Source organism: Periophthalmus magnuspinnatus, chromosome 21, assembly GCF_009829125.3.
Source record: "Periophthalmus magnuspinnatus isolate fPerMag1 chromosome 21, fPerMag1.2.pri, whole genome shotgun sequence".
Classification (NCBI taxonomy): Eukaryota; Metazoa; Chordata; class Actinopteri; order Gobiiformes; family Gobiidae; genus Periophthalmus; species Periophthalmus magnuspinnatus.
This window is the reverse complement of record NC_047146.1, coordinates 8,841,023-8,944,514: the sequence shown is the minus strand read 5'-3', so window position 1 is coordinate 8,944,514 and position 103,492 is coordinate 8,841,023. Positions and strand designations below refer to the sequence as shown.

The window sequence follows — 103,492 nt, the reverse complement described above, 5'->3', positions numbered from 1 at the left end:
TTTGTTTTGCTTCTAAAATACTCACAAATCTCATCATCTCAAAGTTCTTATAATTATAGTTTGACATGCAAAAAGCTATTGACTTCCCAACCAACTGATGATTGCTTTAAAGCCAAGGCAGGTTGAGTATGATTGGAGTAAACCACTTGGACTCAACATAATATAAATGCAAATTATATGTTATGACATGATATGTTTTTATGATCCTATATATAAAAAAGCATCATACAGAGTTCCTCACTTTGATTCCCCTGGACTGGTCTGTTGTTCATTATAATTTCAAAGAGTGTAATTTTTTCATCTCCCGCAATGTGTCTCAATTGTTTGCCGTTTGCATAAGATTGGGCACAAATGATCTTCAAAGAGCATGGTGTTCAAGTTCATCATGATTCAATCTTTAGACCCCAACTCACAGCACACACTCCAAAGCCTGGTCTGATTGCTCTGCTCCTTCAAGTATTAACTCGAGATGGGATTTTCACCGGCAATGATTGAACCTCTTCTAATCAAAATACTCTTCTTTACATCACTTTTAATTTTAGGCTGTGTTATAGATCCACAACTCTATAATGAAACATTGAGAATTCATGATCTCTGCTTTTCTTTCTGTCTGATCTATTTTTTGGGGGTTTGTGGTCTGACATTTAACGTTATCTCAAAGGCTTTCATCCAGTTTTTATGATCTGTTTCTGAACAAATGTAGCTAAAAGCTAATTTCATATGAAAACTTGGTTCAAAGCATCTCGTCTAATCTCCTCTGTGATAACCTTGTGAATTAACACAAAAATGCCACCAATATTTAATTTATTTTGGAGCAGCAAGATACATATGTACAGGCTAATACCAATGTGACATACTTAAAAATGATCCATTTAGTTTCAAAGATTCATTTTGATTGCAGTGACAGAGAAAAACAGAATGAGAGCGAGCCTCTTTGTGGAATCAAAACAACAACAATAAGACAGTAAGTTTTCTGGAACAGCCCTTATCATGAAGGTTGCCTATTTCTGAAATTATCTTTAAAGTAACTGATTTGATCTTTGTAATCTCTGTCACTTATTATATCTGTTTTGATAATGTATTATTATTATTATTATTATTATTATTATTATTATTATTATTATTATCCGCCACCTCGCAGCATCACATCTGTGATCAATTCAGCACCACGGACAGCACCAGGCTGAGCCTGCGCCGTGTGGCTGGAGACAAGTCCTGTACAATAATGAGGTGACCCTTCCCTCGACAATTTAGGGCTACTCAAGATATTTAACTTACAAGAGAGAGTCTGTCTGAATAGCTACAACGCGATGATCAGCCGTGAGAAAGGTCTGAGATATAAACTGCAGCGGCCAAAAACTTGTCCTGGCTATGATTAACACGCATAAAGCTTTTTTTTTTTTTTTTTTTTTTTGCTATTTCACAATTGACAAGGTGTTTAACTTAAATCACACAGTGTGTGTTTTCTGCCGGAGACTGGATGTGTCTACATTAGTGAAGTATTGAACCTGCTCTGAGCCGCACGTCCCAGACTCCAGAGCCACCGCGCGTCTGTCCTGACAGCCAATCAGCTCCACACGCACGTGATTGGACAAGCAATGAGAGCAGCTCGCGTCTCATCCTTGGTTACCTTGAGCTCGTGGTGACGGACGGTGATGGAGAACAACCGCTGCTTCGCCAACCGATTTGCGGATTACAAAGGCGCTCTGCTGCCGGGACAGGGCGCCGAGGTCATCATCCCCGCAGTAATCTCCACAGTGGACAAAATTCTCAAGAAGGTTCCGCTTGATGTCAGCGACTGCGACGGCGGGCTGTACGACGGCCCCGCCGGGGTGGCGTACATGCTCTTCCACGTCAGCGAGTGCCCGCTCTTTTCGGAGCAGCGGGACGTGTACCTGAAGACGGCCAAGCAGATCATTGACATATCTGTGAGATATGTGGACACGGAGCCGGACAAGAACATGCGCGCTGCCTTCCTTCTCGGGGGCGCGGGGATCTATGCCGTTGCGGCGCTGATCTATAAGGCTCTGGGCTTGGCAGACTTCGTCAAACCGTTGACTAAATTTCGCAACCTGTGGGAGGTGTGTGCCCCCATCAATTTCCTGGAGTGCGGCTCTGATGAGCTGTTCGTGGGGCGCGCTGGGTACCTCTGCGCGGCTCTGGTCCTCAAGCAGAAACTGGGCATCGAGGTAACACTCTCACAAAGTTTCAACACTGCTCTTTTTATCATTAGGCTAAAGTTTTCAGAGAAGAAGTGGCCCTCATGTCAAGGTCGTTAATATCATATTTTCTATGAAGCAATAGCGTTTGTGGCATAAGTGCAAGTTGCAATGAGGGAAACATTTTCTCAGCCATTTAAGTTTTCGGGTGGATGCGCCACCTGCCGTTCTCCAGCTTTGCCTGGAATGTTCCAGTCTACAGCATTATCTTGCATTTATTCAGTCAGACATTTTAATTGCTTAGACTTGAAAAACATGCAATCTTACTGTCAACAGGCTTACCTCTCCACAGATCTGACCTGTTTGTCTCTGTTTAATACCATACTGTGGGATATTCGATGCAAAGCAGTTACATCTCCATGGAGACAGACAGGCAGGGGTGAGGTCAGAAAAATGATATAGTTCACCTATATAAAAGTAAGTTGTAAAACTTTTACATTTAAAAAAGCCTATCCAGTATAAGTGTGGTGATATTGCTGCATGGTTCATCTAATCGCTTAACTTGCTTTGTGTTTTGTTAAATGTTATATGTCCTTCAAAGAGATTAACCCTGAAACTAACCAGGAGTATTTGTTGCAGATCCTCAGCAAAGATCAAATTAAATCCATCTGCCAGGCTATCATCGAGTCTGGGAAACAGTACGCACGGAGGAAGAGAAAGCCCTTCCCTCTCATGTACTCGTATTATGGGACTGAGTACCTCGGTAAGATCAAATTTGAGCCGATTTATGTTACGCAAGTTGACTTTATGATTATGAAATATATAGAGATGTTAAGATTAGTTCACCTCTGGCCATAAGAGGATCACTAAGACATCATTTATATAATTAAAAGAGCACCTCTGTATTGCATGTGCCACATTTTGAAGGCACTATTGTCACGATTTTACTTAGGACCCAAAATCAGCACACACCTGGTAAGTACTGCAACAGTTTATTGTCCAGTCTAGTAATCAAGTAAATTTGGTAAGTATCAGCCTGGGGTGGTCCAGAAGTGCAGGTAGGTATCGGGCTGGCTAGCAAGCAGGCGGGCAGGTGAGCAGACAGGTAGAGGACAGGCAGGCAGCTTCCAGAAATAAAACAGAAGCACCTGGACACAGGACAAAGCAATCATAGCACAAAAACTTGGAAAAAGTTAAATGCTTTTATGGCGGGTAATTGGATCCAGATGTGCCAGCTGTCAGATCAGCTAAGCCCATGCCCAGGTGGGAGGAGAGACAGACAACACAGAAGGGAGGGGGAGAAAACAGGGAAAACTGTCCAAGGGAGGATCCTGAGAACTTTTTTTTAAATGGAGACAAACACTCTGGAAGCTGGATTATCTGCATTACTTCAGAAAAAATGTACTGTTTTACCAAGCTTACCTTTGACAATTAAGGGTTCAATTATATTTTTATCTACAATATTAAAGACACATTCTAAAATATGGATATATGTGAGAACTTAATATCAACCATTTTTATGACATGAATAAAATTGAAAGTGTCCAGCTTTGTATGCAGCACAGAACACTTGTATGCCATTACACTTACTTTACACTTACGTTGTGGATGAGAGTCCAGTGACTGCAGCCTCAGAGGTGAATGTAAGTGCAGACACCACAGAGTCAAGAGCATCTGTCATTGGATCAGATTCACAACAGAGCAGACAGTTGTTCCGTCTACACAATGTCATGTACAATGGAAACCACATGGGACCTACAGAAACTATGCCTTTTATGGACGTCACATGCCTTTATAGTAGTTGGGTCTGGGAGCATTTGCATCTGACTAGTGTAAGTGACAGGAAGAGTAGACTTCAAGAGTCTTGCTGCAGGGCTTTTGCTCAGTTCTATCTTGGTTTTGGTGTGTAGACCTGGATGTTAAGGTCAGTCTGTCTCCTCTATCCAGGTGCGGCCCATGGCCTGTCGTCTGTGCTGCAGATGCTGCTGAGTTACCAGGACATGCTGAGCGGGGCAGAGAAGGACCTGGTGTGGCAGAGTGTGGACTTCCTCATGAACCAGGAGCAGAACTGTAACTGGCCTGCCGAGCTGGGGGCCATCATCGAGAGGGAGAATGAGCTGGTGCACTGGTGCCACGGAGCACCTGGTACACTACTTATGTCATTATATTGTTTGTTTACTATCAGAATTGATCATCTTTTTGGGAAAGTGATATCACATAACATGCACTTCTGATTCCAATGTTTCAAGTTATTTGCACAACAATGGTGTGTGTGTCTCTTTGCCACTGTTCACACACCATTCACCCTCTGTTCGCCTAATTATAATTTTATATAATTATATTTCTATTAGTTCATTTGAGACATTTATCCCAGTGCATTTGTGTTGTATAACATGTCAGCAGACAGTGCATATGTGTTGTGTACCAGTCTGCACACAAACATGTCCCTCTAGTGATACTACTTGGATATGTCCTTGTCCTTGAGAGTCACAATGACCACAGAAATGGAAGTTTTCAGTGTTACCACCAGGTGTCCCATTTTAAATATTATCAATGTCATTCTGCAGGTGTCCCCATGGTCATTTCATTCAAAAATGATCTGAAGCTGAAAGTAGGTGTGTGTGTGTCCCTTTCAGGTGTTGCATATCTCTTCGCCAAAGCGTATCTCATCAATAAGAAGCCTCAGTACCTGGACACTTGTATTCGCAGTGGGGAACTGGTGTGGCAGAAGGGCCTGCTTAAGAAGGGCCCAGGGATCTGTCACGGTGTGGCAGGCAGCGCTTATGTTTTCCTCCTACTCTACCGCCTCACAGGAAACTCCAAATACATCTATCGTGCTCAGAGGCAAGACATCTTATTGTTCATTAACTTCATTCTTTAATTAATAAATCTGTATGTGGTAAGCAAAGACTACAAACTGTAGTCAATGCATTGTTTTTATTATATATATTATATATATTTATATTATTTTTGACCAGGGAAATTATGAAAAGGGGCAAACTACTTGGCCAAAGACAGAAGTAAGACAGAGAAAATGTTAAAGATTGAATAGTATTCAAAGTATTGAAAATTGTTGTGTTAGCTGATTATTCAAGTGATTTTTACCACCCATGTCAATGCACTGATTGCTGGCACCATTTGTTCTGTCTCTCTAGGTTTGCAGAGTTCATCTACACTGAAGAATTTAAGACAGGCTCGCGCTCGGTCATCAGCATTTACAGTTTGTTTGAAGGCTTATCTGGGACCGTCTGCTTCTTGGTGGACCTGCTGCAACCGGACCAGTCGGAGTTCCCTCTCTTCAGCGTCTTTGTGTGAACTATATCTGCCTCCAATCTGAAAATACAAAAGTAGGCTTCTCTTCAGTCCTATCTAGTATTTGGATCTCAACTTGGTAACTTGATTTAAATGTTGGTGCTTGATAGCTTTCCTAACTGCAAACTACTGCTTAAACAGCAAAAACACTGCACAGTTTAGAGCTGCTAGCTATTTGATATTGTAAATGTCCGCTATAATAGCTTAAGAATGTCAATATTATATGAATATTATTGGGAAAGCTACTCAAATTACCCAAAATTATACAGTGATAGATGATGTGAAGAGCTGGTTTGTTGATCTATCACTAAAAATGAAAGTAATATTTTAATGATTTTCTGCCAGAACAGGAAAATGTGAAATGGGGGGGATTGTTGAAAATACTCAACCACCACCAGAGGAGTTAATGGGGGGAATGAAGGGGTCTGTTGTCCTCGGCTCCAGGATCTTAGGGGCCCAGATCACAACCTTTGTCTCTTAATTATGAATTTACATTAGAGGGGCGCCCATGTGAGCTTTACCGCCATGGGCCCCCAAATTTCTGTGGACGGGCTTGACCACCCCTATACTTGGCCCTGCAGATCACAATTATAATTAAAGGTCCACACATTCCAGTCTACATGAGATGGTTATGAATGTTCTCACAGTATAAATAGGGACCACGTTGGTTTTAAGGAAAAGAAAATTTCAATGTAACCGTTGAAAGTTGTCTTGTTAAATGTAAGAATAATTTCTGTGACATTACAATGTAGTTATTTGCACTAAATGTATTCAGCTAGGGGTGAAATGTTGTATCTCGGTGAAGCTCTCAGGTCAGAAAACATGCACATAAAATACAAAAGGAAGTCCCCAATCTCAAAACATTTAAACAAGAAAATGCCATATATTGCCTTTAAAGTATTTCTAGCTCTTCACCAGCTCAGCACCACCTACAGCCTATGCCACAATCACATCATTGAATACTTAGGCTAGTTATTGTCCTGATATAGTAATAGTATCATAATTGTCTGGCAGTTACTAGACCAGATCAACACATGTGCACTCCAGACAACAGATATTGTGAAAAACCTGTTGTGTTTGATATTAGCTATAATAGAGAAAAGCCAGCTGTTGTGTTTTGTCTGTTGATGTTTGTATTTGATATGGGGCTTTTCCCCTGTGCTATTTGTAACCTGTGTAAAATGATAAGTGCAATAGGTTTGTGGTGAAACTCAATGCTCAGAGTCACTTTTCTTCCAGCTCACTGTTCAAGATGCTATTGTTGCAAGCCAAATATGTGAAGCACATTTTGCATAGACGGCACAGCTCTTGTGAAAATGAGGCCTTACATTAAAAATCATCCAGTGTTTGGATAGTTCCACTTTACTGATGTAAAAGGGACATGAAACATGTTGGATCCCTGATAAATGAAATATGACAATATTTTGGCATTGTGGTTGGCAGTGGTTTAAAGTCTGTGAATATCAAACCAAAGCAGTTTCCCAGTGCTTTTTTGTGCCTGTTGTGGAGACATTTCTATGCTGTCTGTATGTGCAGAATTGTTATACAACTGTCCACAGCAAATCATGTTAATAAAGTGTCTCAGCACAACCCTGAGTCAGTGGTTTTCATTTACAGAAATAAATCTGCATGCCATGTGATGTAATACTGTAGTAGCCTTTATTGTGACTAGTGTATCAAACTTTTTAGACTTTTCTGAGAAAGTGTTAAAAAGTCGAGGTGAGGTGATGGGCGAATGACACAGGCCTATGACTGAGTTCATGAACTTATTGGCCTTAAACCCTTATCTTCGTCGACCACAACCAGCAGCCATGACAAGTGACAAATGTGCAACCTCAGACAGGACCCTGCGCCTGCGCACTGAAGTGTATTTTCAGTTGCGCCCCCCGTGGTCAGCCACTCACTGAAAACATCCCGCTGACATAAAGGCAGCGCGGATGAACCGTGGTGGCAGGGGACGCGTGTGTCCGACACAGCGCAGTCCCATCCACGGGGGGCTCGGTGGACCCCAAATGGCGGCGTGAGTGAAGGATGCGCCTCCCCATCTCCATCTTTGTGTCGGTGTCCCTGTTCACTGCCGAGACCACAGCCGCGCTGTACCTCAGCTCCACGTACCGCTCCGCAGGGGACAGGATCTGGCAGGGGCTCACGGTCCTCTTCACGCTCGTGCCCTCCGTGCTCGTGCAGCTCACCCTCACGTTCATCCACCGAGACCTGAGCCGGGATAGACCGCTCATCCTCCTGCTGCACATTCTGCAGCTGGGACCCATTGTCAGGTGAGTGTCATTGTCCACAGGTGTCGCGTTCACGCGTGGGCTCTCGTTAAACATGTCCGACCTGATGGCCCTAATCCGCTTACTGCTGTCAAAAATGCTGTGGGTGTTTTCCTTTTGTCTACATCACAATGCATAATGCACATACAGCTGCCTGCTGCAGTGAAACTCCAAATGAGTGAGACCCATCCACACCAGGGACCACACAGCCCACGATCAATGTATGCAGCTGTCAATATGTTTCCAATTTTAACTCGACTCACATTTTCTGATTGGAGTAGGTTATTCCCAGTCCAGGAGGTCACCTGACTTAAGGCATGACCACACAAGGTCTGGAGTGACTTATTAATTTATGACTTCTCTGTCTCAAAGCCCATAAAGTCATAATATGAAGCTGTGGAGAGCTTTGGTGACAGAGCCCTGGAGCTGCTTTAACTGCCTTTTAGCCCTGTCCTGGATGGACCATCTGCCTCAGCCATAGGAGACATGAGTCTAATCCTGTCAACACCACATGAACTAGTAACCTATATTACTGGGGACCAGGGGATAGTGTTGATATTCCTGAAAAATAAAATTATTATCTCAAAGTGGTTTTAGATTAGATTAGATAATACTTTATTGTCAGATCAGAGATCTGAAATTTGTCTTGCACATAAAAACAGTGGCTCCGTTGCTACACATTAACATCACACATGCGACACAGACACGATACAAACATTAATTCAAGTCACTTTCTAGCACTTTGATAGCTATGGATTAAGCTCCTTGTTTATTTTAAGGATTGACTGATGAACAAAAGAATGCTTCAGCCTAACCTTATTAAATCGTGGAACACTGAACCGTCGCCCAGATGGAAGCAATGCATATTCACAGTTCAAAACATGGTTAGAGTCAGAAATGATGTTTCTTGCCAGTCGTATTGTGTTATTATGATAGGCAGCCTCATACTGACCTTCTAATGGCTGACCCACAGTCTTGGAACAGATCTTGATCAGGTGTTTAAGTCCAGACTTTACTGATGTGGACAAGCAGCTGTACCACACAGCATTACAGTACTGCAGCACACTGAGGATAACAGCCGTATAGAACAGTAGGAGGATCTGACGAGTGGCTCCAAAAGATCGTAGGCGACGGAGAAAGTACAGTCTTTGTTTAGTTTTTTTACAGATGTAGTCTATATGATGTTTCCATGATAAGGTGGCATCAATCATAACACCAAGATATTTGAAACACCAAGATATTTGAGTGGCAAAATAAAGCAAAGCAAAGGATCAGTATTGTGTTTCAGAGGTTACGGACTAATGGGCCTACTGTGTTTCATACAAGATGCTTCCTGTTAAAGTAACTAATGGCTTTTAGAGGTGGTGGGAAGTGCATCTTGAGAAATTCTACTATAAACTTCCTCAGTTCTTCCCTAAGCTGTTACAATTCAGTGATATATTTTCAAGCAAGCACAGTCCAAACAATGTGCACTTGATTAATCAACAGTCTATCATTAAATATATTCAGTGGAAATAAGCTTGGCTTCAAAACAGAATTTGCAATATGTTATAGTATAGTGACAACATTGTGTGTTTTCACCCAGAGGAGATGTCTGTCCCAGGAGGTCCACTCCACATTCGGGCTCCTCTTTCAGATTTGACCCAACTTGACCTTGGCCCTGTGTGCACACAAATGAAACCCGGACACACTTTTGACAGTCAAGGGACCATCTAAGAATAGCACATGTCACTGCTGCTTCCTTATCTCACAACACACGTTTCCATTCTCCTCTCTCTTCCTTTGCCAAAACAACACTGACCTACCCACTGGCCTTCGTGCTTTAGATTTACTACTCCCATAAGTACACTGTCCCAGGGATATGCTCTTTTAATGCTGACCAACTACAAACTGTTCCCCACTTGACAAAAGCACTGCTAAATACAGAGCCAATGAAGCTATAAGAGTTTTGTCAGGCCAAAGTAGCAGTTTGTTTTCACTTCTTCAAGCACTTTAATTGTTTTGCTTTCAGTGAGCATCAGATTACACCATGATTTCTTTGCTGTAAACAGACATGTAATTTGTTTTTAGCATAATATTCTCATTCTAATCTCATGCTGGCTCGGCACCTGAGAGTAAAATATGAGTTCTCAGTATTCCAGTAACGTCAATTTTCTTGCCTGTAATTTACTGTCATTGCCCCAAGAGCAGCTCGGCATGGCAGACCTCTCCTCCTCTCTCTCCACTTGAGTAATGTTCTCATGTCAGACAGATGGGAGCGCTTTAACACGTCAACAGTTAGTTATTGTAAGCCCAGTGTGTAAGGGTGGGTGTGATTGGAAATTTATTAGCCTCGACCCTAGTTCATTAAGAAGAACGATTTATTTAGTGTTAATATGAATGATATACTTAGGTTTTTCATGATTATGTAAACAAATGCTGTAGTGAATTTGTGAAATTCCCCATTGGACAAGTGAAAACATTTATTCATTTAGCTGTTTTTCTATTGCATTAAACCAAAATGTCACAGTTCTGAAGATAATATTATGTAGTTCATGTAGTTGTAGTTGAGATATAATACTTGCTCTTATGAACTCTTGTGCTGCCTCTGCGCTGTAGGTGTCTGGAGGCCTTCTGCATCTATGGCAGCGTGGGCCGTGTGGAGGAGCCCTATGTCAGCATCACCAGGAAGAAGCAGATGCCGCGCCGGGGGCAGTCTGAGGAGGTGGAGCGGCAGGTGGGGCAGGCGGAAGGCAAACTGTTCACCCACAGAGCAGCCTTCGCCCGCACCTCTGTCATCCAGGCTTTCCTCGGATCTGCACCCCAACTCACTCTTCAGCTCTACATCTGTGTGTTGCAGCGGGGTGTGTCTATTGGCAGAGGTGAGATGTGTACATTTCATAATGCAATATACTGGGAACAAAACACATCATATTTTTTTTAAAGCAAAACCTGGTGAGGAGTCGACTTGTTTATTTTCAGTTGAGTCAGTCCAGCTAAAGTGAGCGTCTGTCCTCCTCCGGTGCCAGTCCTCAGCTCCTCTATCATGTGGGCTGAAGTGCTCAGTGACATATTGGAAACAAGAGGCAGTGTTGTCATGAGTCAATGTGGTATTATTATGTAACTGAAGAGAGTTGTTGGTGCTGATCTGGGATCAGTCAGTGCAGTGGTCCTTAGAGCTTGTGTGGGAGCATATGTCTCTACACATTTCAGCTGAATTAGGTCAAAGTCAGACACCAGGCCAAAGAACTGGAGCTCAGTCCGAATGCATTAGGATATTTTTCACTCTGACAGTTCTATTTCACACTAGTTGGTTTTGTCTGTTCTCTCTCCAGGAACTTTAATGGTGATCAGCCTACTGTCTATAGTATATGGAGCACTGCGCTGCAATATTCTTGCCATAAAGATCAAATATGACGACTATGAAGTGGACGTGCGGCCCTTGGCGTATATGTGTATCTTTCTATGGAGGAGTTTTGAGATTGCCACTCGGGTGGTGGTGCTGGTGCTGTTCAGCTCTGTACTGCAGCTCTGGGTGCTGCCCGTGGTTTTGCTCAACTTCCTGGTTTTCTTCCTCTACCCTTGGATCCTGTTCTGGTGGAGCCACTCTCCTTTCCCTGAGAATATCGAGAAAACTCTGTCCAGAGTAGGAACCACCATCGTGCTTTGTCTGCTCACCTTCCTCTACGCAGGTATCAACATGTTCTGTTGGTCTGCAGTGCAGGTTAAACTGTGCGACCCAGACCTCATCAACAAATCACAGAACTGGTATCGCATGGCTGTCTACTACATGCTGCGCTTTGTGGAGAATGCTTCATTGCTGCTGCTGTGGTACATCTTCAGAACAGACTTCTACAATGACATCTGCGCTCCACTGCTGGTGCTACAGCTGCTTGTAGCATACGCCATTGGGATCTTCTTCATGCTCGTCTTTTATCAGTTCTGCCACCCGTGCCGAAGACTCTTCTCCTCCAGTATGAGCCAGGGCCTTTGGGACTGCTCCTCTGTGCTCTGTGTCATGTGCGACACGACTCCATCACCCATTAGGACCACAGGTAAAGCTGCCCTCCAGCCCCCCAGCTCTGATTGCAAAGAGCCCCCCAGTGACCGGGCCAGTGACACGTATGAAGATATGCCGAATGATACAACCTATGATATTCTCAACGACACCATCTATGACTGTCCTAGTGACATGGCCGTTATCACAGACACAGGGGTCAATGGCGATGCTGGCTACAATGAGCCCTGCAATGCATGAATACTTTAGTTATTTACCAGCACTAAGCACATTTAAACTACAGAATAAAAGCACCACTTTGAACAATGCAAGAAAAATACAAGAATGGATATATTTCCAAATACAGATCACTGCAGAACGAAATGGCACAGATTAAGATAATAGTTTTTCAAAACTCTGCAATTTACCTTGCATACATTTTGGATTTACTTGCACTGCCCACCACTCATTCAGTTCCTTTATCTGCTTTAACATAAAGCATGGCTGATGTAAAATTAGTAAAACTATTTTTAGGTTGTTTTATAGTGAAAAATTGAACCATGCATCTTAAACTCTTAAGTGCCACGTGGATCACAGAGTCTACTCTTAACATCATCTCCATATTAGAAGCCATATTATACTTTTTCCATCTGATCCTGGAAAGAGAAAGTGTGTCCTTAACTAGTTTGTTTACTAGCTACGGCTGAACAAGTGCAGAGTTAAGGTTAACAGACTTGAATCATTTTGCGAATTAAAAGCTTGGGGTCAGTACACACTGTACTTTTATGCTGCATTATTAAAATCACAGTGAGCCACAAGTTCAAGCTGATCGTATTATCTATTAAGCATGGAGGTGTGCATGTGTGGAACAAAGTGAACTGGAGTGAATAGTATTTAATGCCAGTGGCTGCAAACAATCAGCTTTTGAAGAAAATGTCTAAATAATAGCTTTATCATTACAATGTGCTGCTTCTATGGTGTAATTTTGCTGAATGAGAATTTTAACTTGATGTTCTATGTAATATGCCTGTACAGTCAACACCAAACATTTTTGTGTGAAGCATGTGGACAACTCACCCATTTTTTGCACGTCTAGATGGAAATGTGTACTCATAAATGTAATGTTTTTATGTGTGCCATTGGTCTTAACACAACTGCACATGTCTGATGCCTCAGCTAACCTTTAACTGCAGTGTGTGTGAGAGGCATTCTTTAACAAATGTAAATTCGAAGGTTCTGATGTTTGTTAACAAAGAAAAAAAAAAAGCCACAAGAAAACGTATTGCACACGTATTTCTCATTTATAAAAACATTTAAAATAACGCAAAAATAAATTTATATTTATATCAGCAAAATGTGTCGATCCTTGCTAAAAATCAATGATTCAACATATCCTGTCACCCAAAACGCCAAGTAAAATAACCTTAATATTACTTTTTCTAGGACTATAACTTTTTGTGGTGGTGGGTCTGCCAACTGCTTGTCTCCATGGAGAAGATTGATTCCTTTGTACTGTTTATCATTAATTATCACATCAATTTATCATTTGTTTCAGGCCAGGCGTTTTTATTGCTCAAATACCTGCCTGGGAGAAATATACATTCTACTCTAAAGAGACTTACCTCTCCACAGATCTGACTTGTAACTTAACACAGGTTTTGTTACCTGCTTGTTGCATAATGATGCATAATGTTTGGACCATTTTGTGCAAAGCAATAACCTCTCCATGGAGACAAACTGGAGGAATACCCTTCACCACTACAGTTGAGCAGTTTAAAGGTGCACTGCGTAACTTAATACGACCTAAATGTGATCTGTTTATGCCCTTCATTCAGTTTGGTCAATAAAAAAAAAACTACAGACTGTGTCATTAAGGCTAGTTTCTCCTGTCATCTAGTGGTAAAAAAAAATGTTTCATGCAGTATGGACGAGTGTTGCTTACACTTTTTATTAAGTGCCGTGGTCCCACAATAAATTAACATTTTACAGTTTTGCCAAAACCCTTCAAATATTAACATTTAAATACAGAAAATGGGAATTTGCATCTAAACAATAAACTTTTTCATTCAATTATTTCAGTCAGCCAAACTTAAACTGCTACTACTCAAGTCAAAAAGCCAACCTACCCAATCTTCTTTTCTTGAATGAAACGGCAATGATTTGGTCAGAACTATCACTGACTGATCAGTCCACTCTTGAGCTTACAAAGAAGTTTTTGAATAGTCTCTTTATGTTGTCTTTTGTCTTCTCCACAACAGTTTGTAAAAGGGTGCTTGTTATTTCTGAGCCTTTTTTAAATTCTAGCTTCAGGCAAAATAAAACTTGGGAGGGGGAAAAAAAAACAGGTCTTGTGATGTTACGCCACTGCAACGGCAAAGACACTGACCACACAGTACATGGTGCGGTTTTCCCACCTCACTGTGCAGCTCCCTGAAACACATTTCAACAGGATAGGCCATGAGTTTATTCTACAGAGCTTTACTGACTAGTTGAGTACAGAGCTGACCAAGTTGTTAAAGAAAGCTATCGGGAATATAAATTTCACACATCACTAGCTTTGATTGATTCAGGTACATGCATTTTCTGAAAAAATATTTTGCATAGTTGGTGAATAATTCTCAAAATAACTAGAATCTGTAATTTAAAACTAGCAGACAGGTCTGAAAACGAGCATAATGTTGTACAATCAGTTACATTAGTAGTTCTCAAACATAAATAGTCCTCATAACATGAGTATTCAAACTTTTATAGTGTTTTTCTCCAGTAATTCCTTTGAGAGCTATTTCATTTTATGCTCTTTGGACTGGAGTTACAGGAAAGGTAGTAATTTAGTTAAAAAGATGAGTTAGTTACATGTTAGTTAGTTAGATATTTTGTTTATACCCCAATGATAATAGCTATTTACCGTCTGTGGCAGTGTCCCAGTAGCACGAGTTTGCAGTATGAAGACCGGCACTACTCTTCTGCATTATGGTGCAGTTTACTGGAAAAAAATAAACTACTGTTAATAATAATAACATATCAGTCCGACCAGGAATCAGTCCTTCAGCCTTTAAATTGGGGGATGACTGCTCTTACTATTGAGCCACTGTCCCCATATAATGACTGCATAACATGTTCATAACCAAAATCATAAACGTAAATCAATTTTACCTATATATTTGAAGGCTCTTCCTTGTTTTACAAAGTGGTTCAGACAGCGCTCCACGATGCTGGCAGTCCACTGGTTGATTTTGTTCTGGTTATAGTCTGTTCCACCAATCACTCCCTCAATACACTGAAAAATAGCATCCGTGTCTTTATTTTAAATAACAGGTTTAATCACATGTTTTTACGAGAAAACTTACCTCTTTAATTGGTGCAGTGGCCTCATCACTGTTAAACAGGATCTGCAATAATAAAGATTATGAATGATAACGTCCATCTATATGAATGTTTAAAAAAGTAAATTTTGGTAATATTAGTGGCAACTTCAGTTTCAAATTCTGATGTAGTTTTTAATGGTAAAACCTCAAAAAGCGTCTCCAACCACACCCTCGAAACACACTACACACTAGGAGCATTTAGCTTCTTTGGCTAGCTCCCATGTTTCTCTAACGTTAACCTGCATGGTCAAGATTCAAGACATTATAAGGAAAAACATGTATATGTAATTACCTCCTCCCCGGAGTTATATTCCTCCATGATCAGCTCTTCTTTAAATCCAGTAATGTTTGATTGGGCCGGTGTTTGTTGAGCAGTTTTTGGTTCTGTTAAAGAAAACACAAAACTTCTTCTGCTGTTTTTTTACGCTTAAGTACATCCGTGTAGTCTCATTACTGCCACCGTCTGGTATTATATGATTATGGCTGGTTTTTTGTTTTTGTTTTTTTTCTCACATAGACAGAAGGTTTTCCCAAATCAAAATGTGGGTTATTTCTTTCCACTAGCACATGAACTTCTGCCAATGATTAAGATTTAAATGAATCCGGCCATATCACTTTGTACTGTATGAATCTGATTTGGCACATGTAGAGCCAAAAATTGGTTCATACTGCCCTCGTGTGGACAAAATGAGTACTCCAGCACAGCAGCATGATGAACATAAACTTCCATGGTAAATTAATGTTTGTTTTTCTCTATATTGTTTAGTGAGTGGGCGTGGTGTCATTGCCATCCTAGTATTTATTTTGATTATAGACTCACGTCGTCACAAACAGCAGGATAACCATGTGGCCGCTCAAAACGATTAAAGACTGGCAGAAGTTATAAAGATGAGTGGGTCAAGTTATGTGGATTATAGGATCATAAAACGCTTAAAGAATGGCATGTTAGATTATGTTTGCGTCTGGGGAAGCAGTGACCTTAACTCAATGCTAATCCTATTTTAACCATTACAAAGTAAAACGACAGACATGATTAGAGGTGGAATTCGTATTATTAATTTACTTAAGTGGCTGAGTCTCTGGTGTGGGTCTCTCTCTCTCTCCGTTTCCCTCTCTCATTTTCTCTCTCTCGTTCTCTCTCTCTTTCTTATTTTCTCTCTCTCCGTTTCTCCGTTTCCCTCTCTCTCTACATCTATCCCTCAGTGTTCCTCTCACTCTCCTCATTATCTCTCTCTCTTCGTTTCCATCTCTCCCTCAGTCTCCCTCCTCCCTCTCTCTGTCTCCCCCCTCTCCATTTCCCTCTCCCTCAGTCTCCCTTTCTCCCTCTCTCTCCCTTTCCCCCTCTCTCTCCCTTTCCCCCTCTCTCCCTCCCCTTCAGTCTCCCTCCCTCCCTCTCTGTCTCTCTCTCTTTCTCTCTCCCCCTCTGCGTCCCTTTCTCTCAGCGTCTCCCTCTCTCCCCTCCCTTCTCTCTCGTTCTGTCTCTCTCTGTTTCTCACTCACTTTCTCTCTCCCTTCTTTTCTCTCTCTCTTCGTTTTCCCTCTCTCTCTCAACATCCCCCTCTCTCCCTCTTTTCAGTCTCCCTCTCTCTCTCCGTTTCTCTCTCACTATATCTCTCCATTTTTCTCTCTCTCTCCCTTCCTCTCTCTCCCTTTCTCTCTCTCTTCTTTTCTCTCTCCCTCCATTTCCCTCTCTTTCTCCCTCAGTGTTCCCCTCTCTCTCTTTTGAGTCTCCCTCTCTCTCCGTTTCCCTTTCTCCAACAGTCTCCCTCCCTCCCTCTTTCTCTCTCTCTCCCTCAGTGTCCCTCTCTCCCTCTCTTTCTCTCCCTCTCCCCCTCAGTGTCTCTCTCTCCCTCTCTCTCCCTGTCTCCCTCTCTCCCTCCCTTGCACTCTTTCTCCCTCCCTCAGTCTCCCTCCCTCCCTCCTTCCCTCTCTTTCCCTCAGTGTCCCTCTCTCCCTCAGTCTCCCTCAGTGTCCCTTTCTCAGTCTCTAGCCCTCCCTCTTCCTCTCTCCCTCAGTCTCTCTCTCCCTTAGTGTTCCCCTCTCTCTCACCCCCCCTCTCTTCCTCTCTCTCGCCCTCCCTCTCTTCCTCTCTCTCACCCTCTCTCTCTCCCTCCCTCTCTCTCTCTCCCTCCCTCTCTCTCTCTGTCTCCCTCAGTCTCCCTCAGTGTCCCTCTCTCAGTCTCTCGCCCTCCCTCTCTCCCTCAGTCTCTCTCTCCCTTAGTGTTCCCCTCTCTCTCGCCCCCCCTCTCTTCCTCTCTCTCGCCCTTCCTCTCTCCCTCCCTCTCTCCCTCTTTCCCTCAGTCTCCCTCTCTCCCTTCCTCTCTCTCTCCCTCAGTCTCCCTCAGTCTCTCTCTCTCCTTCCCTCTCCTCTCTCCCTCAGTCTCCCTCTCTCCCTCAGTGTTCCTCTCCCTCTCTCCCTCCCTCTCCCTCAGTCTCTCTCTCCCTCAGTGTTCTCCTCCCTCTCTCTCTCCCTCTCTCTCCCTCAGTCTCTCTCTCCCTCAGTGTTCTCCTCCCTTTCTCTCTCTCCCTCTCTCTCCCTCAGTCTCTCTCTCCCTCAGTCTCTCTCTCCCTCAGTGTTCCCCTCCCTCTCTCCCTCTCTCCCCCTCCCTCAGTGTTCCCCTCTCTCCCTCTCTCCCTCCCTCTCTCCCTCCCTCTCTCCCTCAGTCTCTCTCTCCCTCAGTCTCCCCCTCCCTCAGTGTTCCCCTCCCTCTCTCCCTCCCTCTCTCCCTCAGTCTCTCTCTCCCTCAGTGTTCCCCTCCCTCTCCCTCTCTCCCTCCCTCTCTCTCCCTCAGTCTCTCTCTCCCTCAGTGTTCCCCTCTCTCCCTCCCTCCCTCCCTCTCCCTACTCTTCACAGACACACCACGCCCCCTCGCGTCGGGAACACCCTCCTGCCGCCTGTGGATCTCCGCGTTCAGATGTTGCCGAGGCAGCTCCGCGCGTGCATTGAGCGGTGCGTCCCGTGGACAGGGAGTCGTCGTGGTCCCGGTGCTGCTCCTCACGACTGTCTGTGATCAGAGGTAAGACACCGGACAGTACTACGGCCGCGTACAGCGCGTGTGGCAGAGCCGCCGCCGCTCTGTCGTGTTTGTTTGCTCTTTTTGTGTATATTGAGGGTTGTATGTTCTGCACGACAGCAGGATATACCCTGTGGTCATCATGGGACGTGACTCCCCCGCGCCTTTCAGCCAAAGTTAGAGCGCTTTGAGCAGGTGCAATGCAGCAAAACGTTAATTTCCCTTCCTCCTTCTCGTGCATGCCTTCCCCGACAGACTACAACTTAAGGTGTACCACCACAGAATAAAGACTTGATTAACTTTTTGAAGGGTCAGTGTGTAGTGCGTCCAAAATGGTGACCTTGTGTGAACTTGTATGTTCTGATTATGGAGCTTGTATGGCTTTGTTTAGGTTGTGGTATTCCCCTGCTGTGAGCTGATGGTGCTTCATATCTGCAGGTAGATCTTTCTTTGTACACTCGGTGCTTTCTCTGACTGCATCTTAGCCATAAGGGGAATTTCCTATTTGAGTGACGCTGCTGCTCAGGTCTGACAGGCTCTGAAGAGTAGCATCCATTTGAAGTTTCTGATAAAGAAAGTGAGCCCTTTGAAAGAGGGCTGAGCTGTGAGCTTCAGGCAGGACCTTTAAGCTGCCCCAGGACTTGCATCTATCTAGGAAATGGATCAGAGGCTAAATAAACATGTTTTCACTCATTAATTATAGGGTCTGTCTGTGTTGTGTTTGTATTTTGAGACTTGAGTAAATTGTATTACATGTAAGTACCATCTGTCTCTGTGACAGAAGCACTTTTGTGTTACTCATCATTACACATCGCTGCTTTGTGCCATAGAAGGTTACATGTGTAAATTGGATTTGGCGTGTCGTCGGGTCCCTGGTTGGTGCGTGAGGACCTGTGTTGCAACTGCAATGAGTCATTTATGAAGTTTGCAGGTGCCATTTCCAAACTAACTGTTTACTCACCTCTATTACACAGAGAGATCCACTCATGTCGTGGGAGTGAAGGAGGGCATGTTGCTATGCATGATCATTTCATATAAAACTACATTGAAACCTATGCTTAATACATGTATATATGTGCTGTATTATCATATTATTGAGGAAGGTAGAACCCAGGAATGTATTCTATGAACTAGTGCTCTATAAAATGGCTTATTTAGCATATCATGACAGTAGGTGCTGTATTTGCTGGGGCTGTTTCGTCATGGGCGGGATACTGCCTCCTTAATGATAAGCGCGCTCCTTGTGCAGCATTATAGCCAGGGGCTGGAGACAGAGTAAATGTCTGAATGAATGAACGCGGGCGGAGGGAGCCAGGATTGCAGGGATTCCCTTATGTTGGAGCGTGCGGGCGGACAGACAGCAGCAGCTCAGAGGGGTGCAGTCTCGCAGTATTAAGATCTTATAGGACCCAACCGAGACGAGAGAGCACTAGTATCATGCATCTGTAGAAACCATGAATTCCCATGACAGCTGCTTGACAGAGGTATATCCCATTGGCACCATCCCAAATAAAGCCCTTTGCAGCTTGTTATTTTTGCAGATTAACAGCAGTGTATCTCTATGAGACTCAACAATAGGATTATGAACATGATGACCACTGCATCATTGTATCAGTCAGCGGAGCTTGTGCGGGGTTTCCCTGCCTCCCACCCACTCACTGAGCGCTGTCATTGCACTCTTGTGCACGCTGCATGGACATTTAGTATTCAGCTCTATCGCCCCAAAGGCAGCCCCCATTCGATCACAGACGCAGCCTGATGTGCAGCTCTGCAGAGAAGGGAGGGAAAAGCACAACCTTAAAAACAGAAACGTAATTTAGAGCAGGCGCCAGGAGAATTGACTGAGAGGAGTATGGATCGCTCACTGATCCCCTAACACGATCAGACGCAGGGGTGTAGCAGTGTAGGTCAGGCCGGTGCGCAGTACTGACAGCACCATTTCATTCTTTAACAGTGTGGCTTTCGGCATGAGCTTTGAGGAGTCAGAAAAGTCAGCAGCAAATATCAAACAGTTATAACACAAATATGTATGAGATAAGTTAAAAGTCTTGTTCCTTAAAGTGGGCCTATTATGCAAAGTTGCCTTTTCAGAGCCTCTGACCGTATTACAGCTGTTTCCCCTCATCATTTACTCCCCTAAAATTATATTTGGTGTGACTTGTGCTTGTTTGAGCAACCTTTGATTGCTTATTTTCAAGACGTCATTTTGCCACTCAACTCTTGTTTTCACAGCCACTGCTCTGTACTTACTTTGGTACATTCTCCAATTTTATTTTATTAAACGGTGATACACATTAGATTCGACAACGTATAGCGGTGGTCGACAACTTCTTTGTGATGATGTTTATGGCACGACAGTTTTCTCTCAGCAGGCTTGTTTTCTCATGTTAAGTCGTTTTATTGCGATTTAAAATTGTGTCATAGATTATAATTATATACAGTTATAATCTATCCCAGAATATGTATTTATGATCTATGACACCGTTAGATCATTATGTTAGAAGCACAATACGTCGTCTTTAAGTATGTCGATGTAATTCAGTCATTTTCACTCATCACTCATTTGCCACTTTCTATTTTGAAGAATCAAAGTAAAGCTGTGTCTTAGCTGGCAGTGTGTTTTTCTTCTTGTGGACCGACTCGAGTCAAGTAAAAAATAAAAATAAATAATACATTTTCCATCTGAGAGTGAGAAGTTTTGTCCGATATCAGAGCTTGTTTGTAACGAGAGTAGGAGCTGTCCTATAGACTGCAGGTAAATGTACATCCTGGATAATGGCCACTTACCATTGACATTTACTGATGATCTCTCACGTAGACTAATTAGTGTCTTTAGGAAATAAAAGCTCACCTCTGAAGAAAGAAGAGCTGCTAAAGCCAGTGCCAACAATTGCTATTAGTTTTGTGTATAATAATACTGTATGTACTTGTCCACTAATATACAGCAGCAGACAATGTGACACTAATTGGGATCGTTTTTGTAACAAGAAACGTTAATAATTGTTGAGGTGTGACTTAACTAGGCCTTTTTTCATCATTATCCTACTCATTATATGTAACCCAATATGTGCAAAGGTTATCGTGTTCTTGGCCTTTGAAAGTAGAGACAATGATGTATTTGAAAATGACATATAATTAAAGCTGATTATTGTAGACGGAAGTTTAGAGAGTTCATACTTGTAACAATATACACTCTTCTTAGTTTCTTGTTTCTTGGAGCATTTTGTTGCTCTTTTTAGGCCTGTTACGATAAATACTATATTGAGTTAATGTCCAATACAGATGTAACAATGTTTATCGTGGGACTTTTTCACGTTTTTCTTTGTACTAGTGAGAAATATGTGGTTAATTTTCTGTACCACGATGAGATTTGATGTGTAGAAGGTAAAATTATGACCTTCTATGACTCATTATAGACACAAACTCACTATTTAAGCATTGCATTTTGTTATTTATTTACTTAAAACACTTTTTTGAGGATAATTCTGCTTTATGGTTTGGTTTTAGTATCATCGTTTATCATTTATATTTACTTCAGCAATAGATCGCACTTCAAAATTTGGTCTCTTTTAAATGCGTTTCTGCTCATTTCTGGTTTTCACTGTGCTTTTTTGTTTTCTCTACACTGTCAGATTAGACCGGCAGTCACACCTGTAACCATTATTCTCTCTGCTGTCTCATTGTGAACCTGATTGCGAATGCCTGGCAGAATCATTTTGGTAATTCATTGCATTGATTGTTTGGATGTTTGTACCCACAATTATGAGCTGCTGTTTTCACCGAATGTGTGTGCGGGGTGGAACACAGTCTGTAATTTCACATTGTAAGAAGAAAAGACAAAGAACTGCTTTTGTCCTGCATTTTAGATTCAAACAATAAGACTTCTATGTGGGCCATTTGCTTTATTTTTGACAAACTAAAGCTAATTTACATGGTTTCTTACTTAGTTACTCCTGAAATAAACATCGTAGCTCTCAAATCAGCTGAGTACGTCCTCTACTCCAAAGCATATATCCACATTGTGTCCTGGCCCGTTCTAATCACCCATCGATAGTAATAACATAATCTCCAGTGAAGAGGGACTAAAACTGTCATTACAATCAATTTCACTCATTATTACGTGATTTGGCCAGGGCTCGTGTTCAACAGAGTAACATGTGACATAGAGGGGGTCCATTGGAGCATGTTTAATTGTGGTTCTTACGAGGAGCATAAATTAGACATAAGCTCCTAATAAAGCACTTTTAAATCTGCTAAGGGGCTTACGATGAATCAGTGGCCAATTAAAAAGTCCCAGTTTCAAAGTTTATGGCTGTTATGTCCTGAGTTCAGTGCACTAGACTACGGTTCACATACTGTTCTCCCCAAAGCCATTCACAAGTGGGGGTACAGCAATGGAGGCTTTTTACATGTGTTTTTGTTATTTCAGCGTAGAAAGACGTAGATGGGCATGAAAGAAAAAGTATTAGTAGGCTTTGTCGAAGGAGTTGTCTTTGGCAGAACTCAGAAGACACTGCGATGAAAGGCCTGGCCAGTTAGACGACGTTTAGGAGGTGTCTTCCCCCTGGGTCTGGACTCTGGAGATGGTCGAGGTGAGGCTGAGGTGAGGCACTAGCTGTAGCGGTCGTGCGTTTGTGTCTGAGATGGAGGTTTAAACAGGGCAGACGGGGTGGTGGATGAAGAGGAGGTGTGGGAGGAGTAATAGGAGTGAGGTGATGAAGGCTGAGGAGCAGGTAAACTCTGGAGAGGCAGTGAGTAGATGTGAGCAGAGAGTTAGGTTTTCCAGGTTGAATTTACTCTATTTAAACGACTGTCTGCACTGTACAAATATACTTTGACTGTGAAAGGAAATATTATAGCTCGCTGGCCGCTGTGAATCATCACAAACAGAAAAAAGCAAAACTGGAACTTTGAACGCTGTAACTGGACAAACATGTATTTTCACAAAGCACCACTGATCCTTCTGGTGGTACACAAAGAACTAGTGTTTGTTTATTTTAGAGTAAATTTTATTCACATTCTTGTCCTTTCAGTTTGCGCTTGTTTAGAGGTCCTGTAGTCATAGTTTAGTCCTGCTTTACACCGGGTTTAGCTGTAGTTTTTAGACTTGGAACAGTCCAGTTATAGACCTGGTTTAGTTGGTGATACTTCGTCAAATTGTTTCTTCTTCTTGGTTTGAGACGCACTTTACATTGATATTGCATTTAATACATTTTCAGTGTGGTGTTACGTTGGACACAGTATTTTAAAATAATCCTTCTATAACAGTGCCGGGGGTGGAAAAACATCTAAGTGTGATTTGTCTTAAAAACAAACACATTTTAAACACATCCAGGAACATTCATTTTTGAGATAAGACTGTTATGTGACCTGTTAAACCAATACAAGAACAACAGTACGGTTCTGTTTGTTGAGGTATAAACTACAGAGCAACTTGCAACTTTAGTTTTAATTGAGATGAATTGCACAGCCTTATACGCACTTGACTTAGACTAGCTGCTCTAATAGCTTAACTACAGAGATGGAGGATTCCCTTCTTTGTACCATTAAGACTCAGTAGTAGCAGTACAATGCATTGGAGCTGCGGTTAAACACAAATGTGCAGTATGAAATATTCAGTTGTATCAGGCGGAGAGAGAGGAGGAGAGAGGAGCGTTAACCCCCACATCCCTCAAAGCATAGGCTAGCCCTGAAACTGGGTTAATAAGATCCATGTGATGAAAAAACCCTCCTTCCTATGACTTCTATAGTAAGACTCCTGAGACACAAAGCCAGTCAGATTCCACATGCAGGATAATCAAAGCTTAACTCAACAAAGCTTGTGTTTACTCATTTACTGACGTCATTTTCAAAGTGCATGTGACAGTGATAGCTCCCCTCTCCTCTTATTAGAAGCATTCAGTCCTAATTAATTACATTAGCTGACGCAAGCATAATGAATCACACAACCAGGCTTTGAACACTGGAATGCTGGGTTATTTAAGGAAAATAGTTAATTTGTTGATTGGATGGTCTGTGATTTCCTATGCAAGGTTACAGGCTGCTATTTCAGGACAAAGCTGTTTTTCAGTTGTACTTTTATTCAAAGAGAAAAATAAGATGATTTTATAATATAATTTATTATCTTTTAGTGCCTGGGAACACAGTGTTTCTACGCGACTGTAATGCAACAAATTAATTATGAGTATAAAAATACACATGATTGACATTTTCTTATCATCTCAAGTTTAACAAAATTATAAAATTCTGCTTGTAAATGTACCATAGAACCCTGCGTTGGGTCTTATTGAGAATAGCTTGTTCTTTTCTTTTAATCCTTCAACCAAAGTTTAAAGAGAGTAAAAAGATGACATATTTAAGAATTGGGAATTGGATTTAGGCTGTTCCCGCAAGGCGACCATAATGGAGTATTATTCAGTGAGTCCTCTTGTTTTGTAAAAAAGCAAGTAGGCCTGTCATCAGAACTATATCGACTTATCATTCAGCATATGGGAGTTGGAACAAGATTTTTTTGGTGTCAAAATGTATCATGTGTACATTTTCTTTGCACTACTGGGATTTTATAAATGTTTTATTTTATTTCTTGGCGAGATTGAATTAATGCAAACTAAGTGCTAAAGTTTTTCATTCTGCTATTAATTTATTGCAGCTAAACCAGCGAAGGGGCATTACAGTCTCGCTCTGGATTGGCTGTTTGGTTTCTATGATACTCGCGATTGGAATTCTAAATATGAAACACAGTTTCAGATTTGCCGCTATAACTGCTGCCCTCGATGAGCTTCATTGGACAGGAGCCAAACAGTATGGGTGAGGTCTCACTCTCTTAGTCCACTCCTTTTTCTGTGGGTCTTACACTAGTTCTGATAATGATTAAGATCATTCAGAAACTAGACAGGAAAGATCCTACTTAGTCCTGTTTATTTATTTATACAGTATCAATACATGTTCAAACGAATATCTACTTTCCTTTGTGGTATCGCTTAGTGTCTGGGTATCAGTTCTCTTGTCATTTGCACTACTTTTTCCATCATTCCCAGGTGAATAAGAAACAATCTAGGATTTAATGGACAAACAGCTTTGTAGCCCCAAATGCTGTGAGACCTCTGACGGGGGGGTAGCTGTCAGGCCTGTTCTCTTGTTTTCTGATTTTCTGCTCCATCGAGTGCTGCAGGCGCTCCGAAAGCCCGGGCAGGTCATTACTGCTGATGGCTCCACAGGGACCTGACACATGTGTAGTGACAGGGCTGTGGTTTCAGTGGTAGTCATGGATGAGGAGGAAACGCTTTAAACAATGATGGAAGTCAAATACACCACGCCAAGAAACAACTGTCTCTGTTTGTTCACTCTCAGACAGGCGTTCTGTTTTCATACATAAGTAGAGCTAGATATGCCAGACTAGAAGGATGGCATTGGTCATATAAGTTATCAATTTGACTCCATTTATTTAGGTGATACAGTTTAAACAACAAAATACCTCTTGATTTAAAAAAAAAAAAAAGCTAAAATACAAACATGTTCTAAAATGTATGGGATTTTTTTTTTATTGTTCATTGGAACAGGGACAAATACAACAAACATAGATTAACAATTCAGTAATGTGATGCAGGTATCACAGTGTTAAGGCCAAGGCTAATTTGCAAAACTGTTCAAATTTCACTAAAAAGCAGTGGGATTATTTTGAAGAGAAATAGATACAGCGAATTTGTCAAGTGAATCAAATATCAAATATATCACACACTTTTAAACTCCCCAAACTCTCTTGTATTAATCAGGTCAGATGTTAATGTTTCTGTTGAAAATGTGCTTTGTGAGTCACATAAAGTGTATGCAGTTGATTTGACCAAAATAAACCCTTGTACTTTTTGGAAGCAAAGCATTTGGGCTCAAGTGGAGTAGGAGTGAGATTTTCCCATAGGCATAATAAACAGCAAGTCAAACTGAATTGGAAGAAACACTTGTAGTTTTATGTGATAATTATGCTATAATTATGTGTGTCTGACACAAAGGGAATAATATCAGTTAGTAAAAGTAGCTAAGCAATCTAATAATAATATATAAAGTCTGCAGCCTACTCTGTGAATCTGCATAGGGCTAACAGCAATTCTGTTTGCTAAAAATAGTGCATACTTTACCAGAAAGTTTATGTGCTAACTAAGCAAGATAAGATGCAAAGTTATGTTCCATTTTTTATAAAATTTTCATGGAAGGCCCCTAATGCATTCATGTTTCAAGTGAGACATCAAAAACAAACCACATAATAACGCCAGGTGTTCAGTGTTTGCAGACATATAAGGCAAAATAAAAGTCAAGTTTCAGAAAATGACATCTTTATCAAACTTCAGCATTGTACCGTTGTAATAAAGATTTTTGCCTTCTACTTCTCTCATTTTCTAGAGATGTGCATTCCAAGTATGTGTGACAGTTTTCAATCTTTCTTTGCGTGATTGAAATAAACCCTTGAGATATTCTTGAGAGTGACATGTTCACCTCTCCTCCTCTTCTTCTTCCTCCTTCTCTTCCTCACAACGTCAGGAGGTTGTATTTGTGCGGGAAAGAGGCGGGCTCCTGTTATCAGCCCCCGGACGATGCTTCATTAACTCTGTGGCTGTGGAAGTCATTAAGGTTTCAAATTGGATCGTGATTGACAGACAGCGCTGTGTGAAATCCAACAATATGACGCTGATGTGACGTGGCAGGTACGGGTTTGACTGACAGAGACACGGGCAGTAAGGACAGGGACGTTAGTGTATTGCTCCAGATATGCTCTTTTCCCCAAGGGCTGAATGTTTTTGAGCGTCAGAGAGAAGGAGGAAGACTGGAGGGTCAACAGTTCATTGATATAGGAGAGGAGATATTCCACTTGGACTGGTACGTCATGTTCATCACCTCCTAAGAGAGAATATTAAATTAGCTCAGTTTAAAAATGTTTCAGTTATCCCAGGCGATAATCACATTGTACATAGCAGACCACAAGAAACGTCCTAAAACGAGCCTTAAATGTTCAGCTATTGCACCGAACATGAATGGAGTGTAACAGTCATCACTAAAGTAAAGATACATCCCCTTATACACTTGTTTGAAAGATATATAGCGAGTTTAGTCAACTTTTTTACATAATTTTTTTAATTTGTTTTTACTATAGACTTTTTACTTGATAATTTAGCAATGCTAGCTTCTTTTTTTTATATCTTTGACAAGCAAGTTTTCACATTTTTACTCAATTATTGTTTGGATTTGCGCAGTTTGTTGGTGAGTCTTAATTTGCACAATATTAACAGGCTGAGAAAGAAATTGTTTTTTTAATGAATTTGTAACAAACTTCACCCCAAAGTATTGCATGATGGTGATTGCAAGTGACGACTACTTTAGGCTGTAAAAATATTAACCTATTTAAACTTTAAAACTGTATACCTAAATAGTGAGTGAGCAAACAGTGATGGAAGAAGTACAAAATTGTATTAAGTACAGATACTGGAGCAAAAAAGTAAAAGTGTCACATGAAGAAATCTATTAAATTAAAAGTATTAAAGTACCTGTTCAAAAAAGGAACTTAAAGAGTACAAAGTAAAAGTATTTTCTGCAGATTTTCAGATCTAATAAAGCTTCAAATGTAGTGATTTAGATAAAGATTTGTGCTGAATTTTGTTCCTAGTTGTTTTTATTTGCGTATTTTTGTTTGCTGCGCACATGTTAAGGCCTCAAATTATAATAAAAAATACTTTTACTTTTCAGTCCTGTTCTTGTTTTTACCATAAGGACAATACTTTACTAATTTTACTTGGTTACATTCCACCACTGAAGTAAAATGTGTGCCTTTTAAATCCTGAACTTGTTTTATATCTTGAAAATGAATGTATAAACTTACTATTACTATCTCTATATTCACTAAAGGCTTGATCTATTCCCAGTAAAAGCCACATTGAGGCCTTTCAGTAAACTAGAGCCGTATTCTAATATATAAGATGGTTATTCATTGATTGCTGTGAATCCGTGGCCCGTACAACACTAGTGGATTACATACAAGAAGATTCATGATGCTTTCAAGTCTAAAGCGTATTGTCGCTTTCTGCTGAGATAGGTTAGAAATCTTGAATTGACTTTTTTAACCACACCATTCATCTTTATGGGTCTTTGTCAGTTGCAGCTTTAGCTCACTCTGGTGCTAATAAAACATATGTTGACTCGACATGGCACTTTATATCCACCACATTGGCTTTATACTTTTGAAGGGGCAATATAATTTAATGACTGGTCCATTATCACAGTATCTCTCCGTGTGGCAATTCCTAATGGACTAAATATAGAAGAAATAACTTGGAGTGGCTTTTGTCACATCAAAACAATTGAAACTCATAACATCAGTAAATGCGCTCGTGATTTCAGGTTTTTGCTAAACACTTGTAAGCATTGTATCGTAAGTATCACTTCTCTCAACAAGGTAATGAGGATAAAATAAAACATAATAATGAAACATAATAGTGGTCAGTGAGTATCTGCTATAAATCTATGAAAATATCTCAAAGCGAAAGAGTTGTTGTTGCCTAGGAACCAAGTGATGATTTGTTTCACTTCAAGTCTGTCAACTTTCCATACGTTCAGGTCATTATAAATGTCTTGATGCAACGGTGGCACGTTAAAGGCCCATGTTACACTATTTATAGATAATACATATACTAGTTATAATGTTGTAAACAAACATACCCAGAGTTGTGTTTTGTTTCATTCACACATGTAACACACAAACCCTGCATATTTAGGCTGTGTTCTTCTCTCAAACAGACAGCACTGTTACACCTTGTGATGTCATCATGTGGTAATACAGGAAGAGCTCCACTGTGTTTTTAAACTCCTTTACTACTTTAAAAGAACCTTTTGTATGATTTCAGCCCTGGAATTGCTAATCTCTACTAAACAAAAGGTAAAATGTAGCTGTGAACTTGAAATCTACCACTACATGACGTCACAAGGTGAAACAGAGCATTTTGAGCTTTAGAGAAGTAGACAGACTAATAAATGGTCACTCAAACATGTGTGAATGAAACAAAACACAACTCCGGGTATGTTTTTGATGAGGTAACAACATTCTAACATGGCTTAAAGCTCACAACAGTCAATTTTGCTTAATATAGGACATTTAATGAATTAAACTCAATATGACTTAGCTACTGGTACACATAGAGTCATATATATAGAGAGAGTTTCTACCTCTGCCTCTTCTGTTTTGTATTTACTACTTGTCTATGAATAATGGATGTTTTTCACACTTTCTACATGTGCTATTTTCTGAGCTAATGCAGCTCCAATGAGTATGACCTGATACTTAGTGGTCAGCGGAGACCCCCTTCACCATCCATCATCAGCACACTCTGCCCCCTTGTGTCATATTTATAATTCAACAGGAAACTACACAGCATCCTCATGTATTCCAGGTGTCCACATGGGACCTGTGGGATCAGTGAAAAATGCAACAATACAGGATTGGTGCATTAAAGTATTTTTTTCATGGAGTAATAACAATATTTATTAATTTGATTGGGACCATGCATGCTAATGAACAGACATACAACATGGATCAGTCAGAATGTATGGGAAAACAGGACTATTTATAGAAGGAAGTGTTTACTATGTTCACTACACAGACAGAGAACAAACATGGTACCACTGAACGTTAACGACAAAGAACAGCATTTGTCTCTAGGGGTTGGTCCAGTATATATTATATTTTTTCAGTTGATAGCGATGTCCAGTATTTTTCTTGATATTCTGGCCAGTAAACAATTTTCACCAATATCAATACCAAGCAATATTCATAGATTTTAATCTATAGCAAGGCCAATAAGTTGAAGTTAAATTTACCTCACTATTGTAAACAGGTGCAAAACATATTTATGAGGGATATACAATTTGGTGTCATTTGTTTTGTTTTTCAACTTCGAACAGATACAGATAATACATTCCCAGTATCACCAATGCAACAATATTTAGTCCATCCCTTTTTGCCACCAGCCCCTTTTCAACATAGACCACTAAGTTTAAGTGCTGCCCAACCCGCTTCTCCCAGGACTGTCCTAGAATGTACATCACACAGACACATATATATAGCCCATATACATTATTTATTTAAAACATGTACTCTTAGCGCTTCGTGCCACCTGAGCTTTGTGTGTCAAAAGTGTCTCTGCCTGAGGGAATTATGTAAAGAAAGAAAGACTAGATATCTCAGAGTTACAAAAGTTCAACTCATTAGTTTTCAAGAGGAAACTTGTTGGTTAGAAAGATGTTTCCTGTGCTGTTTATGGTGAGTCAGAAGCCACTTAACAAAATATCTTACTACTAGAATCCTGTATTTGTCGTCTCACTGAATGCAAAGCAAGCACCATAGGGATATTTCACACATTGCAGAGTCAAATGATTACTACAGCATAATTAGTTTGAGATTCAATACAACTTCTACTCAGTTCTTTGGAGCAGAATGTTAAAGACCCATTGTGCCTGTGTCTGCTACATAGTTATAATCTATGACACTTGTAGATCATTATGTTATAATTTGCACATTTTATATCACAATATTCATCTAAAACAATTAATGAAAGAAACAAGTTTGTTCACTTCCGGTGCCTAATTGTGCTTAATGGGAGCTGCTGTCGCCATAAACGTCATCACAACAAAGACTTGGCACCTCTTATGGATAGATGCAGATGCAGCCGATTTTTTTTTCATTTGTACCAAAATGACTACGCAATGCTGCAAAATCCAGCACATATCACCAATATTAAGAAAATAAAATTGGAAAACGCAGTAAGTACAGAGCAGTGGGCGTATGCCGGTGGTGATGAAAATGGGGATTGATCTGCAATATGCCGTCTTGAAAATAAGCGATTAAAGATTTCTCAAACATGCACAAATCATTCCAAATATAACTTTGGGGGAGTAAATGGTGATGGAAAACAACTATAACATGGTCAAAAGCTCTAAAAAGTCAATTTTGCAGAATAGGCCTGTTTTAACCAAATAAAAAAAAAGTGCTGCCATTGCCCAGTTACAAATAAATGCACTGTTCAATGCAAAGCTCCATAATGCAGATGCTTGCTATAAAAATATGCCTCTGTTGCATTGTCTTTGTATTGCCAGCACCAGCATGGCCGTCGATGTGAGATGGGTGTAGGCTCAGGTCATAACTTAATGTTCACTAAAGTAAATTAGATTTGTACAGAGGTCAATCCAGATCTCCTAGTAGCAGCGGAACATTGCAGCTGTAAAATGTCAAACCGCAGACATTTGAATTAGCATTTTGTTTTAATCAAGTTTGAGACGTTCCAAATACAGCTAATACAGTTACTACATACAACAGTGAAGTAAAAACAATACACTTCCTAAACTTACATAGCCAAACGAATGCAAATTAATTATGAATGAATACTGTTAATTACAATGTGTTGTTTCAGTGGTTCTCAAACATTTCACACCAAGTAGCATCTAAGAAAATATTTAGCCTTCCAAGTACCACCAGATCTAAACCATTTTTATGACATGACTATAACTGCTCTATACTAGGGCTGACAAGTTTTATAGTATAGATTTTACAGCAGTGATTCTTCAACTTTTCAGACCAAGAAACACATAATAAAATACTAAGCGTAGCCTTCCGAGTTCCACCAGATAAACCATGTAAAAAAGGACTGCACCATAAGATAATGACTTCAAACTAGAACTGAAAATGTGTCTGTATACCACAATTTGAGTCACTATATTACTAATTGATGGTGATGCTTATAATGAACAAATGTATGTAGTGTTGCTCCCACATTTGTCCAATACCCATTCAGTTCAAAGTACTTTTGATAGTAGCAGGAGGAATAGAAATAGCTGTAGCAGTTTACATTCTCATCAAGGTCCTGTATAATTAATATGTTTTGTCCTGGTTCTGGACTGAGTTTGTTACTTGATAAATGTTTGCCTCTGTGCCAGCTCGGCCCACTCGCTCCCTGTACACCTGTGGGCTTTAATTGGCAGATTGATTTTGCTGTCTGTGGCTCCGGTCTCCCGCTGAAAAAACACCAGACCGACTGGAGCTAAAATGCCATGGACGGAGAGAACAGGAAACCCCCGGCAGCGCCCAGTGCCCCAACACTTCCTGTTACATATCGACCTATACTCTTATGAGACGCTAAATGCCTGTGCTACATGAATGGTGCTGACATGGACACTGTCTGCATGCTGGGCTGACTCACAACGTTTTACTACATTATTAAATAGGGTTTGTTTTCTCCAGAGATACTTTTCTGAGTAGAGTTTGCTTAAGGCCGAGAGAGGAATGTGTTTACACTAGGAGGCAAGTTACCACGCCTACTGCAGCACTGGCAGTACCATGTTGTTAATATGGTTTGCTTTTATTTTAAGTGCCTCTGTACGTTTATTTAATTCATGTAATTAACTAAGAAAGTGTGATTAAAACATGAGTACAAGAGTTTTAGACAAATGCTTCCTTCCTGTTGAAAATGCTGTTATTTTTTTATTTATTTTTTTGTCAGTTTTTATGACATTTTTGAATAGTTCTTTGTAGAGACAGACAATCAAAATATCACCTTTTTGAATATGAGCTATTAGCCTATATTCTGAACAAAGAATATAGACTAATAACTTGCAAAGAAGGTTTTATTTAAAGAGTGACTACCGTTTGGTTTGTTGTTAAACAGAGCTGTGATGTGGATGTCAAAAAATTCATTGGTATAGATATTATTTGATCTATGGTGAAGCAGTGTGGAAACTGAGATCAAGGCAAACTATAAATCCCACAGAGCTATTTGAAAATTTGCATTTGTTTACGACCTCACCATAAATTTCATCAAAAATAAAAGCTAATCTCATTATTTCCGAAAAACTTAGTAGTAATTCACTCTGTTATATATACCCCAATTTTCAGAAAGAAAACTAAAGCCGATTTGCCTCCTCATAGCCGTCCTCATTATTAAAAAATAGTTGGACTGGTTTATGCAAAATGCCGGATTTCATGTTGTGCGATGGCAGTGGCTCTGATCAAAAGCCTGATTGCGTCTGAACCCGGAGCATTACAGTCGCAAATGATCCACTCTGGCACAAACAGAAGCAGGATTTCCAATCTCGCTGGAGTTCATAAAAAAGCCAATGAATCTACCCTGCCAAGTCCTGCAGATAAAACAGCAATAAATAGGAGGTTATGAGATTGTGTTCGGAGAAATGTTTGCGTAAACCCAGTTAAAATATAAAAAAGTGAACTGAAAAATGCATCAGGAGTCGCTTTTATCGTGCACCTCTTTCGTCTCCTCCTTTCACTTCGCTTTAGATGAATTAGCGCTAATGAACTGGCAGCGACAGTACAGCGTGATTATAGGCTCTGACTGCAGCTGTGATGAAGAGCTAAGGAGAGATGTAAGTCTGTTTTAAGAGAGCAATAGCATCCATTTATCATCTATATCATTTTTGGGGTAAAACCACTCAATCCAAGAACACTGTCTAATCTGGAGAACCACAGGGCTCCGTCTATGGACCAATTCATTTCTCACCACAAACAAAAAGTGTCTAATTTGCAGTGTGTTGCTTTATAATCCATGTGTATATCTGATGCCCATGACAACATAACTTGGCTTGGTAATGGGAAAAAGTACATTGGCTACTAGGGCTGGGTGATATGAGAAAAGAAATAATATAGAACAAAATAGAATTAGGATAGAATTTTACTAAATGCTTCATAAAATGATCCACTAGTTGACGACAGTCGCTTCAACTCAGCTACAGAGCTTAGCTGTCTGTGAGTGTAAACGTCAAGGGAAATGATTGAATGTTTTCTCTGCTGGAGCCCAGATAATTAGCCTGAGTCGTGTTGTGTATTTTAGGGGAAGATCAAGTGTCACAAACTGAGGCTAAAGATTGCGGATGCTGTGCTGTCAGCCTCAAGGACTAATTGGATGGCTTTTTATTTTACGACAAGCTGTCAACTGTCAACCAAAGGCCTCTCTTCTGATGTCCAGAGGTGCCTGTTATTAATTAAGACTTCTTGTAACACAAATCACAAGACATTAAAAATACGACAAAACTAAAACAGGAATATGCTTTTAATCTTTGGTACCACTGACTTTTCCTTGTGTCTGTTTTACCTGGTTTAGGATTTCTGGGAGCTGCTTCAAAAAAGAAGATTTGATAAGGAAACTGCAAGATCCTGAATGAAGAAAGAATAACATCTGCACCACCGGAAAAGCAGAGACAACATAACAGTACAATGTAGTGCTCTCTAAGTACCTGTCTGGCTGCTGGCTCTATAGGGAGGCACTAATGGAGCAGCTCGGCGAGGACCTGAACCTCTCCTTTTTACTTGAACATGAACGAGACATGATCCTGAAAGTGTTACAGAAAGATGAAAAACTGAGGAAGCGTGAGGAGAAGCGTATACGGTGAGGCTTAAAGCAGCATTCTTCTTCAAAAGTCCGCATTTTCTTTTCTTATTTTGGTCCTTTGCTTCTGTAGGAAATTGAAGAATGAGTTGCTGGAAATAAAGCGTAAAGGCTCTCGTAGGCCTAAGGATGTGGGGGAGCGACAGTGTGGACGCTGCCTGAAGAATCTGGGGCTGATTTTTGACCGAGGAGATCTCTGCGAGGAGTGTAAGCTGCGGGTTTGCAATGACTGCCGCACCGCTGCCCCCTCAGGACGCCAGTGGAGGTGCAACGTGTGTGCAAAGATGTTGTAAGTCCAAACCAGACTAACAAGAGCAACAGCAAACTAAATCAGGAGTAGTAATGCTAATAACAGTTGAAGTGAATGACATAACATAGTAAATACTGGTCGCTGTGGTTAGCTAGGGTTGTATATATTATAATTTCTATCATAATTTCTATCTTTTTGCCAGGATTTTTGTTCAAATAGTAGCTTTAACTTACCTTTAAGAACTATCTTCTTCATCTGAGAGTTCACACTGTGGTTATATCCACCTGTCAATCATGATGGAAGCTGACCAATAGGACAAGAGGCTGGGGAAAAGTTAATGACGTGCGTAAGTGTTTGACAGAAAAGCGATATCCAAAATAAGAATCTCTCCAGTTTGGCAGATGACAAATAACTCATGATCTCATTGTATATCATTAAAATGACCACCGTTAAGACAGTGGTCATATCGTAGTTATACTGCAGGATTTGAACATCAAAACAATCTCTCTTGCAGGGTTTCCACATCCGTCATTCACCATCATTTTCAGATGTTAAAATTAAACGAATGGAGATTTTAAGATGCTAAGTACTAAATGTAGTTATTCAAACATATTCTGACACTACAGAGTGATAATGTGAGTGATCCAGCAGTTTATTGGGTCATTCCACCACATTTTCACAGTGGTTTTAGATCTCTATGAGCCTTTTGTATTACTGCCAGAAACATTACAAAATTACCATTATCATTTCCATGTCGTGCCGTCCTGAGCTCTGTTGAGGATGTGGTCAATACATGGAAGTATAATAATGATGAAACCAAGATGGCTGGATTGGTTTAAATGTTATTGACCTACAGCTAATGTGAGCAGGGAGTGTAGGATGGCTCTGATAAAAAGTTGTCAGGATCCAGGTGGCCATAAATATTCACCTGATTGCTGAATGATCTTATTAAAAAGGATTTATTTTTTATTGCAGTTATTTCTCATTCGGTTCAGCCCAGCAGTCCAGCTTAGCCTGTTTGGTCTGGCGTGGCGTAAGGCTCCAATAAACCAGCGTGATAAGTGTTCAGAGCTGCAGTGGTCTCCAGCCAGTTAAATGAATAATGATGTGCTGCTGTTTTCAATAGGCCTCAGGTGGCAGGGAAGATTAAGTTGGAAAACTGCGAAATGGCTTTTAACACTGTTTTTCCGATCACAATAGCTTGAATACAGTCATTTGAAAACACAAACTTTCAGAAATTTACTAACAGCTATTCAAGGTAGCTGAGGAAAAGTGATCATTTGAAATAATTTTATTGATCGATGCGGGCAGCAGTCTAGTATGGAGACCTGAGGGGGTGACTGTCTGAAACGTGGTGTTTACAGAGAGCTCAAAGTGGTGACGGGAGAGTGGTTCTTGGAGGAGAGGTCAAAGCGCTTCGAGGAGGGAGTTCTGAGCAGCGATGTGATTAAACAGACCATTCTAAGCAGCCCCGTTGGTGAGTATGGACTGTCTTCTCTTTATCCAACAGTTAACAGAAATGTGCACTGTGTAACTTTTCTGGTAGAGGGGACCCCACCTGCTTGTCTCTATGGAATATTCCACAGTATGGCATCAAACTTAAACTTACACCAAGAGCGAGACCAGAAAACTTTATACCTAGAGGTCTTTGATTGTTTTCTTGTCTTGTATTGTCTTGCTTTGTATGGGCTTATTTAGAATGTTAGCTTTTATGGGAATCTTTTATTAACCAAAATAATCTTTAATATATCTAATTTAATCTACAAGCACAACCTACAGGTCAGATCTGTGGAAAGAAGGTGTTTGTTTATAAGTTGTATTTCTGCTATAATTTAATGAATACAATATAGACTTTGATGCCAAAATGTGGAGCATTGCAGGTAAAGCTTTAACATCTTCATAGCGACAAACAAGTTGCCAAATCTCCACCAAAACAGTTGCGTAGTGCACCTTTTACACTATTTTTATCAATGTGATTTTCAACATTAGTTACAGAAAAAAAATCCCCTGAACCTGTGTTGAGCTCCACGGAAATGGAGAGGCCGGAGACTCCAAAATCTACAAAATCAGCTAAATCCGCCAAAAGTGCAGTGCGCCATGTTGTGGATGGGGTCAGAAGGAAAGGGTAAGAGACAAAATTACATACAGATTGTGTAGTAAGCTCCACAAAGTTGAATGTTTTGCTTGATTTGAGCAGAAATCACTGAATTATTCAGATTTTGCCTCATATATCATTGTGATATGTTCATGGAGCTTGGAAATAATGAATTACTCAATTGTGACTTGGCAAACAAGGTCCCTCAAAGCTAGAAACGCTCCTGTTCAAATCCAAAGGGAAAACCATATTGACATTTCGTGAAAAGGTAAATAGCTTCTTTCTGTCAATAAAGGCTAATCAAATTTAAGTGAGTATTTCCCCTTGGACATTATAAAGGTTAATTTAGGCTGGAAACAGACTGTAATGATGGTGATCTTAATGATGGTGTGTGTAAACAGGATGAAGATGGACAAAAGGGGCAGTCGGCCAAATCTAAAGCCCGAGAATGGAGTCGACAGTGTCAGTTTGAAGTCTGCCCCAGAAGGAGACGCTCAGAGTGTGTACAGCGCTCGCTCGGCTCCCAGTCCTCGCTCCAGGTCTGACTAATTTTAGTGTTATACTGTTGCATAGTACTGTATTGGTCTTAAGTACCTTTAGTTAAAGTTCACCTCCATTGCAAATGGGGTTTTTTTAAGTTTCAGGACACATTATTAATCAACCTTATTGTTTTCAGTGTAGTTCCAGTCGCTTTACTCTGCAGTGCACCAGTCGATTTCATGAGATTTGACTTGTTCTTTCTATATAAACAGTACAATCACTCTTAGTTAAAGAAGACACTGTAACTTAAATATTATTTTTAATTTTCTTCATTCTAAACCACAAAATTGATCCATTGACTTCTTATTGCAAAATGTAGAAATGATAAGGCTTGCTTCTTTATAAATTTAATTTCACCATAGCAAGCTGATGATTTCCATTTACCAAACATGTTTTACTGTTGATAAATGACTACACAACATTTTTGAACCTGAGTAAACTAATACTGAGGGGACCATTATAACGTCACTGTTGCATAATATGTCCCCTTTAATCTTTATCCAATGCCAAAGCTAAACTACGTACACTTTTAATTGTCTGAACATAAGACTTTATGTTATACAGGGCCATTAACATTACTGATTGTTGTGCCAATAATAAGTGTTTCATTTTCTGTTGTGTGTGTAGAGGTGGTGCTGTAGCCTTGGAGTCTTCAGGAACACCAACAATACTGAACAACCTTCGTCCACAAACTGCAGATCGAACATCTACGTCCAGCAATGGCCGGAGGGTCAGGGTCAGCGACAGGCAGACGTATTCACATCAACAAGCTCACATTTTGAACAGTCATCTAACATTCTTTTTTTTTCACATGCAGCCCGATGGAGCAGAGAGTGTGGCCAGTTTACACTCCAATGACAATGTCTCTGAGAAGAAACCTGAGGACAATCACTGCACAGATCCAGACGCTCCGGCCATTTCTGTGTCCAGAGCTTCTGTCTCGTCAGGTGATCACTGCATTTCCTGTTTCTCTAAATGTGTACTTTCTCAGCAGTATACTGCCAAAACTATTTTAAATGAGTTATAAGACAGCAGTTAATTTTTTGTGATTGTTTGAGACCTGAAACATTTGAGGGGTTTATTTTTAATGCAGCTTTAGTTTGAGCAAATAAAAATATGCAAACGAAAACAGCTAGAGAAAAAATCCAATTCAATTGTTTCTGTTTAACAAAATTCAGCACAAATCTTGATTAAAATCAACACATTTTAAGCTTTATTAGATCTCAAAATCTGAGCAAAATGCTTTTACTCTTTACATTTTTAAACACGTACTTTAATACTTTTACTGAAGTAGATTTTTTTCATGTGATACTTTTACTCTTACTTGAGTATTTCTTTGCTTTGGTATTTGTAGTTTTACTTAAGTAACAAAATGTCAGAATCAGAATCAGAAGACTTTTATTGCCATAGTCTGTGAACACAGTTCACAAACTAGGAACTTGATACGGTGAAAAAGTGCAACATAAACACACTGAATAAATACAAATACAAATACAAATAAGGGCATGCACAAAGTTAAAAAGATATGCTTAAAAAAAAAAAATCAAATGAAATACTTAGTAGTACTTGTAGTACTTCTTGTAGTACTTCTTCCACCACTGAATTATACACTGTAAAAGTGAAGCTGCTAGATTTGCAGGCCTGGAGCAAAATGCTTAATATCATTTGGCTCTATTACATTGATGTCTCATACCACTTGCTGTGTGCTGATCTCAAGAGACGTCTCTTTATCTCCAAATGGTCTTGCATCACAATGAGCAAATGTAGGTGTATACATGTGTTTCACATGGTTGTCACTTGCAGAAAACCTAGATTGGCATCATAAATGATATTTTCTGGAAACAATAGCACAACACACACGATGACCACATATTGAGGCGCCGCACTCATTATATTCTATGTGACTGTGTTTCCTCGGAGCCAGTGCAGCAAGACAAAAACAATGCTCTGAGGAGGGATCACTTAAAGGACAAAGTGCTTTTTTGTATGCCAAGAGCAGTCACCCATCCACACACTAATTACACTATTAGTCTTAGCACCTGTGTCTCCTTCTATTATAATCCAATGCGCTCTCAGACAAAATTAAGTTTAAACTATAAAAACTTTCTACTGTCAGCCCTTTCAGCTCTGTAGCAGACTTCAAATAAAGGTGAATATTTCCTCCGAGCCTACACTATCTGCCTCAGCTAAACGTTTATTTACTTGTTGCAGTAGAGACCAATCCTCATTAGGGCTATGTACTGCGGTTGTCCTTGCAGTAGCTCTTTCGCCCCAATTACCATGTGGTTTTTTCTATGTTTTTGAATACATTTGTTGCAGTTTTCTCTCCTCCAATTGCTTAATAACTGTGATGACTATTTTTGGTCTTGAGTTAAAGGCCATCTATGGTAATTTGCAGCGAACATGATGGGTTTAATAGAGCATCAATTAATTTTTGTCTCCACTGCCTCTGACCAACCAGTCTGTGTTCACATGAAGCAAGAACGCAAGAAAATCTCATAACAGCGACGAATTTGAACAAGCTGCCAAATGTGTCATCCACTAGTTTTAACATAATCGATTTGTGTTTTGCATAAATACCCATTGATATGCAGTTCTATTGACTAAAATGTCTGGGTACAAAGACGTTGCTGTATGTGAAAATGTATCATGGAGCCAGGCAAGATGACAAACAAATTTATATTTAAGATTTATTACAAACAAATAAAAAGGCTTAGAATATTGCTTTTCTGAACATAAACAATGCAGACTTTTAAATCAAGGCATTCAACACAAGAAATAGTTATATTTCCTCCTCCAAAGTCTGAACACTGCTCCAAACCTCAAGACAATTAGAATCGATTGAGTCAAATTCAACTAATTGCACTTTCCTCATATAGCTGTTTATTTGCCAAAAGTCAATTATCTGGCAATTTCTGATGCTTGGTTTGAAGTTCTGTGGTCTATATCTCTTAAAGGAGACTGTTTAACTATGTCTTTCTTCAAGCATATGAGGCCACACTAGTCTCCTACTTCAAACAGCATTATTTAAAAGTAAATTCAGCCCTTTTATGAATATTCTTCTGCACTTACAGCCCTGACTCTGTTCATTTCTCCAGATCACAGTCGGTCAGAGATGGATCTGTCAGCTCCAGCTACTGAGCACAGTGAAGACGCCTTTAGCCTGAGAAGCCGCTCCGTCCCTGGGCTTAATGAAACAGTGAGTACCCCAACCCCTGCTCAAGCCTCCACAGCTCTCAACACGAATTAACATCACAGACAAACTTACTGCAGTAGATTGTAATGGATAAAGTGTACTACTGTCCATGTCTGATGTGTAGGAGAATGGTACTTCAAAAGAGCGTGACCAGAGTGTAAATAGATGTAAACTGGGAACAGGTGGAGAGGATCTGACGCAGTTTGTGTTTACCCAGTTTTCATCTATAATCAAAGGCTCACAAAACAAAACTGAACATTCATTCAGCGAAAAAGATATGGTCATTTTACACAAGGGCAGCAAATAAACAAATTGTCACGCTGTGGCCAACCTTGTCATGTTGGAGTTATTGAAGCTGGCTGCATCCAGCGCCCACGCATCCACCAGAGGGACAACTCTGCAGTTCACAAAAGCCTCTGGTCACTTTTTCAGTTGCCTCCCTTTTGATTAACTGTGGTCACACAATCATTTCTCTACTAAAGGAGAAATTCTGCACATATGCTCTGATACGTTACAGTTCTGTACAACAATGGTTCTTTAATTAGTGAAATCTGCACTATACTTAAGAGCTATGAGAGCTAGTTTCAAATGTTTTTACTTGAAATCTAGGTTCAAGATTACTTTATTCACATTTTACATTTTGTTAACTAGTGCGTCTGCCCTTTCTTTCATTCACACAGCACTTTAGTTTTAATAATTATGAATATTTGACAGGAGTTTTCTGATGAGGAAGAGGACATCGATGCTCTGATGTCAGCTCACAGTGTCACAGCCGGACAACGCCTGAGCAACACAGTGTCCATGGTAACACACACCTGTCGAACACCTGTTCATAACACACACCACTACAGCCTTCCTCCTGACCAGACCCGGTCACATGACATATTTGTCAGTGCATCTGTTTATGTACTCAGCAAATACAGTGTGCTTTAGGCCAGCCACATCATCACCAACACGTTTATGCAAATGTAAATAGAAAAGGTATCTGCAAAAGGTCTACATTACCTAGAATATCTGAGCCTATTAACTTTAATGTGTAAGGGACAAACATCCTAAAACATGTAGTCTATTCATTCTTAACAATTACATAATAGTGCTTAGTGTTCCCCAACTTACTTTATTTAATCATATCAAGTGTGTACTTGCAGGTTGAATATATTAACCCTTTACCTCAATTTAATTTTTACTACATAGTTCTGAATTTGCAGGGAAAAAACACTTTTGCCACCAGTTATGTTTTTTCACACACCTTAACACACTCCCCTATTCATCACACAGCTCCCTGGAGACTTCGCGGTAATTTTCTTTGCACATTTCCCACCGTTTACACCAGGACTAGCTATGAATGACATCAAATTGATATATTGTTTACATTTTTCTGTTGCACATGCTCGTAATTAACTATGAAACGCCTTAGCAGCCTATAAACCCAATTATTCAGATACTGTGGTTGGTCTGTGGTGCTCTCACTGGGAGTTTGTGTGTGTAATTCGAGCTGTAGGGAAGCATCTATTTACCACGTCGTGTCGTAGACAACCGCCTCATTTAGAGAAACAGGAAGAAGCAATGATTATGCAGTGGAGATATCAACTCACTGTAACATGACTCACTTCAATTCTGGTTAATATAGTCCCCCACTAGATTCTTTTTAATGCTTATTTCACATGTTATGCAGAGTAGTTGTGTATGTGTTTTAGTATGTGTTATGGTTTAATGTTTTCCATGAATTTACTTATGTTAATTCAAAGTGAAACGAAACACTAAATCCACTTTTTTTCACCACTAAACTCTGTATGTGGTATTTGAATAGCATAATCTACTGTTTCTAGTCAATTTTTGCCACGTTTATTGTAAAGTAGATAAATTTCCACCTTCTGGTCAAAAAAATGTCCAGTAGTTGGTAACATTACAACCGCTCTGATTACAGCAAGGTGTTTCTGATTACAAACATCTGGCTGCAGGGGGGCGGAGTTTGAAGTGTGGATACCTGTTAGACCAATCACACTTTTCCTCATTTGTCCAGACCCTGCCCCTTTTCCCTCTTTCATTCTCTTCTTTAATCCGTCCCAGTTTAGCAGCTCTATTTGAAATGTGGTATAGGCAAAGTTTAACTGTTTAGTCCCATCGTTTAATCATAGAAAAGTAGTTCCTCAGATTATATAAAAAGTGAACTATTTCTGTATAATTCAGATTTTAAACTCTATTGTATATTGTAGGCGTATGTTTTATAGTAGACTAATGTAATTTAAATTAAATTAAATCGAATCACTTTAATCAAATTTCAGATACACCTGTTTATACATTTTCCCCATGCACAAAGATCCCAGAGGTTACTATGTATGAATCCTGACTTGAGTAATATAAGTGCATTGTGTGTGTGTCCGGCGTGTCCGTGTTGATTTCTCGGGCGTTTCCAGATGAGTCGTAATCTCTGTGATTTGATCTGATAATCGCCATGGTAACAGCGTGTAATGTGGTTTGTGGCTGCGTCCGGGCTTTCAGCTGCCTCTCCTGCGGGGCCAGTGGGGGTCTGCTGTCGGGTTTCTGCCTCTCTAACACACATCAACGCACTCAGCACTGTCTCTCCTTCTCTTCTCTCTCTCTCTCTGCTTTTTTTCTTCTGTTTTACCTCATCATCTTAAATTGGTCGGCCGATGTAGTCTTCCACTCCCGCTTCAGAGAGACGCTGGGGTTATCTCAATGTCCCAGACTCGGATGCAGAGACTGTAAGACCCTTTACACACATCTGCATGTGGTTATCAACAAACATGCACTTTATTTATTCATGTTAATTTCTTATCATGTATGAAACTTAAATATTTATAACATTTATCATTGACTTTTTGAAAACACTTACACACAATTATTTATATTATGAATGTATTTATTATGAGTAAACTATGAATTGACATACAATATTCATAGTTTAGGGTACAGCATGCAGCTATCGTTGATTTTCACAGATTTTCTTTTGCCTTGTGGCCATGTCAAAATTGTAATTTAAATGATAAATATTACATTAGTTGCCTGAATTTTGTTTGGTATTTGCACACTCATTATTAATTCACTCACATAGTATTGCTTATGGAGAATGTTTCGTAAAGAAAGAGGTGTCACTTTAAAAAAATATATTGGAAAAAGTTAAGGAATCAATTCAGTGGAGGACGCAATCCATCTTGGCTTATTCTGCGTCAGTCTGCTGTCAATGTCTAAGCTCTGTTTGGCTCATAGTTGTCAACAGCCTGGCTTTGTTAAATCGCTGCTGACCATTTGCTTTCATCTCTGTCAAACAAGTCGCATTTTACTTTTCCAAATCTTTTTCTTTCCCCATGATTAATTTAAATATTTTTTTGTATTTTTTGGTATTTCTGTTTCCTCCCAGGTAGGCATGGGACGATACTGAAATTCGGTGTCACGATTATCATGGCCAAAATAATTGTGCGATAATTATTAAAGTTGCTGACAGCTGAAAACATGTTATGAATATGAATAATTATAGTTTTAAAAGTATGAATAAGTTCAATATTTAAACAGCTGTTAAAGTATATAGAAGAGATCATCATGGAAAAGTATTTTTTTTTCTGCATATTCTGGTGATATAAAGGCATAAAGCTTATCTTTGTTTGGACAATTATCACAATTATTTGAAATGTCCCATGAACGATTATTGCCTCCCCTTTTTATCACAATAAGGCAATTTTATTTGTATCTAATTGTGCACAAAGTAATTCAAAGTGCTTTACAGAATAAGAAAGACCTCACAATACAACAAATCAAAACATAATAATCACAAATAATCATCATAAAATTAACATTAAAAGAGAAGAGTGCAGAATAAAATCCTTTTAGTTATATTCACAGCTAAACAGAAACATTTGGAGCCTGGATTTAAACATTGTCAAAGTAGAGGCCTGTCTCACATCTTCAGGAAGATCCAGGTTTTAGCTGCATAAAACTGAAACGTTGATTCTCTGTATCGTCCTGACTCTGGGCACCTGCAGGAGATAAACGGTATTATTGTTTATTGTCCCATTCCTACTCCGAGGTTGAATCGTTTTAAGTTCAGTATCTGTTCCCTGTCCATGTTTGACCTTCTCCTCTGATCACGGTTTGTCTTGATTCCACAGAGTAGCATCAACAGCATGATGAGCATGTACAGCGAGACCGGTGACTATGGCAACGCCCGGGTGAGCGGGGAGATCCTGCTCAACATCAGCTACAGCTACAAAACCGGGGCTCTCAATGTCCTGGTGAAGGAGTGCCACAACCTAGCAACGGGAGACGACAGACGGCAACGCACAGATCCGTAAGTAGTCAATACAAAAGGCAGCTGTCTCATTGCATAAACTTACTCCGCTTTCAGCAACTCAATAACAATGTTTTTATGATCTGTAGTAAGGATTTTACAGCTGTAATTACATTCAAGCCATAACCATATCCAAAATAAATAAATATTCCTTTAGAGTGCAGTAGTCTGTACATTTTGCTTTGCTCTAGGGCTGTGTAATTAGTGTAATTAATTGTATTTAATCAATCATGTCTAATCGTCAATTATCAGCTTGGGTTTTTTTAATCGGAGAGCCATATCCAATCCTCTGTCAGTAAAAGCGTGTGACTTGGAGCAGAGTTTATAATTTTTTATTCAATGGCAATGATTAAAAGTCTGTATTTTTCATATAACTGAAAAATAAATTTAACTAAACTGATGCAAGCTTACTCATTTATCTGGACTTGGGAGCAGCACAAAACAGCATTATTTATTCTTAATCAAGTTGTAAGCCTATGTAAATGTATAGGGGTTCCAGCCAATGCATCACAAACCGTGTGTAAGGAACAGCACGCATGAAGTCAAACCATTAGCCATGAGGAGGGTGACACTGAATGGAAAAAAAGCATCTCTGCCTTTCGATTATAGTTGTATTAGATTACCTATTGCACCAGTTTTGACAACAGGCAATAAATAGCTTCAAGCAGGGGTCAAGTAAAGCACAACATGCAGTTTGTCTATGTTTATTTAATGCGATCCCTCTGAGTGGATATGATAAGTGGAACAGGTATATAGGTTTTTGAAAAAGCTGTTATCTATAATGCAAAAAGACTGACGCAGAATGTGTTTTGTGGCAGATATGTAAAGACTTACCTTCTTCCTGATATGTCTCGTCAAAGCAAGAGGAAAACCACTATTAAGGCCAACACTATTAACCCTGTTTATAATGAAAATCTACGGGTGAGTCCCTTGGTTCATTTTTAATTGTTTGAACAAGAAGCTGAAATCATAATTAACTTTTGGCTCTCTTGTGTTCACAGTATGTCATCAGCCACTCACAGTTGGAGACCCGAACTTTGCAGGTCTCCGTCTGGCACCACGACCGTTTTGGGCACAACAGCTTTCTGGGTGAAGTGGAGCTGTCCTTTGACTCCTGGGAGTTTGATTCCCAAATAGAGGAGTGGTACTCGCTGCAGCCCAAGGTACGAGGCCTGACTCAGAGGGTAGTCATGCTCCTATCGGGCTCTCTCGTCTTGTAAATATGGATGATTAAGTGGTTTGTGAATGCGTAGGTGGAGAGCTTTATGGACACTACCATGCAGTACAAAGGGGAGCTGACTGTAGTTTTGAAGTATATTCCGGCAGAGAAGAACCTCACACTGCCGCTGGATCAAGTACAACAAGGTAAAGGTCTATGTGAGGCCTCCCTTATATGCCTTGGTTTATTGACACAAACAATTTAACTCAATTACAAATCTGCTACAAAATTTGCATCACTACATTCTAATCCTAGTTACTTTTTAATGCAGTATTTCAGGGTTTTTTTTTAAATGTAATGTTATTTTAAACCACAATCCATGCATAGGTACAGAAGGGAACATATACAGTGGTGGGACAATTGGGACTGCTGCTCAGTAACTCCTACTATTTTGGCCAATGTTGTTGTAAAGCCAGGTAAATGGGACCAAACAGTGCAGTACTCGGGAAAGGTTTACAGTGTTTATTTACAGAATGTGAAATACAGTTCAAAAACGTGGGTAGATCTGGCAGGGAGCAGGAGGCTGGATGCGGGCGGCGCAACGGGGCTGACAGGGCAGACAGCGCCGGGGCGGGGAGCAGAGCGTGAGCTGGGGTCCGGGAACGGGGAGTGCTGAGGCGGATACAGGGCGAACAGAGCCAGGACAGAGAGCAGGGTGCGGCGCGGGGTCCAGAGACGTGAGATGCCGGGAACAAGACGAGACAAGACAATACCAGGACTGGAACGAAGCCGGGAGCGCAGGAGCCGGGAGGAACCAGGGAATGGGATCTGAAGGGCAGCATACAAAATTCCAATGAGCAAGGTAACAGCAAGCAAATACAAAAATCACTAGAACAAGCTAGATAGTCACGTTGACACGCGGACGATCTGGCCCCGAGTGTCTGGTCCTGGCTCCTCTTATCCACGGGAGGTGGCTTTGATTGCGCTGATGAACTGCAGGTGCGCGCGGGAGGAGCCAGGGCTCAGCCTAGCTCCTGCTCCGGCATGTGGGGGAGGGAGAGAACAGGGTAGGAGGCAAGACAAGGACCGGGAAAGTGCGGATCATGACATTACCCCTAAAATGTACTCAGTGTGTTTGCAATTACTTTCCACCCCTAGTACTAGCATGTGCTGTTATGTTGTTCTTTTACTTATATTTTGTGTCTCGAGTTATTATCTTGTTATTGCAATCACCCTACTTCAGATGTATATAATTTCTTTTATATAATTTTCACAGATCAGTCCATCCATCATGTTAAGAGATCTAAGTGCTGTACATTTAATTAGTTTGTTAATAGATGTAAGAGAAAATTGACTTCATTTTGTAATCCAATTAAAATGGTATTAGAAAAAGGTTGTTTGGAAATTACACCATGTATTAAAAAGCTAGTTCAAATAATTAGTTTGAATTATACCCCTGCTATACAAGCTTCCTGTTAATGTGCTAATTAGTTTTATTAAGTGACGCATTTCTTTTGGCTGAATAATAATAGCATGTGCATTATATATCCAACACATTCTAGCTTTTAAAACCACAATAATTAATTAATAGTGACTTAAGCACTTATAATTATATACTGCTTCACTGATCCTTTGTTATATTTGCCATTACACTCACTACTGCGCCATTTAATTGAAATGTCAACGCTGTGTGTGTGTTTAAATTAAATCAGGAGTTTTAATCAAAGTCTCTCTCTAACAAGCTGTATTACTTCTATTCTATTATACATCCCACTTAAATGAATTGGCCTTCAGTGAACTGAAATGAGTATATATAATATGCTTTGCACCACGCATTGTAATTGCCTTGATTGAGATGACATTTCAAAGTGTTATTTTCTAGTACTGATTGTCCGATTCACTTTTATGTTTGTTTTTAGTGAAAAAAAGTTTCCTGAAAGGCAAAAAGACCAGCAGCTTCACTCTACCAAAAGGAGGCATGGTTGAGCTGCTTGTGAGAGGAGCCAAAAACTTAACAGCAGTCAAATCTGGAGGGACCTCTGATCCATTTGTTAAAGGGTACAACACTTTTCTGTTATATAACCAGCAAAAGAAATATACTTATATTTGTCTGCTTGTTTAAAAAGATCATTTAAACATTCTGTCTCTCAGATATCTACTCCCAGACAGCACAAAGTCAACCAAGCACAAGACGGAGGTGGTGAGGGGCACAGTGAACCCCATGTGGAACCACACCTTCACCTACTGCGGTTTGCAGCCAGGAGACCTCAACAACGTGTGTCTGGAGCTGACCGTTTGGGACAAAGAGGCACTGGCCAGCAATGTCTTCCTTGGAGGGGTCCGACTTGGAGCTGGGACAGGTTTGTAGCATTTCATACATATTGACTACAACAATTGATCAAGAAATGACATAGTTAGATGTAAACATTTACTGTACAGGGTGTCCATAAAGTGTCTTTACAATTTTTTTATTTAATTACAAAGGCAAGTGATAAGATATATGAATTAGTATATGTATTAATTAGATTTATTCTATTGCACTCAGTGGTTATAAACGTTTTTAATCACATAGGAGTCTGCATGTTCGTGAGTTCCTCAATCATTTCCAGGCTTTTGGATTGGAGGGGATGGATCATTTCTGTGGCCACTACATTCACCAGATATCACACCTCTGGATTTCTTTCTATGGGGCTATGTTGAAGATATCATGTATCGAACAAAGATACAGGACATTACTGAACTATAGGAAAAGATAGATGTGATTGCAACCATTGATGAGGTTATGCTACAGTGGCAAGATGGCAACATGTGGCAACATGGCAAGAAATCGAATATCGTCATGGTGGCTAATGGTGCCCATACAGAGGTGTATTAAATTAGGTTAAAAAAAAAAAAAAAGAAACCAAAAAAAGAAACTTTGGAAACCACTGAGTACAATAGAACAAGTCTAATTAAGTTATCTTATCAATTGCCTTTGTAATTACATTTTTAAATTGTAAAGAGACTATGGACACCCTCTATATTCATTTTAACAAAACATTGAGCAAAAGCAGGGATTAATTTAGAGTTGCTCAATAGAAAGTAAGACACTAGATAAAGACAGACACATACTTCTTCAATTAAATTTGTCAATACTTTCAATTATTCCAATGTGTTTGTCAGGATGGTGTATCTCCTGGTGAAGCTGTTTCATAACAAGCACTTGTATTACTCATAAAACATAGAAGTTGTAGAGATTTTGCTAGAAAAATACCAATAAATACAACACAAAAACACACAAAATCTATACTGTGTTATGTTTAGGTAAGAGCTATGGGAAAGAGGTGGACTGGATGGACTCATATGGAGAGGAGCAGAGGTTATGGCAGCGAATGATTGAGAATCCAGAAGTCCCTCATGAGTGTACGCTGATGCTGCGGTCCAGTATGCGCAAGCACTTCACATGAGCTGCCCCCAAGCACACAAAAGACAATATCAGAGGAAGAGCCGAAAGAAGCAGTATCGACGTGAGGAGAAAGCAGACGGACAAACAAGTTTGTGTTAGATCGGAAATCATTCATGAAGGAGTGTGGCTTGGGCCATATCTGTGGAGCCAGTCATGCCTTACATCCACATGTGCCACCATCGTCCACAATAACCAAGTAGTAATTTACTGCTGTATATCAAGCACATAAAACTCCTCCATTTCTGCATGTCGTAATAGTGGACCAAGGCCAACAAGGGCAACTACAATTCTATAACATTCCCTTTAAAGGCAGCAGAGTTGTCCTTTGTCTTGGTCTGACACATGATGCTTATACAAAATTTGAACAGAGGTGGAAATGGTTCTTATCTCTGACTAATTTTCTCACAAAAGAGGAACAAAATTGAGAAAAGCACAAAAGCAAAAAGACAGTTGTAAAACGGCCTAATCAAAGCCCTTTCCATTTTGTACATGACAGATTATCTACCTAATTGTATTATATAAATGTAGAAAACACTTAAGATTTGAAGTTATTCTCTCTCCTATAATAAATATTTATGTACTTGCAGTAACATTCCACCTCTGGCTGTCTGCAAATGTGTAGATTATAGAAAATGTCAATTAGTTTTAGATTAAGTCAACATAGCACTGTATCAGTGTAAAAACAAAAACAGCATGGTGTTAGAAAAACACGTAGAACAAAAACTGCAAAGCACTCAATGTGACGTCAGTTTGATTTGGAGTGTTGAGTCACAGCTGAGATGGCCCCCTTCATCGGAGGAGGAGCCTTTTCATTGCAGCTGTCCTTATAGATCTATAATATGATCTTATTATACCTTCATGTCTAATTACACCCATTTCTCAACACTACTTTTAGATGCTTATCCCAGCCTGATATCGGAGCTGCAGTCCCACATAGCACAATTATAAATAATAATCCACAGTGTTTGTGGTTTAGTCAAGAGGCCCGTGCAATACATTTTACTGAAGACATTATCTTTATGTACAGCATGAACTACTTCTGTTGTGTCCAAGTTTTCAAGCATCCAACTATTTTGTCCAAATGTGTTACAAGAATATTTTTAAATAAATGCATCTTTCCATACAATGATTGTTATTTTCTCTTCTGCTTCCCTTAAAAAATATGAAATGATTATTATCAAGCAGATGAAGTTTTTAAATGTCTACAGCTTGATTGAGAGCATAAAATTTTTGTAAATGTCCCAAAAAAAAATGTTTACGTATATAGTCAACCATATTGACTTGATTTTTCCAATACTACATATTTGCATAATTTCTAAAGGCTAATTTACACTTCCTGAATACACTGTATTATGATTATTGCTTACAATTTCCCTCCCCAATATGAATATGAATAAACCATAATGAATGTCTACTGTACTGAGCTTAAAAAAAACACTCAAACAAAAATAAGTGTCAAATATTTTTAACAGATGTGAGACATAAATATAAAAAGTGATTATTTTTTTGTCTATACAGTAAAATTATTTTGTACAAAACACTTAAAACATACCTCTGCTTTGACAAGAAGACACAGTAATCAATATGATTGTGTAGCATTGTATGACTCAGTCCATTTAGTGACCTGCTCCGTGACGGACATAGCAACCTTTGAAATCACTGAACGCCGAGACCGGGTCAGGTAGGAGTGTGTGAAATGAGACGGGCGCGGAGGGAAAAGATGACGCTGCTTCGGATGACATCGATGGTGAGTCCTAAAAAAGTGCTCTGACACACAGGGGGCGCTATTACGAGCAGCTTTGTCCCGCCTCCTGTTGAAGCACCATCTCGTCTTTGCGCAGTGGGAAGGTGTCGATGGTGGTGAACAGCTCAGCCGCCGTGATGGGGAAAGGGTAACGCTGCTTGTCCATGCCCTGTTTGTCTATGAGCACCATTTGGAACGAGCGCTGAGGTATACGCAGCAGAAGCCTACAATTCAAGAATACAATACAAGAACAGGTTGTGTGTAAGTAGACCTGTCACATTATCTTATTTTCAATTGAGACATATTACTGAAGAAATGACGATACACAATAATATTGAAAGGATTATGGTAGAGTTTGTATTTATTATGAGTCATAGAAGTTATTTACTCAATCCTCTATATAGGCCTGTGTTTTTTATTTATTTAAAACAAGGAGAGGAAAGCATTCATCTCAAGAGAAAATATGCTCTCTGTGCCAGATTTACCCACAAGCTAAAGCTGTCTTCTTTATTTCCATGATTATTTACATTGTAGATTCTCACAGAAGGTATCAACTATGAATGAACATGTATGCAATATAGTAAACAAATCATAAACGCAAATTAACTCAACTTTCAGATTTTAGATTTGGTTTTGTTTTTTAAATAGCCACCCTTTGCTTTAATCACTCGTTTGGGTCATTTCTTGACCCTGACAAGGCAAACCTGTGAAGTGAAAACTATTACAGGCCAATGTTTGCAGTGTTGTCAACATAGTAAAGGGTAGCTACTCTGAGGAATTGAATATAAAATTAACTTTTTTTCTTTACTACATAATTCCACGCATCTTGCATTATATATTTGATGTATTTCCTATGTATCTAAAATGTAGAGAGTCATAAATATAAAGAAAAAAAAAAACATTGAGAGGTGTGTCCAGGCTTTTGACTGGTAGTGTATACCGACTTACTGTTCAATATAGGATAGAAAGAACAATAATTTTCGTGTGTACATCTTTGCACTAGTGGTGACTTTTTTTTTTGTTATTTTTTGTAGTACAGTAAGATTTAAGCTGCAGAATGCTTTTATATATTAAACATTTTTTAAAGTATCTGTTATTTGTTATTTTGTCATTAGTGTGAAGAGGGTTCAATAGTTTATCATGATATTTTTGCAGCAACATATTACACTTCAAAATGTGTTATTGTGACAGGCCACAGGTCAAAGCTCATCATACTACATAAAAATAACTAACAAATCCCACGATAAATATTGATCCCCAAAAAGGCATCTATCCCGTATTTATAACTCCATCCTGAGATCCAAATGAAAACAAAGAAAACAGGGCTGGCCAGTATGCTAATAAGTGGGAGAACACGCATTAGGGGTTTGAATGATTATGTAAATGTTTGACTCAGCACAGTTCACAGTTCGTGCAGCTCATTAGACCTAGCCTACAAACAGAAACTGTAAACAATAGGTGTGTTTGTTTCAGTGTAGCTACCTCCTCCCATCAGACAGATACAGTGTCCACCAGTAATCTGCCTAGAACTGAACTGGATGAGCAGCGAAATGTGTTCACTCCTACAACTTTTTGTCCAGCTGACAGATTTGAATTTTCATTTTACTATGGATCATACTTGGATGACTGAGATATTACACAGACATCCCCAAAAAGTATTGTTCCATCTATCATAATCATTCCGTCTATTCAATGTGTCTGTTTAATGTGATTGAAGCGTGTTTTGTGTATTTACCTGAGCTGGAGGGCCAGTCCTGGAGTCAGCAGTCGGTGTCGAATTCGGCCGATCTGAGCGGGGTATGTGCCCACGATTTCAATCACTGTCACATGCCTCAGGTCCAGGCCACACTGTGCAGGCTGTTTATAACATCAAGAAAACACAGCAATATATTGTTATTGTTCTTATTATTAATCAACACGTAACAACAAGTAAATGGTAGTAAGAGATAAACGTGTGGGGGACTGGATTTCATCTTATTACACGTGGTTCCTTTGTGCTTAATGTGGTAGGTATAATGTGGACAAGGTATAATCAATGCATTTTAGGCAAAGGGCAAATTACAACCTACAATGATAACACATCTTTTTTTGCACTGGCCTTTCGATTTGGGGGTCGATAGCTAATTTATAATAGTCCAGTGAGGTTCAAGTGGTGTTCCGTTAATTTATTTTAATAGATATTTTTTTCAGACCAAGGTTTAGTTTGATTTCATATCTAACAGTTTCGACTGCTCACTTAGCGGTCTTCCTTAGAGTGGTCACGTGATGTTGCAGGCAGGACAACAGCGCCATCTGCAGTCTGACTTCTTCAGGACAGTATCCCAGGCGTGTGAAAGTACAAAGGCCTTTCATCCCAATTTATGATTATGTTTGATCCGTTGCAGTCTATAATTTGTTTCTCTCTTTAACAATGGTGAAAAATCTCCACTTTGAGTTGCTCCTGTTCTGGTCCATAGCAAACATCATTAGGACAGAGGACGGCAAACATCGCTGATGGATTAAAGAGGCAATCGAAACCTTAAATCGGGACGAAGGGGGCTCTTTACTCTCACACACCTTGGATACTGTCCTGAAGAAGTCAGACTGCAGATGGTGCTGTCGTCCTGCCTCCACCGGTAGGAAGACAGTGTCAAAACCTGTTTAAATCAGATGACCGGACACATCAGAGTAACATCACGTGACCACTCTGAGGAAGACCACTAATGAGCCGCCAAAACAGGTATGAAAACAAACTAAACCTTGATTTTCTGAATATAGTTCTCACAATTCTCTTTCAAGTTTCAATAAAAAGCTAGATCTGATAATTCAAGCAAAACAGTCAAACAAAGTGAAATGGATAGTTTCATGAAAGCTAATTTTAAAAAGCTCTTACGTAAACCAGCAACGAACAATGAACCTGAGAGCAGACATTGGTAGTAATTGGTTTTAAACAGGCAGGTGTGAATCTAATACGTATCATAGGCACATGTTTATCAATTAACTTACATATAAAGAGTTTACTGAGATATGGATAGATGAATGCAGGCCTGTTGACAGAAATTTGGGACCCCAGGGCAAGAAAGCTCACATAGGCTGTCCCTAATATAAATTAATAGGATATGTCAGCTCTCCTGGATAAATGTCTTAATACTGCCATATATGCCACAGAAATAGCACATTGTCAAAGAATCAGATCACAATTCGACTTTTACCGTCATATTGTCCAGCCCTACTTTTTCATTCTGCAAACCATTTGTTCACAAAGTCTGACATTTTACAGCTTCTTAAAAAGTTTGCGAGTGTTGCTTTGTGACCTTTACAGTTTGTGTCAAGTTTTGAAGAAGATAAAACACATTCTATAAATAGCCATTTCAATAGGGCTACAGTTTGACAGATTCTTGGGAGCGATCACTCAACTAAAATGTGTGGTTTGTTAGTCTTGGCAGCTGAGAAGGCCATGCTTTAGAAAGGTCAGAGGAATCAGGAATAAGGACAGGTTCTGACTTAATGGCTTGTGATGAGTTGAGAAAACGTGCTCATCTCAGAATAGCCTGATCAGAGTCACTCTCTCTATCATTTATTCATCACTTTGACATTTGCAGTTCATCCAACACCCCTCCCCATGTTTTGTGTCACCGCTTTGGCCCGCCCCAGCAGAGCCTCCTTGTGTCGCACTATGCATGACTCGCACGCACACACACATATACACACACACGCACATGTCGGGAGTCGTGCCTCACCTGTAGGTTAGTCATCTGGAAGCGGTAGTTATGATTCGCAGCTGTAGGGGCTGAGACGATGAGCAAACGTCTCTTTTCATAAAACTGGTCCAGGAGAGCTGCGGCCGAACGCACTCCCACATTTATGTTCATAGCTGAGACAAAACAAGGACGGTTAAGTTTAAAGAAGTTAAATGTGACAAGCGAGTTACAAAAGTTACTAATCAATCACAATACAGTAAATACTAGGCATATTTGAGTTTTAACATGGGGCTGATGATTGGGTCGGAGCATCTTTACAACTGCAAATCGTGTGAGCTGTTCTTGGTCTGCAGAGGTTGTTAGCATCAAAATAGAATGATGTAAACTAAATGACATGGGAAGCAAAGATTGGAACATGTGTTTGCATCCAATATTAACTTAATTAATGAATCACTGGATTTATATAACCTCTTTCACAACACCCAAAAGCTCTTTACAGACAGTCTAATCAAAGCAAGGCTGAATAAGTTAACTCTAATAACTCTAATTACTCTTTCTCAGAGACATGACAAGGTGTCCATATCAAATATCTATAGCTAATGTAAGCAAATGTCAAACTCCACAGGAAAACTAGTAAATATTTTCTAGTCTAATTGCCCACTGCGGTGTTTGACATTTCTACAACAACAAAATGTAATGAGGTGGGCACACAGTTAGGTTTAATTGGTGCCAAGTATATTAGTCAAACTGATATACATATATGCAGAATAAGTTTTCATCATTTTGGCACTAACTCGTCATTTCAAATTCAGAAAAGTTTCCAGGAAGTCAAATGCATTAAGTAGAGAACTGGTTTGCAAAGTGCTTAGGGTATGTTCTTAAAGTTCCACCAAAGTTGGTAATGTGTATGTGCGGGGGTGGTACAAATCAATAGAGCGTAGTGTTGTTGGAGGCATTTTCCGCTGCTGTCGGGTTGTTCTGTGTATACATACGTGTGCAGGTGGTATCAGAGCCAGACCAGGTGAGTCCATACTGACAGACCCTGGCCGCGCTGCCATGGAGATCAAAACCTCCACTACACTTGAATTCACAGCTGGCTCCGTAGTTGTCTTTGTCACTGTCACACTTAATGAAGCCATTGTCTGGAGGGAACAGCGGACTGCACCGGCGAACTGCACAAAAACAACCCAGTCGGAAAAGAGGAAAAACTGTGTGTCTGGGCAAAAAATAAATAATCTCTACTGTAAATATTTCATGATCATGTTTAATATTGTATGAACCCATTGCTGATATTTTGAATTCATACAAGAAACCAAGATAAGCAGGAGGATAAACGGAGCAACGATAGAATACAGCTCGTGTTAAGTGATATCACAGACTTTTGTTTGGTTTTCATTTTGAAATCACTAGAGCTGAAAATGTAAGATAAGAGATTTAATACTGGTCTTTATTAGTGTATTGACTGAACAGGGATATGGAAAATTATATTAAACAGGACATTATTATTATAGTGTTTAATGGAAATAATCATTTCCATTTTATGGAAATGATTATAGGATTTTTTTTTATTAATGTCCTGAGATAATCAATAATACTACACATTTGATTGCATACTGTCTTGTGCCATACACTGGAAATACTATACTGCACTATATACTGCAGGTGGCACAACCACTAAATAAAGAAGGATCCTGGTGAAGTACCTCTCACTCTGACAGTGAAGCGACAGGTGCCTTTGTTCCCTGCTCGATCAAACACAGTATAGGACATTTTGTGGAGTCCTTCTGGGAAGTCTGATTTTGGAGGCCGTCCCTTTAACTCCACACTGCAAAAACACAAGGTTAGTGCTTTAATAAAGAAGGAAGACGAAGAAGAAGAAGAAGAAGAAGAAGAGGAAGAAGAAGCAGAAAGAAGAAGAAGAAGGGTAAGAAGAAGAACAAGAAGAAGAAGAGGAATACAATATAGGACAAGACTAAAGGAGGCTGACTCTGTCAAGACGCCGTCTGCAGTGTCCATGCCCTCCGGTGTGTCCCAGGACACCCGCGCTGTCAGCTTCCCAGGCTCAGCCCACTTATCCTTTATGGTGGGACATTTGATTTTTGGAGGATCAATATCTGCACAAAAATATGTAAGCAACTTGAAACATAGAAAGAAAGATTTTTTGAAAAAGACTATTGTTTTAATTTGTTTGACTTTCTACTACTGCCTGCTTGTATAATAACAGAACTGCAGAAAAGTAGCATTTTATGAATGACTAGGGATGAAATATCGCATTAGTCTATATTTTTCTCTTAACCATAATTACAGCACAAAACCTCCTATTAAGAAAAGTGGTCTCCTCTGCAGTATGCTGAGTAGTTTACTCAGTAGACATGCTTTGAGCTGATGATAAAGCCATTTTACATAACTACCATCTGTAGCACTAAATGGGACAGATTAGAGTTATGTCTCACCGACACATGTAGGCGCCCCCGAGCTCCACATCTTGGTGTGCTGACAGGTCGTTATCTTCTGTCCCTTCAGGGTGAATCCAGGGGCACAGAAAAACTCACAGCGAGAGTTGAAGTAAGAGCCTCCTGAACATTTGTAGCCACCATTGGCAGGCATTTCCTGTTTTGGACATCGCACCTCTGTTTGGAGAATATACAAGATCATATCAGAGGCTGGAAATACTGAAATTATAGTGTTAATACAGAGCTGTGTTTCTTTTATGAGTACATAAACAGAGAGAAGAGCACCAATCAATTACATAAACAAAACTGAATATCGTGGTAGATCAATGTTACAATAAAAATAAAGAGTGCTGAGGTTTACCACTGCAGGCATAGTTTGCAGACCAGTGCTTGTTGGCCATACACACCACCTCCGGGCTCATGACCTCATATCCTCTCTTACAGTGGATCTTACAGCGGGTCCCCATGACGTTCTTGTAATGTTCTCCTCGAGGGGTCCGGCAGCGCACATCCCCATGTTTCACCTTGATTGGGGCACACCATGGCGTTCCTAAAATTCAATACAGCTCAGTTGCACCATATTAGTAATTTAACAGCTGCTCATCTACAATATTTACTTTAATTCTGCTGTAGAGAAATATGTCAGTGTCCACTTTCTATACATAATCCCATAATAATCTAATACCATCTATTACCTAATCTAATACCTAATACCATGAAAGCAAATTAGTATATTTAATGGCAAGACAGAAAGAAATGGACAAACATGCAAACTAGTAGTTGTTCCTATTCTATAACAATCTTAAAATAAACTATGGTGAGTTCTACAATTATCGTTGCCTGACAAATCCAGAATGATATCTCTCTGTATTTCTTATACAGATTGATATCAGTCTGGTCCCCACCTCCTCCATTGCATCTCAAGGCTCGTCAAACATCGTCCAATCAGATTTGTCTTTTTTCAGTGTTTTTCACATGTGAAATGAAGGAGCTCATGATCATGTCAACTCTGATTTACAAATAAAATCAAATTGATCTCACCTCAAATTTAATAGAGTTGAGTACTTTGCCCATTAGTTCTGCAGAAATTTGTGATGTTTTTCAGCCTGCTGTAATATTTTTTCCTTTATTTTTTACAGATACAGATGGACCATGCCTGTCTACGATTGGCTAATCCACCGGTCAATCACACCCATTTAAAAACGGCAAGAGTCACCAGTGACCAGACTCACATCTTCATAAAGTATTGAAGAAGTGTGTGTTTTGGATCCCAGGCAACAATCATAAAGGACATGCAACAATTCCCTTTTATTACGTTTGCTACAGTGTCCAGCCAATTGACTCTTACTTACCTGAACAGAACAAAACTACAGAAGCCTTTCTTTGTAATGTAAAATCCACCAATCCCCTAATTAGAGGCAGATGTGGTGGATTTTATTACCTTATCTGCCATTTCCCAATCCAACTGGGGCTCTCACGGGAAAGAGGCAGCCCTGCTAAAAGATTATGTGCCTGTGCATACAAATACCAGAAGATCCATTCACAAAAATATTAATTGTATTTTTGAATTACTGTTTATTTTAGTCATTTGGGAGTTACATAGGTGAAGATACCCAATACAATCTTATTAATATAGTCTTATTTCCACCCGTTTCCTCCTGCACACTCACAAACTCATTCATAAACTGGCTCACACAGAAATTGGAGTCCGGTCAATCACTCAAGGAAACTGGGAATCAAACTGTCAACTGCTCTACAACTAACCCCTTAAATTTAACTGAACATTATGTTTTGTGTTGCTATAAAATATAATTCACAAGCTTAAATGGTGCACATTCATGGTTTTTCTTCACCTTTAAAACAGTTCAAAATGCCTGAAGGTTCTTTTTTTACAGTGCATTGGAAATCAAAATGTTCTGCCTCCTGCACTCTGGACCTGTCCGCACACAGGAGTACAGTTGGAGTCACTAATTTCCAGTTGGAATAAATATCTGTACTCATTACACAACGTCCCTGACTACCTCTTCCCTACTGCTTGTGAGTTTATATTGGCAGAGTCCCCACAACCACAGAATACGAGAAAATACATTTAAGCCTTAGCACAAGACAAGAGTGTGGTTTGGCTCTGGGAGGAAAGTTCCACATTCAAACGACCTGGATTCTGAGGCTGGGAGAAACTTTGACGTAACTGTGTCGTCTAAAGGCAAAGCATCACTGACTTATTCTGTAGGATGACTATAGATCACACTGCTATTTATATCAGATATACACATTTAGTATGATGCAGTGTTGAGCCTTTTAACAACAGACCACTTATGTTAATAACAGCTATTTTATTGTCTGGTGTTAAAAGGCTCATGGATCATTGTAAAATTACAAGACAAATTACTACAAACTATAATTTAACCAGAGAGAAAAATAATAATTACATTGGAGACTGTAAAGAACAGATGGCACTGTGTTATTTTTAACAATGAACACGCGCAATTTCACTAATAAAGCTAATGTTTCAGATCTAATAATCTCTGAAGCTCTAGGAAAGAACTGTAATTACATGGACTGCATTACTCAGGGACAAAAACACTTACAAAACCTCTTAGTTTGAGTGAAAGTGTGCGCATGCATGTTTTACCTTTATATCTGTGTGAATAGAAATCTTCGTCATCTCCATAGGGGTACTGTCCCGAACCTAGGCGCAAAAGAAAGAAAGAAGAAACTAATTTGGCCAAAGAAGCCACAGCTAAGTCCTTGAGCAATGTTTGTAAGCAAAACAAACATTGTTCGATTATTTACATGTGAAGGAAAATTGTGGATTTTTTGGAAAAGGCATGTACAGCTTTGCCAAAGATCCTCATTTTCCAGTTTGTGGTTTGACCCTTGTTATATATGCTGTCTGAATATGTTTTTCCAGGACAGCTCTCATGAATAATACTTACCACAGATAGCTGGCGGTCAGGTTGTAAATCAAATGTGAACACCTCTGTCAAGCAGTGAAACAGGCATTTACACGGACCTGAGGTGAGTCATAAACTGAATATGGCAGCATGCAGGACACAAGACAAGAGTGAGGAGTTTGGACTGTTGGATCTGGTTTAGTCCATCTATTCTGACTGAAGCGGACTCCTCTTTTGGTCTTTTGGGTAGTTAGTATTAGCCTAATTGAAGGTACATACTGTTTATATACTGGTTAGACGCTGAAAGCAGAAGATGAGTGATACATGCTCAGATTAGATGTGGAAAAAAGATCTGAAGAACGGTCAAAAAAGAGAAAGCTGCAGCAAGAGACACAACTTCCTGTCATCATTCAGACAACCAAAACAGTGTAACAAGTTAGACAATACTGGCATGAACCAAACAACATCCCATCTGGAGAAAATGTAGAAGATTAAAGAGGTGGAAATTCTTAGAAGCCTGAAGTTCACCTGAGACTGAAGGATCAGAATGAGTACGTTTTGGAGATGCAAAATTGAAATCAAGCTGAGAGCAGAAAGCAAGAGGTCTGCCAAAATCTGGACTGGGAGAAGCTTCAGGATACTATTGGAGATGTCAAAGAGATTATGCAAGAGAAGGAGACCAAGTTATAAGCCACCATGGAGTAGGCGGAGCAGAAACCTTTTGTACCACAGCGCAGGAGGCTGTTTTACTTCACCTTGTCATCTGCATTTCAAAAATAAAGTCTAAACAAAAACACAAACACGCTGAAGCTTAATCCTCTTCTTCTGTAAGATGTCCCTCCACTGTCATATATATTTAATTTCTTTTTAATTTGCCACCAATCAACAGCTTACATTACATTAGACAGCCAAGGAAATCATGCATTAATAACAAATATGTTTCAAAAGTGCAATAAGTATGTATGTTTTCATGTCTCACCTTGTTCTCATGGACCCATTACCCCATTAGTCCTGTTTAGTACTGGTTTAAACTATGGACTAAGATACATATTTGGAAATAAGACATTAGCCAAAATAGGGCAGTGTCTTTGCCTGCGCGCCCCTGAACCCCACACTGAATGTGTCCAGTGTTCAGGATCCACAAGACGGGACTGTTTTCCTCATCGCGGAGCCTCATATTTCCACCGTGTGTTGGTCATTGAACGTGATACAGTCTGTTTCATTCCTCCTCCTGTTTTTCTATCAGTTTAATAAAAGCAGTCCGGATCCAAATCTATATTGACAGTCATTCAACACCAGGCATACACAGGCCACAACAGCAGTGGGTGGTTTTGTCAGTCTGATCACACAGCGCACCTTGAGTGGAGAGAGGCATGCACTGAGTCACTTCAGCAGCCTAATGGGGAAACTTAAGTGTCTGCTTCTTAATTGGATGGAGGAGACAGAGAAAGGTATGTGAATGTAATTACAGACATCCTCCCTAAATCTAGCCCTATAACAACTTTGCTACTGAAGACTGAGCCCAATATGCACAGTGTATGCTAGTGCTGAATTTGAGCTCATAATCATGTAAAGCAATTGTATTACGCTGCATTACAGTTTGCCCTTTATATATTTACAATCTCTATCATATATTATTCCAATAAAAATGTCGATGTGAAGCGCAGCCAGCGTCTATGTTTTTACTCTTCAAAGCTCCGGTGATGAAGCACCTGCATGATAAACTCCAGGAATTTAAAACACACTGATAATAAGAAGTGATGTGCCAAATAAATGATATCACACTTTTCTTGGAGCCAAACCACAATTTCAGTTTTATCGCAATTCATGTAGACTTGACATGAAGAGGTAAATGAGGAAGTAAGTAAGTACGTGTATTTTATTAAGTTCATCATTTAGTGTGTCCTGTGTCTAGTGATAATTCAATTAGCCAGCTCGGTACACTTTTGTCGATGGTGATTAGCATTTTAAATAAAACGTATTAAAGGCATAATAGCATTTGTCTCACTTAGACTTTTAGAAACAGTAATGCTTCTGAATAAGTGATGACTACAAGAGTTTACTTCCAAATTCCAATTCTGAGCTACAAACATGACACTTTTCCACTTAAGGAAATAATACACTAAAGACATGGAACAGATGCAGAAAAAAGCATGCTTGTAGCTATATTTTAGATAATACTGTAAGGTTACATGGGTATACTTATTCTGACCATGCTGGAACAAGGCGACAGTGTAGACAGAGCTTTTAACTGTGGGGCAGTAACTTAACACTATTTATACAACTGCAATAAACAAGAAGTGTCCTATACACTAATAAACTGTTGTCTTGTTGATTTAACAGTTATAAATTTTCCTGTCTTATTTTACCTTTAAAGGTTTTCCCTGAAGCAATTTATTATAGTGTTTAATTAGCCCGTAGCTCGCGGTGCCCTTTCCAGGACTGTCAGCAGTATGACTGAAGAATCCTGGAAACTGTGATCAGGCTTTAAAACTAGAGCTGTCTCTGTCTGGATCCTGTAACATCTAAGGATTTCACTCCAGGGCTCCACCAGTCATGCACTCTCATAAGGACTAAATGAGGTCTGTCACTACCAGAACAAACATGGCACAGTGCCGTTAAATAAACTCCACGCACCAGAGTCCATATCTGTCAGCTGCACACTCGTTTCACTGTGTAAATCTGCTGTCCGGGTCTTCATGTTTCAGCCTGCATCATCACACAGCAGCAAACCAACATAGCCAACAACTCTCAGCCAAAACACACATGCACGATGCAGCTTTGATGTTTCTGAGCTTTGGTGTGATACAACCCTCTGATATGAGAACTATTTTGTTTGCATTATACATTAGAGAACGTTTGTGTAGCCTTTGTAGCTCTGTGACTGTGCAACTTTGTACAAAATGTCATCTGAACATGATAGGGTCATGGTTTTTATGATGCAACTCTTTACTATTCATCAAGTGTTATTTCAGATTGGGATAGGATAAACTGCATTGGGGTTGTGCTAATTATCCAGTGTGGCAGTCATTTAAGAGTGCACAAATCTAAAAGTGTGCTAAGATATTTGTGTAAAGGCAATACAAATCCATCTCAGCTAAATGATCAAAAAAGTTCCTTGTCCTTGTCTTACTATGCACTACTGTAAAAGCATGCTGCATGTTACTAGGTTACTGAAAAAGCCAAGTTTTGCTACAAGGAGCAGAAGCCATAAATAGTAAAAGAGGCACTAAAATACCCAAAGATATTATCATCCAGAGAGATTATAAAGCCCACAGTAGAATAAAGTTTAAGATCACGAGGTCAGATTTAAGATTTCTTTAAAAGGAAAATGTGTGAAAGGGACCAGCGAAGTTTAACAATGCATGAGCTCTGTGCAGGGCTGAAGAAATGTCCCCCAGATGCACACTGCACTCCTCCGGACTCAGCCCTCCACGTAAACACCAAGAAATAACTGCGCGCCCACAACAAGCCTCCAAAACCGCGTCAACGCCACCTAATAATCCAGTCTCCACAAAAACCTGAACGCAAAAGCCCAGAAAATAAACTTTATAGCTGGTTTACTAGTTTCTTGAATGGAGTCCCGGTGATGATGCAAGCAGAGTGAAAGTAATTCCCAAAGTGAGTAGTCCTGTCCTACCTTCGTACCCCGCGCAGAGGCAGAGGTGGAGGGCTAGGATCATCACAGGCCACATGTCCACGGAGCAGCGGGGCGGACGGTCTGCCTCTGAAGAGCCCACTGTAGGAAAACTTCCAGCGCATTCCTGCTGCTCCAAGACCCGCCTCTCGATCAGGAACAACGGAGTCTTCTCCTCCCGCCGCCAGGCTCCACCGGCGTGGGGCTTAGACATGAGAGAGGTGCCAAACTCTGCAAGACTAGACTATAATCATCAACACAAGCTGCCGCCTCGTCCTGGCTACTGTGCAATTTGGATGCACTTGACTTTATTCGAGACACCGCAGGAAATTAATTAAAACGTCCAGCTACAGGATTTCAGTTCAGTGAGGCTGCATGACCTCTTTGCTATGTCACTGGATAAAGCAATAAAAGGTTGTGATCTAATACAGTCTTGCCTAATAGTAACAACAGGGAAAAGGAGCTTAAACCATTTAAAATATTCAGCTTCAGGGACAGACAGACAGACAGACAGGAACTGCAGGCTATAGGTCCTGAGGGTTTGCAAACATTTACTTTTGTATGTAGAGTTACCCTTCTGCATAAAAAGGTCCCTATCTTTACTCCAGAGCATTAAGACCTACCTGATACATGACATTTACATAGGTCTGTTCATATGTGACTATCTGACTGTATTTAGGCATATGTACCCAATTATGAATATTTCCTCTGCTTCACTGTTTCTATAATTGCATGGATAATAGGCTACAGTTTGTCTTGTTTCACGGACCGGAGCGAATATTCCTTAGATAATACATTGTTGTGAGCAGCTGGTAAAGGTTCAGAAATCACAGCGATTTTACCAAGAGTTTTGAACAGAAATAAATAGGATTTGTGAGTGTCATTTCACACACAGCAGTCAGATCTGTCAGAGCTGGAGAACAGAGGTGGAACAAATCAACGTTCACAACAATGACTCAACCCCAGCTTTTACAGAAACCTCTGCACAGGGGATGACATGATCTGTTTTAGATTAGAAATACTGCAAACAACACACATAGCTTTCCCTAGCAGCATCTTTTAATGCACGGTTAACTACACATTTGTTTTTTGAAATAGGTCTTAAAGGTGCCCTATGTCATTTTTCTGGAGGGATGGGTGCACTGGCTTGATATTGCATTTCTTAGAATATTCCACAGTATGGCATTAAAGGTGACTCTTCTGGGCATTTAGCCATGTTATAATGCTGTTACCTCATTAAAAAAACACACCTGGAGTTGTGTTTTGTTTCATTCACACATGTTTGAGTAACCATTTATTATTAGTCTGTCTACATCTCCAAAGCTCAAAATGCTCTGTACCTTTTACCTTTTGTTCAGTAGACATTGGCAATCCCGTGGCTGAAATGATCCAAATGATTCTAGTGAAGGTGTATGGAGTTTAAAAACACAGTTGAGCACTTCCTGTATTACCACGTGACATCACAAGGTGGAACAGAGTGTTTTCAGTTTGAGAGAATCTATGTTTTGTGTGTTAAACTCGTGTGAATGAAACAAAACACTACTTCAGGTCTGTTTGTGATGAGAAAACAACATTATAACATAGATCAGAAAGCAGCGTAATATGGGCTCTTTAAACTTATCTGTATGGGTTGAATTACTGGTGTTTTATTCTTCAAAAATACATTGAAAAACATCGACCTACAGAAGCTTTTTAGAGCATCTGCATGGGATTATTTGACAAAAACAGCTTAATGCTTCTACTTGACTTTTCCAATAAATCCCACTATATTAATGTCAGCATTCATTTGCATATACATTTATTGTTTTATTCCTTATGTGTATGAAGATTAGCTGGGTTTAGCGTTGACCTTTCAAAATCATCACTGCAAATGGATTATGAATGCGCTATTAACAAGAGCTGTTTTATATCTCAAGATACAATGACGACACGAGAGATGCGGAGATGCTTTTCTAAAAAATCAGACGTGTTTCAGAATGAAGTCTTCAGGGAGATTTGACTCATGTGTTTTTCTGAATCAGTCCATAAAAGATCATACAGATAACATATATAGACACCTATAGACTTTAAGCCAACATGTTTTGAAATGTAATTAATGCAAAAATGCGCTTGTGTCATATCCTATTACTATGAACACCACTGATTTAATATGGTCATTATAATCATTTTAAATACTCCATTAAGTGCATGTATTTTTGCACTATTACGCATCTGTTTAATTAAGAGATAAGCAGCAGTAAGGGTTTTCAGCTAAACTCAGCCTGCAGTATTGGGTAGCAGTGCAGTTATGAGGGGGCGAGTCCACACAAGAGGCTCTTGAAGTGTGCCTTGTCCTGACAGGAAACAGGAGGAGGATTCCCTGAGCTGTAATTACACTGAAGTTCAGAAGAGTGGACCGTTTCACCTGGTCGAGCCCACGGGTGCCTCTAAGGTCACATAGATGTCTATCCCTGATCGATGTTGTGGACTTGAACTTATTGTTGTTCCTCCAGGCGGAATCAAGTTACAGCTGATACTTTTTTAGACAATTTTCAGTTTCATTTTCAACTGAACTGCCAAAAGTTTCTTGCATAACTTTTAAATGTATATGTAGTCCAACTGTTAGCATTATCAATAACAAAAGCTCTTCAAATTATGAACATGGATTTCATTTGTTCCTACCCATTTGGCAACCGGAAGTGGTGGGAATAGTTGGTAAACAGACCTACTGGTTTAGCACAGCGGGGTCTTACTCAGTCACTGCTTTTTGGAATAGGAGGGTGCATTTAGGGTTGTATTTCATAAGCAAAATGACTATGCAAATTCTTTAGAAGTAATCATGGGTTTACGGTTTTGAAAGACCTTTGAGGGACATCTGCTCATTCAAAAGATATAACATTTTGATTTGATGTGGTAATTGCTTTGGCAACTGTTGCAATTTTCATCACTTTGAAACACGTGAATATTGGCCAATTGGGATATAATTTGTTCATTTAAATTATTGAAAGAAGGTGCCACTGGTTTTGTTTAAAAGGACTTTGTTTCTATAGTAACAACCCAAGGAGCACAAAAGTGGCAAAAGGAGACACATTCACACGGGACAGTAAAATCAACTTTTATGACCTTTAAACCATGTTCCAATTCGTGCTTGTTTGAGTAAACTGTTGTCCTGCATTTGAAGACCGAGTGCTCAGAAAATTGCCGTTTTACCCTCTATCTGTGACAACTCCTCTGTGTTTTACTTGTGATTATTATTAAATGCCACATAGCTTTTTTTTTTTTTTTTTTACAATAGAAACAAAAAAATCAGTAAGTCAGAGCTGCCGTTTTGAACAGGACGTCAAATAGACCTGTTTCTGTTTCACAATGAACAAAATTTAAAAAAATACAGTTCTACATATGCTATAGTTTAATACAAAATACCTAAAAATAATATGACTTTTTAAGGACCAGCAGTATCTACAGTAAAACACGGCGCATGTGTTGTGGTTCTCCTCTGTGTGACTGCTATCCTTCCAGTTTAGGCTGATTCCTGTCAGAAGAGTCTCCAGGGGCTGACTCCAAAGCTTCTCTGTTCCTCCACAGTCTTTTGAGGAAACGGAGCAGATAGGTGTGAGTTGCTTTGAAAATGGCTGCCTTTTATACCACCAGATATTCTCCATTGATGTTTTATCCTTAAAGTCAGATTTACCTTTATCTTTGATCTGCACTTTGCTTTCAGGCATGGTGTAGACATGGTTTATCATCCCTGCTCAGTTTTGCTTCTGTCCAAATAGACTCTTTTGTCTTTAGGAGTTGTGTGATGGGCCAGGATCTGCCAATTTCCCCACCCTCTCCGTCTCTTCCTCTCTTGCTCCTCTGCTTTGAACTGGGTCTAATTGCCGTCTTTGACTCTTTGCCTTACACAGGTGCACTGACAACTAAGCCTTTCTTCATATTAGTATTTAGAGTGGGTTCGTACTACCACATGTCTTGATCTCGAGTGATTTCAACATATATTTGAAATGACTGGCTATGCACATTTTTTTTGTCTCTGTTGATTGGTAGTAATATAGTACTATCCTCTATTCCAGGCTTGAGTGCTCAGAAAATCAGAAAACACAATTTTTCAAACAGTCAGATTTCAGATCATACATGTAAGTTTAAAAATGTCACAGTGCCATTTTTCAACAATAAATATATGTAAATGAATACCTGCTGCTGGCGACAGTGACATGCCACTGTGAAGATACCAGTTCTGCAGTTTTGACCAGAAACTCAATGGACCCATTTCTATTTTAAAGCCATTTTAGATCAATATCAATCAATCAACCAATGAAAAATGTAAAATAATGATAGAAGCATAAACATACTTAATGGTCATGGTAAATAGTCACATTTTATATCGCATTTTTCAATTTTCAAGGTACTCAAATCGCTTTACATTAAGGAACCACTCGCCCATTCCCACACACATTCATACACCAGTGTAAGGAGACACTGGCAGCAAGGAGAGCTAAGTGTCTTGCCCAAGGACACAATGCCTGTAATCAGCTTTCGCAACCACCAGCTTGTGGGTCAGTGGATCTGACCACTCTACCAATGATGTTTTTAGGTCGAGAGGGGAATTTGAACCACTAACCAACTGGCTCTGTGGACAAACACTCTACCAACTGAGCTATTGTCATCCCACGAAAGGTCAGTAACAAACACTGGCCCAACACTGACAAAATCCCACCCCCTTGATACACAGACTAAATTACAGCGTCCAGGTTTGGCAAGAACATGACCAGTCCACACAAATATAAAGAGTCATCTGAAGACTGACACACACTGCTCTTAAGTTATAATATAATAAATAATATATCCTGATGTGAAATAGCCATATGTAGGAGTGTCTATATATACATGACTTTAATATACAGTAAATATATCAAGCATTCCAAAGTAATGTAGTAATTATTATCAGATCCTGTTTATCCATATGTTGTTGATGGGCACGGATACATCATTCATCAACTCAGTCATCTGATGGTGGGCGGAAGAACACCATGGCGATAATGATAAAAATCTATATTTCTCCACCTGTGAATACGATTGACATGAGGTTTTAGTCACCTATAGAAAACACTTTACTCGAGTTGTTAATTGTCTTTTGGCATTGACTTTCATTATTTTTCCATATAGCTCCTATATATAGCTGGTTTCACTCTTGGATGATGGAAGAGGAATGGCTTACTCAGCACCCCATGCTGCACTATGACACAAAGCAAACGGAAGAGGCTCCTTCACAGATCTCCTCACGCTTCTGGAGTGGAAACAGTGAGACCGACTCCAGCCAGATTATCAGGAGCACACTAAATATGTGTATATTTTAGCGTGTTGTTCAGTCAAATCCATTGTCAGAGCCAGTGGTGGAGACATGAGATATTAATGAACTTTTGTGTCACAATGATGGCTAAAAAAAATTACATTTAACAATAATATCACAATCCACCCATCTTCTTCCGCTTACCTGGGGCCGGGTTGTAGTGGCAGTAGTCTAAGCAGGAATTTCCAGACTTCCTGTACCCTGGACACTCCAAAGCCAGTCCAAACTCAACTACATACTGCCCCAGTGCATGTTGCAGGTCCTGGCTTGATGAAACCTACAAACAGCAGAGACATGATCCTGTGGTCCCCCAACCAGAACCGCTCTGGTCCCTGACTGCACCTAGAAATTCTGTCCATAAAAACCATGAACAGAACCAGTGGCAAAGAACAGCACTGACGGGTCCAACATGCACAGGGAACAAGTCTGACTTATTGCTAGCAAGGCAAACAACTCCCCCCCCCCCCCCTCCAAAGGACACCAGGAGGAACATGGTCGAATGCCTTCTCCAGATCCTCAGAGCAAACCCCCTGTGATTCCCCTGTAGTTGGAACACCAGGTGGCGATTGGTTGACAGCTCTGCCCCTCTCTTCACCCGAGTGCACACGCTGGCGAGGGTCAGATGACACAACAACAAAGTCGATCATAAACCTCTGGCCTATGGTGTCCTGGTGCCACATGCACTGATGAACACCGTTGTGCTTGAACATGGTGTTTGCTATGGACAAACTGTGACACAGAATAACAGAGCACCTCTCGGGTTCAGATTAGGGAGGCCGTTCTTCCTGATCACCATTCTCCAGGTGTCACTGCGTTGCCCACATGGGCATTGAAATCCCCTGGTCTAGTACCCTGCCTAGGGACAAGAAGACTGAATACTCTGCACTGCTGTTTGGCCTGTGCAATAATTATTACAAATACTGAAAATGAAAAAAGTCTGAAAATGTTATGGATATTAATATTATGAATATGTCCCATGTTTAAACAAAAATTGAAGTACTTTGTTATAGCCTATGTAAAGACAAAAGGGATCTGCAATAGAACTGCAATAGCTTTTCTCTGGACATTCTGGTGGTGTAATTCAATACAATTTAACACCAGTGTATCTTTTGGCCGACTTCCATGACTATACAAAATGTGCCACAGATGATTGTCATTTACCCATTTGATCCAAATTTTGTATTGTCCCAACCCTTCTCTAAATTACAATGGTGGCAACTCAGTAGAATTAGAATAAATCAGGACTGAACAATTTGGTTGTTGTGGTTTGTTTTCAGGGAATTACTTACTACTAAAGCCAAAGACAAACCTGACAGAGCGTTAGCAGTTTATTGTTCATGAGGTTGAATGAAGCTAGTGGAAAAAACGCCCCTGTATTACACATGTGTCTGTAGCAACTCCCTCACATTGTAGTAGGTTTATGCTGAGCTTTGCACTTTTGCTGGAAAGTCGTCCTCAATCTCACTTAATCAAGACCGTGACGTCTGCTGTGCAAATTATTGTTTCACATACACATACAAAAATGAACAATATGCACTCAATATTTGCCATAGATCTTTTGTTGTATGTGGCTTTTTTATGTGGCTTTTTAATATTTCACTTTCACTTTTTCCAGAGTAATGGCAAGCTGGCATATATTGCTTTGATATGATTAATTGGTCAACTCCTATACAAATATTAAGCCTTTTTTTTTTTTTTTTTTTTTTTTTTTAGATTTCCTTCCTTTTGCAGATGTTGATTAATGTCTCTTTTGTCTGCAGTGTTGCTTTGGAGCAAGAGGACAGCTCATTCAATAACACACCTATAGGGCTTTTAAGATGTTGTCCATTAGTAAATGTGTTTTTCATACACATTTTAAGTATGCAATGCTTTATAACTTTAATACACAAGGGATTTGTACATGTTAACATTCATAGAAAGAAGTTTGCTTGGAGTTTGTGAAATGCTAGGAAATGTGGCTTTGTTTATCTTTGCTGGATCACTGGACTCTGGTGGGAGTTTGACTTGGCTCTTTGGGAGAGCAGTGAGCTTACAGATGTTGGAGACTATGTCCAGAGAGATAAAGATGAGGTTATATATTTATCAAAAACATTTTGGACTGGGGGATATGGTGTGGCATCTTCAAAATATTTTAGACGAAAAACGCTCTCAGAACTTTCTTGAAAGGAAAGTAACAGAATCATACTTAAGCCACATATACAAAAAAAAAAAAGGTCTGGTGTTGTATGGCGCAACATTGCCCCCTAGCGTGATTCAATAACATCTGCAGTCATACAACCGTGCTGTGAATGCACTATTGTATAAATTGTATAATTAATTATTATTATTATACTATGTTAAACGTACATGTATTTCCTAAAAGAATGACAGCATCACCAAACGTTTAATCTCTAAACACAACTCAAAAATAGTCCAGATACTGCTAAAAATAAATTTGACACATTACATTTGTTGTAAGTCTATAAAAATCAAAGTCTATATCCAGATTTTTATAATATGGCTGAAATAAACCATACCCTGCATAATGCGCATAATTATTATTATTTTTATGTGCATATTATATCCTGAGTTTAAAGCCGCCCACACGCGTTTGTCTTACGTCATACTGAGCTCGCTGCTGATTGGCTGAGAGCTTCGCTTCTGGCTGCGTGTCTCTGAAGCCGAGAGTTTGATTTCTCTGATGAAATCTTCCGCAAAATTACATGGGCTTTTCCTCTTTTGAATCACAATGTCAGCTAAACTGTTAACTGCACATAGTAATGTTTTCAAATGTTTGCTAACTGTCGCGGGCTTCCACCCACGGGCTTTTAGGTAAGAAACTAACACAGCGGTGTGTAAATGTGAAATATTGCTGGTTGAAAATGGCTCCGCTCATAACAACGTGCTTTTACATTTTATATTTGAAGCACGGGGACAGCTGCCTTCGGTTCTGTCAAGTTAAAAGGCCGGAGCTGTCTGACTTTAAAGGATTTTGGTCCCGATGAAATCAAGAAGATGTTGTGGGTGTCAGCAGACGTCAAACACCGCATCAAACAAAACAATGAGGTAGACTAAATATCACACAGCTTGAGACTGGTATTAAGTCCTAATAACTTTGGAAAAAAGTGAAGGAAGCCTTTTTTGTACTTTCAGAATCTTCCTCTTCTGCAAGGCAAGTCCATTGCAATGATATTTGAGAAGAGGAGCACCAGGACCAGAATGTCCACAGAAACAGGTGGGGACAGACTGTATTGTTATTACAGATAGTAATTACGTTATTACATATTAGTAAATGCATCGGCCGTGTTCTGTGCAGTGACAGATGCAGTGTTTAGACAGGCCAGGGACAATAGAACTGCTGACAGGACACTCTACAGACAAAACAGTGAATCACAGTTTAGACTCTACAGATAGAACACTATATTATCATTGAACATTATTTTAAAGGTTTTGCTTTGCTGGGAGGGCATCCTTGTTTCCTAACATCCCAAGACATTCACCTTGGAGTAAATGAAAGCTCTACAGACACAGCCAGGTGAGTAAATAAATACATATTGTTTAAATGTAGATTTTAAACTGCCTTTTTAAACCCGCTCTGCAGGGTGCTCTCAGGCCTCTGTGACATTGTCCTGGCCCGAGTCTACAGTCACTCCACACTGGAGGACCTGGCTAAAGAGGCCTCAATCCCCATCATTAACGGTCTGTCCGACATGTACCACCCCATTCAGATTTTAGCAGATTTCCTCACTCTGCAGGTACTGTGCTTTATAATGCACTCCCCACGTAAGTCTAGTACTGTTGGCTAAAAGAGTGCTCTGTTGTTCAGGAGCATTACGGGTCTTTAAATGGACTCACAGTCAGTTGGATCGGAGATGGGAACAATGTGCTTCACTCTTTCATGATGACCGCAGCCAAACTAGGTGTTCACCTAAAGATTTCTACACCAAAGGTTTTCACCAGTGCAATTTTAACATTTTATAATGCACTAAAATGTACATGGTCCATCAATAAAGCATTCATTTTGTTAAAACATTGTATTTTTCAGGGTTATGAACCTGAAAAGAGTGTGATTCAGGAGGCACAGAGACTCTCTGAAAAGGTTTGGACTATAAAAAGCACAAATATGCTTGAACTGATTCATGTAAATATGATTTTACCTTTAGTATGGGACCCAGTTAGTCCTGACAACAGATCCAATGGAGGCGGCACATGAGAGCAATGTGTTGGTAACAGACACCTGGGTCAGCATGGGACAAGAGGAAGAGAAGAAAAAGAGACTGAAGGATTTTGAAGGTTACCAAATCACTATGCAGGTATCGTAACAAGTAAAACAAAAAGGAAGCATCAACTATAATAATATGATATTTGCCATTTTTAACATTCTTGTGCTTTCTAGTAATCTACCTGATTGTAATGCACTGCCTCTGTAGTTGTTACGCCCTGTTTTGCTTCTGCAGACTGGAAGTGTGGCCAGACCAGACTGGACTTTCCTTCACTGTCTCCCGAGGAAATCTGAAGAGGTGGATGACCAAGTGTTCTATTCGTCCCGCTCTCTGGTGTTCCCTGAAGCTGAGAACAGAAAGTGGACTATTATGGTGAGCTGTGGAGTTGTATTTATTTACTGTGATCAGAGAAATGTAAGCCCAATCTTTCTAAGCTGTTTTGTTTTCTAGGGTCTAATGGTGTCACTTCTGACTGACTACTCTCCAAAAATGCCAATGATGAAATTTTGAGCTTGTGACTTCTTTATGCTTTTACATTTTCATAACATAACCACTAAAGATGACTGTCATGCCTAAGTATTATTAGATGAACTTAGGATTGGGATGTTAACTGAATTTTAATCAAGATCCAGATTCAGTCATGTCTAATTATTAATGATAATGATGAAAAGCGTGTAGTCTGGAGCAGAGTTCAGACTTTGGAGGAAGAAATAAGGCTAAGGTTTTGTGTAAAATGGCAACGGATTAAAGTCTGTATTGTTTATGTTCATAGAATCAATATTGAAAGCCATTTTGATTTTTGCTTTTCAAAATAAACATAAACTGGAAATCAAGATCAATCAATATGAGGATTTTTTTTCCAAGTTCAATTTAAACTAAAGCCTTGGGATGTCTGTTCTGTCATCTCATCTACTTCATATTATAAAGCCTATAGGCCAATAGGCTCAATATTATGGCATTTCTGGTTATTTTTCTTTTTTCAGCGATTAAAAAATGTCATTGTCATCAAATTTGATTCACATTTTCATTGAGCGCACACATGTAGCGCCCCCTCGTGGCGCAGGCTGCTTCCTTCTCTCCTCTGATTGGTCCGTGTGTTGTGACGTTTTAGTGCGGGAAGCTTTGATCTCCGTGGGTGGTCCCACGGCCGCTGATGAAATGATGCTGCGATTAACTTCATTCATAACTACGTTACACATTTGAAGACCTGTCCCACCGGTCACAAACATTCACATATTATATTTGCGTCGCTACTATAAGAAATTGTAAATTGTTTTTAGCTCGTCTTTCTTTGTTCAGATCACATAAATATCATTCGCATGAATAATACATATTTGAATAAACTGAGTCAGAGCAACGCAAAAGCTGTGTGGTTAAAAAGCAGTGCGTTTGGAGCAGAGACGACCACCCACTGAGGCGCAGAGCAGGGGCTGGGGGCGGTGGGACGGTGGGAGGAGGACGCCATTGCAGCTGGTCCGTTTGTGGATGAGGAGGGACTAACCAGCCCAAACTTTACCATGTCGAAGCTAAACTGGCTTTCTGCCCCAGCCCTCGGCTCTGGGTCGCACGGAGAGTAGCGCACGGATGTCTTCACTGGAGCGGGACATGTGGAGCCCAGACACTCTGCCAAATCAGGTCAAATATGCGCGTTTGTTTGGAACAGAGGTGAAAGTTTGAGCTTAGCTCGGCTAACTCGAGGGCTGCTTTCAGCTACTTTACACCGCTACTTTTTCACACTCTCAAAGTTTACATTTGTCTGGCCTCAGCGCTTCCCCCGAAAACAAGATGTCGCGTGTAGCGCGAGTTATGTCCACACTGCATTTTATTTGGCCTACTGGATGTTTTTTAACCTGGAAAACAGAGTGTAAATGGTTTGAACATGAGCTTCAGATAATGTGATCTGGTCTACAGTGTGAATACAATGTAACTTTCTCTTTTTTTCCCCTAAAACTGCAGAATCGTGTCATTGGACGAGCAGTGTTTACGTTGTGTTTCTAAACGCAACATTTTCCACGTTGAAAGTTAAAAGCAACATAAGACTGTGCTATGTACATTTATAAACCACTTTATAAACATAGAGACAGTAATAGTATTTGCGATCCTAATACTAATAGTATTTGGGGTCCAAATGGTAATCCTGTAGACTTAAATAGGCTTTTAGTATAAACATTTTTGTCTAAATCTGTTGGCTAATTAACACTAGGCTGTTGTCTTTTTATGAGCACAAATGTGTATCATCGTTGTAGTTACATGTAGTGAACAGTGTTTTTTCTCTCCCACAGGCTCTCAGTGTCACCTAGGTCCCTCTAGTCCTCCTTCTGGACCCTTCTGACTATGAACACCAGTAGAAACTGCAGCTCTGTGGCCCAGGCTGAGGGCCTGGCAGTGCTGGAGACCCTCTCCATTGTGGCCATCACTCTTCTGGCCTGCCTGGGGAACCTCCTGATTGTGGTTACTCTTTATCGGAGGCCTTATCTGCTCACACCCAGCAACAAATTTGTGTTCAGCCTGACCCTGTCCAACCTGCTGTTGTCCGCACTGGTGCTGCCCTTTGTGGCCGTGAGCTCAGCCAGAAGAGACTGGATGTTTGGAGTGGTTTGGTGTAACTTCACTGCTTTACTCTACATGCTCATCAGCTCCGCCAGTGTCATGACACTTGGAGCTATTGCTATTGACAGGTAGGCAAAAAGCACAACAATAGCAAGGCTGCAACAGTAAACCTTAGACCTATAGAACATGTAACAGTATCCAGTGTTGTGAGACTAGTCGGCTAAAAAACATGTTTAAGAGGTCTGTCTACTTTCGCAAACTATTACAAAGGGTTCCTGCCAGCAGAGTTACCTTATGCAACGATTTTTTTCTTACAACATAGCTAGCTAATACAAAGCCCCCTGTTCACAGAATTTGCTTCAGCATCAGCGGTTTAAAATATTTTGTTAAGGAACTTACTATGGTTCTATGCACTAGATACTTTTGCCTTTCCTTTTCAGGTACTACGCAGTGCTCTACCCCATGATTTATCCCATGAAGATCACAGGAAACCGGGCCGTGGTGGTCATTGCATACGTCTGGCTGCATTCTCTGGTGGGCTGCCTGCCTCCTCTGTTCGGCTGGTCTTCTTTTGAATTCGACTGTTACAAATGGACATGTGTTGCTTCGTGGCACAAGGACTGGAGCTACACTTCATTTTGGGTTGCCTGGTGCATCCTTCCTCCCTTTGTTGTGATGCTGGCTTGTTATGGGGTCATTTTCCGTGTGGCTCGTATGAAAGCGAGAAAAGTGCATTGTGGGACAGTTATTGTGGCGCAGGATGACTCTGGTGCAGCTCAGAGGAACGGCCGCAAAAACTCAAGCACCTCCACCTCCTCCAACGGGAGCAGGCGCAGTCTTATCTACGCCGGCAGCCAGTGCAAGGCCTTTGTCACCATCTTAGTGGTGATAGGCACCTTCCTCGTGACCTGGGGCCCTTATGTGGTGGTGGTCTGCATGGAGGCATTGTGCGGACAGGGCAGTGCGTCCCATATGCTGGAGACGTTGGTGGCGTGGTTGTCTTTCTGCAGCGCTGTGTGCCATCCGCTCATCTACGGCCTCTGGAATAAAACGGTCCGAAAGGAGCTACTCGGTATGTGCTTTGGAGACCGCTACTACAGAGAGTCTTTTGCCACGCGACAAAGGACCTCACGCCTCTTTAGCATTTCCAACAGAATCACAGGTAATCCAAGTATTTTAAACATGTATTATTAATGTGTGCTGTTTATAATGGTTTAATATGTTTTTAGACCTGGGTATGTCCCCACACCTCACAGCCCTGTTGGCCGGGGGAGGGCATCTGTTGGCGCCTGGGAGCAGCACAGGAGACACTGGCTTCAGTTTTACTCAGGACTCATGTGAGTGTCTCAAAACTTGATTGCAGAATTACTCAATTACTTAAATTGACAAGTTTATTTTGTGAAATATCTAATTCAACATACAGTTCTGTAAAAAATGTTAAGGCACTTTGAGTTAAAAATGGAGACTTGCTCGATAGTGCATACTGTTATGTTTAGCTGCATCACATCTGTCATTGGTTACAGTCAAACTTGCATTCCTGTGTCAAAGCTCATCTCAGAAGCTTTGTAAATTGGACAAGTAGAGTCAGGCACGGTTTAACTGTTCGTGTCATAGTTGATTACAATACATTTCCTCCACGTGTTAAACTCACTGGTGTTTGTCTGTGCAGGTACAGATGTGATGCTGCTGGATCATTTCACCACAGATGACTCCTCCCACCTGCTGTCCCAGGGGAGCGTGCCTGGGAAGAGGCGGAGCTCCGTCACCTTTGAAGACCAGGTGGAGCATTCCAAAGGTATCTGTCATTACCGTGCACTAAAAACATCAGGGTCTGGGCACAAACTAGTCCTACTGCACTCTAGGACTGCACAACAAAAATGCTCCAACTTTAGATTTTACCTTGCTGTTTAGTCTACAGTACAGAAATAGCAGGATAACTGAGATAATGAGGGAAACATGCATTATTACCACCAGTCATACTTATTTGGGGGCTAGCTCAAGATTTATCATATTAACAGAAGTGTCCTGTTTCCATGAGCATAATTATACTTTTAACACTTTCACTACTGTAAAGTGCTACATTATTTTCTGTTATTTTCCTCAGTTGAAAATTCATCTTCCGTCCAAGTTCACGCAGAGGTCCACAAATCCCTGGACACGTTCGCCTCCAGTTTGGCAAAGGCGATTGAGAACGATGCTAAAGTGACTCTCTTTGGAGAAGGGTTAGTTTTACCTGCAGGACTGTTCACCACCAGGGCAACGCCACGGCCAAGGTACCTGGACGGACAGAGGCTCAGACTGGAGAGCATCGACGAAGGAATAGTCAAAGACGACAAAGATGAAGAAGTACCCGATATGGAGGAAAAATTCTCCTGAAAATTTTGGATTTGACTTTGACTTTGGTCTACAAATAGGAAATTATAACTTGTGTTTATTGAACGCCTTTGGGGAAACAAAAAATGGCTCCAGTTTTATATTATACTTGAAATTTTTATCCATAGAGTATTTTCAGAAAGCTTTTTTTATTACGGTGGACCAAGTGTCAATCAAGCAACATTACATTTTGTATATAGGTCACAAGTAAACAGCCCAAACTACTGTATACTTGATTCATAACTGTTGTATCGTTTACGAACATTGTAATGCACTTGGGTTTTCTTTAGTTCCTATCCATTTTAGCAGCAGTTTGTTTTCCTTGGCTATTTTAAATTATCAAAAACATTCAGGAAAATGTTTTTAGATCATTTTGTTTAGCAAACAAAAGCTTTAAAGTACGAGTCCATCTTCTTATTGTTGTAGTCGCTTGTTGTGATAAGGCTATTTATTTCTTATGAAGAACCTGGGGGGGGTTAGATTATGGTACTTTTCCAAATGGATGTTAAGGACCAGAGATGTGTCAAATGCTGGACATACATTCCAAGTATATATCTGCCCATTGACTCATAATTTTCATAATGCACTTTTTCAAGATACCACTTTTCTCTTTGTCAAGAGGACTTTATTGTGTTGTGGCATTTGTGTACCTTCCAAGTGGAAATGGTAGTTTTCGTGAAGGTTAGAAGATGCTTTAAGAAAAAGGAGTTTTTATTGGTTTTTGTGCACTGTTTTAATCAATGTACCAATTTATCATAAAGAAAGCATTTTGTTGTTTAGCTGTTGGTTTAACTCTTACCTCATATTGTCTTATTGTGATACATTTTGTATTTAAAAGTTGTATTCTTAAGTCTTAATGTAACTTATATTTGTTACGAACTCAATTATGCATTAAATCTTTTGTATGAAGATGGTCACTGGTCACATTTTATATAGTGCTTTTCCACCTTCAAGGCACTCAAAATGCTTTTCAAGGAACGACTCACCCATTCATGCACACATTCATACACCAGCGTACAAAGACACTGGGGGTGAGGTGGGTTAAGTGTCTTGCTCAAGGACACAGGAGCTTTTTATCTATAGAAGCTAGAATTGCACCGCCAACCTGTGGGTCAGGGGATCTGACCGCTCCAACAATGGTGTTTATGTCAAGAGCAGGATTTAAACCACCAACCTTTGGATCAGTGGACAAACATTCTACAAACAACACTACTGTTGCCCCCATCTACTGATTAAAAAAAAGGCACGTTTTAGTGCATTTGACTTTATTTTTTTCAAACCATGTAAAAGTATTATTGACATTACCCTTTGGAGAGCCATTATATTTTTTTCTTAAAGAAATTAAAGCATTCTCCATTTATAGTTTATGTAAACTCCGTTACATGCGTTACTCCTGGAGCAGCACACAACACCTTTAGTTTTGTGCTCAGAACTTCACACAATAACACTGTTCAACGCTCACCTTCTCCAAACAAAACAATATTGCACATCAGACATAGCCATTGTACTCTCAACCAGTATAACATACCACCATCCCGCTACTGCATTCACACAAACGTATACAGACACTTGGTAAGAAATACGTTTTAAAAAAGGAGGCTAGAAATTACACTGCTTTTCAAAAGGAGGTAATCTACACTAAACTTAACAAATCCTGGGTTTTTCAAGTGCTATACAACAACAAAAATTCAAACTCAAAATTCAGGCTACTGCTCGTCCTCATTTTCTTGTCCTGAACCTTCGGAGCGGTCGCCCTCAAGTCGATCTGCAATTGAGAGAGGGACTTAGATTATCAAACATTTTACCTTTTTTCTTTACACATAACTTGAAATTCTTTCACAGAAACTCCCTGCCCTAGAGGGAGCCTACCACATGTGCAACAAAGACACCATTAGTCCTATCTTGCAATGATAAGCTAGTTGTATTCATCTGCTAATTTTCACCCAAGGCAGCCTAGTTTTCAAGTACTCAAGTATATTTTTGTATTAAGTGAACTACCTGATCTGATATGATTGAGGGAGGCCAGCATTCGGAGCATGAAAGAAGCAGGGACTGTGATTGTGTTTCTCGTTTCCTCCAGCATCAGTTCATTTCGAGTGATTACCTTGAGGGAAGATAGAAACAACATTACTTTACCAATCAGCAACTGTATAAGCCAATTATGGTTGTCATGATACTATTTCAAGCTCGATTTTGACACTAAGGAAAAAGCTTGATACTGAGTTCAATGATGATTTTTAAAGCGCGCCTTTTTATACAACAGAATGTTAATTTCCCACACAAAACAAGAGCTGTTTATATAATATCACCATGTAATACTGATCAAGGCAATTCAAAAACTATACAGAACAGGTCCAACTTATTTTTCAGTACCGATCAAATGAGTATCTAGTTTTGATACTAATCTCTGAAGCATCTGGGTATTGACAACCTTAAAACCTGTCATTACAATACACTTCAATTTTATAGTGACACATGAGAAGAATGCAGGCATTCAAAACATGTCAAGATATGTTTAAGCAACCCACTGGTCTGATATAAAAAAAAAACAAAAAAAATAATATTGGAAGATTGAAATGAGCCTCTTTGAAGTAATGGAACAATGCAGTTTTCTCACAATTCAATACATAGGTCAATACATGGGTCGTGATGCGGATATGATGTGAATATGTTTTAGGTCTCAGAAGAACAAAAATAAATGTTTCCTTTATTTATGCTAATTATCAATCAACTATTTAAAACATTAAATTGCACTATGCCTTCTCTGTTTGGATATAGCAGACTGCTTAACCGTTTTCTTGCTGTAACAAATGCCGTTGATTGTAGTAGTGCCTGTAGTAGTAGTATCATGAGTGTATCGAGCCATATGTGTATTGCATTGTGAGGGTCGCATTGAACAAGCCTATATTATATTTTATTGTAGTGCTGCATCCCAGACATATTTGTGTAGGAAAACAAATACCTCATCTGCAAGAACCCTGTTGAAATTTGGAGACTCCTCCAGAGGTGACCAAATTTTGATATCATAGTCAATCCCTGAAGAAGCCAGTACTAGGAGCAAACAGAAATGCAGAGAGGAAGTGTTAAGGGGTAATAAAAGCAGATATCCTTTGAAGTCCATGTAAAAGCCTTACTGGGATCATAGGGATGTGGCTGTAGGCAGTTGACCACATGGTTGTCAGCCTCCAGCAGCATGAGGTGCTCTGCCGTGTGCCTGTCCCAGATAAAGATGTGTCCGCAGTCAGAACCGCTCATCACAAAGTTGTTTCCCCAGAAACAAGCTTCTTTTATCTGTGTGAAAGGAGAAATCAGATTAATGCAGACGTGGGTTTTATAAACAAGGTCAATAAATGCCACAGTTTGGATTTTAGACATGGATAGAAATGAATATCTTATGGCATTTAAATCCTGTATTTATTTATTTGTATATTTGTATTTAGTAGTGTGTCAATTATCAAGTCAAGTATTTTTGCATTCAGGAACGCAAAATATAAAAAAAAAAAAAATACTAAAAGATTCCAAATGATACATTCTGAGATAATAGTTTGACATCTTTCCCTTGTTTAACATGTGGCATTTCATTGAAAATTGATACTATGTGTATAAAAAAAAAAACAGTACTTGAGCCCTGACTTCAGAGCAATAGTGCAAGCTTGTTAAGGGAATTGGACTAGTTCTTAGTACCACAATGATTTTGTTCTGGCACGCTTTTGAGGGCGTGTGATGCCACTAGGGATGTCACTACATAAAATTTTTGTGATGTGTGATTATTATGAGAGGAAACACAATGGTTTGGATTATTTACAACTATTAACACCATGACCAAACAACTATGAAATCTTTAATTCATTTTCACATTGTCCAGATCAACATTCCACTACAACGTGACCAGCTTTACGAAATCAAATTGGATCCAAATTTGGTAAAAGTTAGATAAGAAAGAAAAATACTGTGACATAAACAGCCAAAATGTTTTTTTTTTTTTTTAGTTCTAACAATTATATTATAACCTGTCACCTAGTATTGTCACAATACTAAAATTTCAAACTTGATCCAGACTACTAGGGAGAAAACTACTCAATACCGATTCCAACCCTACAATGATAGTACAAAAAAACACTCTTCTTTAGAGAACAGAATGTGATTTTCAACAATAAATCATAGGACTTTGTTTTATATTACCATGTGGACTTATATCTGTGTAATTCCTCAATCGTCCAGGAATGTTACATAGTGGTCTGTATGACTGGTCTTATACTTGCTCTGATACAGCTCAGGATCATTCTAAAACTATTCAAGAAAGGTTCATTTCTATCCTGTGAATATGACTTTTTAGTACTGATTTTTAGTATTGATCAAATGAGTCTAGTTTCAATACTCATTTTAGTATTGATTAGTATCTGATTTTCAATACTTTTGACAGCCCCACTCTCATCTAAATATCACAATTATCATTTAACTGAATAATCCAGACATCCCTAGGTCCTAATCAGTTACATGTAAAGTCCTCATCTGTTACATGTAAACTGTACCATAGTCCTGGAGTTGCGATGGCCCTTGTACACCATTTTGACGGAAGGCCTTCTGATGTTCTGCGTCTCGCTCTCCTCCATCTCCCGCCGCTCTTTCCTGCGGCGAAACAGCTCTTGGATGCGAGCGGCTGCAGAGCGCCTGTGAAACCAGAGAAAAGTGTGAATTGAAAAGAAACGCCTGGAGGACAGACCACCCCATGCTGTTAGTGCTGCTCAAGACCACCATGCTCAAAATCTCAAAATGTGTTTTTGCTCAGGTCAATGTTTTTAAGCTTCTGCACACAATGTAAAGCAACAAACACTATAATAATGCACCATTTGAAGTAGATTAAGATAGTTGTATAGTAGATTTATGCGGAAAATTCACCTTATAATGACAATGCCATCCATGCACAACTTTTTCTGTCAGATAATGCCAGATAAAAACCTTGGGTGGGGGCAGAGCTCACATGCACACCACTGGGTACATTTCTTTCATGGCCAGTAAGTCAGATGACTAGAACTATCAGACTAACAAATCAGATCTGAGTTTTGGTGTGTGTTGCCCTAGAGAAATCTATGCAAATTTTAAAATAACTCCTTCAAAATGGACCAATTTCTCTTTAGTTTTTTTCTTTACCACCGTAACTTGCCCTTTTTTTGCACAATTTTCTTGTCAAAACCAGCATAGGTGTGAACAATCACAAAGAAATCTGAGTCCTCACATCAGATGTTCCCTTTACATGACAATAATCCGACTCCATAAATCAGATAATGTATTTTTGGTGCGCATGTAAACATAGCCATTGTTGTGTTATAAAGATTTTTTTGTGAGAATCAAAACGTAATGCTTGACTTCAGACGGTGCTCTCTCTGTGGCATTTTAAAAATTAGATGCTTCAGAGCCGATGCAACGTTTTACCTGATCATTCTATCTCCTACAGCAGATCCTCTGGAATTAAATCTATTATGTAGTGAAACAGTCGATCAACAAGACTTAAAGACATCACGAGGTACATGGTTGGCTTGGAGTAGTGTGTTGTTGCGGAGTGCATACCTTTGTCCCTGTCCTCTGAACCTCACAGAGGGTATGAGGATAGGGTCATCATCACTGTCGTCAGAGTCCTGGTTGGGGCGAGTAGGTTGGCTCTGGCTCTGTCCCGCCTCCTGCCCCTCCCCCTCCGTGGCGGGTTCAGCTCTTCTGCAGCCCCCTGATGTGTCCTCCACCACTCCCTCAGGCTGACTCTCCTGGGCTGAAGAGATGCCCCCCTCAGAGGAGCCCTCCGATGGGCCCTGAGCTGAAGTGCTGGGGGGAGTGGTGCCTGAAGGATCTGTGCCAGACGTGGAACCACTTTGCTCACCTGAATCAGAGGGCTCTACAGAGGGAAGCTATTCAGTGAAATGCATGACAGAAAAGTATATAATCAGTTTGACTGCCACATACTTGGTTTTGAAACAGAGCTCTCTTTTTCTCGGGTCACAGCTGCAGACTCAGGAGGTTTTGGAGCTCCACTACCCATTGAACTTGATGTACTACTGCTCCTGAGGACAAGCAAAACACATGCTTAAATAGATTTCATAGGCTCATCAGTGTAGTTTATACATGTTTGGTCTTACACAAATTAGTTTGAAATGTATATTTTGCAGTTTCAATGTGACAAAGACCACATTTAGTTCTTGCTTCTGTCACACTTGGCCACCTTCTAAAATTTGATGATTGGAGGGCAGGGGCTTGTATGACTCTACAGAGATTTACTGTTTTTGAAAGAAATAAACTGAAAAGAATACAAATGTTGAACCTTATCATTTTGTGCCATATTAATCTTATGTCTTAAAGTTTTGGGTTGAATAATTGTATCACTTTCTCAAGCTATTTTGAAGAACTCATTTTTGAATAAGTTTTGTTTATACTGACAGAGCCAATGTTCAACTTTGTGTCAGTTTTTATTTAATGTGAATAAGCCCAGTAATTACAGACATATATAAGGTTAACAAATCTACACTGTGATAGTTAAACAGCAAATTCAGCCATAGAATTCTGACCTGTCTCCAGCTCCATTTTAAACTATAGGGATTGTAGAACTGACAGTGCATTACCACTCATCTGTGAAGTCCAGCTTAATAGTGCTGGTGGTAGTTCCCTCAGAGCTGTAGTGGAGGCTGAGGACAGGCTCTGCCCCCACACTCCGCCCAGGACCACTGCTGCTGGGCACAGGTGTGGGCTCATCAGGGGTAGATGCTGGAGGTTCGGCTGCTCCTGCAGGCATAGACAATTATTGCACAGTGTAAAAGTTTATTTAACTAGAAAACTGACATTTTTAGAAAGAGACATGCATTCACAACCACACAAATACTCACAACAGAACCATATGGGACATGCGGTAAATGCACATGGACACGGACAAATAGATCGGCAAAAATGACAACAAGACGGCACCATCTTCTACAACCAGCTTTAAAGTCTCAGCAGAGATCCAACCCTCCAGGTCTTACTACATAACAGACTGGAATTATAATGGTCACATTTAAACCTGTGTGTTTTAGCCAAATTAAGAGTAAGAGTCTTATACAGTTAAAGGTTTACTATGCAAAATTTCTGGTGAGAAAAGGCACAACCACACCATGGGGATGTAATTGCTTTGCCTGAAATGTCCTACAATATGTCAGTAAACTTATCTATATTACTGCTGTTTTTATTGCTCCAAATAGGGAGCTGGGGTTGCCCCCTTACAAACCTCACCTGCAGCTTGGCTGGAGGGTGTCACCTATTTGTCTCCATAATTAATGCCATACTATGAAACATTCCAGGCACAGAAATAACACCTTCATGGAAGCAAGTGGCATATCCTCCCTCCACCAGAAAAGTTACAAAGTGCACCGTTAAGCTCAGACTTTTGCCTTTTTACACGTATAGTGATGCAGTGTACTTGTGTAGTATATATGATGGCCATGTGGTAAATATTTGATTTGAAGCCATATTAACAGTAATTGATAAGAACCAGTGTTATTCATAAAGCCAGAGTGTGAACAGTGGTGGACAGATCAGGAGGTGATAAAGGAAAGACGCACCCTGCTGTTCATCTAGAGTCATGGATCCAAGCTGTTTGTTTACCACAGACGAGGGAGAATCTGCAACACAAACCAGAGCAACCAATGCATCTACATGCCAGACCTCCAGTGCACAAGCACAGGCCTGCTGTCTACTCAAGTTAAAACAAAACAGTGACCTATTATTTATGTAAGTACACTTTCCTTTGCATACCAAAACATCACTAAAATTATTATTATCAAGGTAATTTTTTAAGACTATAATGCCGTTTCCCCCTCATCACTTTATGTGCGCACTGTTCCTCTCTGAGATGAGGAGGTAAAAATCTTCAAATTTGCACATAAACGATAAAAGAGCTTAAAATATTAAAATCAAAATATAATTTCACAGTCTGCATTTATTGTTGAAAAATCCCTGATTTCAAGGAAGGAAATTATGTGGACAATATTAAACAGTTAAGATTTTAAGATAATAATTTAATATAAGGCATGATAATTAAATTTTTTTTTTTACTTTTAAGTAGAACTACTTTTAAGTAATTTTATAAATGCTCATCACAGAAGGGGAGAGCCATGAATCACTCAATATTGAGCTGCATACAGAGAGGTGCCACTCCATAAAATGTGTTTAGGGAAACTCCAGGAGAAAGAGGTGACAATGAAGGACAGGCTTTGTGAGTGAAAAGCAGAGGTTGCAGCTGTATACAAGGTTAAAGAGTTAAAGAGAGTAAGAGTTAGTAATTCATTATGCCCAGGTCCAGCTGAATCTATGTCAGCTTTAAAGTAAAGGATGGAGCAGCCCACATGAGGAATAGTGGCAGGGGCAAATGCTCGGAGGGGTAACCTGCACTAGGGGGCCTTTGGGCTGCTGTAGTTCTTTGAGCCTGTCTCTCAGAGGCAGCAGAGGGAGCAGAAGAAGAAGAAGAGGAGGAGGAGGAGGCGGCGGCGGCGGCGGCAGCAGCAGCAGCCGCTCGATGGCTCATGCCCGGAGGGTCGGCCAGCCGGAGCAGCCTCTGCAAACGCCTACACACTAAACTTATGGGCAGCCGATGTGGGCCGTACTCTGACAAAGAGGCTGAGGGGGAGAGTAAATGTACAGTTAGACACAAAAGGACTGAGAGGAAGGGTAGGAGCAGAAACAGGAGGAGGGAGACAGAGGTCACTGAGGGAGAGTGGAGTAGCCCAACACAAACATTCACCATAGAGCTGCACACAGCCTCTGCTCCTGTGCATCCTACCTGAGAGAGCTGGTTCAGAGGTGGGTGTGGCGGTCGGAGTGGGGGTCCCGGCGGTGTCCTGACTCCTCTGCTCAGGGGAGTCGGGGGAAGATGTAGGCGAGGACGTGGAGGTGGATGGGGGAGGGGCTGTGACCGTGGATGAAGATGCTGAGGAGGAAGATGAAGATGTGTGGAGTGCTTCAGTGGCAGGAGCAGAGGAGACCTCTGAAGACTCTGTGTCTGCAGCCGCTGCACCTGCACCTATATCGGACCCTGACGCAGCACCAGGTGCACTCGAGGGACCTTCTGGACGGATAGCTGTTCCTTTTACAACAGCACAACAAAGAGGTGTTTTTACATCAAGTCTGTAACAGCTCAATGTAACAGACAGTGTTACATCTAAAAACGTAGTTCATAAAAAAATTGTCAATAATTCAAGTGTTTGTGTGGGGAAGAAAACATATTTTAAAAATATATTTTTGTTAACTATCGTGCTGATTTACTGGTCGAAAAATCAGCAAACTGATAACACAGTGGTCAAGGGAACAAGTTAAAGTGAACAGACCTGAGCAAGATAGAGATATGAGAAGTAAAACACTCTTTGAAAGGTGTTAAGTTTGTATTGATTTACCTCTGGGCCGAGCCTGAGGCCGGGCTCCTCTGCTGCTTTGTGCCTCACTTGCCTCTTCAAACCATCTGGATAACATGTCAGACATCCTCTGCATTAGCGACACATTTGGACTCTGCTCCCCTGTAAAAACACACATTAATAAGGAAATACATAAATTAAGATTATTATTACTCATTAGTTTTTCGTCTGGCCTTTCTACTGATTTTATGTTGATACTGTATTATAATCTAATATAATATAATATGTGTGTGTGTATGTATGTATAATTAATTACATATATATACATATATACATATATATATACATACATATATATACATATATATACATATATATATAATATAGATATAATATAGATATAATATATATAATATATATATATTATATATATATACACCGGTATATATATATATATATATATATATATATATATATATATATATATATATATATATTATATATATTTTATATATATATATAATTTACACCCCGGTGCGCGCTCTGAGGTCTGAGGGCCAGCTCCAACTCGTGGTTCCTAAGACCAGACTTAAAACCAGAGGGGACAGGGCCTTTTCTGTGGTTGGACCTAAACTGTGGAACGCCCTGCCCCCCCACGTTCAAACAGCTCCCACTGTAGAGTGTTTTAAGTCTCGTCTTAAGACCCACTTTTATTCTCTGGCTTTTAACACCGCGTGAGTTGTGTGGTCCTCTGTGTTTTTCTTTTATTTTATTTATTTTTATGTGTTTTATTGATTTTATTGATTTTATTTTTTTATGTCACTTTGTCTCTGTGCAGCACTTTGGAAACAATTTGTTTATGAAATGTGCTATATAAATAAAGTGGATTGGATTGGATTATATATATATATATATATCATCTTTTTTTTCCACGCTCGGGTCCTCTACCAGAAACCTGGGAGCTTGAGGGTTCTGTGCAGTATCTTTGCTGTTCCTAGTACTGCACTTTCCTAGATGTCTGATGTTTTTCCTGGGATCTGCTGTAGCCATTCCTCCAGTTTGGGGGTTACTGCCCCGAGTGTCTCACCTTCCAGGCCTTCTCTAACTCTTCTTTGAGCCCCTGGTATTTCTCTAGTTTCTCATGTTCCTTTTTCCTGATGTTCCCATCATTTGGTACTGCAATGTCCAACACAATGGCTTTGTTCTGTTTTTATCCACCATCACAATGTCTGGTTGGTTCGCCATCACCATTCTGTCTGTATTTGGAGGTCTCACAGGATCTTGGCTCGCTCATTCTTCAGTACCTCTGGCACCTTGACCTTGGGGTCTCCAGTCCATACTCTGTACAGATGTTTCTGTACACTATGCCCATCACTTGGCTCCATGTATGCTTTCTCTGTCTGCAGTTATGTGCTGCATTGTCTCAGAAGCCTCTTTGCACAGCCTACACCTTGGGTCTTGTCTGGTGTGGTAGATCTGGGCCTCTATTGCTCTAGTGCTCAAGACCTGCTCCTGTGCAGCCAGAATGAGTGCCTCTGTGCTGCGTTTCATTTATATTATATAATATATCATTTTATTCAAAATGGGCATATACATCATCTCTGACCAAAAAACGTGTTTACCATCTCGCTCCCTCTCACTCTCAGGGCGAGCGCGTGGCCCAGTATCAGACCAGTCTCCTCTTAGACGCAGCCGCTTGACTGGGGGCTGCCTCAACTGTGGAAACACACACAGAAGAGATTAGTAGTTTGTCACTCAAACTGAAGTCAGAAATAGCCCTGCTGCAAGAGCAAAACAGCCCTGTCTCTGGCAGTGTCCTCTTAAAAGTGACACCCCTGACTGAGGACCCCCAGGTCTCTGCAGGGTAACACTGAGAGACAAAAATAGAAACTGGTCTCAATAGAGAAGGTAATAACGGCATATTTTTAGATAGATATGGCCACAAGGATTTGAAATAGAGAATTGAAACCAAGGTTTATGAGGATGATACGTACAAAATGACTGAGGTCTCATGAGGAGCAAAGGGAGATGGTTGTTCCCCGACATTGCCCTGTACTATTTTAGTGGGTAGTGAAGCAGGGTGTTCTGTATTTGGAAAGGAATGTGTATGGTGGCTCCACACAGCTGAACTCACCACAATGCTTTCAACTCTGACATCGTGAACCAGCACATTCACACAGTCACATGAGCGTCTACACCATTAGCATCATTAGCTCATACGTTCAAGAGAGATCAGCTTTACAGAACCAAAGCAGCCGTGCTTTAATTTATTGTTGAAACTAAAGCACGAGGACAAGGCATGAATCTTTCTCATGTCATCTCACTCCACATGTTCCCACTGTTTGATTGTAATTTTCAATAACAATGAAATGTAAACTAAAGTTTGTGACAGTGAAAGACAGGAATAGTTCTCACCTCCTCCCTCCTCTCCTCTGAAGGGCCTTTGAGCTCTCGTGCCTGGTCATCTTTGGGGTCAAACAGATAGATGTAGTCCGAGGAGTAGCTGACCAGCACCTCCTGACCATCTTCACTGTAGCACAGTGAGGTGACTCTGCACGACTTGTTGGACAGGTGAGCAGGAACAAACCGCACACACATGCCTGTATTTACACGCCCCATGTAGTTTCCTGGACAAAAGTGTATGCTTTTACTTTTTTTATTTTTTTACTTTTACTTAGTAAAATTTAAGAAAAAATATTCTCATGCAACAATTTGTTTAAAAAAATTATAAAATAGCTCATTGAAAGCTAATGTTAAAGTAATAAAGAAAAGAAGTAGTGTATGAAACCATCCGGGGGTGTTGATAATGGAAAGTCTCACCTGTCGCCCTGGTTCCCAGCATGCGCCTGTCATAAATGCGCACTGAGCTGTCAGAACAGCCCACAGCCAGATAGAAGGGCATCAGGGGGGAGATGGAGATGGAAGTGGCAGCCCTCCGACAGTTTATCAGAATGTCCTGAGATAAAACCAAAGGGGATTAGGGTTAGTTTGATTTAAATTAAACTAAAACAGTCCATTTTACACAAGCCGCAAGAAACAAAGCAGGAAAACAGGGGTAAAACTGAAAAGATTATATGGGTGTAGTAGTCTAAAGTCTCACATATTCATTCTGCTCTCATATCACTGTATGAGAGAATACAGTGTTGTCCTTCTGAGACAACACACTCCCATCAGGCAGCCAGCTCTGTCTGATGTGGTCTGGCCTTGAGCTAAACAACAATTTGAGAGATTCTCTCCATCAGACACTAGTCTAGAGACAAAGCTGTTTACAAAGAGCAGCGACAGCTTTGAGGAAAGTAGGATTTGGACGTTATGCTCCGAATAGCAGTGACAAACAGTAAACCAGACACTATTAAAGGAAAAAAATAACTAAACGTGAAGGTCTTACATCTTTACAGTCTTCTTTAGTGCAGCTTGTTTTTGTGCGAAGATCAAACCACCGCACTGTGCCATCTTCTCCACATGACAAAAAAGTGTAGGGGTCATTTGGTACTGTCATAATCTAAAACAAACAGAGGTTTGAATGGAAATTACATAACAGTGGTGTATTTTAAATAAAGCCCAAGCTGACCTCATAGGCAGTTCCATAGTGACAGGTGAACTGGCACTGCCGGTTGAGTTCAGGGCTCTTCTCTGTATGGGTGTAGTAGATGATGCCATCTCCAGAGCACGACACGATCTCCTGATCATTTGTGTGGGGCATGAATTTAGCACTGAAGATGTTTGCTCGATGACCTGAACGTATAGACTTCTTAACCTGACCACATTCATTACAATGAAGAAAACAATTACTAGTATTGCAAAAATCCAGACAACTTAAAAAGAGTATGCCATACTTTTTTATTATATGGATTTGAAATAACCAAAAAGGTGTCATCAGATCCTGACAGCAGGTACTCTCCTGTATCATTCCATGAGATAGTATTGACCTGCACAGAAGACATACTTGTTGAAGTTCAGTCACTTTTAGGGGCTATCTTTTGATTGCTCTAGACCACTACGGCCCCCACTTAGCTCACACAGTTTAATTCTCTCTATTCAGTTGGCAGTGGATCAATATTCCATTCAGTCAGTTCCAACCTCATTGGGCCAAGAGTCAGAGTCACAGAAGCATCATTTAAATATAGCTTATAACGAACCAAATCAACAACTCTCCATCAAGGATCAAAGACAATGACCAGTTTAGTCTGACAGCCTTCAATCATTCTGTCTCCAGAACTGCCACGAACAATTATTGTAAGCGATCAAATCATAATTTCTGTTGGGCTTTTGTTAATACAATTTAAACATATTAATGTAACATAAATATGGACTAAAAACGGAGAATGTTTACAAGTTAAATGTAGTCTTATTTTCCATCAAAATATAAATGGCACATTGTCAAATTGTTTCCAATGTTATTTATGTAATGATATATTTGATTCATTATCTACTTAATATTATACATTTTTATATTATCACAATCGATCCACCAGGACAAAACATTGTTTACCTTTCCCAGCACATCATGGCATGTCTTAAAGTTTGTATATTAGTCTAGATCAGTTTTTGTGCTTAAGCTAAAAATATATATAATTTGCTGTGGAGCACTTCTGTGCATTTCTTGGGTTCATGGCTCAGAATTGGGTGGGTCATAGAGGTCACTGTCAGTAGTGAAGGAACAAAATCTTACAGAATCAACAGAATCTTAATATTTACATTCTTAACAACAGGTCATAGTGAGCGTATTAATGTCATTGCACATAAAGATTAGTAGTTGGGTTCTATAATTGGTAATACACAGTAACAGATATTATGTAGCAAAGCAACAGTTAGTATTGACCATCTCTGTGTATTTGGTCTCTCCAGTGTTTTGAATAAGCTATAGTGACTGTAGCTCTCCTGTTACAGATTGGTGCTTGTTGTGAGGAGTATTGGATACAGGATGTGTGACTGTTATGTCCGCTTCAGGTTTCTCGAGACACCAGCTGACCTGACCAGAGCTACACTGTCTTCAGCAGCGGAGCTTCACAAACAAACTGTAGAAATTGACAAAAGGGTTCAAGTTCTCATGCAGTTGGAAAAAGGAGGACACTTACACAGCCATCATGGACATTGAGGGTTGATTCAAGTTTAAGCCTCTGGACAAACTCTCTCCTACCTGTAAGAGAAAAATAGAGCCTGTCATCATGATGCAAGGCTTTCATGTTTAGTATCATTTGTGGAGATAGAAATGTTACTGTTGTAAAACACACATAATACAGACTATAATTAAAGATAAAAAAGATGACAAAAGAAGCACCAAGACAATTACACTGATTACACTAATTGATAATTGAAAGGTTCCTGCAGATCAAATGTGTTTTTAAAGCCATGTTCAAGTTTTTCTTTGTTTTCAAAAGACATTGCTTCTTTGATATGTTCTATTTATTGAATTTTATTTCTCATAAAAATATGACCCTATACTCTCATCAACAGTTTGGAAAATGCCTTTCTGATACAAAGGATCATTTTTCATTAGTGCACATCACTGTGGCACCCACCAAAGAACCCCCTCCCATTTGTGCCAAATATATCCTTCAAGAGCCCTGCCAACATCACACTGTGACTGCAAGTCCTCAGCAAACACGGAGCAGCACTGGGCATATCTAAAAACAGCACACACCAGTCAGTGGAGACTACTCCACTGCTTCTTTAAAACTGACCAAATGAACAGTGTTTTGCAAACATTTACTCTGAAATTGACAACAAGAGGGCTGCACCAGGGAGGAGGCAGCCAGTATATTTATAGTGAACATGTATTTGTTTAAAGATGCCTCTGCACTGACTGAACTACTGCTGTACGCGTATGCTATTACAATATTATCGTTAGCCTTCAATTGAATATAGAGTTGTTGCTCTTACCTAAATAGTTGGTCCTGATGGTGTAAGGCTCGTTGTATCCAATTACACGTTTATTAACGTCCCAAACCAGGTTTCCTGAACAGGACATTGTAGCCGAAGGGGGATTTTAGTTGACAATAACATTGAAACTAAGCTAACCCTTTTCTGGAGATGTCGTCTGTTATTTACTCTCGTTTGGATTTTGCCATTGGTATTTAGTCCAAAAAAGCTAACACGGAGCAGCGAGGCGTGACGCTGACATTTCTTGCACTGTAGAAATAAACACAGTTGTTCCAGGCTGTGTCCTCTTGACTCCACGCTGACAGTAGCTTTCTCTCTGGACCTCTATCGCCTGGACTGCACTGTCCTGCTAGCGTCTGGCCTAGTGCATTTCTGCAAACAGCGGTCAGCTGTGAGCACAGAACCATTCACACAACGCGATAATGTCCGTGTTTTGGGTTGGCCCGGGATCTGTGCGCTTGATCTGTACAGCAGGACGATGTCAGGCGGGTGGAACTCAATTGTTTTTCTTTGTGTAAATAAAATTCGCAACGTGGTTTTAAATGCAAAATGTTTATGCAAATTAGTTCACAAAATGGTATATTACGTATAGTTTCGCGTTGAAAATTACACCCTGATGTTTCGGCCTTAGATCTATTAAAATCACGGCATACGCTGGGTAATAAATGTTACAACCCCGGGTCGACGAATCATCAGTGCGTTCCGTCTGGAGCAGCCAATCAGAGGCCAGACAGGCGCTAGGCCCGCCCCCTGGAGGTAGGTTGCAGAAAAGTCACCTCACTCCGCGGTCAGTTGAGAGCTAGGAGTGTTAGCTAGCAGTGTTAGCATGGTAGAGGAGCGGTAACTGGAAGGTCGACAGTGAGGACGGCCACATATTCGTCTTTGTTTTGCTGTTGTGTCCCATTGCAATACAGAAGTACCTTCATCAAGAGGTCACGAAGATAACTTTGCCCGCTAGATAATCGAGCTAGTGTGTTTTTGTTTTCTGAACGATTTTAATATCATGGCTGCACTCAGAGCTTCATACCACAGGATCTTGGACAGGATCGAGCACATACTGCCAGCCAAACTGAGACCTATTTACAATCACCCTGCAGGTAATGTGTTTAATGTTGTATTAAGCATGCAAATTGTGTATGGTATCAGGTACTGCGATGTACCTGCACTAATTTACAGATCGAGTTTGTTTACAGTTAACAACTGATATCAGATCCGTCTGCCCTATGTGGGTTTTACTGGTGTTAATATTGTAAAAGAATGACTTGAGCTTTAGTGTTGGTTAGTTAGTAATAACATTTTAAGACATCAACCAAAATTAAGACACCCTCCATTCAGTCTCTGCTGTGAGCATAGAATATGTAATGATTGTGTTATACCTCACCCAGATTTACAGCATAGCGCCGTCAAAGCTATGTTTTATTTTAAAAACGTTTTCACACAATAAACTCAAATAGGCAATTTAAATGAATGATTAAATACATAAGCAAGGAGGAGTCAGACTTGACCGTTATCTTTATATGATTGTTTGTCCTGAGTGAAGGATACTAGCTCTGTTGAAGTCAAGGGCAACTTTCTGGCCAGGTAAATGAGGCAGTGACAAACAGTTGACAGGTCCTGCGTTTTGCCTACAGTATTTGGGAAGGAATGTTGAACAGTTGATTCACTAAATCCGCTTGTACCAGTTTTGTTCTTTTTCCAGTTAGTATTGCTAGTAGCAGCTCACATATCTACTGCAATTACAGAAGTGGTGAAGCTATGTATTCATAATTCATACAGACTGCAAATCAAACAGGAGTGAGCCCAGCAACCAGTGAATTCATAAAAATAAATACTAATTTGGGGCAGTGGCTCAGTGGTTAGAGTGTTGGTCCCCCAACCCGAAGGTCGGAGGATCGAGTCCGGCTCAGACCAAGTTCTGTCGTTGTGTCCTTAGGCAAGACACTTCACCCACATTGCCTAGTATTAGTGGTGCGCACTAGTGGTGCGCGAATGATAGGTGGTGGTCGGAGGGGCCAATGGCGCAGATTGGCAGCCTCGCTTCCGTCAGTCTGCCCCAGGGCAGCTGTGGCTTCAATAGTAGCTTACTATCACCAAGTGTGGAAATGAATGAATAATGACTATAGTGTAGCGCATTGAGAGGCTTTGAAAAAGCCCATTACAAGTGTAAGCCATTATAAATTTTATTTGATACTATATTACATTGACAACTCCTTTTTTTTGGTCTTTTTTAAGGTCCAAAAACAGTTTTCTTCTGGGCCCCGATGTTTAAATGGGTAAGTTTGGCTGCAGCGTGCTGAGACTGTGAATGTGAATTCATTATGTTAAAAAGACTTATCTTCTTTTATTCAGGGTTTGGTTCTTGCTGGTTTGGCCGATATGACAAGACCTGCAGATAAATTAAGCACTTCTCAATCAGCAGTACTTACAGCCACAGGTGAGATGGTCTGACTAAATATTGTTGCTTTGTGTGTCAAAAGTCAATGTCATCATACATTTAGTTTTGCAATACATTTCATCAAACAGATCGCTATCAGTAGTTACTCTTTACCCAAAACATACATGTGCTTGATCTGTACTGTTTCCTTTCTCCACAGGTTTGATCTGGTCCAGATATTCTTTGGTGATTATCCCAAAAAACTGGAATCTCTTTGCAGTCAACTTTTTTGTTGGCAGTGCAGGTGTTTCTCAGCTGTACAGGATTTGGAGGTGCGCTTAGAATTGTGACCCTGTACTAACTATTTTAAGCACAAAAAATAAGCTTATTTTTTCTTTGTTTCAGGTATGAACAAGATAAGAAGGCAGAGGCAAAGGTGGCTGAAGAGTCCTAAATGCAACCGACTACGGACTAAAATGGAGATGATACAATGGGCCCTTAATCAGCTCCCACTTTTCAATACTTCTACATTCACGTCACTAACATCCATGCCATGATTGTGTTTCACCACACTGCGCCCGTTTTCCCTGACGGAAATGTAGTGTTGAGTTTCCTCAGGGTGAAATAAAAGGGACATTTTAACAGTCAACAGATTTGTCATCATTAGCGCACAAGGACTTGTTTTATACAAGTGTTTGATTGTACATTTTCATCTTAAGCATCAATCTGGGAAGTTTTTGCCTTAAATATACAGATGTAGCAGTTATGGCAGAACTCTTACAAGGTTGAATAGGTTGTAAATGTTTTCCATTAAATTGTCATTTTTAATTCCATGCTTTAACAGTTCATAAAACTCAATTAAATGCTTTATTAATTTATGGAAAAACTTAATATTTATATCTGAATTTTACACGTTAATGAAGTAGACGTTGACCAGTACGTTGTAAGCCTTAATCGACAATTTCGGTGATATGACTTGTACCTGACATGAATTAACCAATGGCAACATGAAGGCTATGTGATGCTAATAAAAACAATATGACCCATTGTGTTAGTTTTTACAACTCAAGGCATGTGCATATTTGAGCTTTGTGCACTGTAGATTATATCCAGCAACTAGTATAACAAGCCTCTTGCCATGCATTTTTCATAACCGTCCCAAGCATTCATTACAAACACCAATATGATAAACCACAAAAGTTTATTAACCACCAGTATAAGGTTTAACGTTTTCCACCAACACGAGGAGCGCTGACCTTCATGGGCTTAGCAATCTTGGGTTTCTGTGCAGTCTTTGCAGAGGTCTAAAGGAGGTAAAAGAGGGTTTTAGTACACACAAAAAAACAGGACAAACATTGAGCATAAGGCTTCAATCAGTTGCATTTACATGAACAGCCCCCAACCAAATATTTTTCACATGTTGAATTCTTACTTTTGCACTAGGAGCAGCTGGCTTCTTGGCTGCCTGCTTTGCCTTTTTTGCCTCCTTAGCGGCTCTACGGGGGGGGGGGGGGGGACAAACAAAAACATTGGGATTAGAAAGAGTTGAATTCCACATGCAAAGCACAGCAGTTTTTAAACAAAAATGGGATTACAGGGCTTTTTAATAATATTTCATATGTACCATTTTAACACAAATTGTGCAAAATCTAAAAATTTAGAATTTAAGTCAAACTTTGTGGGATTACCTGATTGCCTGCTCCCTCTGGGCTTTGCGGACCTCAGGTTTCTGGTTCCTCTTGGCCATAATCTCAGCCAGGGAGGCTCCAGTGATGGCCCTCTGGAATTTAACAGCGCGGCGGGTACGCTTTTTTGTCACTTCTTCCTGTTAAGCAGCAATGGCAAAATTTTAACTTCTTGGAGAAAATAAACAGATTGTGTTGGAGAGTTTGGAGGCTAGCCAATGGGAATAAGTCACTGAAGACAGTCAAAGGCCAGTACTATGATCTCCTGAGTGCTCTATGGCTGCAGGTGTGGAGTGAGCGTTACTGCAGAGTCTGCAAAACACAGACTCACAGCAACACATACATGAACCATCACCATGCACACCATCCACCCGCAGCCGTATTATAGGTTAAATTAAAACAGCTTCAGTACTTGTAAATTGTACAAGTTACTTACTGACTGGCCCTTCTTGTGCTTGCGTCTGTACAGCACAGTCCAATTGATCTGTCGTGGATTCCTTTTGGCCAGGAAAGCGGATTCACATTTGGCGTTCAAAAACTGGAACACCTGAAAGTGAACATGCATACTCCCATTACAACAAGCAAACCAGAGCAATTATGCCTGCAACCACATTAAAACAATAAATATATATGACAACAGATGTTTCAAAGTGACAGTTAAACAATTATATACTAGTGATTTTGGAGAAGGTTACACACTGTTCATTACACACCAAGCGAACTGTGATGCTAATGCTAGCCAACTCTTAATAGTGAGTGCTTTTTAGTCAACAGCGAGTTTCCTTAACCAACTTTAATAAGGAACTGGTTATATTAGGTAACACCAGTCTTATCTTGACGTTATAATAATATCACAAACAGCGAACAGGCACAACACACAAGCCGGTGTCAGGCTTTACCTTTCCGTCTATCCTGGCGTATCGGCGGCCATGGCCCGGGTATATTTTGTACCCGCTAAAACTGCACAACTCGACCCTAAAAACAACAAATGGTTCACGTTATCAAAAGAAACGTTCATGTACCCGCTTTTAACATGCTTAGTACCAGTGTACGTTTGTCTAACAGTCATAGATGGCTTTAGATATTATTCCGTACACTTACTTCATGATGGCTACGAGAGGGCAACAACCGGAAAGGACGTCATCAACGACGGAAACGGAAGTGCAGACTACCGACAATATTAATATCTATTGAACATGCATCTGCTAACAAGACGAGACTAACAACAGTTAAACTAATATATATTTATGTTAGATTTTTGCAAATGTACATATAAATATATTTTCGAGAGTAGGTGTATTCGCTTTCAACGATAGTAATCTTCTGGTAGCTCAGAAAACTACATTTCCCACAACCAAGCTAAGTCTGGCGGCTGCTGTGCTTCTTGCCATCACAACACAACGAACTAACGAACGTCTCTGCAGCTAGTGGAGTTGGCTAACTATTATACGGTGAAAGGATGGGTGTTTCGGATTTACTGTCTGATTCAAAAACCGGTAGGTGCTGCACATACATGCTTTTTTGTTCATTTGAGTTTATTTGTAGATTTATTCGGGAACTGGGTCTAAACGTTGATCTTCTATTCTTTTGGGTGATCACTGAAACATTCTAGCCGTTAGCACATATACAATCACAGTTAACTTTTTAGCGTTGCTTTTTAATATATGTATTTGGCAAGGCAAGTTTATTTGTATAGCACAATTCGTACACAAGGTAATTCAAAGAGCTTTACAGGATAAGAAAGACATTGAAATCACACTACAACAAATCAAAACATAAATAATCATCATAAAATTAACATTAAAGGAGAAAAGTGCAGGGAAAAAAAACCTTTTAGTCATATGCACAGCTAAATAGAACTGGTATGAGCCTGGATTTAAACATTGTCAAAGTAGAGGCCTGTCTCACATCTTCAGGAAGATTGTTCCAGGTTTTAGCTGTAGAAAACTGAACCGCAGATTCTCCATGTTTAGTCCTAACTCTGGGCACCAGCAGGAGGCCTGTCCCTGAAGTCTTCAGAGTGCGAGATGGTTCATATATATAGACAAAAATCTATGTTGTGTTACATAAACTGATGCATGACGAGTATTGCTTCAGCCCTCACCTACTTTACTTTTAAAAAGCTAAACCATCGCAACAATTAATTATCAAGATGCTGAATCAAAGTGCACCCCTATTTAAAATATTTTTGTATGTATCAACCTTCCAGGACTTGTGTTGGATCTTTCAGCCCAGAGTTTGCAGAAGCTGGATCCCAATTTCACATGTTCGGAGGATACTCATACTCTTATTCTTGACCGGAATCAGATCATGAAGTTGGATTATATGGAAAGAAATCCAGGCCTCCAGCAGGTAATGTAGTTAAGTTGCTGTGTAATGTCAGAATATGACTTTTTTTTTTTTTAATACTGTAATATATTTCTACTATTTTCTCCCAGTTATCTGTAGCCAGTAATCGTTTGGTGAGAATGATGGGTGTGTCTCGGTTAACTGAACTCAGAGTCTTGAACCTTCCTAACAACAGTATTGGTTATATTGAAGGACTAAGAGATATGCCTTATTTGAAATGGCTTAACCTATCGGGTAACAACATTAAGGTATGTGTAAAAATAAAGTTTTATATTGTTGTTTAACTAATTGATGTCACATCAAAACATGCATTTTTTTCATTTTTACCTTTTAAGGTCATTGAGCAACTTAACAACTGTGTTTCACTTCAACACCTGGACCTCTCTGATAATAACATATCAGTTATTGGAGATTTGACCAAACTCATTGAATTAAAGGTAAATGCACTGATATTGCATGTGTTGTCTGTAAAATGTGTTTACTTGATTGTTCTTTTGCAGACGTTGTTACTCCATGGAAACAGCATTACAACGCTCCGTACAGTTCCTGCACACCTACCTGTTCATTTATCTATTCTCTCCCTTGCGGAAAATGAAATTAGAGATCTTAATGAGGTATAACATGGTCTCTGTGGATATTATTTCCTTGTTTGTGGTATGTAGGAGTAAAATTGACTTGAGACATTTTGTGGTTACTTTTAGGTGTCATATTTAGCACCCCTTCAAGACCTAGAGCAGCTGTCTATCATGAGCAACCCATGTGTTATGGCGACTCCTTCACTTCCAGGATTTGACTATAGGCCCTACATCATGAGTTGGTGCCTGAACCTAAAAGTTTTAGATGGTTATGTAGTGTCCCAGAAGGAAGGGTATGTGTGTGTTTTGATTGAAAATGTATAGACATGGGTGTGTTTTCCACTAGTGAATATTTTTTCTTTCGTTTTAGACTGAAAGCAGAGTGGCTGTACAGTCAAGGCAAAGGCAGGTCTTTTCGACCAGGGCAACACGTTCAGCTGGTTCAGTACTTGGCCACTGTGTGTCCTCTGACCTCCTCACCAGCTTTGGAGACAGCAGAAGATGCAAAGCTGGAGAAGATCCTGAGGAAGCAAAGGTTTCAAAAACATTTTAAAACTTCACTTTTTATAAAATATAGTGATCATCTTATAATTTCCTCCCACAGGTTGCACCAAAAGCAGCTCTTAGAGGAAAGGCGTGTAGATTGTCCCAGCCCTCCTCGCCCCGTACAATTGGATGTGGAGGCACATAGCGCATCCCTGTCACAAGAGGGAGCCAGAGATTTGCAGAACGCAACATCCACTGCAAAACCATATCAAGAGACCCGTATGTAATAGTTAAGTTTATGCCTCAAGGTTTTATTTGTTCAAGGTCTTTGTGATTTCCTTCCTTCTTTCCTTGTTTAAACCCTCTTTAGAGCCAGTGTTGCAGATTAATACGTGGGTGAACTGTGAGGCAGCCCATGTGTCCCTACCTGTGAATCACAGCCCAAGACTTGATGAGCCAATCTATTTGGAAGATATGCAAACAGATGTGGACAAACTTAACAGTAATATGCTGTCATCTGAGTCCACATTTGTCCCATTCAAATCTGAACTTGAACTCCATACTGGTCCCTCTGACAGTGAGGATGAAACAGAAACATTTGAACCTGACTCTCTGGCCCCAAAAATCTCTGAGCCCAAAAGAAACAATTCCAAGAGAGAGCATCACTCTCCTTTGACTCCAAAGCAAGAGGCCTGTGCAAGTGTTACTCTTCTAAATATCAATTCTAATAGTGGTAGCTTGCCACAAATTATGGCAAAACCTTGCTATGACAAATGTGTAAGGAGTGAAGTCAGTGAACAGACAGAAGAAACCAAACTCGAGTCTAACAAGGCTGCTATTAAAATACAGTCTTGGTGGAGGGGCCAGTACACACGTTTTTTAAACCCGAAAGCCAAAGAAGTACGAAATGAAATTCGGCTGAGGCGAATGCAAGACCACATCCTGTTTTTGTCAGAGAGATTAGACGGGTAATAAAGTATTTTTTAAATAATATTTTGAAGTGAACTTCAAAATGGCCATACATACAATAACATTTTATTATATTTTACAGAGTGCAACAGCAGTATGAAGATGAAAGACTACAGAGGATGGTACAGGAAGAAACTGTGAAGTTTTTGTGGAAGGAGGTTTGCATTGAGAACGTTTTTTTACTTGAAATACTGTAAAATGCTTCCTTTGTTGATGAAATATTTGTTTTTCTTTCATAGCTTCAGTCCATGCAAGAGTGGAAGCGGTCTGTGGAGCATCAGCTAGCTAGCCTTACTCAAGTAAACCAGAGCCCACTTCTGAGACCGTGTGAATTTGCTGCACCTGTCTCTTCCAGCACTAAAAACCCTCCCAGCATAGATGTGTCCTTCCCCGACTCTGGATTTCAGACAACAAGTAGTGGACAACAGGCTGCTCCAGAGGATAGCTTCTTGAGCAGCGGCAGTGACTCTCTGAAAACTGTGCGAGCTTTGAGCCCTGGTATAGTTTGTACAAATACAGCAGATGACAGCCCAGACTGTAGCCTCTTGGAGCAGTATTTGTCTTCAGTTCAGCAGAGAGAAGAAGAGGCAGAGGAAGTGCTCAGTGACAGGTCTGAAACGCTTCAGTCAAATTCACCTTTTTGTCACAATATAAAAGTAACTGAGAAAGACCAACCAGAGGAGCAAAGAACTGCATGTACAGAAGGGACTCTTAAATAGGACTTGGTGGGTGAAGTCACAGTCACTCCAATCAGCTGATTGCTGACCCAGATCTCAAATAACGGTGCACTTAAAATACCTGTTTAGTGTGGGTAGCAAAAGCCAACTTAAGCTCAGTTTGAATGTACTATTTATTTTTTATTTACTCTATACTTGATTTCACTGTATGTACTTATTTAATGTGTAAGGAAATAAAACAATGTAAGGATTGTTACTGAGCTGAGTGCATTGTAGTTCACATAAGCTACAGGTATAATTAATATTAAAGGTTTAAATGACATCCTCTGTCTGTTTGATTAGTCCATATCTAATAATGAGGTTGTGTGCTTACAGAGATGTTTAATTAGTTTGTATATTAAGAAATGTGATTGCTAGAAAATCTGAAACTGACATTGTGGTATAACAAAAGATGAAGTTTAAATCTGTCAAGTGGATAAATCATTGTGGGAGTGAAGACATTTTGCTGCTCATCCAAGCCACTTCTTCAGTTCTGGTCAGATTATGTCTCAGGTCCCCATTCCTGTTTAAGAAAACAAAAATAGCTTCTTGAACTCCCCTCTCCAACAATTTCTTTTTTCTAAGATCTGAACCTCACTATCTTCAAAGGATATCTGTGTAAACCCTCAGTCGTCCAGGTCTGATCCACAGCAAAAGACAAAGTTAAAATCTGTCAACTGGACAAATCGTTGTAGGAGTGAAGACATTTCA

General features: G+C 40.0%; 11 protein-coding genes and 1 non-coding gene across 20 annotated transcripts; 7 read left to right on the top strand and 5 right to left on the bottom strand.

The window, feature by feature from the left end:
• The first annotated feature begins 1,578 nt into the window (after positions 1-1,578).
• On the top strand, positions 1,579-10,421 carry LOC117389464 (lanC-like protein 3). Its single transcript, XM_033987150.2, has 6 exons — positions 1,579-2,189; positions 2,799-2,922; positions 4,107-4,304; positions 4,796-5,003; positions 5,315-5,506; positions 10,343-10,421. The coding sequence occupies exons 1-5, from the start codon at positions 1,656-1,658 to the stop codon at positions 5,472-5,474; spliced, it is 1,224 nt and encodes a 407-aa protein (XP_033843041.1). The 5' UTR covers positions 1,579-1,655; the 3' UTR covers positions 5,475-5,506; positions 10,343-10,421.
• Positions 7,329-14,045, top strand: xk (X-linked Kx blood group (McLeod syndrome)). Its single transcript, XM_033987349.2, has 3 exons — positions 7,329-7,747; positions 10,343-10,605; positions 11,059-14,045. Exons 1-3 carry the CDS (start codon positions 7,503-7,505, stop codon positions 11,979-11,981), a joined length of 1,431 nt encoding a protein of 476 aa, XP_033843240.1. The 5' UTR covers positions 7,329-7,502; the 3' UTR covers positions 11,982-14,045.
• Positions 14,001-15,520, bottom strand: LOC117389315 (dynein light chain Tctex-type 3-like). Its single transcript, XM_033986967.2, has 5 exons — positions 15,378-15,520; positions 15,068-15,109; positions 14,874-14,997; positions 14,626-14,703; positions 14,001-14,150 (listed from the first exon to the last, which is right to left on the bottom strand). Exons 1-5 carry the CDS (start codon positions 15,402-15,404, stop codon positions 14,077-14,079), a joined length of 345 nt encoding a protein of 114 aa, XP_033842858.1. The 5' UTR covers positions 15,405-15,520; the 3' UTR covers positions 14,001-14,076.
• A 2,479-nt stretch (positions 15,521-17,999) lies between these two features.
• On the top strand, positions 18,000-50,643 carry sytl5 (synaptotagmin-like 5). The gene is made up of 17 exons (XM_033987331.2): positions 18,000-18,102; positions 34,242-34,526; positions 34,600-34,815; positions 36,141-36,253; positions 36,766-36,901; positions 37,273-37,410; positions 38,039-38,147; positions 38,229-38,358; positions 40,510-40,610; positions 41,322-41,411; positions 44,735-44,913; positions 45,732-45,834; positions 45,915-46,076; positions 46,167-46,278; positions 47,992-48,130; positions 48,224-48,432; positions 49,376-50,643. The coding sequence occupies exons 2-17, from the start codon at positions 34,408-34,410 to the stop codon at positions 49,516-49,518; spliced, it is 2,199 nt and encodes a 732-aa protein (XP_033843222.1). The 5' UTR covers positions 18,000-18,102; positions 34,242-34,407; the 3' UTR covers positions 49,519-50,643.
• Positions 50,644-50,972: 329 nt separating this feature from the next.
• srpx (sushi-repeat containing protein X-linked) lies at positions 50,973-64,150 on the bottom strand. The gene is made up of 10 exons (XM_033987221.2): positions 63,929-64,150; positions 60,027-60,083; positions 57,756-57,944; positions 57,395-57,571; positions 56,929-57,055; positions 56,645-56,766; positions 55,934-56,113; positions 54,981-55,114; positions 52,997-53,118; positions 50,973-51,485 (listed from the first exon to the last, which is right to left on the bottom strand). Exons 1-10 carry the CDS (start codon positions 64,137-64,139, stop codon positions 51,305-51,307), a joined length of 1,500 nt encoding a protein of 499 aa, XP_033843112.1. The 5' UTR covers positions 64,140-64,150; the 3' UTR covers positions 50,973-51,304.
• Positions 64,151-71,873: 7,723 nt separating this feature from the next.
• On the top strand, positions 71,874-74,293 carry otc (ornithine transcarbamylase). The gene is made up of 10 exons (XM_033986774.2): positions 71,874-72,065; positions 72,161-72,299; positions 72,387-72,468; positions 72,681-72,768; positions 72,835-72,988; positions 73,060-73,182; positions 73,279-73,332; positions 73,397-73,546; positions 73,691-73,828; positions 73,907-74,293. The coding sequence occupies exons 1-10, from the start codon at positions 71,983-71,985 to the stop codon at positions 73,964-73,966; spliced, it is 1,071 nt and encodes a 356-aa protein (XP_033842665.1). The 5' UTR covers positions 71,874-71,982; the 3' UTR covers positions 73,967-74,293.
• A 629-nt stretch (positions 74,294-74,922) lies between these two features.
• On the top strand, positions 74,923-79,397 carry gpr161a (G protein-coupled receptor 161a). Its single transcript, XM_033987479.2, has 6 exons — positions 74,923-75,091; positions 75,739-76,134; positions 76,447-77,168; positions 77,236-77,343; positions 77,676-77,801; positions 78,111-79,397. The coding sequence occupies exons 2-6, from the start codon at positions 75,791-75,793 to the stop codon at positions 78,380-78,382; spliced, it is 1,572 nt and encodes a 523-aa protein (XP_033843370.1). The 5' UTR covers positions 74,923-75,091; positions 75,739-75,790; the 3' UTR covers positions 78,383-79,397.
• A 229-nt stretch (positions 79,398-79,626) lies between these two features.
• On the bottom strand, positions 79,627-94,091 carry dcaf6 (ddb1 and cul4 associated factor 6). 9 transcript variants are annotated; one of them, XM_055230472.1, is made up of 22 exons: positions 93,628-94,071; positions 92,823-92,884; positions 91,581-91,673; positions 91,316-91,501; positions 91,133-91,246; positions 90,565-90,700; positions 90,160-90,371; positions 89,367-89,460; positions 87,787-87,906; positions 87,177-87,479; positions 86,889-87,013; positions 86,783-86,858; positions 85,960-86,019; positions 84,988-85,147; positions 84,335-84,432; positions 83,948-84,266; positions 83,813-83,854; positions 82,912-83,050; positions 81,514-81,670; positions 81,342-81,430; positions 80,378-80,483; positions 79,627-80,144 (listed from the first exon to the last, which is right to left on the bottom strand). In XM_055230472.1, the coding sequence occupies exons 1-22, from the start codon at positions 93,713-93,715 to the stop codon at positions 80,086-80,088; spliced, it is 2,838 nt and encodes a 945-aa protein (XP_055086447.1). In that variant the 5' UTR covers positions 93,716-94,071; the 3' UTR covers positions 79,627-80,085. The 9 variants fall into 9 exon arrangements, with proteins under 9 accessions (XP_055086447.1, XP_055086446.1, XP_033843249.1 ...); XM_055230471.1 differs by having other exon boundaries at positions 86,783-87,013; XM_033987358.2 differs by having other exon boundaries at positions 83,813-83,842; positions 86,783-87,013.
• Positions 94,092-94,418: 327 nt separating this feature from the next.
• mpc2b (mitochondrial pyruvate carrier 2b) lies at positions 94,419-96,650 on the top strand. Its single transcript, XM_033987361.2, has 5 exons — positions 94,419-94,724; positions 95,860-95,900; positions 95,977-96,061; positions 96,222-96,333; positions 96,407-96,650. Exons 1-5 carry the CDS (start codon positions 94,631-94,633, stop codon positions 96,453-96,455), a joined length of 381 nt encoding a protein of 126 aa, XP_033843252.1. The 5' UTR covers positions 94,419-94,630; the 3' UTR covers positions 96,456-96,650.
• Positions 96,651-97,185: 535 nt separating this feature from the next.
• Positions 97,186-98,860, bottom strand: rpl24 (ribosomal protein L24). The gene is made up of 6 exons (XM_033987360.2): positions 98,788-98,860; positions 98,586-98,661; positions 98,123-98,233; positions 97,690-97,826; positions 97,434-97,497; positions 97,186-97,305 (listed from the first exon to the last, which is right to left on the bottom strand). The coding sequence occupies exons 1-6, from the start codon at positions 98,790-98,792 to the stop codon at positions 97,225-97,227; spliced, it is 474 nt and encodes a 157-aa protein (XP_033843251.1). The 5' UTR covers positions 98,793-98,860; the 3' UTR covers positions 97,186-97,224.
• On the bottom strand, positions 97,877-98,058 carry LOC117389896 (small nucleolar RNA SNORA23). The gene has a single exon (XR_004542915.1). It is a non-coding gene; the product is annotated as a small nucleolar RNA SNORA23 (small nucleolar RNA).
• Positions 98,861-98,911: 51 nt separating the features above from the next.
• Positions 98,912-103,067, top strand: cep97 (centrosomal protein 97). Its single transcript, XM_033987359.2, has 11 exons — positions 98,912-99,182; positions 99,896-100,038; positions 100,125-100,283; positions 100,371-100,472; positions 100,536-100,649; positions 100,737-100,903; positions 100,981-101,145; positions 101,215-101,375; positions 101,467-102,064; positions 102,148-102,223; positions 102,305-103,067. Exons 1-11 carry the CDS (start codon positions 99,146-99,148, stop codon positions 102,782-102,784), a joined length of 2,202 nt encoding a protein of 733 aa, XP_033843250.1. The 5' UTR covers positions 98,912-99,145; the 3' UTR covers positions 102,785-103,067.
• Positions 103,068-103,492: the final 425 nt, after the last annotated feature.

Coding starts and splice junctions, on each gene's coding strand:
- LOC117389464 (XM_033987150.2), top strand. CDS start 1,656: ATGGAGAACAACCGCTGCTTCGCCAACCGATTTGCGGATTACAAAGGC. Junction 2,190..2,798: donor AGCAGAAACTGGGCATCGAG/GTAACACTCTCA, acceptor TATTTGTTGCAG/ATCCTCAGCAAAGATCAAAT. Junction 4,305..4,795: donor CTGGTGCCACGGAGCACCTG/GTACACTACTTA, acceptor TGTCCCTTTCAG/GTGTTGCATATCTCTTCGCC.
- xk (XM_033987349.2), top strand. CDS start 7,503: ATGCGCCTCCCCATCTCCATCTTTGTGTCGGTGTCCCTGTTCACTGCC. Junction 7,748..10,342: donor CAGCTGGGACCCATTGTCAG/GTGAGTGTCATT, acceptor TCTGCGCTGTAG/GTGTCTGGAGGCCTTCTGCA. Junction 10,606..11,058: donor GGGTGTGTCTATTGGCAGAG/GTGAGATGTGTA, acceptor TTCTCTCTCCAG/GAACTTTAATGGTGATCAGC.
- LOC117389315 (XM_033986967.2), bottom strand. CDS start 15,404: ATGGAGGAATATAACTCCGGGGAGGAG. Junction 15,110..15,377: donor AATATAACTCCGGGGAGGAG/GTAATTACATAT, acceptor TTATTATTGCAG/ATCCTGTTTAACAGTGATGA. Junction 14,998..15,067: donor CCACTGCACCAATTAAAGAG/GTAAGTTTTCTC, acceptor GCTATTTTTCAG/TGTATTGAGGGAGTGATTGG.
- sytl5 (XM_033987331.2), top strand. CDS start 34,408: ATGGAGCAGCTCGGCGAGGACCTGAACCTCTCCTTTTTACTTGAACAT. Junction 34,816..36,140: donor AACGTGTGTGCAAAGATGTT/GTAAGTCCAAAC, acceptor TGGTGTTTACAG/AGAGCTCAAAGTGGTGACGG. Junction 40,611..41,321: donor TCCCTGGGCTTAATGAAACA/GTGAGTACCCCA, acceptor AATATTTGACAG/GAGTTTTCTGATGAGGAAGA.
- srpx (XM_033987221.2), bottom strand. CDS start 64,139: ATGTCTAAGCCCCACGCCGGTGGAGCCTGGCGGCGGGAGGAGAAGACT. Junction 57,945..60,026: donor CTATTCACACAGATATAAAG/GTAAAACATGCA, acceptor ATTGAATTTTAG/GAACGCCATGGTGTGCCCCA. Junction 57,572..57,755: donor TGCAAACTATGCCTGCAGTG/GTAAACCTCAGC, acceptor TTCTCCAAACAG/AGGTGCGATGTCCAAAACAG.
- otc (XM_033986774.2), top strand. CDS start 71,983: ATGTCAGCTAAACTGTTAACTGCACATAGTAATGTTTTCAAATGTTTG. Junction 72,300..72,386: donor GCATCAAACAAAACAATGAG/GTAGACTAAATA, acceptor TTGTACTTTCAG/AATCTTCCTCTTCTGCAAGG. Junction 73,333..73,396: donor CACAGAGACTCTCTGAAAAG/GTTTGGACTATA, acceptor TTTTACCTTTAG/TATGGGACCCAGTTAGTCCT.
- gpr161a (XM_033987479.2), top strand. CDS start 75,791: ATGAACACCAGTAGAAACTGCAGCTCTGTGGCCCAGGCTGAGGGCCTG. Junction 77,169..77,235: donor CATTTCCAACAGAATCACAG/GTAATCCAAGTA, acceptor ATATGTTTTTAG/ACCTGGGTATGTCCCCACAC. Junction 77,344..77,675: donor CAGTTTTACTCAGGACTCAT/GTGAGTGTCTCA, acceptor TTGTCTGTGCAG/GTACAGATGTGATGCTGCTG.
- dcaf6 (XM_055230471.1), bottom strand. CDS start 93,715: ATGTCCTGTTCAGGAAACCTGGTTTGGGACGTTAATAAACGTGTAATT. Junction 87,014..87,176: donor CTCTGAACCAGCTCTCTCAG/GTAGGATGCACA, acceptor TCTCCCCCTCAG/CCTCTTTGTCAGAGTACGGC. Junction 80,484..81,341: donor ACAGGGTTCTTGCAGATGAG/GTATTTGTTTTC, acceptor TCTTCCCTCAAG/GTAATCACTCGAAATGAACT.
- mpc2b (XM_033987361.2), top strand. CDS start 94,631: ATGGCTGCACTCAGAGCTTCATACCACAGGATCTTGGACAGGATCGAG. Junction 95,901..95,976: donor GGGCCCCGATGTTTAAATGG/GTAAGTTTGGCT, acceptor TCTTTTATTCAG/GGTTTGGTTCTTGCTGGTTT. Junction 96,334..96,406: donor CAGCTGTACAGGATTTGGAG/GTGCGCTTAGAA, acceptor TCTTTGTTTCAG/GTATGAACAAGATAAGAAGG.
- rpl24 (XM_033987360.2), bottom strand. Junction 98,234..98,585: donor ACGCCAGGATAGACGGAAAG/GTAAAGCCTGAC, acceptor GTTCACTTTCAG/GTGTTCCAGTTTTTGAACGC. Junction 97,827..98,122: donor AGCACAAGAAGGGCCAGTCA/GTAAGTAACTTG, acceptor GCTGCTTAACAG/GAAGAAGTGACAAAAAAGCG.
- cep97 (XM_033987359.2), top strand. CDS start 99,146: ATGGGTGTTTCGGATTTACTGTCTGATTCAAAAACCG. Junction 100,904..100,980: donor GTAGTGTCCCAGAAGGAAGG/GTATGTGTGTGT, acceptor CTTTCGTTTTAG/ACTGAAAGCAGAGTGGCTGT. Junction 101,146..101,214: donor AAGATCCTGAGGAAGCAAAG/GTTTCAAAAACA, acceptor TTCCTCCCACAG/GTTGCACCAAAAGCAGCTCT.